Raw genomic sequence first — 140766 nt, forward strand, 5'->3', positions numbered from 1 at the left:
TCCGCTGGTTTCCCTGCTGTCATCTGCTCATTACTTTATTATGGAGCTGATATTTAAGGAGCCACCAAACTACAAAGTGTCGTGTGCACGCAGCGTTTTGAACGGAAACCTTTGAAATGTGAAGTCAATCCCACACACACACACACACACACACACACACACACACACACACACACACACACACACACACACACACACACACAGAGAGAGAAAAGGTGAGCAGACCTCTGATACACAGCAGCAGCTCAGACACTTGATGTTACCTGCTGGGATCACTGTCACTTCTGCAGCTGGTTGGTTGTTGCAGTAGTATCTCCCAGTGTTTGACACATCAGCCCTGAAAACGTGCAGAGACTTATCTGCTAATGAACTGTATCGTTTGTGTGGGTCATAAATCAGTTTTGTGTCTCTGTCACCGTCAACTAACAGGACGTCGACGTTGCTTCCTTTGCTCTCTCGACTCCACGTCACTTCACCGTCCACCGGGTGAGGACAGCACAGAGCGAAGGAGTCCCTCTCCGGAATTACTTTATGGATTATTTCTGTAAGAGGAAACACAGTTTGGAGACAGTACTGATGTGAGAAAAGTCCTGTGCATCAGGTGATTTACTGGTGCAGTCAGAAGAAATTTAACAATCAAAAGTGAGCAGTGAACATACAGTAATCATAATAATCATGACTTTGTTGGTACAGAACTGGGCAAACACCTCCTCTTTATGAAGACCCAGTGATTTGATCAAAAGTTCCAGAACAACGACTAAATCGACCTCGTGGTGAGATTATTTCTCTCTTTCTTTATAAAGTGTGTATAAGTTGCAGATATGATATGTTTGTATGACCATGTTTAGTTTGGGTCACGTGTTTGCATGTGTGTATTTAACATGGTTCACTTATATGTATATATATATATGGTGTATATGAAATATCAAATGGTTATTTTCTGTTTCTGCTTAAAGAACAGTACAGTGGCGATTGTAAGGACTTAATGACAATTAATCATTAACTGAACATAAACCTGAATACGAGTTTAAACCATAAGAAACGTGAAAATAAGTCCGAAAAACAAAAACACAAACAAAGTGTTTTTACCTGCAGCGACATTACAGCCCAGAACCAGGGCTAGCAGGCAGCTGGAGCTCTTCACCCTCATCGTGTTACAGAACAGTGACTGACCGCGGCTGCTGTCTGAGCTCTGAACAGGAACTGCTGTGGTTTCTGGGTAAATTTCACAATCTGAAAATACCTTTTTATGGTCACCAAAATCTGCCGCTGCTTTTTACTGTGACTGTATGTTGTGAAGTTACATCACCAAAAATAAATCGTTTTTCCAAGTTAGACCGGCAGTAAAATATCAGCCTTAATGACGTGCAGAAATTAAAACCACTAACAACAATGAATCCTCATGCTTGTTCCAGCACATCCTCCAACTGTCTGTCACCGGTTCATGGTTTGGCCCTCCCAGGAACCAGGAGCACCCCACAGCCTCCTGCAGCCGTCGTCTGACCATAGACATTTGTCCCTCGTCAAAGACCCTGAGGTTTTTAACATGTCCTCCAAATCCAACACGTTGATGATCAGAACCAACTGAACTAAAACTGAACTAAAAAACATTCAGTGGCAAATAACAAACGATTTACTCCAACATCATCAGTCAAGACTCCTCAGCTTCCCAGTGAAGTGCTGAGTTAATGTTTTCAAAAAAAAAAAAAAACAGCGGACGGACAAAGTTTTGGAAAAAAGCACATTTATTTTTTCCAACTTTGAGCGTTTTCAGTGGAATGAGCCACAGAGGAGTGACACATGCTGAGTACACAAAAGTTAAAGCAGAACTGATGTAATGTAGAATTTTTTTTAATGAGACACCACAGAATTTACAATTAAACAATTCAAAACAAAGCATAGGAAGACATTTAAAAACATCTACAAACATAAGATCCAATGTAATAAATCAGTCCACTGTGCCTTTACAAGCAAATACTGTTGTTTAGAAAAAATAATGTGGCTATTTACAGTACAAACTGTTTCCATTGTGAGATGTTTAATGTGCACTGAATGTATAATTCATGGTGTTAAAGCCTGAACAGGCTCACAGCCCCTGGAGCCCAAAGGGCCAGGGGCCCCTATCCAACGAAGACATGTAAAACTACCAGAGACATTAAACAACTACAGAGAGATGCAAAGCACACACAAAAACAAACAAACAAACAAACAAAAAAACAACACACAATGAGGAGACACAAACTGAAAAGACACTAATTCATTCAAAGCCTGAGAAAAGCAGGTGAAACTTTCAGATACTGGTCGTCGTCGTTTCCAGGTGCTTCAGGTTTGTGTTTGAACCAGGTAAGAAACTACGGATCGAGAAAAAAATACAGTCAACAAACTTCCTAATGTTTGGGAAGATTACTGGTCCTGCACAGAAGGTGTCATCATAAAGGTATCTGAGCCGACATGAGCTAATGATTGAACTCACCTGTATTATATCCCACAGACTTTGTGTTGGTGGCGACAGAACACGAGGGCTCGGCCGTTTTAGAGCAGTCTCTGAAAGAGAAGACACAAAATGTGAATCAGATAAACTGTGTAAGGTGAAATCTGGTTGAACTGTGTGTTGATTAGAGCTCAGACTTTACCGCTCATGTCTCGTCCATGGGAGATTTATACGTATGTTGGAATACATGGGACTTAATCCACCTACAACATTAAGACAAAAAGCAATTGTTAAAGTGGCAACAGGCAAGTAAATGATGGCACAGTGTAATGGCAAAAGAATAATGACACTACTGGTGTTTAGATTGGTTCCATATAAGCTTCACTCTCAGTGTGTAAGTTGTTTATAGAGGACCCACAGGAGGACACACTCATTTTCATCCATTTTCCAAAAAATGCTTTGCCACATTTCTGCGTTCTGTACGCTGACGCAGAAATGTCCCAGAAAGTTTACAGTGTGTGGGAAGAGTCCGTGTGTGACTGGTTTTATTCTTCATATTCACGGTGAGGTGAGGGTCAGAAGCTGCTGTAACTCAGTCTCTGCTTTCTGCTGGTTCTGATCCTGGCGTTTGAGTAAACTTGGGACGTTATTGTCATTGTTGATTTTTTTCTCTTCCTTTTTCAAAACTGAAGATTTTATTTAAAAAAGTATATATTTTAATATGTACTTGGAAAAGTGGCCGTGGAGTACACAGGTGTTGGACTGGCTGAGCTTTTCACACCTGCCAGAAGAAGGAAAGTTAAAAGGAGACTTGAAGCTGCAGGTTCATGTAGAATCACATAGAAATGAACTGATGAGTGTGAATATATAAATAATGTAAAGTAACCTTTACATAAATAAACATAACTGTTTAATAAAACATTTAAAATGTGTAAACATACGTAAACAGAGAAGAGGTGACTGTCAGATGAGTCTAAAGAGTCTGTTTACTCACCATGTGTGGGCTGACGCACTGATTCATTCTTTATCTCATCATAGACGAACTGTCTCTCTTCATTTCCTGAAAAAAAGCCCACAGTGTTAGTAATCCACAGAATAACCAGTGACTGCTCTGAGGTCTGATGACCGACAGGCCGCCCTTGATGCCATCTGGCTGTGAAAATCATGGATGTGTTGAAAAAGCTGGACCCAGAGCCTGAACTCAGTCTGGCTTCCAGTTTGTCCCCAGTGGCCACTCACGGTACTGCAACGACAAACTCCCCTGCAGCCCAGCAGCTTGAATCCTGTCTCTGAGTCTGTTATTTTGTTTTTCAGATTAATGTCCAGATCAGGCGTCACTCACCTCCTTTGTTGGACTTCCTGAAGAAGACGCCGATGGCGATGACTGCGAGGATGAGGATGAGGAGGGTGGAGGCTATCCCAAGCACCAAAGCAAGACGTCCTCGTCGGTGAAGATGGAAAACAAAAGTGAAAATGTATAACTTACAAAATAAAAGTGCTCATATAGACAATGTGCATGGATACTGAAACAGACTGTGTAATTCAGTATCATATTTACATATTAGATGGAATAATATATTTATATAATATTAAGATTTTTCATACAATAAACACACAGGCTGAACTCAAACATGATGAGTCATCCAAAAATGTGACACACTGAAATACTGTGTACTTTGTGTGTGTTACATTACATGTGTGTATTTTGCCAATAACACAAATGAATTTTTTCTTATAGGTCAGTTTTCTTTTCTGTGCTGTCCTGTCAGGTGTTTCCTGAATCACCTGGATACCTTCACCTTTCCTTTGATGTGTGCTAACTGAGGGGGTGAAACTGTAGGCACTGATCACATATACTGAACACATCCTGAGCTGGACACTGGGCTGAGTACTGTATAAATATGAACCTTTTAAAGCTGTGGGTGGTCACTGTGCTCATACCTGTGTTTAAAGGCACGGTTGATGGTTTGGTTGTTGCAGAAACAGTTGCTGTTGTGGGTGAAGTTTTTGGTCTGGAACCTGGTTATTACATTTAGATGAAAGTTATTCACAATAGTTGAAAAGGAAAGGACATGATGTTTGAGGAGAGTTTGATTCAGTGTTATCATGACTGAAATTACTCACCACACACGTATCATTACACTCATCAATTATTTTGAAGAAAAATTCACTACAATATGAAAACCGCTGATTTAAAACACAACTTTTTAAAATATTATTTCTTCTTTTGTACAAGCAGCTTTTAGAGTGAAGGCATTGTTGGAAAAAAAAAAACGATTTTGCTAAAGTTTGATGTTACCTGGTGAGATCACTGTCAGCTGCATAACTGACTCATTGTTACAGAAGTATTTTCCAGAGTCTGAGAGAACGAGGTTGTTAATCTGCAGTGCTTTGTCTGCCAGTGAACGGTAGCGTTGGTCTGGGTCAGGAATGTGTTTTTCCTCTCTGTCACCATCGACTGTAAGTATGTCCACTTTGCCCTTCTGACGGTTCTCTGTGCTCCATGTCACTTTTCCCTCCACAGTGTGAGGACAAGACAGAGTGATGGACGTCTTCTCTTTAACTATTCTTTGTTGTATTTCTGAAGAAGAAAGAGTAACAATGATCAGGTCAGAGACAGAACCACACTGAACTGTCAGATTCAGTGGGTCCACACTGAATTTGGTGTTGTTCATTATTATTATTATTAATTTTTATAACTGCTGATTTAAAGCACAACTTTTTAAAATACTATTTCTTCTTTTGTACAAGCAGCTTTTGCTCCCAAAACATTGTTGGGAAAAAAAAGAATGATTTTGCTAAAGTTTGATGTTACCTGGTGGGATCACCATCAGCTGCGTAACTGACTCATTGTTACAGAAGTATTTTCCAGAGTCTGAGAGAACAAGGTTGTCAATCCGCAGTGCTTTGTCTGCCAGTGAACGGTAGCGTTGGTCTGGGTCAGGAATGTGTTTTTCCTCTCTGTCACCATCGACTGTAAGTATGTCCACTTTGCCCTTCTGACGGTTCTCTGTGCTCCACGTCACGTTTCCCTCCACAGTGTGAGGACAAGACAGAGTGATGGACGTCTTCTCTTTAACTATTCTATGTTGTATTTCTGAAGAAGAAAGAGTAACAATGATCAGGTCAGAGACAGAACCACACTGAACTGTCAGATTCAGTGGGTCCACACTGAATTTGGTGTTGTTCATTAGTCTGTGTATTTTAACAATGCGTGGACAGCAGGAAGTCTAATGTTTTCAGTGGAGAATGACACTGTTCTAAACAACTGTGAATGATTTTTTCATCCAGACGTGCACAAGTTCAACATTAATTCAACTTTAACCCCTAAACTTGCAGTGACACTGATACTGATGTCAGAATGAAAGCACGGTTTACAAACACTTCCTGAGACACTGAACATGATTCTGCAGACGAAAGGAAAAAATAATCATTTGAAGTGAATTTGAAATTTGAACAGTTCTTACCTGCAGTGACGTTACAGCCCAGAACAAAGGCAAACAGGCAGCTGAAGATCTTCACCTTCATCCTGACACAGACTGAAGCGACTCAGACAGTAAACTGAACACAGGAACTCACTTTGTGTTCTCTAACTAAAACTCACACTCTCCAGCTTTTTTGTCTTATTGTGGTTGATGAACCCTGATGACTCAGTCACAGCCAACACTGTGTACAAGCCAGAGCCTCACATCACTGACCTTATAGGTGTGTATGTTAGAAATAGGAATAGATGACATCACCTTATAGACCTGTCATGTGACAACATGTTGTTGTTCTCCCACATCCTGAAGACGCAGACAAACATTTCAACCCACTGGAGCTGTGTTTGTGTCCAAAGAGCTTCATCACAGCTGAACTTACAAGAGAAACTCAAACTACTGAAAATCCAAGAAAGGAAACCTGGGTTTTTTCTTTCGTGCTCACTCGTTTTTATCGTTAGTGTCATTACAACAGTTACCAGCTGTGACGGGCCCTCCATCCTCGTGATGTGGCCCGGTGTCTCTGGCACCAGTATGTAACTCCATTTTGAGGAAATGGGATTTGAGATTGTAATCAGAGATTTCAGCCTCCTACGAAGCTAACCGCACAGATGATGATGAACTGTCAGTAACACAAAGTGTGATCGGCTTTTTCCTAACTTGGACGTACGTTTGTGGCTTTAGAGCAACATGAGTGTGTTACTCATAGTGACGTCTTGTTGTTTCCTCTACCACAGTTTACCCTGATGAAGGTGTGGGAGTGTGTGAGAGACTGAGACACAGCATACTATTTTTAAGAGGTGTGTTTGAACACGTATATGAAGTGTATCATCCTCTGATCAAACTGTTTGCTGTCCTCCACCACACTGAGTTCAGTGGTTACCAACATCATTACTATATTCAGATGAACTCGATCAGAATGACTCACATCAAGAAGCTGAAACAATGAGAAGTATTTTATTAAATCCATCCATCAAAATCTGGACACAACTCCTTTTCCTCCAATGAGAAATTTATAATAACACTATATGAAGTGATGGTGTGAAAATGAACCTGTAAAGAATGATCAGCTGAACCTGCAGCTCCTCTCGTCTTCACAGAGCTTCACACTGAGTCAGACACAGTGTCTCTGTCCTTCTTCACTCTCTCTGCATCGGTTTCAGACGCAGCAGCAGCAGCAGCCTGTGAGGAGCAGTTTGCAGGGCACACACCGTGCACGCTGTGTGCTAATATAAAGGGTGATGTAGAAATAAAAAGGGTTCGTACGTATTATTACTGAACAGAAACTCACAGCCATGTTATAACCAACACATTTAAACAGGACACACTGATGCAAGAGAGTCTTTATTCACACAACAGAGCGGACACTTCACTTCAGCTGTGGCAGCATTAACAGCTGTAATGTCAAACATTCCCAGAGCATCAACATTCAGAGCTGAACGATTCCCAAAACAAAAAACTTATCAAAGAAAGCAAAACGGAATCAAATCAAAGTCACTTCTAATTCACTAACTTTACAGAATTTGTCAAACTTTCTGAAGGACCTGAACTATGACTGCTGTACTTCCAGAAACTCAACCATACACAGAACGAGACGTCGGCTCTGTGTTGGAAGTGGGGAGAGGTTTAAAAAGACTGCTGTCATCCATCCAATCCAGAGGCAGCAGTCCCTTCGCGTGGACCAATCACAGGCCAGTCAGTCAGGATGTGACATCATGTTCTGTCTGTTTCTGTCTCTGTATCTGTTCAGCTACAAACGAGAGGATGCAAACATGGAGATGATGGATGATGTTTCCAACATTTAAACATGGAAAACAGCACCGTGCTTGCCCACTGTACGAGGAGCCTCAGCAGGGACCTATTTTCATCGACCTTCACCACATTTGATAAGGAGTCAGCGATGCAGGTTGTCAGGTGTTTTATAGGCGACTAGTGCAAATTACAGCTCTGGGCCAGCAGGTGGTGCTGCAGCAACAGGATGAATCTGCCTCTTTCTGCAGCGGCTGTTTTTCAGCCTGATTTTAATGTCCAAGCAACGAATGAATGTATAAGCAGAAATTACACTGTGAAAGTGTAGGAAACAACAAAAACACACTTTTATATTCTCTAATATTCTCACGTCATGCAGCATTTTCAGAAACACAAAACCAAGAGCAAATCAAACTGAGTTCACCTTCTCTCCAGGTAGTGACAATGATGCTGATCATAATGATTAAGTAGAGGATTCCAAACACTGTGCGAACAGACATTTGCCACAGGTACGAAGAATCTGAAAGACAAGGAGACATCCCTGATCAGACTCTATCACCACTGCTGGTCACATAAGGATGAATGGACTGGAAATTCAAATGTTTCTCTACAACAACCAGTAACACTCCCATTTAAATATCCATTAGAAGAAGATGCTCCCGTTTCTGTGAAATACCTGCAGGAACCAAAGATTCTGACATGTCTCTGACTCTGTTGTTCACGTACAAAGAAATAACACCTACCACACAAACGCTTTGTCAAAACCTGCTAATGCTAAACTCCAACCTAATTTTATTAGAGTGTTAATAACTTTTCAGCTGCAGGTTCCTTTCAGTTATTTATTTTGGTGAAATTTCACTGCTGCAGTTCAGCAGCTGGTTTGGTCAGACATGCAGCCATGAACATTATTAACCTGATGCATGTGCACATGAAAAGTTAGCAAACATTCAACTTTTGGGTCTGATTCACTAAATGAATGTGTTCAGTTCTACCTGTGTCTCCCTGTGGAGTCGATGGTAGAGTTGTCACTGGTGCTGCTGTTGTTGTTGTTCGTGGTGGTGTTGGTGGAGGTATTGTGGTTGCTGCTGTTGTAGGTTGTAGTCGTGGTGATGTTCCTGTGTGGGTTAATTATATATTAAAAGACAGAAAATTCAGTTCACAACAACTAATTTGATACAGATTTTAAAAAAAGGAAATGGACCTCGTCCATTTTGTAGTTTCCTTCCTCTTTCTTTGAAGTCAGAATGTAACATTCTCTGTAGGTTTTACTGAAGGTTGTAGGCGTGTGCGTCTGACACATATTTAACTGCTTCATTCTCCATTTTCCCTGACGTCTAGTCTCTCTCCTCTCAGATCTCTCACCTTTGTTCACATTCAGATACGCAGCTGGTTTTGAGAACAATGTTAATGAAGTTTGATGTTACCTGATGGGATCACCGTCAGCTCCACAGCTTCACCGTTACAGAAATATGTTCCAGAGTCTGAGACAACAGCTTTGTTAAAGGTCAGTGATTTATCAGATAATGAACTGAACCGTTTGAGTGTGTCGCTGTATCTTTTGTCGTTGTCACCATCATTTGTAAGTATGACAGCTCTCCTTCCATTAACCTCTCTGCTCCATGTCACTTCACGCTCAGGCTGAGGACACTGCAGAATGACCAGCTGGTTCTCCTCAAACACTTTATGGATTATTTCTGCAAAACAAACAGATTTTTAAAAAAGATCTGTCAAAGCAGTGAGAGGACATTAAGTCTGACCATGTTAACTGGTAAAAAAAAAAAAAAAGACAGACACAAGATCCCAAAGTCTTGCTTGATAGCCCAGAGGCAGCAGAGCCACCTTACAACAATTTTACATAAAAGTAAAGTAGGCCTATACCAAATCCTGACAATGCCTTACAAATACTAGTAAACAATCTTGTTTAATAAAATAAGAGGGGAAAAATAAAATAATCATATAAAATAGTGCTGATATCAATTAATTCTGTTAGTTTCAATGAAGAAACAAATATATAACACAACACTGACACCGTCTGCAAGCCCAGAACATACCGAGTCCATTAAATACAGACAGTTTAAAGCAGTTTGTTCTTACCTGCACTGACACCAGAGCCCAGAACAAAGGCTAACAGGCAGCTGTAGATATTCACCCTCATCTTCATACAGACTGATTCAGTCAAGTCTGACATCAGCTTCTCTTTAGGCTAAGAACAGGAACTGGGTGGTTAGATACGTGTTTTTCTTGAACATGAATGCACAGCCTCAGTGTCGCTTTGTGGTCAGTGACTGTTATCATTTAAATGTTTCTCACCAACAATAAATACTGTTTTTGTACTACGACTTTAGTAGTAGGCCTTTTTCCACCTGTGTAAACTGCATCCTTTCTGCTGTTTGTACAGTTTGTTCTGGGGAAACATAATTCTGTCCGGATCTGGTTTTTCTTCGAAGTGTTAAACAACTTATCTTCTACAAGTTTACTGGTGAAATATTTCAATGGATATCCCTTCAATATCTTTGTGTGGCAACTAAAGTTAGGTAACTATAACTTTGGAAAAGCTGGTGGACATTACGAAAATTGGGGTGTTGAAGTCAAATCATTATTCCAGTCTCCACAGCCACAAGTTCTGTTCACATTATTCTAAGATTTTTTTTTAAAAATTGCATGCATTATTTTTTTCTTGAACCTTTTGTGTGACTATGTGTATCATCTCTAGATGGCGCTCTGCTTTTTTTTTTTTTTTTTTTTTTTACTTCCAACCACGAGGACCAAAAACTGGCAGCAGGTCTCTCTTCAAGCAATTAAATACTCGCTCAGCAGTGCACACCTGCCCCATCCTCACACTGGCTTTTATTGATTTAAAAACAAACTAAAAAGCCAAGATCAGAGGCCTAATGCTGCTGGCAGTGTTTCGGTTTGTCCTCATGCACCCCTCTCTGGAGTTATGTAATATCCCCCCTTCACGATCCCAAACGATTCAGAATAAAAATGCAAGTCCCAGAATAAAGATTATTTTACATAGAGTTCCGCTTTGTTTAATCTCATAAACCAGCTTTTTATTCTTATTTCGCGAAAAGAAACATTAACCGTTTTATTTTCATAATGCTCGAATCAACATGATTTTCACCTAAATTGTTTTTTTTTTTTTTTGAAGCTGTGATTGATCAGCGCGCTTGTCAGTCAAACACAACCTGCAATTTCCTCACGTAGATTGGCTAACTGTGCATGTCAATCAAAAAGCCACCTCTCAAATAGGCCAAATCATCTTTAAAACCCACTTCCTCCACGGAAGGCTCTCTGGGTAATCTTATTTGTCCTTTCTACTGTCAATCACAGCAATCTTTACTGCCATTGGTCGTTAGGTTGCAGGTGGGCGGTTACCTTCTCAAAAAAACGTTTCCTTGTCTGTCATATGCGAAGCAAAAGGAAGGAGCTAAATATCGTCTGGAGACAGAAAGTGAATAAAAACATCGCTTTTCCGGCGGAGGAAAAGCCCTTTAGTTTGAATTACAAATGATATCCCTGTCTAATACCAGCCAGCTTTCTTAATGCTAAAGCTAGAGGCGGTATCCGGTCTCTGTTAGCCGTTATCACGTCGCTATCTGAGTCTCCAAACACACCGCCTTTGTGGTGATGAGTACGGACTTACTGTCTGAGTTGGACAGCCGTTTCTTCGCTGATAATCTCCTGACCAGCGAAGATTGGGGTGAGTAAACACTGAAAGCTTCCAAAAGAGAAAACAAGCGACAATCAGCGATACAGAGCGAGCCGGGTGGGACAGCGGGAGCATGGATGCCCCGCAGATAAGGCGAGGCAACCAGGGGCGTTTGAAAGCGTCTCTAACGGGTCATTTTTCCTCCATGTTTTGCACAGAAAGCATTTAATTTGCTGGGTACAGTGTGTACATGTTAGTGTGTCCTGATGAAATGTCAGTTCATCTTTTCACACGGTGGGTGGAGGCGTGATCGCACATTAATACGACCACGTTTCCTCTTCATCCTCTTTTCACTCTGTAATACCCGCAGCTTACTGTCCTGCGTTGACATGTTTAAAACCCGCTCATTATAAGGCAGTTGGAAATGGCTTCTGGGTTAAATAGTGTATTTCTGGGATTCACGGTTGCAACTAACGACTATTGTCATTATTATTTCATCCAATATTAATTCTCCACTGAATCGTAAGTGTCTGATCACTGTTAGCTACAGTCCAAAACCCAAACATGTTCAGTTTACTGTTAAAGACGATTAAACAATGAAATTAGAATAAAATTTCTCATAAATATAACATGAATGGGGTAATGCACTTTCATTGTAAAAATAGTGTAAATATTTTCCCTCTGTTTAGGGCAGCACTGAAAGATTACTGTCATTATCAATTAATCTGACCAGTATCACCTATCACATTTTCACAATATTCACAACATTGCATTATTACTAATAACACGATTATTTAACAATCACTATTGTGATCAGTTATTTTCATTATCAACACATCAGACAGTTATTTTTTGTCAGTAGTGACTGATAATTCAGACTATAACATGTCAGAAAATTGTGAAAAATGTCCACTACATTGGCTGTGATAGAAAACTGGGAAAAGAGGTTAATCTGACTGTAGCTAATCCAAGGAAAATAAGCAAAACCAAAAGAGGGACAAAAAGTATAAATAATACACCACATATTGTAAGTGTGTTCTTAATATGTGAGTGAGCATGCATGGATTTTCAGGATTTTCTGGCAGACATGTGCTCCCACATGTGAGCCACTTTTTCCTACAACAAGCAGGTCGGTCCAGAGGGTGATTCCTTTATTCACGCTGCGTTCAGACTAAAGCATTAAACCTCGTCCTGGGACCCTGATGATTCAAAACATTTTAATTAGTGTCATGTGAGAACCAACCAGAGACAAAAAACAAACACCCGCCCACAAGCTAAATGCTGCTACATGTCTGTTAGAATGAACTTCACTTCAGAAAGCTGCTGGAGCAGGTTGACAAAACATATTTTTTCTGGTTTTCAGTCAGGAAGTAAAAGTTAGATCAGATTAGATGAAACTTTAATGATCCCTGTGAGAAAACTGGGTCAGGGCAGCAGCAGGAACTAATACAGAGGAAAGCCGACATACACAACAGACACTTAACACCTGAGGAAAGAACTGAAGATTTAAAAAAAAAAAAAAATCAAGTTAGGCTGTTGTTTTCTGAACGGTCCTGAAAGGGAAAAGCTGGATGTTTTTTCAGTATTATCAACAGACTCCATGAAAGAGGCAAAGAAAAACAACACATTTGTCCGAACATGTATTGTCTGTGTAGCTACAGCTTGAAGGAGTTCGTCCCATAAAAATCCCTTTTCACCCAGAAATAATTAAAAACCAGTTCGTGTTAGCCAGTTTAACTAGTAACCTGTAGCTTGAATACTGTGTTTATTAGACCGCCTGGCTTTGTTAAAACACATGTATGATTATTTTTCATATTTGTAGTTAATTTTAGGACTGTAACTGAGAGTTGTTTTCACTAAAGATGAATCTGTCGATTATTTTGTTGTTTAATATTAATTTCTTTTGACTTCACCAGCAGATGAATGAAGGTTTGAAAGGACATAAACAGTCTGACTGTTTTCATTGTGTGGTTGACTGCATGCAGTGTATTTAACACCGTCAGTGTCTGTGTCGTATCTTTCTGTTTATCTGCAGCAATGTGAAAATGTAGTTGTGTACAGAGCAAATACTGGCTGATATGAACATGTGCTGCTATGATTCTTCTGACAGGATGTGGCCTCAATAAATGGCTTCAAAGTTTATTGAGACTGTTTCGGTTTCAAAGTCCAGATTCATGTCGACACCTGCACCTCATCAAAACATGCAAGGCATGATGGGAGAAATGGTGGTGCACGGGGTCATGGTTACTGCCGGGCTGGGTGATGGTTTCGTTGATAGTTTTTCTTTAAGAGTTACACACATACAGGGTTATATAAAAATGTATTAATTTATCAAGTATTCATTGGTTGCAGAACTTGTGGGTATTTTGCGAACATGGAACTGTGAATTGGTGCGAATCCATCCTTAGTAACACGCATAAACCTCGTTTCATTACAAGTTTAAAGTTAAAACATACGCAAGACAAGTACTAATAACACTGTCTACAGTAAAAATAAAACATGAAAATGGCACAGGAAAAGTGTAATCAGCAGCATAATACACATCACAAGCTTGTTGTTGATCTGTGTGTGTGTGTGTGTGTGTGTGTGTGTAAGAGGAAGGACTGGGGGTGGTTAGAGCTTTGTGTGAGTCTGCAGTGGTGCCTGGGAGGAGAAAAGAGTTCAGTGGCCTATCAGCCTGTGGATAAAAGCTGTTAGACGGCCCTGTGGTCTAACAGATCAGTTAGTTAAATGTTAATAACATGAATGGCTTATCTTCTTAAAGCCGCCTGTGCTTTGGTCGGCTCTATGCTCTGTTTTATCATTATTCATCACAGCTCGTGCGTTCAGTTCCTGTCCTCTGTGTCTCCTCAGATGCCTGCCTGTACCAGTGTGAGAGCATGGAGGAGGGAGAGGACGGAGACTTCAGCCGAGGGCTGAAATACGACACGTCGGTACGGACAAAAGAAAGTGTCTGTGCTCACATCTCGGCTTTCTGTCCAGGGCTGAGAGTGTAACAGATGCTCGGGCTCACACACAAACACTCCACCTTCATACAGTTCACGGTTCGATGGGTTTAGGCCTCAGACTGCAGGAAAAGCCACCGGCTGAAGGAACCAGGACTCAGGAGATTGTTTTTACCACCTTTGCTTGTCAGTAAATGTTTTTGTAACAGTTACAGGCATCTGAATGTGATTCAGTGGATGTTTTTTATACTTACAGCTGCTTAAATTTAGGAAAACTGTGATTTTAGTCATGCTAGTGATGTGGTTTTAGGGATGGAGGTGTTTTTCTGCAGGACAGTAAGACTGACGAAGGCACCGTGATAACCCCACAATGCTTTGCAATGGTATTGGCACCTAATCTCAACAGCTATTGGCTGGATTACCATGAAATTCTGGGCGGACATTAGTGGTGAGGTTCTCTCAGATTTCTTTCTGGTTAAGATCTCTCACACTCATCAGGATCAGCTCCACACAGTCAGACCCTCAGACAGAGTTCTCATGTCTTTACACTGCTGTCCCATCAAATTGCTGTGCTTTTGATGGGACAGCAGTGTAAAGACACTCTGCAGATGAATCTATAATGAAAATGACAGTTGGAGCTTTAAAAAAAAAAACAGTTACCGTCACCGTCAGCTTTCAGGTGTGTAATCAGACACTGACGTACTCACATTTTCATTTGGTTGGCAGCAGCATGAGTCAGGTCTTTCATCCATCAGTAGATACAGATGATGGGTCAGAGGATAATCAGGCTAATTGTCTGTCGGTTGGTTGTGTGAAACAGACACACACACACACACACACTCACACACACACACACTCACACTCTCTCAGTATAACATACTGACTAATCCAGCAGTTGTTTGACTTAATTTTACTCCTTCCTTCCTCTTCTTTTTCCTTCCTCTCTCTCTCCTTCCCTCCTCTTCTTCTGCCAACTTCTCACAGTTTGACAATGACCTTGTGCTCACCCTCGATCCTGACAACCCCACCTCCCCATGGCAACACAGTGACGACAACCTGCTCACAGGTACAGACCAGCCAGCCGACCGTGGCGCTCACTGGGAACCTTAAACCACCTCGGTCAGCGTCTCTGAGACGTGAGACGCTTCGTCCCCGCGGCTGGTCGAGCCTTTGGAAAACCCTGCTTGTGTTATTTCTGAGCATTTTCACAAAATTAAATTAAAAGTGGAGGAAGTTTCAATTCCTACGTTAACAAGTATTATAATAACACATTTTATAAATATATTTTTGTCTCTACATTGATCTTGTATGAGAAAGAAGAGACTAAATCCCCCAAAAAAGTATTGGACTTCCTCTGTCCCTCTTTTTCATACAACAGTACATATGCTATAGCATATACATAAATACATAAATGAACCTTCTGCCAGATGCTGCGTTGCTTCTTCTCTAACTCTCATTGATCCATGTGAAAATGTTTAGCACCTGGAGTGACACTGTTATTGCAGGACTTTCTGCTGCTGCACTGTTAGCACCTTGCATGCAGAGAAGCCCAGTGAAGCGTCGTCGTGCTTCACTGGGATTTTTCCTGTCGTTCATTTACCCAGTTAAGGTCAACTTTCTGAAGACAAACCTCTTTTAGTGCAGCTACATTTTCACTGTTTGGTTTCACAGAGAATTTAAATAACAGCACCATGAGAGCAAAACCCTGATTAGCTTTTCAAGCATGTTACAGTTTTGTGTGTATTCATAGCCACTTCTTAAATTCATGCATGGTTTTGCCAGGTTGACATCAGCCTCTGACTTTGTCTTGTTGTGTCTCGTGTGTTTCTCTGTGTCTGTCCTCTCTCTGTAGGGGACACTTCAGTAATAAAAAATGAAATGACCATTACTCAGCCGTTGCCAGTGGAAATGTGTAAGTTCTTCTTCAGTTCCTTCGTGTGTAAACCTCTGTAAATCTGAGTGAAGGCTGTTTTGCTCTGTAGTTTTCAGTGTTTCATTTTTTTGTTTCCTGGTTGGTTGGTTTTCGTCCAGTGTTCCAGGTGAAAGCAGAGCCTCCCTCTCCTGCGTCTTCACTCGGGTCTGACTGCTCAGTACCTCCACCAGACCCACAGGTGTGTGTTTCACTACGTTAACATTTATACTGGCATCATGTGGAAAGTTAAACCAAAGTTAGCATTCTTCCACATATTCAGTTGCTTGTGTTTAGTTTTCCATCATGACTGAAGACTGTTAAACACTGTGGAAACAGAGCTTTTCTGTTTTGGTCTTAAATGTGTGAAACCTGTCGTTACCTCATATTCTTTGTAAAAATGTTGATTTTAAGGAGCGTTGTTGCGCTCGTCATAGCACAGATTACCCACACCATGCTGCTGTCATACTGCCTTCTCCGACTGAACTTTTTTGCACAGAGACAGTGAAACCTCAAACAAATCTCCTGGGATTAATCCTCCTGGAAAGTTACTGACTGAATCTTCTTTCCTGCCCAGATCACAGTCAAAGGTGAAAACCCTCCTACTCCTCCGTACATGTACGGGGATGTGCTGTCACCGCCGCTGGGATCCATGGAGGTAACCGTGGCAACCACAGCCGTCCCCCCACCACAGACGCAGATACCTGCTGTAGCACAGACGCAGCTACAGACACCGGTCACAACACAGATACCAGCAGTCATCGGTGGATTACAGACCCAGGCTACAGGTATGCAGATACACTGCCGCTGCTCCAGTCAAAGTAACCAATAGGATCGTTCTGTTCTTGGTTGCACATGTAAACAAGCTAAATGTGTGGCGAGCTCCGGGGGCAGCTTTGTAACTGTTACTGACCGGGGGGGGGGGGGGGGGGGTTATACTGTATGTATGTATACTGCATCAGGAGCAGTGTTGGAGAGTGACCATAGGCCTCCAGGTGGCTGCATGGTTACAGTTTACCCCTCCAACATCAATCAGAAGCTGTGAGCATCTCTTTGTCTGTAGTCAGTGTGACCGTCAGGCGTGTGCAGGAGCTGGGCTGAGAGTCAGCAGGTCCAAGTCTCAGACCATGGTACACACATATCTGGTTTTTGTGTGCATGCAAATGAATCAAGCATGTGTGAGCGCTCATCTCCTGATTTGCGTATCAAATCACTCAGCAGTTCTGCAAGATTCTCCATGTAAGACCAAATGTGCATTGTTGGCAGCTGGTGTCGTTCAGAGTATGGTGGAGTTCCTGCGGTGGAAAGCAGCTCAGAAAGAATGGAAATGACATGTCTTCTCTCCCTCCTCTCTCTCTCTCTCTTTCAGTTTTACCGAGTTCAGCCACATTAAAAGCCAGCACCATCCTGAGCACAAAACCTCCCATCCAGCCCAGACCGATGTGTGTTACCACCCTTCCTGTCCCCCAGAACCCGCCACCGGCCAAGACTCTCATACTGCAGGGCCTCCCCTCCATGGACCAGAGCAGACCTGGTAAGAGAAAACAGACCAAACAGCTCACAGTGGAGAGGAGCACCACATCTGCATCATGTCTGTCCTGGAAGAGGAATCCCTCCCCAGATGTCCTTCAGTATCAGAACAATGCTGACACGTCTCTTCTTGTCGTCTTCCTCCTCCAGTTGTCCTGTCTCAGTCCGTCTGTCTCGGTTCAGCTCCGGCTATCGTCAAAATGGAGCCGGTCTCTCCCAGCATCCCGCAGCACTGCTCCACCCCCACAGCCCCACCCACCAGCAAGCCCATTGTCCCGGCGACCACCGCGTTACCCGGCAACAACTCCAGTGATATCGATGTGAGTAGGCTGGACTTAGTGACTCACACTGTTCATCAGGTTACAACCAGAGATCTGCCCATAGTCATGAAGGTGCATGAGTAAAGCACCTTTTTGTTCTGGTGTTTAAACATCGTTTGACCTGTTTTTTGTTTGTTTGTTTGTTTGTTTGTTTTTTCTTCTATCATCAGTCAGGACCATGGTTTGCTGTCACTGTAGCTGCTGGAATCTGTATGAGCAGATGTTTCCAGTTGTGTATATGAGAGAGAAGAAGCGAGTCGTGATTTTTAGTCAGAAACATTATGTTGAGTTGCAGTTTGGCAGGTTTGGTAACATCAGACTAGATCTCAGTGTTTCACCTCTTATGTAACGGCTGTGATACGTGAACACTCAGTCACCTGTTGAACCGCTCCGTCTCTCCGTTCTCTCTCGTTCTCTTTTTTCTCTTAATCTTATTTTCATTCCTAACTTCCTCCTGCTCATTGATTTTTCAACCTGTTGTACCTCTTTTTCTTTGTTCTTCCTTTGTTCCCTCTTCCATAACATTTCCTCCCCTTCTTCTTCTCTCTCACTCCTCCTTCTCCTCTTCCCCCTGTTCCTCCTCCTCTTCCTCATTCAGATGAAGGTGCTGAAACGCCAGCAGAGGATGATAAAGAACCGAGAGTCGGCCTGCCAGTCGAGGAAGAAGAAGAAGGAGTACCTGCAGAACCTGGAGGCTCAGCTCAGGGAGGCCCAGCAGGAGAACGAACGGCTCCGCAGGGAGAACCAGGCGCTGAGGGAGAGACTGGCTGGGAAAGAGGTGTGGGACAGAGGGACAACTGACTCATACAAACTCATACGTTGCAAACTAGACTTCAGATGTGTGCATTTATTTTTGTATGAATGAGTTTGTGTATGTGCAGAGTTAATAAAACCAGTTTCCTTCTGTTTTTCTGTCTCAGGGCAGCGACTCAGCGAGCAACAAGAGAGCCGTTTGTGTCATGGCTGTCCTGCTGTTCATGACCTTCAGCTTCGGACCCGTCAGGTGTCCTGCACATTTTCTGTCTCTCCTTAAAACTCTGTTCCTTTTGTTTTGCAGTTTTTAGATTTTGTTTCTATGTTTTTATGCATTATCTTGTTTATTTTTTCAATTTTCTATTTTTTTTTCTCTTAAAAGTTTTTTTTCTGACTGTTATTTTGAAAAGTTCTGCATAGATAGAAGTTCAGTGACTTACCTGTGTAGTTAGAGGACAGTCCTGAACCTGGGGACATTTCTGTAGAATCTAAAAATGGAACCTAAAAAGGGAAACTTCAGGAGAACAGCTCGGTGCCTCAGTACCGCCGCTGTTTCCTGGATGTGATGATCTCAGTTTTAAAAAAGAAACGTGTTACCCAAATGATAATACGTGATTATCCTGAGTTTAAAGTCCATTCCTGGTGTTTGTCTCTGCAGCATCACAGACAAGAAGCTGTCGACAGGTCTGCAGGAAAGTGTGGTGTCGTACACAGGACGACGGCTGCTGGAGATGCAACAACAACAACAACAACAGCAGCAGCAGCAGCAGGTGGCTGCTCAGCCTCCGAGCAGACAGGAGGACAAGACAGAGACAGAGGAGGACGGAGGAGAGGCAGAGGGATATGCTCCAGTGTCTTATCAGTTCAGGTGAGAAGAATTTATCCTTCTCACATACACCGTGTTAAGCTGAGATGGTTTTAACATCATCAGCTCAGTGTTCACACTCTCACACACAGAACTCTGTATAATGTGTTGTTCTCCAGCCGTTGTAGCAGAGCTGGTTCTCCAACACATCACTCTCTTTAACTGCCTCCGTGTGTGGGGTTAGGGTTTGGAGGGAGATTCACCTGTTTGATTAAACGAAGTCTGTATGTGTGCTGCAGGAACCTGAGCGATGTGTTCAGTGACATGAAAGACCTGGTTCTTCAGGACATCGACCGTTACTTCAGCTCCTCAGACTGCCGACAGTTCAACCGCTCCGAGTCCCTCAGGTCGGCCCAACTCTTCAGCAGTTGTTCAGACAGTCGATTTATTCTCTGATCTTTCTTCTTCTCCTCTTCATCCTCCTCCAGCTTCTTTTTTATTTAACTTTATATAAACACAAATTCTAAATTGGATGTCTGTTTTTGAAAACAGCAGCTGTTAGTCCAACTCTGTCTCTCTCTCTAAACACCTGGAATCTTTTCCTATCCCTCCTCAGAACTTAAAATCATATTTCATGTGTTAGACATTATCTTACCTGTGTCCATGCTTCCGTCTCACCTTAATATTTATTTGTTTCTCTTTTGTTTTCTAGCTGCTGGGACTCCAAGCTGACTAACCTGACCTGTTTTTTGTTTTTCAGGTTGGCAGACGAGCTGAGAGGTTGGGTTCACCGACATCAGATCGACAGGAAGAAGTCAGGAGGAAAACCAAAGATCGCCAAGAAGGCCAAGATCGCCCAGGTAAGGACAGGACGGTGAAAACTTTTTCTAGGCTCTGATTCTTCCTGTATTAAGGCTGTATTTTTATCTTAACAGAAAGCTCAGCTGAGGAAGACAAACTTCTCCAGATATCTGCCAATTCAGGCTCATCGCTCCATAGAAAGGTACAACAAACTGCTCACCGCACTCAGCAGCAAGTCAGGAAACATTAACTGAGAGATGCTCTTTCACTTCCTGCTCTGACTCTCAGAGAACTCATCTCCTGATCGTCTCATCTCGGTTCCTGAACACTGACATTGTGTATGAGTTCAGAGTTTTCAGGCACAGGTGGTGGGGTTTCAGTCCAGGCGTCGAGAAATTCTAAATGTTTTGAAACTGAAAAAACATAGTGAAAATCGAAACTCCCACCTCCTCCCACCACTGTACAGTATGAACAGTGTTTCACTTACTGATGGGACGTCTCGGCTCGTGCTGAAGCTTGATAACGACCCTCCACTCCTTTCTTCTCCCTCCTGGTTCTCGTTCGTCTCTGCAGCCAGCTGCAGGTGCTTCCTGGTCCTGAGGTCACTTACAGCGACTTCCTGGACGCCATTGACCGCAGAGAGGACACTTTCTACGTCGTCTCTTTCAGACGGGTACGTGAGCAGTGACTCGACAGCTCAGTCAGTGGCTTCACTGTGTAAAGTGTACTGTGAACTGTGTGTGTTATGAAAGGGTCGTGTGAAAATCATATCCAGAACGCGGTGATTCATAGTTGATTTATTCTATATGTTGAGCTCGATACAGAACATGTTCTCAGACACAGAAACTTCATTCGGACACTGACCTCGGTTTGACCTCTGAACCCCAGTTAATCCAGAATGTCTCCCATGTTCCTGCAGGACCACCTGCTGTTACCGGCCATCAGCCACAACAAAACCAGCAGACCCAAAATGTCTCTGGTGATGCCAGCCATGTCTGTTAACGGTGAGTCTGCCTGCATGTGTCTCTGCTCTGTGGTGCTTCAGTGTTATCGTATTCACTGCTGCACCATTTTTAACATGGAGACTCTGCCTCTCCTCCGTTTCCTCCCTCCTCACCCCCTCTCCTCCTCCTCCCACCTCAGAGAGCCTGTATAACTCCTCTCAGGGTTACGAGATGATGATGCAGGTTGACTGTGAGGTCATGGACACTCGAATCGTCCCCATCAAGTCCTCCGCTGTCCCGCCGTCTCTCCGCGACCCTCCACCGCCTCCCCCCTCCTCCCACCACAATCCTCACCACCACCATCACCACGGCAACCACACGTCGCTCCGAGGACGCCACCAACATCATCCATCCTCCTCGTCCTCACCGTCCTCCTCTGCCTCCTCCTCGTCACCGTCTCCGAGGCAACCTTTACCTGCCCGCCGGCGGACAGCTGAATATTTAATCAGCCAATCAGAAGGGGCGTCGCCATAGTGATGGTAGACAAAAAAAGAAGGTGATGGAAAACATGAAGACAACACACATCTCCTCTGTGTCAGGTTTCCTGCAGTTTTCTGGAAAGCGAAAATTCCAGAAAGCCTCGATGAGACGCCTCCAACAGGATTTAAAAATCCCAGCAGCACAGCTGCTCCTGTCACCAAACGTTCTCCTGTCACACTCTGAGGTTGGAAATATAAATAAAAGCCTCTTTAGAAGATAATGTCCTAATATATAAAAATATATTTCTAAAAATGAAAGTTCGACGCAGACACGGCGGCACACTGCACTTAGGAATAGTGCTGCGTTTTAATATTTAATTGTAGAAATGTACAGTTTGAATGACGTGTAGAGTGTGAGGTTTATGTGGGTACTGAGGTAAAGGCTGGTTTTCCATCCTGGCTCGTTGTCTCGGCGCGTCCTGCCTGGTTTGGCCGACAGGTGGCGCTGCAGGGCTGAACCTCGTCTGTTCTCAGACACGAGGTTTCAGTCGTAGAGCGGTTTGTTCATCATGGAAGCTGAGGTCGCAGCGTGCGTCGGAACACGTCCAGCTGTTCTAACCTCCCGAAATCAAAGGGTTCTCCTCGACTACTGACGGTCCCGCTCTCAGCTGTGGTTTCTGTGTTTGTTTGTGTGTTTGTTTGTGTGTTTGTGTTGTTTGTGTCTCTCAGCTATGATCAGACCACGTGCAGCGAGGACAAACAGAAGCCGTAGCCTGGATGTTTGATGTCAGCACTGACGGCTGCTGCGTGAAGTGGGATCCTGGATCGCAGATCCCTGTCCCGTGGGCCGAAAACATTCAGTGAAAATAAATCAGCTGATGTTCGTTTTTAAAATGTTCTGACCGAACGGAGGGAATCACCATCTCTCAGGTCAGAAACCACATGAAACCACTTCAGCGAATCACAGAGATCCTTCTTCACATGGCAACCGTCATGTGTTTTTATTAGGGAAGTCATGCTCTTGTTCTGAATGGGGATTATTTAATAGTTGTAAAATATCAGTGTTCACTCTGTAGATATTTGGTTTTTTTTGTCACCTTTTATAATTTTTTTATTTCTTTGTTTTCTGACAGAAAAAGTAAAAGATAAAAATAATCGGTTTGTTCTTTCTGAGGTTCACAGTGAAACAAAAGGCTAATGTTGGATTTTATATTTTTTATTCTTGTTGTGTTCAGTTCGTCGGACCAGTCACCTTCATTTATTCAGTCTGTGCTCATAACTCAGGATTATCTGTCCTGATACAGCATATTTATTGAAATGTATATGTAGATTTTTTTATTGTACAGAATTAACTTGTAGGAAGCTTCAGTTTCTCCTAAAAAAACAAAAACAAACAAAAAAAAAAACCCAAACAGAAACAAACCCAGAGAAGATTCATACTGCTGAAACCAGACGCAGTAACTGAGCCTGTGCAAACATGAATTTTTTCTCTGTAAATGGATTTTTTAAAACATGTAGGCTCTGAAAACTTTATGCTTTTTCTTTTGACCAAAAATCTTTTTGTTTTTTTTTAAATTTTACACAAAAACTTGTGAAAAAAGTTTTGACAGAGGCCGTGATGTTTGAAAGATGTGACCTGACTCTTAATCTCACAGGGAGGGTTTAACAAAACATACTAGAGTTGCATTATGGGAAATCTAGGAGCCGGTGTTTCGGGGCTTTACCCATACAACAGATTAAAGTCAGGATAGTTTCACTTCTGCTGCTTTAATTTTTTTTCTTCATCTTTTTTCAAGTCCCTCAACTTAAATTCCTCTTTAAGATTTCAAGAAAAACCCAAACCAGAGCGAACAGACCAGAAATCAGAGAACTAAAACTCAGGTTTTTATAATTGCAAACAAAAATGTGAGAACATAAAAGATTCAGTTAGAGAAAGATGTAATTAGACATTTTTATTATGCTTTTATTTTAGTTTCTTGTTGAGAGTTTGCAGTTTTACAGGAGGTTAAGAAAAATAGTCCAGTGCACGAGATAACAATCTGAACATCGAACTCTCAGCAAGAAAACAAGTGTGTTTCCTGAAATGTTGAACTATTCCTTTAGCTGATCTGAGACCCAGTGTCCACTGTTTGTCCTGTCATCTGCTGTCCTGAAATGGACAGAACAACAGACAGAATCATTGTGCTACCTTCAGTTTTTTTTCCTTTTTTTATTAATATTATTTTTTATACTGATTGAATTTGTTACTTTTGTGTAAAAAATGCAAAGATGAAAAAAAGTGGGTGTGAAATTAAATGTTGGTTTTCAGTAACAACTGAATCATGTTCTCATGAAGCAGCTGTTTATTCTTGGTTTTGTATTTTTGTATTATCTGCTCGGTGGTTCTTAACTGACGAAGGTCTCACCTCAAACTGCTTCCTTTAAGTTTAAATACTAAAAATACAAAAACAACCAGTGTGGAGGAAATAGTTTAGTGTTTCCTTCATTGATTGTTTGCTCTAGCATCAGTTCAGATATTCTCCATTGTTCAGTTAATTATTATATCTATAAAATGTCAATCTGATGTCTTCAGATGTTTTAAACATTAACATTTATAAAATTAGCAAATACATTTATCAAATGACGCAAGTGTCAATCTGTCAATCAACTAATCATTTCAGCTCGAACTTATTCTCATTATTAATTCATCTGTGATTTTCTTATCATCATCATCCTTTTGTTAATCAAATGTCAGAAAACAGTGAATAATTCAAGTAAATAAGAATCTAAGAATAATTTCTTCTTATCCAACAGTTAAAAAGACAAAGATATTTAGTTTAATGTAAAAAAAAAAAAAACTTGAAAATTAAACGAGAACATTTTTATTAATTTAATTAGAAAATGAATGAATGAGTGAAAATATTTGCTAATACATTTTCAGATTTTCTGTCCTGAGTTTTCTTCCACCACAGATTTTTTCATGCTTCAGTCAGAACTGTGTGAAATGTTTCAGACGCAGTTTAAGAACCACCGACCTGATGTGATGTGTAAATACGGTACAGACGCTTTGTCTTTTTTTTATTTAAATGATTTAAACATGTAAACACTTCTTTATTATTCCAGCCTCCTGATGAAACGAGCCGTTTGAACTGCTGCGTTTTATGTTTGCAGGAAATGAAACGCTGACTTTGATAAAGATCATTAAAACGATCATTAATGATAAAGATCATTAAAACGATCATTAATGATAAAGATCATTAAAACGCAGCCGCCGTTTGTTTCACACAGCAGCTGCTGAGTTAACAAAATAAAAGCACACTGACATGCTGGTCCTGTTAGCATGTTAGCCTGTTAGCATTTGTTCAGCTTCACATTACAAACGTGTTTTCTTGTTTGTTTCTGTCGTTTATCTGACAGCTTCAGTCAAAACATAAGAAATACGATGTACTTTTATTAAACTATCCAACAGCAAATAAAGTGATCAAACATTTTCCACCGACTACAACATGAAATACAGTTCCGGTATGTTCCGGTATGTTCCGGTAATTTATCCAGGTTCATCTTCCATCACCGCAGACACTGATCTCACCGTGGTTCTGTTCTCTTTCAGCTGTTCACCACTGGGTTCTTCGACTCAGCAGAGGGCGACAGAGCTCTGCAGGGAAACAGCACATGGACCCGCTGCTCTCACTCCGATCAGTGGCACCGTCTCCGCATTTCATCCGTTCAGATCATGTGAAAGAAGAAAAGAAGAAAGACGCATTTCAGGTGACAGAGAGAGAAAGCTGTGTGAGTATGAGTCAAATAAATAAACATAATGAGTCAGCATCTGACCTCCACTTTTTTTTTAAATAATCAAATTTTATTTCATTAGAAGTGATAATGACATAGTTTCCATCACTGTTGGTCAGAATCCAGCAAAGTTTTCACTTTTCATTTAAAGTTTCTGGGAGTTGTTCTGCACGTGATGAGTCACAGAGTTTTTTCAGTCTCATTTTTTCTCTAAAACAACACAGACTCCATCGCTGAGATGATTAATCTGTCGCATTAATATGAGTCTGTTTGAAGACAAAATCATTTTCTTCAAAAAATATAAATAAACTACAGATGGAGGAAAGACAGTGAAGAATCTGCCAGGGAAACTCATCAATGAGCTGGTTACTAATCCTCTGCATGATATCATATCCTGTGTGTGTGTGAGTGTGAGTGTGAGTGTGTGTGTGTGTGTGTGTGTGTGTGTGTGTGTGTGTGCGTGTGTGTGTGTGTGTGCTCTGTGCTGACAGTTGTTTTCCCTCTCGGACACTGTGCAGCTTTTAAATCTTCAGCTGATGAAAGACACTGGAGAGAGAACACACACACTCTCTCTTTCTCTGAATATAAAGTGTTTGTCTTTGGGTTTGTTCAGGTGATCACGTCTGTACCTGTGCACCTCAGAGTTTGAACCTGTCGTCCTGCCTGAGTCTGGACCTTTGGTCCCGCCTGTGTTTTCCTCTGGACTTACCTTTGCTGCATCAGAACACCTGAGTTTTCCTTTGGGTTTTGTTCCTGAGTGTTTGTGGATGATTTTGGTTTTTGTTTCATGTCTTCACAAACTTGACCACTGATCAGATCCACAGAGGAGTCAGAAGATGAGGTTTGAGTGATGGAGAGTCACTTTAAACTGTGAATCTATAGGATTTCTGATCTAAAGGGAAACGGCTGTTTACGTTATTTCAGAACAACATTTTGGAGAAGGCTTTTTTTCCAGCTCATGATGTTTCTCGTGGCAGTTTAATGTTTCTCTCGACCTCCTCAAAGCTCGTAAGTCCACAGTCAACATCCCTCCGGAGCAACACAAGTCTGGATTTACACCAGCGTGTCTCAGTTACAGGATCAGATTTAGAGCCAGATCGAGAGCCAGAAACACGACGTCACTGCTCCGAGAGAAACCCGCGGTGGAGATGCAGAGGGAGTCGAGTCGGACTCTGGTTCAGGAGGTTTAAAGCTGCACGTTAACCTGGTTAAAGACCTTTTATCTGCTCTGTGGATGAAATAAGACTCAGTTACATGAACCTTATGTGAAATATCACAACCACAGAAACACTGCTGCACCGTCACTCACGGCCTACACATTAAAAACACAGTTAAAGCTGCAGCCAAGTCCTTCCTTTACCCACCGGCCATAAACTCTCCTTTAACCCCTTTAATTGCTGTTTACTGTTCGTTTTAACACACTGCTAATTAAGAGAATTATCTTTTTTATGAACGACCTATTAGAGCTTTAAATGGCTCCGTGTTTTCTCATGAGAGGCAGCGATCCCTCTGACACAGACTGAGGAGGCTTCATATGTGTGAGAACTGAATGTACAGAGTGTGTGTGTGTGTGTGTGTGTGCAGGTATTTTCCAGTATAAACTTGCCGCAGTGTCGAGCTAATAAACATCCAGCCTCCAACTCAAATCGTCTCCACGCTGTAAAAAACTGTCAGACTCAACGCAGAGAAATGCTTCACAGCAGGATCCATGAGGAGTTTACAGGAAGGTTGGTGTGTTGTGTTTGAGTGTGGTGAGCTCAGCGAGGCCTCGATTCATCCTAACACACGATGTTAGGAAGGTTACGACACAGACTGCAGGAGATGTAGGGACAGCAGCATCTTACTGTGTCTGACTTGTTCTGTTAGTTAAGTTTTATCTTTGTTTTTACGTTTTCAGTTTCTTTTTCTCACTTTCTCATCTGTTTTCTGTCTTTTCTTACACAGTGACTCTGACTCCCAGAAATCACATTTCTACACAACTGAACAAACATTTCTCATTTCTACACGTTTTACAAACACATTTTCCAGAAACATAATGAATGAATGAATGAAGCTCTACATCATCCTACATCATTTACATTAAAACAGTAATCAGTTCATCACCCATCTTTCACACAACACGTTTAGTTACTGTTCATTGATGGAAATATTTCTCATCATCAAACCAAAGTTTTCAGTGATGAAAACTGTGAGTCCACCTCACAGATCCTCAGCTGGAGGCCTGAGGACGCCCACGTTTGGGTTTTTGTGTTTGACTCCTTCAGTCTCTCGGACCTCGGATGAAAAACTCAGCAACTCCAGCAGCGGTTCAGCGTCCTGAGTTTCTGACTCGCTCCTCAACGTTTCCGACAAGTCGTTATGTGAAGGCCGGAGTGAAACGAAGGCCAGAGAGGAACGAACGGCTGAAGGTATAAACTGAAGTGGAAACACAAACACACAAAAACAACAGAATCTTTTTCATCCATCCACCATCTGCAGCAGCAGATTATCACTGTGTTCCTCAGGCCTGTTGTTTCCACAGTCCTCCTCCTTTTCATCGTGGAAACAGAAATGTTTGGTTTCCCAGTTCTCCCAGTTTTCCCAGTTTTATCTTTGGGTTTTGATCTGTGTCAGCAGAGGAAACGTTGGGGTGGTGAAGCTGACGGGACAGAAAAGGTGACACTGATAAAAAATATTTAAACATAACCAAGAACCAAACCACCATGTTCGTTGTTGTAACCATGACGACAAAGGTCCGGCACACCTGCTGCTGTAGAGGAGCTCTCACCGGAGACGCCAGTGAAACCGTGAGCAGGATTTTCATAGTAAACAATCCAGTGTTTGTTCTGAGGAATGAAAATGTCTCATCATGTTTCCTCCATCACAGTGAGTCAGTCTCACACAAACAGTAACGGTTCGGCTGCTCGGCAGCCTGGAAACATGCCTGAGGAATGTTGGATTGTGGGAGTTGGAGGATTTCTCTGACCCAGTAAGTGAGGTTGGATGAGGTCATCGCATCGACCAGTATCCGGGGGCAACGAGCCGAAACAGCCTCAGTAAACACTGGACGGACTCTGTGTGGTTTTTCAAGCTGTGTCTCCTGAACGTCACCCAGCCACTGTCCCCCGTCTCCTCCTCTGCGTCCTATCATTTGTCTGTCTCTGTCTTTTCAGGAGCTTTTATTGGTGCGTTTTTTTATATTTATTCAATATTTTTCCTTCTCTACTTTCTGTACTTCCTGATTTCTATTAACATAATGACGACACGCAGAGAAAGGAAGTAAAAAGCGTGACTGAGATATTAAAAATCCACCTTCTCATTTCCAGGGTTCATAAACAAATTACTCAAAGAATGAGCTGTTGCTGTCTCTGCCGTGAGTCATGGACGGGATGGGATGGACACATGGGGACAGAAGGGATGGGATGGACGGTCTCTGGCTCTGACCAGTGAAGGCCTCGGTCTCGTGGCACAGATGCTGCTCCTTCAGCAGACCACACCACAGTGGATGAGGCTCAGACTCGAGCGTCCAGCATCAAAGACCTGACGTTCCTCAGCTTCACGCTCAAATAGTCAAAGAACTTTCTAAAGCATCAGTCAGAGCGCTGCCTTTCAGATACCCAGAATTCCCTCTGACGTTTGCTACCAGACACTGTGAAGAAGCAGATGTCATTTGCTTCAGTCAGACACTGGACTTCATCACTTCATGATGGAACAAACCTCTTCATTTCATGGCACCGGCTCCTCAGGGAACTGGATCCATCTCATTACCGACCCATTCAAAGCTCATTCCTCCCTTTCAGCTGCTTTTCATAGTCAGTCTAATCACCAGCGTTGCTCCATCTCATGCATCATTACCAGAACTGTGAGGACGTTTCCAAACGACGAGCGCGTCTCTGCCCGTTACTGTCGATCAAATAAAAATCTCTGCGTCCTTTCATTTTTCCGCTGCAGCTCCGGCCGCTGTGCCCACGTCACTGTGCCCCTGCAAAACCATTTCATCTCATCACAGAGCTGCTCCATCACTTCATCATTACCGGAGAACCAAACCACATCTGCTCCACACGCATCCTGATTCCTTCAGCACTGATGGAGCACAGTGAGCCGAGTGTTTCGCAGCCTCACTGTCCGTCTCACACAGAGAATCCAGGTGTTCAGACCAAAAACAGGCAGGTGCTGCGTGTTGTTTCAGGTCCAGATGATCCAGAAAGTCCCGTCCACTTCTAATTCCATTCGTATGTCTTAGTCTTTTGTGATGAAGTTTTATTAAAATCACTGACATTTCAAAAATGAGAAACAAAATCTAAAAGGTTCCTTTTGACAGAGGAACTGAACCATAGAGAAGACGGAGGGGGGGCGGGGAACCTTTCACCTGGGAACCATTAACCTGACAGCTGTGTTTCCAGAAGGGGGCGGCGGCAGCGGTGGGGGTGTGCGATGCAGTCATGTGTCACCTATAAATGTGTTCCCCCTTCAGCCAGATGTTCAGGTTTGCCCTGATGGTTTTTACAGCTGTGAGTGAAATATGCATCACTAATGTGACACAGGAAGCTGCAGACTGTGTGTGTGTGTGTGTGTGTGTGTGTGTGTGTGTTCAGTCCTCGATGTTCTCAGTAAAGTTCTCAGTAACTGTCAGTCACACACAAACATGGTGTCACGCTGCTTTTCTCTGTCGTCGTCAACGTGGCATCAGTTTATCAATGAAGTGATTTTACCTGGAGTTAAATCTCCAGGTATCGTGACACATGATCACATAATGAGTGAGAGCACCCAGTTCAAACCCGTGACCTGTAAATGGTTCTTCAAACGTGTGACACTCACCTTTGAGTGCCTTGCTCAAGGGCTGCTGGGCTGCACCTGTTAATAAAAAGGCAGTGTTTGCCCCTCAGCTCTTTTTCACACCATCACAGAACATTTGACTGGAAGAAGCAGAAGAATTTATCACGTCATAAATCTGTGTTCTCCAGACGGAGCGGTCGGTTGGAGACGCAGCTGGAGAGCTTTCAGTCCCAATGTGTGGATCCGGCCAAACACACAGCACAACACACAACACAACACAACAAACAATACACAACACAACACAACACAGTTTTTTCGTTTTCTCTCAGTGGGATTTTTTCCTCCATGCAGATCGTTTAAGTTTGTTAAGTGTGTGTGTGTGTGTGTGTGTGTGTGTGTGTGACACAGATTTAGTTGTCCATCATGCTGTCCAGCAAATAAAGTAAATAGTCACAGGGTTGTTTCCTTTTCCTTCTCCAGGTTTACACACTCCTACAAACACCGCACCCGACGGTGTTTCAGGTCCGACCTCAGACCTGGTGCTCGCTGCTGTGGAAGCAGATAATTCACAAGTTCTCATTTTTTCTTCTTTCTTTCTTTTTTTCATCACCATTCACCAACAAACAGTTTGTCAGCACCAAATCATTGATGTGACCGTATCATGTGAGACTTGTGATGGGAAAACTGAACGAGACATCTCTGAGCCCCACAAAGGATCACTTTCACCTGCACATTAAAAAAAAAAAAATCATTCTGCCATCAGCGCCTCTGCTCGCTTTCTGTTCCTGTCACACAAAAAGTTCATTTTTCTTGCGGCTCCTGAGGCCGCCCATCATGACTGCAGAGCTTTCTGCTCCTTTTTAGCAACAGCTCTGATATTTGTGTAACATCTCCCACTCCGTCTGTGACTGAATAGTTTGCATTTCACAGAGGAAAATCCTCTTCCTCCTCTCCGCTGTTACAATGAGGCTTTCAGCTTCCTGGGAACAGTGGACTCCTCCGGGCTGCTGATCCACTTCTTTCACTTTTCCTCATTAACTCCTGTGTGTGTGTTTATGTACGAAACAACAGGAATATGGGTTTTATATATGAAGTGTTCTGTGGTGACAGAACAACATTTGGTCCTAAAAGGAAAAGGAATCTTAATCATACAAAACACAGTAAAACACATTTAAAAAAGGTTTGTGGGAACTTTGTCTCCTCTGTACATCAGGTGTTTCATGGCTTTACTGAAAGAATAATTCGCTTTCTTTGGACTCAGCTCCTGTGTGAGAGCTGACAGAACAGACTCCATTCCAATGTTCAAAATAATCTTGAGCAGGTGTGATCAGATACAAACCAGTACGAGTATAATCTGTTTGGCTGCAGCCTTTTGCAAAATGTGCAAAAATGCTAAAAATCAGACCGGGGGCTGAGGACGTCTTCACGCCGCTGATTCCCAACAACAGTCTGTGTTTCGATGTCATATGAGTAACCTCGCAAGCATCTCGGCGTCGGCCCACAGGAAGTCTTTTCCCAGAGCGTCACTCAGGCTGCCCCCCACCGCTGGAGTCCATCCAGCCTCACAGCCAGACGTCAGAAATATTTCACCTTTAACAACGCTGATGAAATATTTCCCAGACGGACGGACGGAGACGGGGACACTTACAACAAGCTGACGGAGACAGAAAATCGTTAAATCTCTGAAAAACCTCTCTGCTGAAGATTTATTTGTCACATCATCATATTTCCAACATGTGAAATGAAGGCGTGATGAAGTCAGAGGACGCTCTGAAATGTGCAGTAATTATTCTTAGTAAAAAACATATGTATGTTTGTTGGATCGAATGTCAAACTGATCATACTGCAGTAAAGTTTCTTTGGAAATTAGAGATGTGTGCAGCGCACTGATCGATAAAATGGTCTTAGATAATCAGTCCTTTTATTTTTAACAGCCTCTTTCTGTGACGTTCAGCCCCCAGGGTCTACTTCTAACTCATTTTAGGACATTCTTGAATTTCAGTTAGACTCTGTGTTGGACGTTTGTGGTCATTTGGACTCTTTGTCATGATCAACCCATGAATCACCTGTGGCCCATCACCCTCAGTGTATGTAAGTCTCATTGTTCGCCCGTGTGTTTGTCACTTCTTCTGTTCTTGCCTGAGTCTCTGTGGTTGTGTTTGTTCCAGAGTTCCTGTCTGAGCCTTGGGTCCTGCCTGTGTCCTCCTGGTTTTGTCTCTGTCGTTGGTCCACGTGTTGTTCTTTTGGACTAATCTCTCTGCTCTGTGCTCAGTAAGAACTCCTGAGTTTTTATTGGTTTCCCGGCCATGGACTCTGTGCCAGTGACATTAAGTTTAATAAAAGAACATTATTTCCCATCTGTTCAGTGGAGTCTGCATTTGTGTCTTTCCAGGTCTAAAGATTTACAAACACCGGTTAGTTGAAATCAGAATGTTGGAAGAGAATATTAGCAAATAACGTTGAAATCCTCTCACAGTTGTGTCGTTGAGTCTGTTCTGCACAGATAAAGACAAAAATAAGAGCATGAATCTGAGGCTTTGACTCATCAGATAAGTGCTTCAGGTTTCACAAACAGAATCCATGAATGAAGCTGAGCGTGTTTTTAATTCAGCGTGTTTTTCTCCTGTTCTCTCTCTGCTCTTTCTCTTTCAGGGGTCATGTTTTCCACCTCTGGCTGCTCCAGATTTCTGTCCTTCAGCCTTTTATGAGTCCAGGGGTTAGGAGCCCCATATGGTGAAGGAATGATGGAGGGGAAAAGAAAGAAAAAAAGGAAAGAAGACAAAAGATAGATATGAAGCACATGCCCGAGACAGAGACAGAGACAGAGACAGAGACAGAGAAAAAAAAAGACAAAGGTCGGCAGAAATTTTAGTCTTTCTTGTAAAATCTGCCCCCATGTCCTTCTGTTTGCCTCTGCCTCTCTCAGAGGGGTGATAGCTGTGCTGTTGTTTCTTGATGTTCTTCCAGTCTCAGTCTCAGTAGGTCTGTCTCTCTGTCTCTGAGATGGACAAACCAGAGTAATGAGGCCGCGCGGCGGCTAACGTACGAGCTAACAAGTCACGAACACACGTCAAACACAAACCGCTCCTGTCAGCAGGCGAAGGGCAGAACGTCAGAGGAGTAAATCATCTGCTGTTGGATAACACAGCAGCTATTTCACCAGAATTACCATGCACTAGTTGGTACTTAGATATCTGGGAGGCCCCTCGGGCCCCTGAGGCAGTTTACTATTTACCTATTTAATCATCCAGCCTTGTCTTCAGGTGGTTGTATCCTGCTTTACTGGAAACTGCTGGAGGTTTTCCACAGTTTAACTCGGCTCACCTTTAAAGTTTTAATCTTTCTCATCGGGTTTGACCCCGAAGCTGAGATCGCCCGGATAAAACCGTCTGTGTCACTTCATCACCTCACAACGCATCGTCTCTCTAACTGCTGACGAACGCTGCTCACCTCCGTCCATCGTCATCCATCGTTCCTGTGGTCAGTTTAACCCGAGCTGAAGTCACTGCACACGTTAGAGTGAACTGGTTATGGTACGTTAGCATGTTGCTGTGTTTACCAGCAGTTTGATACATAACTGTGCACTGATCTGAACACATTCTTCATTAATGGCCAGTAATGAAGCCAGTAGTAAAACCAGTTGTAAAACCAGTAGTAACTGGTTTATCCGTCTAACGCTGGGATGAATGTGAAAGAGCTCTGTGTCTCCACATCTGCCCAGTCTGGCAGGCAGCTGATTGGTGGAGAGATCTCTCGGCTGCTCTGCATGGGTTTTATATGGCTCCATCTGTGTGTGTGTGTGTGTGTTACCTACACATCTGCCTGTAGGACCAAGGTGGGGATATCATTCACATCGACCGTCCACTCGCTGGCGCAGCCCGTTGTGTTTCCGTGGAAACTGCGAGTCAGAGGAAACAGCGAGTCAGTGGTCAGACCGCCTCTCTGTGTGGCCACCATGTGCCCACCTCAGACCCACTGTGTGCTGCTCTGCGTTTCAGCCACGCGCTGCAGAGCGTGCATTCGTGAAAGGAAACCTGAAGCAGCTGAGCTTCAGGTTTCCTCTGCAGATTTTCAGCTGAAGCAGAAAACACAGTAAATTCTCTGATTCAGGAATTTCAAAAGGCTCAGAATTTCATCTGTGGCTCATATTACACCAAATAATGTCTAATATATGTGTGAAGTTGTTCTTGTTCAACATGTTTTAGGTCAGTGCTGCTGTGTGGTCTGTATCCGGTGCACAGGTCGGCTGTTGTATGCAGCGTTGTGTGTACCTGTGAATCTCTGGACTTCAGTGTGTGACGCGTGAAGACACACACTCCAGCTGCAGCCGTCATCTGTGTGTCTGTCCTGCTGCTCTCGGTGGACGTGTTGGTCGTGTTTATTTTGGAAAGATGTCAGAGGTGTTACAGTGCACGTCCCATAAAGCCGACACAGGATTCATTCCTCTCTGTCGCTGTCAAACTGGAGGTTTTACGGTGAGACGACTTTGACCCGTTACACAGGCACGAATTCCTTCCAGGAGCATCGGAGCTCCTCGCCGTCACCAGCTGGAGGGTGCTGAGGTCAGATCCTGCACAGGAAGATGAAAACATTAGAGGAGTTTCTTGTTGGAGATTGTAAACTGTGTTACACTGTGTGACAAACTTAAAATAACTGGTTGGTTTGGAAATGTTGAACATCCACTGTGAAGGAGCAGCTTCCCTGAGCTTTTCAATGGGATCTGGACACAGTTTACTCTAGGAATCCTGGGAAATCCTTTATCTGTAACACTGGGCTGAAATTTGTCACATTCTGTGCAAAGTTTAACTGAACTTATATCACAGTCTGAGTCGTGTGTGTGCAGTGCATCAGTCCACAAAATCACCATCTGTGTGGGAGAAGAGCTCAGAAACTCTCTGTGCAGGTTCAGGTTGATTTACAAACATCGTCCCGTGTCCTTTAAACTCGCTGCGTGGGACCTTCGCCGTGTCAATCACCTGAGTAACACACCGTTAGGTAGGAGAGCTTTGGCAGGCGGAGCAGATGAGTTATATGTATATGTGTGTTCATTTTCCCTTTGCGTGTCTTTTTCTGCGTAACGTTCAGAGGAGGAGGGAGCAGACGCGCAGCCCGGCTGACAGACGGGTCCTGATGGGCCTGTTGTACATGAGCTACACACACCAATGAAAATCCGATCCCTCCTGATGTAATGCTACAGTCACTTTGTGTTGGAGTCGTACGGAGAACGGGGAGCGAGCTGGATCCCCTCGCCACTAATAGATTCTCAGTCTGGACAGTCGTATTTCACAGCAGCTGCAGTGTGAGGAACACAACAAGGATCCGCACATACACATGGACACACACTGACAGAGATGTCATAGAAAATATGTTCAGATTTCAAAGATAAAATGAGTTTGTGTCTCATTAGTTTGATGAGTGGTGACAGGAGGCAGCAGGTCATGGCCCAGGTGCTGTCTCTCCTCACCCCCTCATCTCTGACTGTGTGAGAGCTAATTTGTTCAGCTTCTCTCACACACGGAGGAAACTGTAGGTGCATTGTCAGAACGAAAGCCACGTCTGTGCACACTGCTGCTCTGATGTGGTATTGTGGCTGAGGTGAGAAGAGGCTGGAAGTCGCTGAACCGCTGGTGGTTAGAGCGGCGCAGGCGAACACAGAGCGGGGACTGTGCAGCGCACAGGAAGCCGAGAACCGATACCTCACACAGTCCGCCGCCGGCCACAGAGCGGCTTTTCAGTTTCACATGAACCCTGGTGAGAGGTAAAACCCTCTGTGGTTACTGTTACTGAGGACTCTTTCTCCTGTCTGTGATACCACACTTCAAACTGACCTCGCCTCAGTTTAAATCCATCCGTGGTTCAGAGACTGTGCAGAGTCAGGGAGCCCGGTCAGTCTGAGAAGACCTTACAACCAGGAGCAGCACAGAACCTGATAATGATGCTTTTATTTTTTATTTTGCCTCAGTCATGAATATGAACATTACAGGTGATGGTGCCTGAACTAACCTTCCACTTGTGTGTTAGAGAAGAGAGTGAGCAGGTCATTAGTTCGGTTAGAGCAGGGTCCTGACTGAGCCGCTCATTAAAACTCAATGCGTTTCTCCAGCACAGAAATAGGAGCTCGTTCCATCCTTCCATAGAAACCATCCTTTCAGTTTGGCTCCTGTATTGGGCCCAAAACACTTAACTGATCACCTGTCTGTCCCTCTAACACTTTCCAAACCATCTGGCCCCGCAGCAGATCAACCTTTAGAGCGAATGGAGGGAAGGTCAGTGGGGATTTCCTGACCCGAGATCAGCAGCTCTCACGATCCAACGAGGGACTGGCCTGATTTATTGGCTCAATTTCAGTTTTTACTTTAACTGCTGATAATTCAAGTTTCTATGATCTAACAGCTGGTCACTCTTACTTCTGCCAAAGAATATAAGTTTATACAGTTCACGGATGGAAAATTCTGTCTAGTGACACAAGGTTTTTACCTTTTTTTCTTAATTATCCTACAGGATCAGTCGACTCTGAAAATCTCGTGTTGTTCCTCCGTGCTCCTCTCTTCACTTTCAGTCTCCGTTCCAGTCAAGTAACAAAACAAATGGAGGATGGCCTGTACAGTTTGCTCCGGAGTGACTGAGCCTGACAAATGCTACAACCTCCCACCTGCTCGGCCGAGCACACAGGGTGACGTCAGGAAAATACTTTGATAGCCTGTTTTATGTGCCACGCGTGGCCCACAGGACTCAGACAGGAGCTGTTTATAATGTGTGTGTGTGAACTGTGCATGTACAGTATGTGGTCACACACAGCTATGATTGTTAAATTTGGCTGACTGATCAGACTCATGCAACAAAAGCAGATTTGGCTCAAAATGAAACGAGTCTAACAGATTCTGTCCTTCCTCCGTCTCTTCATCCCTCCATCTCTGACTCTGTTCTGACAAAGTCGACACGGCTCTGTGGATCGGGGGCTGAGGCTGAAACAGGTTTTAGAAATAGAAAGATTTGGTTGTGGTGAAGGAGAAGGGAAAAATGATTATTAACCAAGAGGTTGAGCATCTGTGTGTCGGAGCAGTGGAGGCCTGGAGAGGGTTTAATGTGCAGCACATTCAGTAGCTGTGAGTGTGAAAAGGAACTGGTTGGTACACACGGTCAAACCCACTGTGTTTACAGGGATTTCTGTAAACTGCCATTCTTCCTCCACCCACTAGATGTCCTCAGATTTCCCTCCATTTCTGGTCACCTGACCTTCCCCACCCACTCACACACCTGTTCCCAGTTTTTTCACCAGCTCTCCCACTATTTAAACAGCCTGTTTCTGCGGCTCCGGCCATATGGAGAAGTTCTTTGTGTTCACTGTGGATTTGTGTCTTCCTCACCTGTTCCTGTTCACCTCACCTGTTCCTGTTTGCCTCCGGGCCTGCTCATCTGTAAGTCTTGGTCATTGTGGGTGATAAAATCCTGCCTGTGTCTCTGTATCACCCTTTAAAGACGCTGCCACAGCAGCTTGGTACTTTCAGTTCAGACCGAGGAAGAAAAATAAAACATGGAATTTCTTCTCATTTCTGTTTATACTGTTTGTTTTTTTTAGTTAGCTAACAGCTAACAGCTAACAGCCTCCTAACTGTGGATAAACATGAGCACAAGTCCATGAAATATACAAACCGTTCACTGAACTAGCAGAGCAACAGATACATGCCCACAGTAAATCCCAGTAAATGATATTCAGGTCTGCACCTGTGTGTGGCAGGTAAACAGGTGAAAACCTTGTCAGTGAATTTGGTTTTGAAACCAGAGTTTGTCTCGTTAGCAGAAGGTTTTTTTGTATAAAGAGGGAGAATATGAGCTTAAATATTAGTGTGATGACGTACGATGACGTTCCCTCTCCCTGTCACACACAAAGGCCCAGTCCTCTTTAACACTGTGAGCAGGCAGGTTGTTTCCTATGATCTGTGCAGTCGTGTTGTTTTGATGAAGTAATGTCATGGTGCTGTCGAGATGCGTAACAGTAAATTTGTGGTTTTGTTTTATAACTCTAACAAGAAAATCAGTGAGAAATATTGTGACTGTTCCTGGGATCATGATGCAACGAGCTCAGCTGCGTCTCACAGAAACTAAGAGCTGGTTTGAAGTCTGAGTGAAAGCAGAAGTTTGTGGTCTCACACTTTCTCATTTGTTGGTCAAAAAACTGACAGAAAAGAAAACCACAGTGGAAAAGCTAAAATAAACGGCTGTTTCCTGGTCACACAGACTCTGTCGGTCAGAGTTACTGACAGAAAATGGCTTCACGTTTTGGCTTCAGCTTTCCAGGATCCACGCTCTCGCTGTTTTCTGGCCCAGCTCTCGCTCTGCTTCACGCTCCCGCAGACTCCACTCAGCCTGGCTCGCAGCGCATGTGGTACAATTAGCCCTCACTTTATCGTGCATGTGTTCTGGGTTTCTAAGGCATTTCAGTCATTTCAGGGCTCCCTCAGAGACCATCAAAGTCCTGCTGATGAGTCTACAGGGGCCGACTAAAGGCTTTTGAGCTCAGTAGTTAAAGTTGGTAGTTAAGGTGATTGGCTCTCATGAACTCTCCCAGGCACCAGGAACCAAACAGGAAAACGCTCTTAAATTATTGATTAATAATACTAATAATAATTAGTATTATTATTATTAAACATCATGCAGGGATTTAGTGGAATCAACTCAGATTTTCTCTTTAACTTAATGTAATTATAGAACTTTTATTTATTTCAAGTTAATTCAACATATTTCTGTTTTCTTCTTTCCGAGTCTTTTTGATGTGAATCGATGAGCTGAACAAATGAACGGCTGAATGAATGAACGAATGAACAGCTGAACGTCACTCAGCACTTTCAGTCTTTAAACACAGATGATCAGGATATGAGCAGACTTCTTTTTCAGTCTTATAGCAGCTCATCGGCTGCACACTGAGTTTTTGTATATAAGGTTTTCATGTGTGTATTTTTCCATGTGCCTGAATCGTCTAACCACACAACCAGTTAGCTCATGTTACTTTGACCAGGCACCTGGGAACACCTGAGCTGTGTTTCCAGGTGTAAAAGGCCTCACCCCCCCCCCCCCCCCCCCCCCCCCCCCCCCCCCCCCACCTGGACACCCAGACTCACAGTTTCACAGAAATCAGAACCATCACTTCAAACCCAGACTCTGGCTCAGGGTCCCCTCACCTGCCGGGCCCCAGGGCCCCGTTAGGCCTGCTCAGTGAGCCGTCCTTGCCTGTGGATGTGTCACGAACACTTATTTTATTGTTTGTTTTTTGTGGTGCGGTGGATGCATGGTTGGAGTAACTGTTTTGTAACTGTTTCATGTTCCATGTTCCTGCAGCTTCACGTGTCCAAAATGCCAGCGAGTCGTTCTGGATCACGGCGTCATCTACAACAAGACTCACAAACAGGGTTCAGTCCTGCATCTGACAACATGATCTCTGGTATCTAATGTTAACTGTGACACACTCTGTTCTATAGTTACATGGAAATATTACTGTTTATTCTTTATTTAGTTTCCCTTTTTATGTTATGGTGAGATATCTGACTGAAGTGATATCCTAAAGTTTAAACTGGAGAACTGGAGAAAGTTTCATGATTCATCCAAACATTTCTCTAAAAGAGGTGAGATTTGATTTTTTTCCCAAATTTTCAGTTTTTCAGATCCACAGTTTTTTTTTTAAGGAGTAAAAATGGTGAATTTCATGGAGCTTGGTGAGTGAAAGTGATTGAACCCACAGACACAGAGGGTGGTTCAGTGTCGTGGCAGCTTCTGTCTGATGAGCAGCCGGGAGAGAAGCCCGGGGGAGCAGTGAGAGTTACTGCTCTCTGGAGCTCTGTCAGGCTTTAGGGCAGGTAGTAAACCTGACTGTAAAGCAGATTGACCTTCGGCCCCTGATTAGTACCACCACTGTCTGCTCCTCATGCTGTGGCCGACGGAGCTGCGTCTAATCCACACGGATTAAGGTGTAAGAAAATTTCTGTTTGACGAAGGAGAAAACAAGTTGTTGAAAAACTGACTTGAACCAAAACAGCAGGAGGAGTTTTATGTGGCAGAGGTCAGTCAGAGTTTAGGGTCGGGTTGTAAAGGTGATGGTTAATAAAGCCGATTGGCTTCAGCTCATAACTAACAGGTTTAAAGTACCACAGACTCCAGGAGCTGACTCCAGGTTTAACTACATTCATCACGTCTTTGTTCTGATCCTCCCGCCACACGAGACATTGTAAGATCATGAATTTTAATCTTTAAATAGTTTTATGTCTTTTTTGTGAGATGCATGTGAGCAGGTGTACAGGTGTACATTGACTCAGAGAGTGGCGCTGTACTTTATACTCTGTAAACTCTCACAGAGCTTCAGAGTTTGTCCTGTGATCAGCATCAACCTGTAGGATCCTCACTTCATCTGATCAGCTGAGACCATAGTGACCTGAAGCTTATCTGTAAATGCTGTCTTTTACGAAAGTGGACAGTAAATATATTTTTGTGCAAGTGCAAATCTTTACAATGAGAACGTACGTTAAATGTCAGAGGTTTGCAGCAGGCCTGGTGCAGCCTCTGGTCCTGATGCTTGGACCATCTGAACCCTGAGTCCCAACGAAAAGCTCAGAGGGACCAAAATGAGAGTTTCAGTGTTTTTCTGTCACGACTTCAGTTTGTGATGTGTTGTACGTCCTCTCAGAGTCTGTGTGTGATGTCAGGTCAGATCCTGGAGCTGCTCCATCCACAGTGAATGGGAGACAGAGCACAACATCAAAATCTGACCCAAACAAAAGCGTCAGAGCGTCAGGGAACACAGTGGACTGTCTCTGTCTCTGTCTAACGTAATGGAGTGTCCAGCAGAGGACAGAGACAGAGACAGAGGCCGCTTCAAAACACATTAAAGATTTTTGGCCCCTGCGTTCTCTTAAAAAACATCTAAAAATTCAGATGTTTTCCATCGCAGATCCCCCGCCCAAGAGGGACCTGTAAAGCACATAGAATTACATCAGAGAGAAAGACAGGAGGAGGAGGAGAGGAGCGAGAGAACCAGAGAGAGAAACAGAGAGAGAGAGGGAGGAAAAATTCTTCAAGTATGAGAAAATTTTACTGCTCTCCTCCCCTCTCTTTCTTCCCTTTTCATTCCTCCTCTCTCTCTCTGTTCTTTCCCCCTCCCTCTGGTTCTGGTCAGTCAATGAGAGCTTCGCAGAGACCTCTGCACCGGCCGAGAGAGAAAGTCATCACAGCTCCGAGCAGGTAAGAGGATGTTTCAGATTCTGAGCTAATGATGTCAGACTCTTCAGTGGGATCGATTTTATTCCAAAATCTCTGCAGAGATTTTTGCATAATTTCATCGACACTGTGGATTTTATATGATCGTGCAGAGATGTAAATAAAATGTGCAGATTATTAAATTAGAACTGCAGGGATCAATCAGCTGACATAAAAATAAATATGCAACTAATCTGATCACCGATCAATCTTTTTTTTTTTTGTTTGTTCTAGTTTCTAAACTTTGAGAAGAATTTTCTGTCACTTTGCTTCAGGAAGATTTTCATTTTCACTATTCTGTGATTTTTAAAGATCAACAATCAGTTAATTGATAAAATAAATAAAACAATCGTAAGTTTCAGCCTTATATTCACACCGGTTATTTATGTAACTCGACTCAAAAGCATTTAGATGTTTTTATTTGCACAGTGCAGAAAAATACCTGTGTTTGAAAAATATCGACACCTGTCGTCTTTCATTGAGTCCTAACACAGAAACATTCTCATGCAACTCAAATATAATGGAATATGAAGAAAATGCAAATTCCCAATTCCTAATTCCAAATCTTACATTTAGAAAATCTTAACTTCAGAACTTCCTCACTGTTCAGCTTCTGCAGAGTCAAACTCTCTTAATTATTAGTAGCAGCACAAGACTCCATTCATCTCCATATCATTACTTTAACCAGAGCCAAGTTTGAGTGTCGAGTGCCAAGTTTGTGTTTGAGCTGGTGTGGAGCGGTTTGTTTTGGCGACTGGGAGCTGGACTCTGTGTGAACAGGAGGAAAAGGCTCCGACTGAAAGACGCAGAGCAGCAGCAGAGAGAGAGAGAGAGAAAGTAAAGGTGAAGAGCAAGAGTGGAGTCTTTATTATGGTGTGTTTGGGGCTTTCTATTGCCCTCGTGTGTTTTCTGAGGGGTCCAACCATAACAGCTGTCACAGGCAGGTATTTACAAGCTAATTGGAGTCGATAGAGCAAACTGACTAACTGGCTGAGGTCTAGACAGAGATGTAAATTAAACTGCAGATGTTGAACTGTCTTTGTGTCGGGTCGAGTCAAACGGAGAAGCTGAATGTGAGCAGAGGGCCTGGACAGGTAGAGAGAGTCAGGTGTGCATCTGAGCTGCAGACTCTTCAGGTGTGAGTGGACGTTTGGACGTTTCAGGGAAATGTTGAGTCCAGCAGTTAAACGTCTGAAATGAATGTTTGTTGAATCTCAGACACTGTTGATCACTTGTACAGAAAATGAATTTGAGTGATCGACAGCGAGCGGGTTCTTCACAAAAATCCAGATTTGTGCTTAGAAAATCTGCGTAATCGACCTTTGAAGATAACGTATAACCTCTCAGAATAACTTACTGGAAATAAAGACAGAACTAAAGAAGAGAACAGACAGAAACTAAACTGCTCAGCTGACAAAACGAAAAACATTCACAGACACGGTTCACGTATAATTCTGAGATATTCATTAATCCATGCTTATTGTCGTCTTTTCCCAAAATGAGTGATTGAATAAGTGAATGAACGGATGAATGACGTTACGCTGTTGGTGTGGACTCGGTCCAGCACCATAAACTCTCAGCAGCTGGTTTCTGCATTCAGACCTGCTGCTGCTGAACGTGGATCCGAGCTGGATGCAGGACACACAAACCTCTCATGTACTAACAGGCCTCGGTTATAAACCTCTCGGGGGAGACGGGGGCGGTTAGACCATTTACGGTTTGACTCACACTTGTGGATGCACTCGGCTCCTGTGTGTGCTGGAGGGAAATGTCAGGGGAAAACTTTCTGTGGTAACATTTATCTTTTTACTGTGATTTAACCATAATGTGGTTCTCTGTGCATTTTTAATAACCATTAGGCTGGAGACATTTCCCAAAGCATCTCATTCAGCAGGTTATAGATCACTGACTATAGAAAACTGCAGAAATTTCAAAATGCCAGCTTTTATATCCAGCAGCAATCAGTGTTGCATGCTGGGATGCATGTGGTGTTTAGCAGTTTTATTCCTCCCAAATGTGAGCACACAGCTGATAAACCGACAGAACATGAACATCTGGCACTATTGTTGTTTTACTTAGCAACAGTGTCATGGAAATATAATGAGTTACCTTTGAGTCTTCAGTTTATCTCCCTGAAAATAATAAATAACTGTGAAGACATAAAGAAAGCTCATAAATAAAATATTTAAAAAAAAAAGGTGGAGCTGTGTCCTCCCAGCATCTGAGGAGATCATCTGTGTCTTTATTCAAGTGCTGGAGCTTGTGCAAAGACTGTCCTCAAAACTAGAAGACAATCAGAAAGTATTTCCATAACAAGTTTAACCATTTAGATTTATTCCACCATTAAAAGGCCCAGTGCAGCTGTTGATTTTTTTTCGAGAAATACTTTATAACCTGTGTCAATAAACTGCCATTTAGATCATAATCCAGTAATTTACATCGTCAGTCTTTGGTCTGATCCATGTGCCACCAGCCTGTGAGGTGGGAGCGATAGAAAACTGGCTGCAGGATAACAAATTACTCTTTCAGACCAACTTATTGTTTCCATTGTGCTTTATTGGCTGACACGCTACACTGACAGGCCCATAAACAGCTAATGGCCCCATTTCGGCTAATTGTGACCAAAGTGGAGTCTGCTGAGCTGATGTAAAAATTTAAGGTGGATTTAAATGTGTAATTTTGTCTCCGTTTCAGGGGGAAAAACCCTGAGGTCCAAAGGAGCGGAGGGAGGGAAAACCACCAGTGAATGTCTGTGAAACAAAGAGACGGCAGCTGACAGAAATTCCTTTGACCTGCAGCACAAGTTCTACTGATCTCAGCATCTTTTAAAACCCTCTGAAAATCTTGGAAAAAGTCGGCATCAGTTCGGCCGAACAAACCTTTTCAATCAGCTCGGATTTCCTGAGCATCTTTCCCTTCCCTCGTTTTCCTAAACAACCAGAGGGACTGTTTTTCTGGTCCGACCACAGAGATGCTTCCCTTCGTCCCCTCCCTCCTCCTCATCCTCCTCCTGGCTGGTCCAGCCCTCCTGACCCCATCAACCTCTCAGGAGCTTCAGGTCAGAGGTCACAGGACACCAAGGGACACCAAGCAGGACTCCATCAAGGTGAAGAGCGAGTGATGAATAGTCAGACCCCCAGACATCCATAAAAGGATTCAGCCCATGAAACTGGATATAGACATTAGATACTGGGCCCCTGACATGTAAAGGTCCCTGTTCCTATGCACCAGCAAAGGATAAAAAAAAAAATAACATACTAACACAGATACCAGGTCAGACTTCAGGATCAGAACCAAAAAAAAGGGTCATCCAGCTCTCGACTGAGCAATTTGAATAATTAAATAATAATAATTTCACCACCTGAAAATCTGTATTTTGCTGACCTCTAGTGGTCTGACCTCACCTCACCTCGCTGCAGTGATGTAGAAATGTACTCCAGGTGTGTCAGTCCACGATGACATCACTCTTTGTTGTGGTTGTGAGAATAACATTTTCTGTAGTTAAAACTTGTGACACTGTCACAGCAGTAATATCACAGCAGGATAAACAGAGTGATTAATAAACCTCCAGCAAACGTATGTTATTTCCTGTGTTCTGTTCAGCAGCCATGTCAGGAGACTGAGACACAGATCCAGAGGAAACATGAGAAAAACAACTGTAATGGCTGTTTGTCCACTGTCACTGTTACAGGTGGTGATCTCCGAGGGCTGTGCCACTCAGGGTGATTCCTCCGACGCCAGTCATGGAGGTAAAGTCCAGGAACTAAAACCAGCAGGACAGAGGACTAAACTCGCCGTGCTTATGTTATTAATCATCTTCATTATAACATTGATTGACATGACTGGAAATTATTTTCAACAAATGTTATTTTTCTTCCAACTTCATCAGTACTGGTGTGAGTAGGACTGGCTTCTTCGGGTTCTATCCCCTCACAGCTTTAACTCAGCCTCATCCTCTCTGTATGTCCCAGGTAAAGAGATCGACCTGGCTCCTGGTTCTCCTCTGGTCCTGACCCACAAAATCAAACTGGTTCCATCGGGTTCAGGATCAGGGTCCGGGTCTTGTGGCTGCGAGGCGGACTTTGCTGCCCTTCGGGAGCGTCTGGAGAGGCTGGAGAGGGAGGTGTCGGCCCTCAGAGAGAAATGTGGAGGAGCTGAGGGCGGCTGCTGCACCTCCAAGGAGAGCAAAGGTAAAACCAGCCGGGTATTATTGTTTTAAAGGCCCCGAAAACTTTGTGTCCACAGCAAATGTTCTTGGTTAAATAACCAGCAATAATAAGCAAATTATGATTGACAAGAGCAATGGGACCTGAAATTCAAAATAAGGTCTGGGGGCCCTCAGGGGTCCCGTGATTTCCAATGATCTCAATCCAAAGTCATCCAGAGTTAACTGGTCCAGTGCAGAGTTAATCACGTCCCCTCAGGTTTTCCAGCCTCAAAGTCTCAAAGGGTCAAAAATCCAGGACTTTCTCAAACTGTTGATGCTAAAAATACAAAATAACCTCATGTCTGTGTTATTGATCGTCGCGTTAGCGCACAGAAAATCAGTTTACAATTAAACTATCAGGTCAGACCAGACCAAACAATAAACCTGATGCAGCGAGCAATTCATGTTTAAAAAAACAAACACTAACCACATGTTTGTGAGAGAACATGAGAGGATAATGATTTAAGTCATAGTCAGCAACAATCATCCTAATGACTCTTAACCATGACAACAAAATCAAATACAAATCTTCTCATACTGGGGTTAATGATCTGATGCGTTTCCTTTGGGAGAAGTAACATGAAGATCAGACGAGTCCAAGTCTAGACTCTTATTGTTGTAAATTCTTAGCCCATTTACAGTCATTACAGCATCTGGGGTTTCATCTCGTTATTATGCTGCACAGTGTGCGCTCATAGCAACATGTGTTGTATAAACACTGGACCAAATTTTCTTTCTCACATGAAAAATCTTCTGCCTGCTTTTAAGTTTCTCTGGAGCTGGAACTGGTTCTTTTTCGGTCATTCTAAAAAAAGGAGGCCAAAAAAAGCTGCACAGAAGTCTGTGAGTGAGACAGACACACAGGGCCAGAGGTTCACCCAGTCATTATACAGTGGTGTTCACTGTGTAATGACTGGTTCACCCAGTCATTACACAGTGAACACCACAAAACCTGAGACAGAATATCACACAGGGAGCAGAGAGACGGGACTAATCCCCATTCACACGAGCCACAGGAGCGACGAGGTGAGGAAATAACAAACAGTAGAATTAAAGGCTAAATTCCGTGCAATAACTAAATAGAACAAATAAAGAAAAGTAGAAAATAAAGTATATGTACAATAGAAAACTAAAATAGAGACTACAGATTCCACATCAGCAAAATTCCACTTTTTTTCTAATTTTTTAAATTCCTCGTCCCTTTAATGTGAATTTTTTACTGTGATGTTGGAAATTATAAATCATAAACTTTTAATTCAGTTGAAAAGGTGTGAAAACATGATCCAGGTCCTTGCCCCTGAGCAAGGCACTCCCCCTCCTCATTAACATGACTGTGAGAGGCAGCTCCCTGCTCCGGCTGTGTGTGAGATGTATGACGTTTCCTCAGATGAATAACTGAATTAAAAATGGACAGACATGTGTTGTCTCTGGCTCCAGTTCACAGTCCATGTATTTTTCATCTTTCGTCTCTTTGGGATCAGATTGAGTTGCATGCACACGTTTCAGCCAGTTGCACGAGTTCACATTACTTCACTGCTGTGCCTGTAGCTGCTTCTGCTATTCCACTGACTCACCCTGCAGGACACACAAACACACACACGCACACGCACACACACACACACGCCTTCTGCAGAGCTGGGCGACAGATGCAAGTGTTTCACAGCACATACAGGACTGAGGTAAATGTGCTGAGTCACTCTGAGAGTGACTGTGGTGTCAGTTAAATGATGTTTGACAGATTTACAGCATGTTAGCATCAGTCCATCACACACATCAGAGTGGAGCGGCCCTCAGGACTGATCACATTATGAACTGGCAGAACTGAAACCATGAGCTAACTGTGTGTGTGTGTGTGTGTGTGTGTGTGTGTGTGTGTGTGTGTGTGTGTGTATATATGTATGTGTGCGTGTGTGTGTGTGTGTTCATCCTCAGCTCTCTGCCCAGTGTGACCTCAGACGCCATCTCCTCAGACAGTGTAGATTTCCCTCCACCCACACACACACACACACACACACACACTCACACACACAGGATAATTAGTCAAAACAAGGCTGCGTGACGTTCTAATTAGCGAGGATTAGACCTCCACCCCCCAACAAACAAAAACAGGATGATAAAGGAAAAGTTTTCAGGTCGACTTTCTCTGAACTTCCATCATTGCACTGTAACGACGACGATATTTGCTGTGGAGATTCATGAGTTTCACTCAACCAAGCTTGTTGGTTCCCTCACTCCTGATTTTATTCACGTCTTTCCTCACCACAACATCACTTTAAGGGGATAAGCTCCATTTGCCATAAGCTTGTTTAACTTCCCCCTTTTCTCCCACTCTCCCTCTCCGTCTCCTCCAGGTGCCGGCTGCTCCATCAAACCAGACGTGGACGAGTGTCCCAACGAGTGCAGCGATCAGGGTCGCTGTGTGGACGGCAAGTGTGTGTGTTTCCCTGGTTTCAGTGGACCGGACTGCAGCGAATCCAACTGTCCTGGAAACTGCAACGACAACGGGAGGTGTGTGAACGGACAGTGTGTGTGCGATCCTGGGTTCACCGGACCAGACTGCTCCAAGAGGGCCTGCCCTAGCAACTGCAATGATCGTGGACGGTGTGTTAATGGTAAATGTGTTTGTGACAGAGGATTCACTGGTGCAGACTGCTCTGAGAATTCGTGCCCAGGGAACTGCAACAACAGGGGGCGCTGCGTTAATGGACAGTGCGTCTGTAACCCTGGATTCACTGGACCGGATTGCTCCAAAAAAGCCTGTCCTGATAACTGCAGCAACCGAGGCAGGTGTGTTAATGGCAAATGTGTTTGCGACAGCGGCTTCTCTGGTGTGGACTGCTCTGAAATTGCCTGTCCTGGAAACTGCAACAACAGGGGGCGCTGTGTTAACGGTCAGTGTGTTTGCAGTGATGGATTCAGTGGCTCAGATTGCTCTGAGAGCACATGTCCTAATGACTGCAGTGACCATGGCAGGTGTGTTGACGGCAAATGTGTTTGCGACAGCGGTTTCACCGGTGACGACTGCTCTGAAAACTCCTGTCCAGGAAACTGCAACAACAGGGGGCGCTGCGTTAACGGTCAGTGCGTTTGCGATGATGGATTCACAGGCACGGACTGCTCTGAAAAAGCTTGTCCCAACAACTGCAGCAACCGCGGGAAGTGTGTGAACGGGAAGTGTGTCTGCAATGTTGGCTTCGCTGGACCAGACTGCTCCGCCAAAGGCTGTCCTAATAACTGCAACAACAAAGGCAGGTGCGTCAAAGGGAGGTGTATGTGCCGGCGTGGGTTCACCGGACAGGACTGCAGCCTGTGTGAGGAAGGGATGACTGGACCCAACTGTGATACAGGTGAGTCAAACCCACGACATACAAAATTCAACTCTGTGATTCTGCCTTGTGGTGAACCACAAGGTTCTATTGTGGGTCCCGTGTTGTTTTCCTCATTTATGCTCCCCAGCAGGCAGAGCACAAAAGGCAAAGACAAAAAAACCAAACACAAAGAAAGAAAAATACATCTGGTAACATTTGTCTTATACGAACAAATGGCCTCCACAGTGCCATCATAATGAGTGAGTGTAGCCTCTTACATGCATAAGGAACATGTGCAGCAGTACAAGCAGCAGTGGATTGAGTGTACTCTGTGCTGATATGCAAGCCTGTGAACTCACACGTCCTCTACAGTGGCCATGTTTAAATATCCCTCTTCATCCAGCATCACACTGGCTCTGTTTTTCCCCATGTGTGTTAGTGGTTTATAACCTCAGGGCGAACACTGTACATGTTTGGTATGTAAGCAGAGTTTGCACATCCCAGATGCTCTGCTTCAGTGTAATATCTCCTCACATAATAACTTAATGGATCCGACACACGAGAGGAGACAGTCTGTCATTTCTCGGAGGACGTAGTTGATGAATGTTCTTTGAACTGCTGTAAACTTTTTGGGTTTGGTCATACTGTGAGTGTTTGTCATGATTCATTCAACAACTGCATTTTAATCTCAGTTACCTCATAAGATTTTCAAATTCTGCTCGAAGTCATCGTTAAGTTTTGTTTCGGGGGGTTTTTTTTCGTATTAAGGGGATTTCGATTCATTTTGCTCATCTGAGATACAGTCATGCTGTTTGTTCCACCAGCTCTGTTTTGTTATTGTTGTTGTTGTCATTATTGTTGCCAGGCTACATTAGTGTATTAGTTTGTGTGTTTGGAGCTGGTTCAAGCTGCAGTGATTCCAGTGACGGAACTGTTTCATTAACAGAGCAGCAGGATCCAGACCTGCTGCCCATAAAACTCCCTCAGACTGCTGCGTAATGGCTTCCTGTGTGTGTGTGTGTGTGTGTGTGTGTGTGTGTGTGTGTGTGTGTGTGTGTGTGTGTGTGTGTGTGTGTTAGACAGTGACAGTGTTAAGTGTTTTCCCAAATGTAACTGACCCCTGATTGGAGTTGAGGGAGGGATGTCCCAAAGTCTGAAGTCCCATATGAGAAGGAGAGAGGAGTTAGTGAACAGCAGCAACTGTTAAACACGTTTCCATCCACCTGTTTTTTGCACATTTGGAATTTGTGCAAAAATAAAATATGTAAATGAAGACACCAGAAATAGAAAAAGAGGTATCGCAAAAAACCAAAGTGTTTGTGAAAGGGTTGACATTTTGAAAAGGAAAAGATGTAATGACTTTTCATCCGTCCTGTGAAATATCTGGAGTGGCACCAAAGTTTGGACAGACATTCATGGTTCCCAGATGCTGAATCCGACTTCTGATCTTCTGACTTTTGGACGTATTTCCATGACGTTTGGTTCAGACATTAATCTGAGTTCTCACGTAGCATCATCACCAGAGTTTCTGCTGCTGTTTGGATTATTTACTCGTTTCACCCTCTAAAGAATCTTCCCATAAAAGTAGTTCATGGGAAAAAAAACCTGATTAAAAATCTGAGCAACATTTTATGTTTCTAAATGCCTGTAAGAGCGTGTTTGGCCACCATGGTTACCATGGTTACCATGTCTCTCTCTGTTTTTTTGTTTTGTTGTTTGTTTCTCGGTCCAGTGTGTATGTGAAGCTCTGGTTGGACTTTGGTAATTACTTACTGGAACATTACGTCAGTCTGTCAGTGACCCGCTGAGCTGTGAATTTTTCAGCACTACTTTTATGAGGAACTGGTGCCGTAAAATAAACCTGTGAATTATTATCGACTGCACCTTCACCGTGTGCAGTCATACATCAGCGGCGCGGCTCTGCCAGGCTGACAGCTCCATGTTGGCAGAGTCACACGAGTCTGTGGTACAGTGAACCACAGCTCATGTGATGCCGACAGAACACGACAGGTCTGAATGACTGATGGTGAAATGATAAAAACTATGACTTTGAAGATTGTTTTAGTCATTTGCAGGTCAAAAGATGTTGGTTTCATTTTTAAATGTCGAGGATGCATATGTTATATTATGAAGATGTGTATTTGCAGTTGAAGCAACAAATATGCAGCATTTCTTCTGTTTATTCCAAATGTAAAGACACAGAGACCAGCGTTACTGTTTTTATTTTTACAGTTCTTTTTGAGTAGTGGCACAGAAAATCATCATAAACCCAGACACACTCGCTTTTTTGCCGCTTGGCAACAAACTGTGATCACGACATCAGACGTATCATCACCTCATAAATATGATAATTCCACATCCAGCTGACACAGAGCAGCGTGATCCTTCGCTGGATCCGTGTCTGCGTCACCTGATGAACCTTTTAGCTCAGTTTTTGTTCTCTACCGACTCCTGAGGGAAACATCTGGGTATTTCACATCTGCCTTTCCCTGATCTGAACCCTGGTGCTTCCAAATCAAGAGCCTGGAAACAGCTCTTAATGACAAAACCACCCGTCATCATCTGAACTGTATCGTTCTCAAACCGCAGATCAGAAGGAACAATTTGTTTTACTGTTGTGATGCCAGTGAGCAGACAGTTTAATGGAGGCCGATGCCAAACGCTGATACATACATCACTCTGTTAGAGCGATGGTGTGTAAAAGGTACGACAGAGGCCTCAGCTGGAAAGAAATTCAGCTGCAGCACAAACAAACTCCTGCTGGTTCTTTTGTTCCACTGCACCAATCATGTGAGAGAAAAAGAGACGAGAGAAAACCGTTCTCCGAATGAAAAACTCCAGGAGCAAAGGAAACCTGGCTCTATGAGCTTCATGTATGTTCACATATGTCTTAACCACGCCCCTCCCTCTCTTGTCTGTTCCCCTCCAGACATGTCAGGTGTTCCCCAGCTGAGTACTCAGGACATCACAGAGACGTCTGTCACCCTGCTGTGGACTCCGCCTCCTGTGCAGTATGAGACGTACCACATCAGCTTCACCAACCAGGTACACAAGATGCTGACCAAACACAGATCTGTTCCAGTTTGGCTGTTGTCAGTCTGATTCTGGAGCAGGTCTTTGGCACCTGAACGCCAGTTTGTTCAGCGTCTGTTTGAATGTGTTTGCTGTGTCTGTATGTTGAGGTGGATTAGGAGTGAGTGGGCGACTCTGCAGCTGCCGTCCATCACTGGGGCCAAGATGGGCACAAAGAAAGACACGTCTTTAGAAAAAGACTGGTCACTGCGTTGCATTAAGAAAGATCACTTCAAAGAACTCAACTTTCTCCTCGATTTAGCTCTTTTTGATTAAACTTCTGCCAATCAGATGTTATTTGAGGTTACTGTGATCGCACACACACACACACACGCCGATAAAAAGTTTGATGCACTCATCTGAATCATCTTCATTTATTACTGTGAGCTCAAAGCGAAACTGTGTTGCTCGGCCAATGTTCTCCTAAAAAGAAACTGCACATACACCGTTATCCCGAACTAATGATTCAGGATCAATGTGTCAAGAAGGTTTTTGTATCTTTGCAACTTTCTGTAAAAGCTCAATGGATAAAATAACATAAATGTCTCTTTAAATAATTCAGACAGCAGATGTATGCGTCCCGTCACCAAAACAACCAGAGATTTGTTCTCACAGAGTCCTCGCTGTCCCCTCGATCAGGACTCTGAGAGCTTCTCAGGGGGTCAGAGGACAGAGAAGGATGCAGGACAGACAGTCCAGGACAGACTGTCCAGGATAGACTGTCCAAAAATTGTGCCTGAAATTTACACAAGGTCCTCAGGGAGTTTTAAAAAAGTGGCTGCAGACAGGATCATAAAACCGTTGTGCATCACCTTAAACAACCTCTGTCCAAGAGGATTAAATATATAACAGTGACATCTGATCCCCAGTTTGTTTTCAGATTAGAGCTCGGTGCGTTCGGCTGGTGCTTTGCTCAGGCCAAATCACGGCTAAAGTCCCTTCTAAAGAACCTCCAAGAGGAATTATTTAAAGAATGATCTGATTTAAATGTAATACACTCTGTGTGAGGTTTAGAGGGACGGCTCGTGTATCTTTTCCATGGCAACAAGACTCAAAACTATGTCCACAAACTCCTGAAGAGATGACAAAAAATAAATTTAACAAGGCTTCAGAGGGTTCAGCAGCTCCAGGAATCATTTCCTCCGTAAACACTGATAAAACATGTCCAGTGAAATTTCCTTAAAGACCCCCAAAAGGTTTTACAGTGCAGATGGTCCAGTAAATTACCTCAGGATTGTTTTAGTTGCTTTATGGCCAAAACTCAACACACAGTCACACTGAGGAGCGTCACTAAACACACAACATTTGTGTCGTAACAGTTAAACAGCACACATGTTATATTTCATTTGTTTAATCTGTGCATGGACTGAAACTTAAAAAGAAATAATCTTTAATGTAGATCAATATTTGTACTTGTACCACAGTCATGTCTGTTCAGTAAGCATGAAGACACAGCTCCGTACTGAACATACAGACTGGCATCCATCTGAAAGACTCACTGTAGTAAAGAAAGGAAATCCCAGAGGGGTTTCCTTTAAACGACGCACCCTGAACAGCTGCAGTCTTCTTCCTTTTTTTTTTTTAACCTTTAATCGTTGACTGTGTCTCGTTTAGGTCTAACTTCTGTTTTTAGACACTTTCCATCCTAATGAGACGAAGGTTTTGGTGCATTTTTGTAATTTTCTGGGAGTAAAATGATCATTGGCCCAAAATAACCTTAAAAAATCCTGCTGCACAAACAGAGTCTTCATAACAGAGAGTTTCAGAATGTGGTCTGAATTTTTTCTCAGCCCTTAGAAGACGGCATCTGAGCGCAGTGAGTGACGTTACTGCAGGATTTTGGCTGGTTTTTGGTGGGAAAACTCACTGCGGCAGGTTAAATAGAAACTGGACAGTTTGTCATTTCCATGACTGACACTAGAACAAATGATCTGTGAAACTGACTGAAACCCCAGAGGACATCTGTGGACGCCATAAACAGTAAATTACAGCAGGACGTTACGGTTCACTGACTCACACGATGCAGCGTTCGTGTTTCCATGACTGAGGCTGCAGCTCATAGTTTCTTAAATGGTTTAGAAACACTGTTTTTGAAAAGTTAGAAGGAAAGGAAAGCAGGAAACGAGGCTTAGGTGTAAATTTGTCCTTTTTAGAGTCATTTTTTAAACATCAGGGCTTTAAGACATCTCCAGTTACACCACCTGAGGTGAGATGAACGTAGGACTTTAACACCACAGACCAGTTTCCTGTTTCCTACGCTGAAGGTAGACAGCTCCTCCCGTCCACGTGCCACAGTATCGTTCACAAGGAAAAGGACATAAAAAGAAGTTCAGGTTCAAAATGAAGAATATAAAAGGAGAAAGTTTAGAAGAGGTCGTGTTGCTGCACAGCAGCAGACAGGAAACATCCACATCAGAGTCCTGATTTACAGAATAACCAACAAATAATCTGGCTTTAAAATAACCCACAAAATAAATGAGTATTTATGAAGTGAATCTACAACCGACACTCTCATGTTCATAATATTTAATTTTGCTTCGGCTCAGTAATAAACAGTTTGTACCAGAGGTGTGGACTCGAGTCACATGACTTGGACTCGAGTCAGACTCGAGTCATGAATTTGATGACTTTAGACTCGACTTGACAAAATGTAAAGAGACTTGCAACTCGACTTGGACTTTAACATCAATGACTTGTGACTTCACTTGGACTTGAGCCTTTTGACTCGACAAGACTTGCTACTTTCCTCAAAAACCCAAAGATTAAAAAGGATGTTATTTAAGGAACGCTCTGTATCTTTCTTTGTATGTGTGCGTCTGTGTGTGTGCTGTCGGCACAACATCCAATCAAATTAGATCAACGTTGTTTTGATCCGACAGCATCCATCCAATCAAATTGCAGGACAACCAATGAAGACGGACTGTCAAACAGCGCGCTAGCTGGAAAAAATGATACCAAAGATAGTTTCGTTCGGGTATAAAAACTACGAGGTGGTCAATAAAAAACGAATTGCAGTATGCAAAACATGTGGCTCGAAGATTACAGATGGAGACGCAACAACTTCGAACTTCGTTCGACATCTAAAGTTGCACAAAGAAAGGTAAGTTCTGAATGAAAGCTTACATTTATTGGCTAAGTAGCTTTTTCTTTGCTGTGTAGCTAAATCATTGCAAACACGGTAATTTGTTGCGTCTACTGCGAGTTCACTCCCTTATTCATACCTTTGTTAAGTATTTTTTTAACAGGGCTATGGTTGAGGTACTTATACATAACATTAGTCAAGGTATCACACAGTAGACGGCGGTTAGCAGCAACGCATATTTTAGCCACCTACAAAGAGGCAAACCTAATAAAATCAAGGTCACTTTAAATGTGCGCTATATTAAGAATATGTGTACCGTTTTAGCTTGCTGTCAGACGGATTTTTCCGACAGGAAAACAAAGTTATACTGCTCGTTGTTCTTACTCTCCAGCAGTCCATTGACGAAAAAACAAGTTAGCTTGCACACGTGAGTTGCTGGTCTACGTGCTGCAACGTAACACACTAAGATACAAAATATATTATCACACAATGTTAAGATTGATATTAATAATATGAGTAATTAAGAGTAGTTTCAATACAGTTCATGTGTGGCTATAAGGGATGTTCTGACATCTGTTTAATATGCTTACCTCTTACATAATATATTATTGCTGTGTGGTTAAAAGGACTCGAAAGGACTTGAAACTCAAAGTGTAGGACTTTGGACTTGACTTGAGACTTGTCAATCTTGACTTTGGACTTGACTCGGGACTTGCCTGTCTTGACTTGGGACTTGACTCGGGACTTGAGGGCCAAGACTTGAGACTTACTTGGGACTTGCAAAACAATGACTTGGTCCCACCTCTGGTTTGTACTCACAGACACGCGATCCCACCGCTAACAGCCTGCTGTCGAAGCCACAAACAGCTTTATATAAGACACGTTTTACAGCATGTTCACGCTGAGGGGAGCAGCTTGTGGTGGAGGCAGAGCTGGAGCAGAAGACTGAGTCACTGCGACACTTCATCTTCTCTCTCTCTAAACTCTGGAGCATTTCCTACACCGTTCTTCTCAAACCAGATTTTTAGATTCTCGCTCCTCCATCACAGGAAGCGAAGAAATCCTTCACTGTGCAGAGCGGGTGTGTCGTTAGCGACAGCATCACGTCGTCCGTCACACTGGTTGTGTTGGACAAACACAAACTTATCACGAGTTTAGCAAATCATGCAAAAAACTTTCAGAGTGATTAAAGTAATATCATAGTTCAAAAGCAGAAAGGCACACAGAGAGACAGACAGACAGGGAGACAGACAGACAGACAGGGAGACAGACAGACAGGGAGACAGACAGGGAGACAGAGACAGAGCAGGCCACTGAACAAAGAAAACACTTGAAGCTCATTTTCTAAATCAGACAAAACTGTCTCTGCTTTAAATTACAACACATACACACACACACACACACATATTATCTCCCTGCGGTGACATCATTGAGGGATTAGGTCTGGACTGTCCACAACAAAGGAGACGATGATGAGGAGTTAGAGACGGAGGAAGTGATGGAGAGACGCCTGACGAGTCGAGCAGAGGGAATAAGGCTGGAAGTGATGAAGGCTCGTGATCGTCCATGAGAAACAGAGAGAAGGAGGGGGAGGGGGAGGAGGAGGAGGAGGAGGAGAAGGAGGAGGAGGAGGGGGAGGAGGAGGAGGAGGAGGAGGAGGAGGAGGAGGAGGAGGAGGAGGAGGAGGAGGAGGAGGAGGAGGAGTGGATAAATCCAATTAGAACAGAAACAAAAACAAATTAATTGGACGAAGAGAAGATGACGAAGTGGAAAAGATCAGTAAATTTAAATAGAATAAAACAGTGTTTCATTTGGAAGAGGAAATCTACACACACACACACACACTGATGTTAATTCAGTTGATTTGGTTTGTGAACATGTTTTTCTAAATCTGTCATTTCAGCGTAAACGTGTCCAACGTTAACTACACGACAACCACAGAAATGTTTTGTTGTAAACAAAATAACTGTCATCGTTACATTTTAGGAGGATATGTTGTTAATTTATTTATGTGATTAGCTGCAAACACTTTGACACTGAATGTCTCAGTGAAGTGTTTTCCTCCTAAATCTCTGATCAGTTCAACATCCACCTGCAGAGACTCCAGCATCAGGAAACTGGTTCTGGTTCTGTTCAGACTCTTCACGGCTCCTGGTTCAGGTCAGGGAAACATCCTGCTCCGGACTCTCAGACACAACCTGTTCACTTAGATTTCTCCTGAACCTTCACCACATTAGAAAAGTACGGCAGCGGAGCGAACACCGAGTGGAACGGAGAAGATGAGACTCAGAGGCAGGACAGTCGAACAGATCAGAGTCAGAACAGAACAGCAGAGAACCAATCGAACACTTGGAAGTCCAGGGGAAAAGATGCAGATGTGGGATGCTTGTTGCTATGGAAACGTGTAAACACTGTCAAAAACATGGCAACTGCCAGAGAGCTGACATCACCACAGGCCCACAGCTGTGACAGAGAGAGAGAGAGAGGGAGAGAGAGAGAGGGAGGGAGGGAGGGACAGCGATGTTTACCAGACCAACAACAGACTTTTACAACAACAACAACAACAGCTGACAGAGGAAGATTCGTCTCTGAGGAAAGAACTTTGACTGATTCTGAGTCTGGACTTTACAGAAAAACATGGAGCTGACGATGACTTCAGTTAGTTTGTTGACCTTGTTTACATCCTACAAATATTTGTTTCCAGCTCACATCATCAGTGTGTGAATGTGTGTGTGTGTGTGTGTGTTTGTGTTTCTTTTTCATCGTGTTACTGTTCATGTTCTGTCAGATTCTGTCAGGAGAACGTTGTAGGCAGGTCCATTCATCAGCTCAGTTCTTCGCTTCTCACGGTTTCTTTATTTTTTTCATCATTTATTATAAAAACTGCGACTCAGTCTCAGTGTGTGTGTTTTTAAAACTTAACAGTATTTTAACCAAATATCTGAGGCTGATTTTCTGATATTTGGTTATAAACCAAATTATAATTTGGACCTGATGGTGGCGCCAGATGAAAAGTCAGAGGGTCAGCAAAATTATTATTATTATTCACCCTGAGGTGAACATGAACATCTGAACCTCACAGTCCATCCAACAGTTGTTGAGATATTTCAGTTTGGACCAAAGCGGTGGCCATAGGATTAGGAATCCATCAGAAATCCTGCAGAAAAATGTTAGAAGAAAATGAAGAAAGAGCTTTACATCAACAGCACGGACGCAGTCGGCGTGTTTTACTGCCGTCACATGGAAGCTGTTAAAAGCTGATGAGCAGCAGCAGCTCGGAGTGAATACAGGGGATACTCTCCAAGACACAACACTTCAGAGCACTACAGACAGACAATGACACAAAACAACAACAACACCAACAATCTGAAGGTCTTAGAGCTGAAAGAACCGCGCAGCTTCACAGACTCTGCACTGGTTTTAGGGTTTGTCATGAATTATGACCCTCTCCATGATGATGATCTCACTCTCATTCATGTGTAAACAGTAAGAGCATCATGATGCATCCGATTGTTCTCAGATGATCTCTGCAGCAGCAGGAAATGGAAGGTTTTAAGAAAGAAACGATGAATGCAGCCGAGGTGTAGGAGCAAATTCCGCAGGCGCTGATCTCAGAGGCGTCTGGTATGTTACTCAGCATTTCACTGCTGACAGCAGCAGAGTGAACAGTGATTCAAAAAACAGTCTCCTGTAATGAAAGAACATGTTCATTTTCTATATTCAGTTTACATTTTAAAGCTGTTCAGCTCTTAACATCTGTCAAAGCAAAAAAAAAAAAAAAAAACCTGTGTGGCCACGATGTGAGCGAAAGTATGTAGAAGTGTGTAGAACATTACACCCACATGTGATAGCTGAACATGTCCACCAGATGTTGAACTTGCTGCTGGAATTTGCTCCCATTCAGACATTAGAGCGTCGGTGAGGTCCAGCACTGATGTGGTGATGAGGTCTGGCTCACAGGTGGTGTTAGGTGGTGCAGAGGTCTCAGACCTGTCAGCTTCTTCCACAGCAAACTGGGGAAACAACCATTTCCTCATCTAATATGAAGTACGTCACGAAATCTGCAAAACGCGAGCTGCAGTTTGAAACCATGAAACCAAACACACTGTAAACTTATTCAAGCAAAAGTCTGTAGTCGAGGTAGCGACTCAGCTGATGAAGCTCTGTCCTAACATGGGTACTCGAGGAGAAGTTGTGCATGTGGATGCAGAGGTCCACCAGGCCAAGATGAACCATTTCAGTGGCAGGAAGTGGAGACTTTAAAGTCAGTGGGAACAATGAATCACCAGCAGCATGAGCAGCGGCGGTTTCGTGACTGTTGATCTGAATGAAGTTAATTCAGAACTAAATTATAGTTTTATTCTGGACTCCAGTTTTCTGTGAATGAATCAGGTTCTCAGAATAAATCAGTGGTCGCTGCAGTTCAGGCGGGTCATTCATTCATTCATTCAACAGTCAGACTTCAGCCTGGAGTAAAGAAGCCCATTCAAAGTCTAATACTGGACCCAGGGTTTGCTCTTCGATGAGGAGTTCATGAGCAGTTTATCTGACTGAGGGACGTCAGTGTTGGATGATAAGTAAACGAAGCATCTGACTGGGACGTGGTCCTACACAGTCAACACTATTTACTTTAATGATTGCTCCTGTTTTTTCTCTGATTTTAACAAAGCAGACGTGGTTGTGAGCCGTTTGTGCTGCTGATGTTGTATGTTTACAGGACGTGAAACCGATAATCACAGCCTCACGAAGGTTCTTCCTGTGGCGTTGTTGTGGACAGGCCCGCTGGTTTATTCACAACTTTCCTGCCCTGAAAATAAAATTCAAAACCTCATCAATCATTTTTGAAAATGGATTTAGGCAACATCTGTTTTTATTTTCAGTCATGTAACAATAACGTTTTCTCACCATAAAACCACTTTAACAGTAATCACTGCGAGTTCTCGTCTTCCCGGCGAAACACAAACCATCTGTCAGTGGTAAAAAGCAAATAAGTACATTTCATTTAAGTACTGTGCTTAGGTACACGTTTGAGGTACTTTAGTGGAGAATTACCACTTTCTTCACTTCATTTTAGGAGAAAGTCTAAACAGGTACAGTGGCTAGTTTTAAAATTCAGAATTTAATTCACTTTGACCAGATACTGCACTAAAATACTGAAGTAATAATTATTATTAAATAATAATAGTTATTATTATTATTAAGTTTATGCTGAATATATTTTGATGTGTTTACTAAAAACTGAAAAATTGTGATTTCTGGACTTACTAATGGAGTAGTGAAACATTTTTCCACCTCTGTCATTCAAAGGCAGTCTGACTCCACGTACGTGACAAGATTATTTTTGTTTTTTTGTGAGTAATGAAGCTAAACACAGCAAAGTCCTGAAGAACCTTCTTTAGAGACATGAGTTTTATTTTCCAGCAGGAAAACGACCGTTAACACGCAGCCTGAGAGCCGGTCAGAGGCCCAGTCCGTCCCCTTCGTCCTCCTCCTCTTCCCTGAACGTCCCACCGAGATGCCACAGAGCTTCCACTTGTTTCAAAGCGTATCATGAATTTATTGGAGCTTCAGTTTTAATGATGTCACCCTCATTCATATGGAAATGGATGAAAGCGTTTAGACACGCAGACACTGATCAGTGTCAACAGGACGACCTCTGAAACTTCATCACCAGGCAACCGACATAGTAACCAACATGGCAACCAGCTGTGGCCCATTTACTTTACACGGTCTCCATTCATCAGAAATTTTTTTAAAAATGTCGGCACAGCACACCCAGCCGAGTAATTGTTGAGTAAGCCTCAGTTCTTAATTCATGGGAAGTGAGCAGGTCGTACAGAGCATCATCTCGCAGCTTTTAGTTTTTGGCATTGTGGTACCTTTGTGTCAGTTTTCAACTCACATAAAAAAATGATGCAGCACAAATAAAAACAAGATGAGTTTCAATAAATCACTGATTTCCCGCAGGACTGATTCTGTTTCGCTTCAGTAAAATTTGTTTTTGGAGACACAACAGAACCAGTGTGTGTTTCTGCCCACACACACACACACACACGTGGATGCCCTGCAGACTGCACCGTGTTTCCACTCAGTCTGACCAGGATCTCTGCTGTGATCCCTCATGATTAGATTGAAGATGTTTCTTTTTGTTACTGGGAATGCGTTTGTTCCCTGGAGTTAGTGGGAGAAAACACTCCCTCTGCTGGTCGACACGCCTGATCGAGAAGCCGCAGTGGATGGTTGATGGATCAGGTGTGACACTGTCCTCAAGTTCAAACAATGAAATCCTTTTGTACTACAGCTGATGTTCATGCAGGTACCTGCAGAGCACTGTACTGACTGCACTTTGTTTCCTGTCTTGACCCAACAGAAGGAGAGCGACCAGCAGATAACCACCCAGGTGGAGGGCAGCCTGACCACCTTCACTCAGACCGGACTGGCAGCCGGTCAGGAGTATACCGTCACCATCACCGGAGAAATCGACGGCAGGAGGGGAGCCGCGAGCTCCACCGAATTCATGACCCGTGAGATGACTTCAAGAGCAGAAAATGTTTTTTTTAATGTCTGAACATTAAATCTAATTGAATGAATGCTACTGACAACTGGTATAACACATCTGCTTCAGCTTTAATGTAAAACTATCAGTGTTAATGCTGCACTGAAAATCCACATTCATCAGATACTGAAATCATGAACATACTGCAGCTGGAAGAAAAGTGTAAAACGTTCTTACGAAAGTGCAGTTTCAAGCGTTCTGGTTAGAAAAGGGAGATTCTGACCAACATGTTGGCAGATGCGAGCAGATCAAATGGCCAAACTGGCAAAGACAGTTTAAACATTTCCCTCTCGTTCCCCTTCCTGTGAAAGATGTAATCTGTGACGCTGTGTAGCGGCTGAGACTGAACAGGAAGACAGAGGCTGCAGGATCATAACTGTGAGTGTAGGAAAGTAAAGAGAGAGAGAGGAAGAGTGCTGAGCCAAGTCTGCAGGGTACATTTAAGTTTGCAAGAGTGTGAGTGGATCTTTGTGTACCGGCTTTTCCCCATAAAGTCATGGGTGGATTACAGCACGGGCCTGCCAGGCAGAGACCAGGGGCCTAGTAGCCCCCCGGCCCTTTGGGCCCCTGGGTCTGTGCCCAGTGGACAATACAAAGCCTTTGTGTGACGTAACTGTTAATATTTCTTATTTGTAAGTTACAGAACTCAGTGAAAAGATATAAAATCACCAAAAAGAGACACAAAACAACCACAGAGATGCATACACACCTCAAAGATGTACAAAATGATCACAAAAATAAAACCCAACACCAACAGAGAGATTCAAAATTACCAGAGAGAGACACAGACTTTCACTCTGGGGGGGTCCTACACAGGTGGGCTTTACCTGTCTGTGGCCCGGGGCCCATTTTCTCAGGTCACCTGGTAAAAGACAGACTGTAAAAACTCTAAATTGTGTCTTTTACCATTTTCTTCTTCTGCTTCTCCATCTTCAGTCATCTCGGGACCCACAAACCTCCAGGTCGTCAAGACGACCTCGACGTCTGCAGTGGTCCAGTGGGAGAAGTCGCAGGGTGAGATTGACAGGTACCGTTTGACGGCCACACCCAGCGACGGAACAGGGAGGAGTCAAGAAATGACCGTCCCAGTTGACCAAAACTCCGCCCACATTCTGCAGCTGGAGGCGGGGCGTTTGTACGACATCATCCTCGTGGCGGAGAAGGGCACGAGTCGGAGCAAACCAGCAACCACCCAGGCAGTTCCTGGTGAGTAGGACTGAAAATGATCTTTTCTGCAGGTCATTGAAATGTTAGATCAGCACATGTAACAGGGTTCAAAGTTACAGTATCAGTGTTATATGATAAAGTGTCATCCCAAATTTAAGATGACTCGTCATAACACGGCCCATGACTTACAGCCTCATTTTGATGTATGAATCACATACCTACTCTGCTCTGCTCTACACTGCTCTCACACTCACAAAGCTATGTATGTAACTTTTTTCTTTTTTAGTTGAAAACTGGTCCAACATCCATTTGTTCTGTGAAAGGCTCCTATGACTCAGACTCATCGAGCAGCCCGGCAGCAGTGCAGAGATGTTCCCTTTTTTAAGCTTGTGTTTTTGAAAATGTGCTGCTGTTGGCAGCTTGTAACAGGCACGCTGGAGTAGAAAACAAGCGTACCTTTGTCAAGTGCACAGCTATGGAAGGACGTAACAAAATAACATGTAGATGTACGTGAATCAAACATGGATCATCGTCAATGTTTAGGAAGGAACCAAGAAATTATTTTAATGACACAGTAAGACTACTAGACGAAGGAGTTAAATGTTTCTTGTCAAGACTGTATTCAGGTGAGAACAGCCTTTCTGTTGCTAAGTGAGAGCAGGTAAACCTTTATGTGTCCAGACACCTCATTATTAAATGGAACACATCATATAAAACTAATTACAGTGTGGAGAAATGTTACTGTAAAAGTTAAGGAAGCAAGGTGCAGCCTCAACCCTCCAGGGGCAAAAATAATGGGGGAAAAAAAAATTCCTTAAACTGCTGCGTTTTCCTGAGTTTGGTCATTATGATTTCCTTCTCAACAGTGACATACACACCAAGAATTTTGAATTCCTCTGTCCAACCTTAAAATTAATTGTGTTTTAATTTTCTCCTTGCAGGTTCTACATGGAGGCCACAGCCCTAAGTTGCATAATCACTGGCAAACTACTGTAGATCAGGGTTCCTGTGTGACAGTGATCCCATTTACACTGAGTCACTTCATGTGTGTCAGTTAGCCATTGGATCTCAAAAAAGCTAGGCGTAAATACATCCAAGAAGCATTCAGGACAGACTTAAATCTGAGACGGATAGTCAGATGTTAAAAAAAGTGTATATGTGTGTTTCTGCTGCACTCCTACACAGTCTTTACTTCTCCCGTAGTGTATGTCAGCAAGCTTTTACTCCTGCCTAAGCTGTAATTAACTGCCAATGGTTGTAAGTTCTTCTAGGTTCTTGTCAATTACCAAACAGCCTCAGGTGTATGATCACCTCCTTCTGGACTGGAGGAGGTGCCGACCCTGCTTTACCTGTAGTTAGGAAAACAAAGATGGATTGTAATCAGATTCGTGATCTGGCAGATGCATCGTGTAAATAACAACGTTCTAAATCTCATCATGATTTTATCTGAATATGAGACACTTGAAATGACAAGTGTAAATGGGGCCAATCAATATTAAAACAGTTTTTCCTTCCTTTGTTAGACATGACCTCTTCTGTATTATTTTCAACAGCAGCATACAATGACCTTAACACTGAAACCAAATGCTCACTCCCTTCACAGCTTTAGTGGAGACATTACCAAGGGTTATCACAGAAGCTTTGACCAAGCAGGTCACACTGGCACCTGGACAAGATGTGGACCCATCAGCTGGGGGTCAAGTCTTTGACCAACAGGGAAGGCGGGAGGTTGAAACAGAGGCCAACGCTGTAAAAGCTGGAGATCGACATAGTGAAGATTCTTTGCCCTTTGTGATTGCAAGGACAAAACCTCTGGTCAGCAGGACGATGGCCACAAATGGCACCAGGCCCAAACTTGCTAACAGGTTCACATTGTCTAGGAAGCCAAAAGACCCAGGTCCTTTCCGTTTTTCAAAAGACAGAGTTGTCCCCGGGGGAAGAAAGGTTGGCCCAGGCCCTCTGAAAAAAACCCTCATGGGGGAGAAAGCACCAATAGTGCCCAAAAAACCTAAACCAGGTGCCTCCAGAATAGGAAACAGGACAATGGCTTTGACTGTGAGAGAACGTAGCACTGAACCATCGAGCACTGAGAGGAGGGAAGACAAAGATCCAGCTATAATGTCTGGAATTGATTCAGAAACAGACAGACAAAGTAGCTTGGAGGAACCAAAAGAGCAACCAGATGTTGGCATGGCAGGCCAAGGAAATGACACTGCTCCAGTGTCTTCAGAGCCAACTGGGACTGTTCAAAGCCAGGAGAAGAAATGTCTGAACAAAATTAAAGTTCCGCACATGCGATTACCCCATAAGGACGGAGGCAACGGGTGTAGAGGGGACGGGACAGTGCTGGTAGGAAACACACTGGGTTCAGATCAAGGTTCCTTTGAAACAGAAAGTAGACCATCTACACCCCCTTCGGATATGAAACCCTCGTCTGCAGAGACAGACCTTGACTATACACCAGACCCTCTGCTTAAACTGTTGACAGACACTTGGGACAGTCTGAATATCACAACGTTCTCTGTTCACCTGTCCAAACCATCAAACCTCTCTGCTGATTCAGACACTGTGAGGAGGCAGATTTTAATGGGACTGAAGCCGCTGTCATCGTTCTCGTCCTCTTCATCATCCTCATCAACCTCACAATCATCACATTCATCAGGCTCACAATCATCATCATCATCTTTATTGTCTTTAACATCACCTTCACAAGCTTCACCCTCATCAACAGCAGCACCATCATCATCACTAACATATTTGTTTTCATCTTCACCCTCATCATCACTGTCACCTCCATCACCATCCTCCTCCAGCTCAGATAAATCAGAATCATTTGGGAGCAATGAACTAGATGCTGATAACAGCAGAAGCACCACTGACACTGCAGCACCAGAGGAAAGGAAACAACCACCCTCAGGAGAAGATGGCGTGCCTCTTCTCCGACACACACCTCCAAAACCTGGCTTCATGCGTCGTCCACACCCAAACCTTGGTTCATTTCAGAACAAAACATTTAGAAATTTGAGAGTTCCTCACCGTTCCCCTCTTCATTTCAACGTTAGCCCTAGAAGAGTAACAGAGGTCAGACATACATCCACAAACAAATCATCATCTTCATCTGCTTCAGAGGAATCATCCTCAGTTGAGGTAAATACTTCAGTCAGGGATGCAAGTTTGGACAAAGATGGGGCAACCACACCTGCTTCCTCTGTAGTTGAACAAAACCAGAAAAAGATGCAGACAGAAAGAGGACGAATACCAGTTCGCCGTCCTCCTCTAAAGGGTGGGTATGTGCGTCGCCACTTTCCAAACATGGGACATCTTCAGAACCGAACTCATCCAAGTTCGCGGCTCTTGACTCACCCCACTCGACCTTTAAATCCCAAAACTGAGACACAGAAAGAGCAGATATCTCCCAGTGAATTGCCAGCCACTTCATCTCCTCCTGTTTCCAAAGAATCCTATCCAGCTGAAGATACAGAACCAATAAGAGAACAGAATGGGATGAGAATCTCCACAACAAGCACTTCCAATGGGTCAAATCAGACTCTCAGAGGTAGAGGAGTGCCTTCTTCCCATCGCCCTGGCACCAAAGATGGTTACTTCCGTCGCCCCCAACTGCATGGTGGAGCTTTCCTAAACAAAACGCGTCCAAACCTGAGACTGCCTCAGTATCCACGTAGAGGTCTCATGCACAAACCTTTCCCAATCAGAAAGCTAAATGGAGGTACTACTATTACTGATGTTAGTCAAACTAGCCAACTAGCAAAGGACAGTACCCCAGAAATACCAGATGTCCAATCAGGACAGCAGGATGTCCCCAGGCCCACCCAGGGAGTCCAAATTAGACAAGCAGAAAAACAAGAAACTGCAGAAGTCGATCCAAGTGCCTCGATGGATGGTTATAATGCTACCATCAGACCACAGATTAATGAATTAGAGAAAGGGGGCAGTGCCCCAATCCAAACTACCAAATTTGGGGAAGAAGAAACTAGTACAGCAGATTCTAATTTTGATCCTGACATCCATAAACAGAGTGTTGATGCTGGTAAAAGTACTGTCCCTGCAGTCCGAGGTAGACCAACTTTCAAACAAACTTCTCCAAGAGCCTCAAGACCTGTCACACTTCCCAAGAGACAATCACCATCAAGAAGTATAACAGGACAACATCGCACCCAGATGAAGCAGTACATCAGTGGGAGCCAAAAGGGAGAGGATCCAATAACTAATCATACTGCAAAAAGAATGTTTGACAGTAAAACGGGACTGACAAGAAATGCTGCTTCCAAACCTCCAATCACTTCAGATATTTCCTCTACTGGAGTCAGAAGGGAACCTCTGGACTACGTGGGAGTGACAAACCGGACCTCAGAGGGATTTACACTCAAATGGGACTCACCAGAAGGAAAGTACAAAAACTTTGTTGTGACTAGGAAACAAGTTGGAAAAGATGCAAGGGCAAAGCAGAAGGAAAGCAACAAAGATCAGGAAAGACAAGAAGAATACTCTGAGACAGAGGGCGGCAGTGAAGACGAAGAAGAGAAGCATCAACCAACCACAGAACCAAAATCTGAAAACAGGAGCACCGAAGATGAAAACACAATACCTGAAAGGGTCGTTACACATACTACAAAGAAACAAAGCAGCACAGCAGTCAAATCTGCATCAGGAAGTGACACAACCGTCAAAGAAGTTCTTCCTGGTTCCGCTCGCTCCCTCCGGTTTGAGGATCTGCCTCCTCAGACCGAGTACACCGTGACCTTGCTTGGAAAGGGTCCTGGCCTTCTGTCCAGACTGCACAAGCTTGTCATCAGTACAGGTACACGCCATTGTGACAGTAGAACAAAATGAAATTACTACTGCACAATGCTACAACATTACTGTCAATGTTGTGAAGCCCTCTTCAAACAACTTGCTCTTTTCCTCTTGAGCTCGTACCTCAATCAGTCTCAGTCTGTTCAGAATAAAATAACGGTTCATGCAAACGTCATTTCTTCATTGCACTTCACTTGCAGCTGATTAAAACACGTGTTCAGCTGTTAACTAATCATCATTTGTCTTGAGTATGACTGGAAATGACTGGATTTGCTTACCCACTAAATGCCTCCTCCATTTTTATTCCAAGAGCTGAAGTGCTGCTCCTGAAAACTGTAAACTTGTGTTTTACAGTTTCAGGTTTTCGTCCACGTCTCTCTCATTCAAACACTGGTTCAGTGACATATGATTTGTTTTGTTGTTTGTTTGCAGCAGATGTTGATGTCGAAAAAGTCCATTAAGAATTTGTGTTTTGTGTTCATGCTGTTTGTGCACTGACTCCTCAGCTTTCATGAATATGTGAAATACTCATATTCATGATTTAGCATACGACATTATCCACACGCTCAACAATAAAGGCACACTCAGTTATTTGATGTCAAACCTCAGATATGCGTTGGCAGTTTACCACATTGTTAACTGGTGAACTCAGTTTCCTTTAGCGTGTATCCATGTCCATCAGCCTATGACAGTTCTACAGTACATCGTTTATGTCCAATGTCAAGACACAGAGACACAGCAAGAGTTACGATGGCGTCTTTACAGTGTGGTGAGAAGTAGCAGATCTGCATTTGACACCCGAGACCTGGTTTAAAGTTTTGTTTTAAAATATTTGACCAGGATAAGAATCTTTCTCGTGGCCTTAATTTAACCAAACTTCAACATATCCCATTGGTAACACAGATTTTGGAACCCAGCTTTCTGAATGAGCTGAAGTCGCCTGAAGGTGTGGTGTTTTTGAGGGAGTGGGACCTAAGAAAAGACTGTTACAGTAATCTAACCTGCTTGAAATGAAAACATAGATACGTCTCTACTGTTCTGCCAGTGCTTGGAACTGAATCTTCTGATTCTTGTTTCATGATGGTAGAATGTGGTAATTGATTTGACGTGGTCGTTCTGTTGAAGTCTCAGTCCAGATTTCTCTTGATTTTTGGATTTTTAGAGACACAGAGTTGATGAGCGCTAATTCTCAGCCTTGTATCTTTTGCTCACGCCATTCACTTGTTCATTTCCCTCGCAGAGCAAATCTATGGACGTGTAGTCACAGTGCAGTACAGTCACACTGACAACCAGATAAATTTGGGTGTCACCTGCATAATCATGATAGTTTCTTTTGTTTTGTATCATGTGGCCAATGGATCAGACGTATAATTACCAGCTTAAACAAAACAGTGCCTGAAGACTTGATTACTTGAACCACTGAGTCAAACCCTGTTTTCCTGTCTGTCCAGTTGTATTGTACAGTCAACTGATTTGACATCAAATGAGAGTTTAAAAAAAAAAACAGTAACAAAATAACACCATTCATTCACTGCTGCTCTGGTCTTCTCTCATTCAGGGTAAGCTAACAGCCAGCTTCACTGACACCCCTTCACCTCTCACCCAAACCAGGGTAAGACCACGGCTGGTCCCTGTACATTTGGTCTGTCTTCACCTTTTACATCCAAATGCGAAGTGTGCAAATTGTAATCCAGCTACGATAAAAACAAACAGTAGAGCAAAATGGAATATGGAAGGATATTTTATAATTCAGTCGATCTGGGTGTGAAGAAACGATATGTGTCAGTCTGAGACATATTTAACTTCACAGGATCAACTTTTATTACGAGTAACAGGAATTGAGACATGCATTTCAGGACACAGAGAAAACTGTGCCATTAAATTTGTTCACTGACAGCCAGCCCTTCTCAGAGATTTGGCCTATTCTAAAGAGTGTGATGAATTCGTTTTTTAAATGGAAAATCGTTCACTCTCTGATCAGTCTGAGAATCTGTTTTCAAAATCATTTCCTAACACTTTAAATGTGACTCTTCACTTTCAGTTCTTCTGTGTTGAATTAATATCTGAATGTATTTGTGTTCATTCATCCTTAATAATCTCGTGAAACCGTCTCCTTCTCTTCTTTTGGTTTGATGTCGTTTATTCCTGCCACGCTTTTGTTTTCAGGTTTGAGCGACCGGCTAACTATCACGTCATCATTCTCTCCTTTGCTGCTGTCCAGAATCCATCGTCTACATGTAGTTGTTACACTGTCTGTATATGATGTGTATACTGTATATATGTTTGCACTGTACATATATACACATAAACCCACTGGAGCACTAATAGCAAATGTGTGGATGAATAAATAATAATGAACACACTGTTTTCACTCTTCTTCATGAGACCCAGTTATTCTTCTTACCTTCTCATTCCTTCGTTACATTTTCACTTCGTCTGTATTTCCACAGCTGCTCCTTTTTCTTCTTCTACTTCCTCTTCTACTTCCTCCTCTAATTCGCTTCCGTGTTTTCATGAACGTCTCGCTGTATTCTTCATCCCATCCAGGCCCAGAGCCTCCAACCAACATAGCCTTCAGTAAGGTGACAGAAAACTCTCTGACGGTGTCCTGGACCAAACCGAAGAGCGCCGTCAGCGGTTTCAAAGTCACCTACACCCATGCTGAGGACGGTGAGAAACTGAATTCATGTTTCATTTCATTTTTATTTTGTTAATCTGTTTAACAGCCGCTTCCTGGATTTCCTAGATGACATGTAAGTAAGCAGTAATTATTAATGATCTTTTTTATAGTGTCTTTAGTCAGTTTATGTTTTGGTTGTTAACTGCCAGCAGCTGATTTATCTCTTCGAGCAGTGGCCAAATACGTTTCTTTGAAATTTCCTTTACAGTATTTTAACAAACACTGCCAACATGGCCACAGCATAAAAGAAGTTAATTCATATTTTTTACCATTTGTTTTCTTATATTTGTAGGTCTGCCTTTAGTTTCTTGGAGGTAACTGTAACGCTTCATCAGCCAGTTTCCCTTGTCCCTAATGATTATGTTAATTAGACACATAGTGACGTGTACACACACCATCTATAGTGGTGACCTATTATATGCTATCAGGGCATTGTGTGTGACACAGTGTTAAAGCTAAATTCTGATCTTCTGTGTGTAGGAGAGCCGGTGTCGGTGTCCCTGGACTCGAAGGACTCCACCCTCGGCCTGTCGCAGCTCTCTCCTGGTTCTACTTACGAAGTCAGCATCATCTCCATCCTCGGTCTGGACGAGAGCGATCCAATCAAAGACACTGTCATGACACGTGAGTGCTGCAGGTTTCCCTCTGCACTCCCACTCACTGCGAGTGACGGGGACAAACTTTCTGTCTTTAAACCATAGATGTTCAGTTTTTCTGAGCATTTGTCGTCCACTTGTCTCCTCAGTTCAGACTGAACATTGTTTTTTGACCTTGGGAACACAATAAATTCTAACATAGAAAATAATATTAATAATATGAGGTTTTCAAATTAATGAGAGGATTCTTTTTGTGGTTAAATGTTTTGCTGATTGTCTAATACAAGAACTTGTGGCTTGTTTTTAACTGTTTTTTTTTTTTTTTTTTTTTACTTTTTTTTAACTTTTTCAGTTTCTTTTTAATATAAAGCTAAATACTGAAGGCAGCTGAATAAGTTGAAAATCTTAACATGAATGTGTCCTTGAGTTTCTGTCTGCATAAAGATTCAGAACTCACATCTTTCATAATGTCTGTAGCAGGTGCTGAATCTGGAAAGGATCTGTGCGTTTTGGGGGGTTTTCTCACAGGACTCTCATCCTGGATTTGTTTTTTCCTTCAGCTGATTCCCATCGCTGATGCTGTAACTGTTGACAAACAGTCTCTCAGAGTGAAACCCTCTGTGTTTCCCTGGATGCTTTTCAGCCTCTGTTGTGCTTTCCAACATTGTTCGATCTACATTCAGTTGTTTGCTTAAGAAACGGTTCTTTTTAGTGAGTTTTCTTTTTTAAGCAAATAAATATCGTTACCTTTGTTTCTGTGTCAGTCCCTGACCCGCCTACAGATCTCCGAGCCGTAAACATCACTGACACCAAGGCCTTGTTACTGTGGCGTCCAGCGTTGGCCACCATCGATCGGTACGCCATCGTTTATGGCTCGGGCACAGGTGAGCGGTGGTGCGTTTGTCTTTGTGTTTGCCGTCACGTGACCAGCTGCACTCTGACGCTGCAGAGATTTCATCAAATAATTTCTCACATAAAAGTTTATTTGCGTTTTCGCCTCCTCTCCTTCGGTTAAATGACGTTTAATCGTTGGCATCACTGAATCAGTTCAGCTGACCGGCGCATTGTGTTTGTCCAGATTCAGAGGTGAGGATCACGGTGTCCGGGAACGCAGCGGAGCAGCAGCTGACTGGTCTGGAAGGATCCACCACCTACACCGTCACCATAACCAGCCAGCTGGGCAGCCTGGAGAGCTCACCAGCCACCACCAGCTTTACTACCACCGGTGGTCAGCGCACACACGTACACACACACTGTCAGGTTGATATTAAACCCCCCCCCCCCCCCCCCCGGTAACACGTGAAACTGACATGACTCCTCAGGCTCTGGGAGGGACAGGGACGGGCCGCGAGATCTCCAGGCCAACAATGTGACCCCTCGCACTGCCCTGTTGTCATGGAAACCACCCTCAAAGCCTGCTGGTAGCTACAGGCTGACCTATCAGACTGAAGGTCACGAGATGAAGGTGAGCAAAACAAAAACCTCTTGCAACTTGATGTTCAACACAAAAACCACTCTGTAGTTTCCTGGAAATAACTTTATAACTGGATAATAATTTAGGAAATTCCTTAAAGGAAAGTTGTTGGTTTTTTGCGCCCAAATACATTTTAACTCATTCTTTATTAATTAATTATTTACAGACTCATAAACTGTCACTGATAAATGACGTTACACAAGTAAGTAATAATCAAAATGATCATTTCTGTTGATCGAATGATTAACTGACGAACATTAATGAGAACTCACTGGATGACTCTGACCTGATTTCTGTAAACACCATCAGATCAACCTTCCTTCCACTGAAACTCCTGTTTTTTCCTGAACAGGAAGTGATGGTGGATGCCTCAGTGACGGAGTACAACCTGACCAGACTTTACCCTGGATCCAAGTACACGGTGCATCTACAGGCTGAGGGAGGAGGGCGATACACCTCCGCCATTTCCACAGAGTTCACCACCGGTACAACAGCTTCTTATATGTTACATTACTCTCATGGTTATTAATGAATAAAGGGTTAAACTCCTGCCCCGTGTTCCTCTTCCTTCCTCCTCCCTCCTCTTCCTCAGGACCACTGAGGTTCCCCTTCCCCACCGACTGCTCTCAGGAGCTGCTGAACGGCGTCAGGATGTCAGGCGAGGTGGAGATTTTCCCTCAGGGGAAACAGGGGACACCCATGATGGTTTACTGTGACATGGAGACAGACGGAGGAGGCTGGACGGTACGGTTGCAGACTCATCACTGACAGCACGGTCCGACTCTCTTCAGTGAACTCTTCCTCAGCCTGTAGTCTCAGCCTCAGGTTAGGTCTGTCCTGTCTGCTGTCTGCAGGTCTTCCAGAGGAGGAAGGACGGCTCGGTGGATTTCTTCAAAGGCTGGAAGGAGTACGTGAACGGATTTGGAGATCTGAGTGGGGAGTTTTGGCTCGGTGAGAGAGACAATTTAACTGAGCTGATTACAGAAACAGTTTATGGGCTGCTGACCAGTGAATCCTGAATACTGGACCGAACCCCCTGAGTCTTCCTCTAGACATGGTGCAAGTCTGAGGGAAAGCAGTGAGATACTTTAGGACGTGAGACTTAAAATGTCCACAGTTCAGTGGCAGGACATGTGTTGGTTTTGGGTGCTGTAACAGAATCTACAGGTAGGTAGAAAGGTAGAAAAAAAAGTCATGTTTGTCTGAGACTGAACCGATTTAACTCCTGCTCCTTCAGGCCTCAACAGTCTGCACAACCTGACAGCAATGAGCAGGATGAGTCTGCGCGTTGACCTGCGAGACGCCGTCGAATCAGTGTTTGCCAAATACTCTGTGTTCGAGGTGGCCAAGAGGAACTACAGACTGACCGTGGGCGGGTACAGTGGCACCGCAGGTGAGAGGAATCAACAGGTTTTAATGTAGAACTCAAAACCCTCTGAACACTGACTCACTTGGAGGAAATGAATATAAAATCTGCTGGTTCCAGGAACTTTCTGGTGATTTTCTTAACAATGTGCACAACTTTTAATAGCCCTTATATCCCCCTGTCTCCTCTCTGTTTCAGGTGACTCCCTCAGCTACCACAACAACCGGGTCTTCTCCACCAAAGACCGGGACCCGGCACCGTTCATCACCCGCTGCGCCATGTCGTACCGAGGAGGCTGGTGGTACAAAAACTGCCACGAGGCAAACCTCAATGGCCTGTACGGCATCGACGTCAAACACCAGGTAACCTCCGATCACACCTGATGAGTGCTGAGATTAACAGGGAAATATTCTCAGATTTATCTGACATCTGTGTGTGTGTGTGTGTGTGTGTCTGTGTGTGTGTGTGTGTGTGTGTGTGTGTGTGTCAGGGTGTGATCTGGACCGCCTGGAAAGGTAAAGAGCACTCCATCCCATTCACTGAGATGAAGATGAGACCAACATCCTTCAGTCCTCCAGCCAGAGGATGAAAGAGAGAGAGGGACAAATAATGAACTGTTTAACACACACACACACACACACACACACACACACACACACACACACACACACACACACACACTTACAGAGTGCACACACCCTCTTCGTTCTCGCCTCAGAAGTGACAGACGTATTTTTTCATTTGTATAGAGGTCAGTTATCAGTATATTACTGTTGATTGTACAGTTTCTTCTTTTTATCTTTCGATTTTAAACTTTCTCTATATTTAAAGGGTCAGTTCACCCAAATTACACAAAAGCATTTCCTCACTGCCTGTGCTGATAGTTGTGTGTGAAGAATTAGGCAAAAAAAGCAGAAAAAGCAAAAATCCTGTGATACAGTTCAGGCAGACAGTGCTCCTTCGTCCCTGGTGTTTGCAGCACTTTTGTCATTTTTTGTCTCCGTGCTAATAAAAACTGTCTGCACACGCGGGCTTTTCATTATGTTTGATGTTAATAAATAACACGCTACGTGGCCAAAGTTGTGCACACAGTAGAATACAGAATCATTATTATACAGAGCATTCTGTTTTCTCTTTTCTGTTTTCTGTTGCTGTGGAGAAAAAAAATGTGTGTCTTAAAAATGTTTAATTTTCAAGAACTAATAAAACCGTCTTTGTTTTTATCCTGATGTATTTCTGACTTCATCCTGTGGCCTTTCATCGGTTTTTCAGACCTGATGGGAAAGATTCGGTTTCTCTGACGACAGGAGCTGAGCAGTTAGAAAGAAATTATCCACCAAAATGAATCTGATTTCTAATCAAATCCACCTGAAATCAAAGCAAACACAGGACGTGGTTTGAACCACACCTAGGACTGAGACTTAGGCCTGCTTTAAAGCTCGACAGCGCCCCCTGTTGTATCTCTGAAGACATCTCAGCTGCACTGTGTCCCCTCAGCAAACAGTCTATAGGTACAGCCCTGCAGACTTTCGGGTGAGTTTTGTTTGTACTTGTGGATCTGCTGCCGGCTGTCCTCAGTCTTTGTCCCTCTGTTTGTCACGTTGTTGTCTTTTTGTGTTTTATTTTCCTTTTTTTTTTCTTTCAGTCTGTGACAGCACAAAACACACACGCTGCAGCAGCGGTCTCTGCGTCCAGCACACCGGCTTTCCAAGTGTGGACCTACGTCGCTCGCGTGTCCCGTGTCCCGTTAATTAACCCCCACCGCACCCCCACCCCACGTGCTACAACGGGTGAAACGGAAATATCAAAATACTCCTTCTCTACGTGTAAACAGTGCGTAGAAATCTTAATTTTATAAACGTGAACGGGGACATTTCGGTCCAAACAGCGGAGGGATAGAGGGAAGACTTCTAACCGCCGTCTTTTCCTCCTCCAACTCAGGTCCCACATGTCCATTTAGACACCCTTTGTTTTTTTAATTGGTCCCCGGGGACAGGCCCCCACCCAGGGGGCTCACCGGGTGGCCAATCAGATCGGTTCTTACCTGCGCCCTGAGCCACCTGGCCCCGTTGTTTACTGACGTGTGTGGGGCAGCCGCGGGGGGGGGGGGGGGGGGGGCAGGTGTTGATCCTGTTGTCAGGATGCTGGGGAAGTGATTGGTGGAGGACGAGGTGGAAACAGAGCTCAGGTCAGCGCTCAGAGAGTGAAACTGATCTCAAAACCACAAGACAGGAGGCTGCGGAGACACCTGGAGGAGGGAGAGCGCCCAGGTCTCACCTGAGCCAGGTGGAGGAAAATCTGTCGAAGTGCGAGGCAGAAAACGGGGAGAGATCAAAGAGAGACACATCCGAGAGAGGAGAGAGAGAGGAGGGTTTGTTTATCCACGGAAGACTTTTCCAGAAAAACCATACAGGTACACTCTTCTTCTGAGGTGCAACTAATGATTAGTTTAATTTCTGATCAGTCTGCTTAGTATTTTCTCGATTAATCGTTTGGTCTTTGAAATAGTGAAGAATATCTGTTAGTCTCCTGAAGCCCCGGCTGATGTCTCCAGCTGTCGTTTGTTTTTCTTTTTTCTACTCTATTCCATTCTGTTCTGCATTGGAGGGAAAAAACAGCAAATACTCAGAATGAAGAAGTTGAATGAGGTGTTGTTTGGTTTATTTGCTTGAAAAATGTCTCAAACATCTGATCAGTTATCAGAAAAGCTTCAGTGGAGTTTAGAGTTTTCCAGCTTTTTACACTGAGAGAAACTGGAACACTGTACAGGCCACCTACACACATGGTTCATGTACACTTCATTAGTTTAAACGTTATTTTACATTTATAATGTTTCATCTTTGAATTGGTTTAAAAAATCAAAGATGGATCCTTTGGTCCATTGGTTCAGTTTCAACACAGATTTACCAGCTCGCTGAAACATCACAAGAGCCCTGTCTGGAAAATCCCTAAATAGTTTTGAAAATCTGGATAATAATTTTTTTTTAAATTGAATAATGTTGAAATTCCTTTTTATTTAAAAATAATATGGCTGTGTAATCTCTTTATCTAAGTGTAATACTAACAATAATAATAATCTTTATAGAATAGAACTTTATTGTCACCATGTGTGGGGGACAATCTTTGGCTTCAGCAAAACATAAAAGCAGCACAAGAACATGTCACATCAAACAAGTAACTTAGAACAAATGTGGTAACATGAAACCAGAAGAAAACATAAGTAACTACAGATAAAAACTCTAAAACAAAACATAAAACATGGAAACACAACAGAAAATACGGTGGAGCCAGATAAAATGCAACATCCTCTCACAATCAATTATAATAAAAGTCCCAGTTCAGCCTGCAGAAAGTGGTCGTGTCACAGCCAGATGTTCATGTCAAACACTCGTTGTTGTTGTTTATTAATAGAGACGTTAAATGAGTCTGATTTTAGCTCTCTAACGAGGACTGTGATTCTAGAGAGGACTGATAATTACCCCCTCCACCACCTCAGGACAATCATGATGTCGCCAGACGACCAAGCCCTGGAGAACCTGTTGTACAGCAGTGACCTTGGTGACGAGGCAGAGGGGTTGGAGCTGGGTGGCGGCGGCGGTGGCTCAGCGGGGGTGGAGGAAAGTGCTGCTGCAGACAATGTGAAGACAATGAGACGATTTTTAAAGCTGCAATATTCATCTTGTCTCGTGACGCTACATGTTCCAGATCATGGATCAGGGCCCAGTCTGCCTGTCATCCAGCATCAGCTCAATGCTGCAAAATTTTACCACACATTTATTATTATGAACATCATAACTATGAGAAACATCATCATCATTACTCAGTTTTTTTTTTTCTATAATAAAATTGCTCTCTCTATACGTCTCAGGCCCCGACAGCTGTGTCCATCCAGGAACCAATGATATGCGCTGGCTGCAGTGAGCAGGTGTGCGACCGCTTCTTCCTGTTGGCTGCTGGCAGGGTGTGGCACGGCGCCTGCCTCCGCTGCAGCCAATGTCAGTGTGAGATGCAGACGCACCCCTCACTTTACTGGAGAGAAGGAAACATCTACTGCCAGCAGGACTACTGCAGGTCAGAAACCTTTTCACCCAAAAACATCTCACTTAAAAACAGATTCAAATGGTGTGTGTTGTCCTCGTGTTTGGCTTCACCGTGTTTGTGGTGTTCATCAGGATGTTTGGAGGCGGTCAGTGTGCTCGCTGCTTCCAGCCAATCCCAGCATCTGCTCTGGTCATGAGGTCCGGTGAGCTCACCTTCCACCCTCACTGCTTCTCCTGCCAGGTTTGCTCAAAGTTTAGTTCTACAAGAAAAGAAATATTCATGCATTCGTGCCTGATTTGGAGTTCAGTTCATCCTGTGTTGTTAATATCAGTAATATCATTATCATTATTATTTCCTAAGCAGAGTAAATTGTAATGTTTTGCAGGAGTGTGACATCAAACTCATGCCTGGGAACCTGTACTGCATGCAGGGCCATACCCTCTACTGTCAGTCCCATTATCATGGTGACAGGAGTGTCCCAGTGTCCCACGATCCTCAACCCAAACCAAATCTGAATGAAGGTGAAGTGTGTGAAATGTTGTTTTAAAGCATTAAGGTGTGTTCAGACCTTTGCTAGCCAACACAAACAACAAGCCTCTCTGTGTGGTGACAGCTCAAAACCAGGTCTCAGGTGAAGGGGAGGAGTCAGTCAGCAGTCCAGAGCCACGACCGGACGACAGGGCGACAGGTGGAAGGACCCGCAGGAGGACCAAGCGAATCCGGACGTGTTTCCGCAGCGAGCAGCTCAGAGCACTGGAGTCATATTTCGCCCAGAAGCACAACCCTGACGGTAAAGACTGGACCTGCCTCGCACATAAGACCGGCCTGCCCAAGAGAGTCCTGCAGGTAAGAAATACAGGTGATTTTGTAGATTTTATTATTTTATTTATTTTGGCTCTTTGAAGGTAGTTGAATTGAAATTAGTTGATGGCAGTGATGTTTAAAAAGTTTCAGCTTTAAGTCCAGGACCAGTGTTTAGCTACTCTCCAGTCAGAGGGGCAGAACCAGGGACTACACAGGATTCATCTCACCTTAACCTGATGAAAGGGCCTTTCTAACTCGCTGGAGTACAATGAGAGGAAACTTACTGAAAAACGTTCTGTTCTTCACACACGCTCTTTCTCAGGTGTGGTTTCAAAACGCTCGAGCCAAACTTAGACGGTCCCTCACCGCTGACGACTCTCAGGTCAGCTCGCCCTCTGCTCCCCTGAGAGAAGTCACCATGGCGACCACCTCCCCGTCCCCGGCCTGCTCCCCACCCGACCATTCGCAGCCCTTCTCCACCAGCACCATCGACCAGCTGCAGCTGTCCCTGCTCACTGCCCCCCTCAGCGACCCCCCGGTGAGCCCAGCCATCAACCAGCTTCACCAGCTGCAAAACCCCGCCTTCTTCCTGGACTACGATTCCCAGAGTGCACCGGGGTGTATGTCCTCTCTGGAGGCCTATGAGGACTTTGGGGAGGCAGGAGGAGAAGCAGACAGAGAAGCTGATGCTGACAGTTCTTTTAGGCCACATCACTGTTAGTCGAGGGACCTTACGCTGCTTCAACCTGTAACTTTAAGGAACAATTAGAGACATTAAAGTTCTAATACTTAAGATTTCAGCTGAACTTCTTTAATGTGAAGCATTAAAGGCTCTGATCCGGCTGTAAGACGGTGAGCAGTACACAGTGAGGCTGATATCAGTCGGATCCAATTACAAACAATTTGTCTGTTTGTCAACATTTTAACTGCAATTCAATTTTATAATAAATTTCACAGCACTTCCTTTAGTTTGAAAAAAAAAAAAACTTTAACGGTACATTTACTCGCCTTTAACCACATCACATGACCTACATACTGAACATACTTGTACTGTTTGATCACAGTTTCGTCTTTGTGCACCAGCAGCAGTTCATCTTCCCTTCTGTGTGTTTACACGTAGATTTGAAACAGTGTGTTAATGAACTGAATATGAATCAGCAACTTTTTCCATCAGTGATTTGTGTCTGTCATTTTTTTAAAATTAAAAATGTGAAACATTTGCTGCTTTCAGCCTCTGTAAGGATTTTCTGCTTGGTCTTACAGTTAAATTGTCAAGGATGAAAACACAACAAATCTCAGATCTTATTTTTATTATGAGGAAGAGTGTACGACGGCAGTTGTCGTGTCAGTGTTATGTGTTCCACATTTAAACGTCATATCCTGGTTTCAGAAACCAGGATAACCAGGCCGACAGATGATCAGAAACCTGGATACTGTCAGAATCAGGTTTCTCATGTTCCATGTAAATGTCATATCCTGAATAAAATCAAAACAAATGAACAGAGAGCTCAGAGTCCATCTGAACCAGAATTATCTTTTCAACTTAATGAAGACAATCATAGATTTTCAAGGTAAGTTTGTTCCTCTAAGTTTTATGATTCAGAACAAATTCAAACATCATTCAGTCTTAAAACAGCCTGAGGGCAGAGATCGCTACAGACACACAAATGTCAAATAATCGGAGCAGATTTTAGTCAGAGACTAGCCTCGTTCAGTTTGAGGTCAGCAGCAACTTTGTTTGTCAACAGGATGATTCCTCAACGACCAGACTGTAATGACATTCTTTCAGGTGTGTCAGTGTTTTCCCAGTGAGACGACCTTCATGACGACCACGATGACAAAATACACCACGAGCTGCCCTCGTCTTGCTTTCTGTCTCATTGTCTCTCTGTGCCCCCCCCCCCCCCCCCCCCCCCCCCCCCGTCCTCTCCCTGAGTCTTTCTCTCCACAGAAACATCTTAATGAATTGGCTGCTTCCTCTTTGTGTATTGCCTCCCCAATCAAGCGGCGATAATTGCAACGACTCTCCGGGCCTCGTTGCTGAAGTGGACCGAGGTTTCTCAGCTGAAAGAATGAAGGTTATGGCAGCTGACCGTGGATCTTTGTGTGCGTCAGAGGGGTGAGGGACCAATGGGTAACAGCAGCCCGCGCCCTCGGGTGGAGGGGGAGGATGGAGGGCGCACACTTTTTAAAAAGGTCAGAGGCGACAAACATTAGAGAGGATACGACGAGTTCGACCACGACACAAGGTAAGACATGGTGAGCTGACTGAACTGAATTTTCTTATGTTGTTAAATTCCTCTTCTTCTTCACTGCTGCCAACACACAGAACTGCTTTTACCATTTTATGTAAAAAACAAACAAAGAAACAAAAAACAGGATACTGGAGTCCAGAGCTGCACACTTTCCATCTGCCCTGATGAAGAAAACCTTCAGTGCAAGTTTGAAATACTTTTCTCGGATTATTTCCTTAAATGACTTCCTTTTTCTGACTGTAATAAAGTCATAACGTTTCTTTCAGACTTATGTTATGTTAGACTAATTGATGTGAAAGTAACAACATATTTTAAAAAAGAAAGAAAAAAACTCACACACAAACATAACCTCTAATATATTATGTATATATAACTGTTCATTTCCCCCGTGACCTGTTTCTGTTTTCAGATGAGACCATCTTTCCATTTCGGTGCCTTTCAGCTCACCCTCCTCTCCCTCGCTTTCCTCAGCCCCATACCACGGATTGTCACACTATACCCCCTCTCCCCCACTGCCCTGCTACCCACAGTGGACGGACCTGAGCTTGAGTCTGCCCTGCTCCACCTCCAGGCTGCTCTGGAGGACCTGAGGGACAATGGACTCATCCAGCCTGAAGTCTGGGCCGAGCGGCCTCAAGATCCTCTACGAGCCCTGCTGGAACCTGGGCAGCAGGCGGAGGAAGTTGGTTCCTGGGAGGAGGAGGCACTGCTGAGGACCCAGAGAGGAGACCTGATGGCCCGGCCGCTGTCACCCTTCCCCGGGAGTCACTCTCTGGAAAGCATGCACTATCAGGACGGAGGAGATGGAGAGGACGGGGGGAAGAGGAACGAGGCTCTGACCTCCATCGCCGGAGGGCTCCAAGCCGTCAGCCGGGAGAAGGGGGGATTTGGTTTCCGCTTCGGGAGGAAAAGATGGACTAACCAGGGATGGAGGGATGAAGGGATGAAGGGAGGGGGAGCACAGAGGAGGACAAGTGGATCTGATGAGGGAAAGGTTTTTTAACATGAAAGAAAGAGGAGTTTGACGGGAGAAAAAGAGGGTGAAACTGTGAGGAGATGATTCAGTCAATGGTGTGTTTTCATACGAGGGTGGTGATACACTCAGCAACAAGGATGGTGTAAAATTCAAAAATCTATTTAGATGATTCATGACAACCAGTTGTTGCCGGAAAAGTTGCCCAGTGGGTCACTGCCTTAAAAATAAGATGCTGTGAGAGGTTTAGTGCAAGTTGCACTTGTTGCATTAGTTGCATTAGTTAATTCTCTCGTCAACACAATGAAAGCACCACTTAATTAAATTTGAAAATAAAACTATACAAGAGAAAAAATGAATAAATTAAAATGTATGTGCATGAATGGTCACGTAATAATTCAGCTCTTTCCTTTTCATCTTCTGTTTTTGCCTTTGAATCCGGACACAAAGGAAACAGTGCGACGCTCATGGTGACTGTATGTACAGAAAGAGAAAGACTCATCCTCAGCATCAAATGTTAAAGCTCCTCTGCAAAAGTGAAAGTAAATGTTAAAAGTAATGTCAAATCCAAAGTCTAACAGTGTAATAATAAATGTACATAGATATATATTGGAAGTGGGCCTCTGTAAATGTGTTAACTTGAATATGAGCAATGAATAAAAAGGTGGGAGGTGCAGCTTGTAATACAAAACTCTCACCACAGGTTTCGGGGTTGGATGTTTGATTCCTTCACCTGTTGTTGTTGTGTCGAAGTGTCCTCACACAAAACGCTCAGCACCTGACGCTTGTAGCTGGTTGATGTAAAAATTTAACTACTTTAGGTCTTTGACAGTGAAAAAGTCCCAGTTTTGTAAAGACAATTCTGCGTGTAACTTATTTCATACATCACACATCCTCTGTATTCCTCCCTGCGCTATCTGACAAAGCTCTGTCGGTGAAATCCGCCTGGCAACTGGTTCTGAATTATTTGATTGGATGACTGGGTGCGCAATAAGGAAGCACAACAGCAGGCCGCGGCCGCAGCCTGGGTACCCGGAGTGTTTCTCTCTCGTCTTTAAGATTTTTTAAGAGAGAACTTTTAAAACCATGAATCCACCAACAGCCTGGACGTTTGTGTTTCTGTCGTTACTGTGGCTGAATTTAGAGGCTGCCGGAGGCGGTGAGTTCACGGTCATCGGTCACATTTGTGAACTGAAAATAAAGAAACAAAAACGTGTCACAGCCATTTTGCAGTAGTAGACAGTTACAACGAACACCAGCGGTTTCAAAGTCGGTAACGGGCAGTTTAAACGTATTCACACGGTAAACGCAAATGTAGAAAAGCCATAAAAGGCTCCGGTGCTCGTGTTTACACGAAAGAGTCGAGCTGGCTGTAACGTGATATTCTCATAGAGTTATATAAATAATAAAAGGCCTGCGCGCACACACAAGTTTAAACCACAGACTGTATGCACTTTTCCTACTGTTTGCACTGTTTAACGCTTTTATTATTATTATTTTTATGTTATTGTTCTGGTGCGAACGTTTTCATTAAGGGACAGAAAGGGAGAGAAAGGGACGTCATCTAATGTCTTGTTTTGTCCAGTGTTCAACACATAATTTTTTTTATTTGCTAAAATGTAAGACCAGGTTCAATTAAACGATTAACCGATCATCAAAATAGCTTCAGATTAATTTTCTGTCAGCTGATCGATTAATCGTTGCAGCTCTACTGGAATGAGCAGTCAGGTAATCACTCGATGGACAATAGAATTGATCAGCAGCTATTTAGTCAACTGATTAATTGTTTGAGTCATTTTTGTCAAGAAGAAAATGTCAAACGTTTTATGTTTGTGCAGATTTGTGCTTCTGTAGTTAAATAAATATCTTTGGACTGTTGGTGGAACAGAAACATCTGTTTGGGGGACAGGGCCCTGGGCTCAGGGAAGTTGTGTTCTTTTCGACTGTTTTGTAGTGCAGTGAAGTAAATAATATTTCGTTTTTAACCCGCAGGCAGCCTGTCCTGTAGAACAGGTTATGGCAGGTCTGTTGCCTCACTCCCTGATATAGATTGAGGCAGGCAATGACAATGAACTCAAACACTTGAAAACAACAAACCACAGACAAAACTATGACCAGGAAACTGCAGTGGTGTGTTCACTGAGCCTTGTCAGTATAGGACTTTCAGTGAACATCTACACATCGCACCCCATGATCAATGTAATTAGAAGAGAATCACTCTAACAGTATACCAGATAAACACAAGCATGCCTCTGCTCCTTTTCCCACAAGGTTTATTTTTAATTCCATAAAATTTTATCAAGATTTTTAGGGGCCCATGTAATTTGGGATTTATTGATGAAAATCAAGTTATTTACTTGATACAATTCAATTTTCAATTCAATTCAGTTCAGTTCAGTTTTATTTATATTATATTTTGTTGAACCATCAGTCCAAAACTGAAAATATTAGTTTTGCCTTCATGTACAAATAAGAAAAGCATCAACATCCTCAAGTTTGAGAAGCTGGAACCAGCACGGTTGGCATTTTTGCTTAAAAATAACTAAAGCGATTATTTCAGTCTACTAATCGTTTGTGAATGAAATGATGGCATGCAGCAAAAAGTCTTTGAAAAATTGGGTGTGAGTGGGAGTGGGAGGCGAAACGAATTCTCTATTTTACGAGCAGCAGTGAACGCACCGCGTGAGCACGTCTGGCGTAGCGAGACGCAGGCGGCCATTTACCCGAGGCGGACCGAGGAGGAAGCAGAGTCGAAGCGCGGGCCGACGGCCGGAGAAACCGTTTGGAAAGGAGGTTTAGAAACGAAGCGACTCACGTTTTCTCCTCAAAATGTATATCGCCGCACTTCTTATCGTCCTGATGGCAGCATCGGCGGCGAACAGCGGTAAGCGGAGAGTTTTGTGGCTCGTTAATGTGCGTCAGATCAAAAGCGAAAGTGAAAGCGACTGTGACGCATTTGAAATTCGCGTTAGTTACTCGAGTTTAATCTTTACTTATTGATTAATGTAGACGTTTGTTTGTTTAGTTATGTGTATTTAGTTATGTTTAGTCATGTGTAGGCCTGCTACATAAATATAGGACGGAGGAATTGACTAATTGATTCATTGGCTTTTTCCAGCTGTTGAGGAACTGACTGTCACACTAACATGTAGTTAATGCTGCATATGATCCAAATGCAGCTCCTCACCTCTCTGTATGATTTTTTTGTTTTTCAAATACACAAAACAATAACGTATATTCTATTATATTGTATGTAATTATAATAATATAAAATTATATTTTAATTGGTAATTTGAGCCTCAGAGGAAATTAAGAAAAAATATTCTGAGACATCCAGGTCAGTAAAGGTGGCTCGGTCACGTTGTAAGTGTTGTAATGAGCGTTTGTTCAGATTTCTGGCTCAGTCTGTGGACGCCACCCTTTGGCTGCTGTTGCTGACATTGTTAAAATATCTCTGATAGGAGAGTTTGACTGTAAACGTGTTCACTTCCTCGTTCTTTCTTGTTTTCTTTCTAGCTGGAGCTTGGGGCCAGAACTGCCGCAGAAATTTAAGAGTAAAAAAAAAATCCAATAACTATAAATCAACCAACATTGTTTCTTACATGAATAAAGAATGTACGTCGAACAGTTAATCTATCTTTAGCATTTCTTTAATTTTGTGGTACTTATTGGCAGACGTATGGAACAATTCTAATATACTGTATCTGTGAAAAGCTTTACTTCAAAATAAAAGAGCTTTCTTACAGGCTGGTGGTTGCTAACGTTTTACGAGTTATTGTTTTCTGGATTCTGGGATCAGTGGTGTCGCTGTGGCTTGTTTCGTACGTGTGCTTAAAAAATATATAGATTTTAAAGACCCATAAGTTTTTATGTTCGTCTTACAAGTTCATGGAATAGTTGATCAGTTGACAGGAAATTAATAGACAACGATTTTGATATTTAATTAATTGTTTAAGTCACTTTTTTTGTCAAGCAGCACGCCAAACATCCTGGGGTTCTAGGTTCTCATTTATGAGGATGTCTTTGGCTGTGGGACTGTTGGTTGGACAGGTCACCTTGAGCTTTAGAAAATTTTGATGGACATTTTTTGTAGGTTCCCTAAACATCATCTCTGCCTTGTCTAATGAATATCTGTATGTCTGTCCTTCTACCTGTGTGATCTCCAGAGCGACATTCTCTCTCTTACATCTACACGGCGTTCTCCAAACCTGTCGAGCTCCCTGGCATCCACGAGTTCACAGCCATGGGTCTGCTGGACGGCCGGATGATTGATTACTTTGACAGTACAAGCCAGAAGAAAGTGCCCAAACAGAAATGGATGGCAGAGAATCTTGATGTGAATTACTGGGATAAAGGCACGCAGTCCCGTCAGAGCAAGCAGCAGTGGTTCAAAGTCAACATCGGGATCCTGATGGAACGAATGAGACAGAATGATTCAGGTAAGATCCATGAAATGTGCAGGACTGGGACCACATTTCCCTGAATCATTTATAAATGATAGGACCATCATTTGTTTCACTGTCCTGCCCTTTAGATGTCCACATCCTTCAGTGGAGGCATGGCTGTGAGGGAGAAGTGGATTCTAAAGGCAATCTTGAGTACTTCAATGGCGTTGACATGTACAGCTACGATGGAAAGGACTTCCTGGCCTTTGACGACGCTCATGGAATTTGGGTTGCCCCCACTAGTGAAGCAGCCCAAACCAAGAGGAAGTGGGATGAAGTCCAGGTCCTAAAAGAATACACCAAAGGCTACCTGGAGAAAGAATGTATTGATTGGTTGAGCAAGTTCATGCAGTTTGGGAAGAAACAGCTGAAAGAAGCTGGTAAGAAAAAAAATCATTGTTTTTTTTATATTCATCTTCACCAGAGATTTAAAAAGTGATGAAATGAAATGAAAACATTTGTTTAAGATCCTTAATCACCTCTCGTTGGCTAAAGTTAAAAAAGTTACTGTGCCTGTTTGTAGATTATCTTTATTATGAGTCATTCATTTTATTGTGAGGACATCATTGGTCTGTAGCATACTGCTGTGTAGCCACCCTGCTAACATGAACTCACTGTTTTCTCTCTGCAGTTCCTCCTCAGGTGCACTTGATTGCAAAGAACTCCAAAGTTGAGAGAAACGTGATTCTGTCGTGCCTGGCCACAGGTTTCTACCCAAAAGAAATCATCCTGCGGATCAAAAGGAGCGGGCATATTCTGACTAAAGAGGACGGAGTGGTCACCACAGGCGTTCGACCAAATGAAGACGAGACCTACCAGAGGAAGGACAGTGTGGAGATTTTGAGGAGTGACACGTCCCAGTACACTTGTGAAGTCATTCACGAAGCGTCCGGATTAGAGGTTGAGAAAGTTTGGGGTAAGAAACTTTTTTTGTTTTTTGTGGCAGTTTTTATTTTTAATTTCTTTTAAATGACAGTAGCATGTTCTGCGTGCTGTTATCCAGCGAAGTGCTGCATTATATGCATTTTGTGATCACAGTCACAAAGTGGAAGTTGACAAGATTTTTTTTTTTATTAGTTTTATAGACTCAGGATTGGATTCAGACACTTTCTTGATTCATTAAAGCTGCTAACAGCGTTGTCTGTGCCAGTGTTTGTATTGTTGTATGAAGAAATTGACTGTGTATTAGGACTACAATGTTTACATCACTGCAGAAGGCTCCAAGTGATAACTCTCAAATGACTGAAATCACCTTACCAACAAAGACTGAATATCCAGTGAAACCAAACCACTGAGGTTTATTTTCACCTGGGTGTTTTTCATAGCTTTGGTGATCATTTCTATCAGTTATGGTGACAAATTCAAATTCAGGAAATATGCCAACATGGCTGAAGGAAAGTTAAATGGAGCCAAAAATGCTCAAGATCAGATGATGAAGTGAACTGAATATAAAAATAATGTAAATGTTTTCTGTGTTTTAGATCACATACTTCCTGAAGAGTCTGGAGGATGTACATCAGCTATCATTGTTGCAGTGGTGGTGGTCTTGCTCCTGGTTGCTGTGGGGGGTGTGCTGTTTGTCCTGCGTAAAAAAGGCATACTTGGTAGGTGCAATATTTACTCAATGGCCAGTATATTAGGTATAGCCTGCTAAAACTACTGCAGTCTGATAAAACTCTGAAATAAATACTATGTTTGTAAAGTTTATAATGTGAAATTTTCATTGATAATATTTTGTCCACCCCACATTTAACAGTGAGGGTTACCAGTAAATTGCAGTACGATTCAGCAGCACCACAAACTGCAGTCTCTAAAATGACCATGGAGTTTAATTAGTTTAAGCTAAGTGTCCCTAATAAATTGCCAGTGATAAAATAGGTATGTTTTGGAGTACAGTTCAATCTGTTTGTTTTTGAATGTGTTTGTAACCTTTGTTTTAATGCACAGGTCGCCAGTCTGCACAAGACACCAAACGTAAGTCCTTTATTTCTCTGTTTTAGGTTTTTTCACTGAGGATGTTAATGTTTTTGCAGCCGTGGCTCAGGGGCTGAAGTTGATTAGTGAGTCAGATCACAGCCAGCTCCCACTTTAAATTCTACATTATAATCGTGCTTTCACACCACTAATAAACCACACCAGCGTCTGACTGCAGATCCACCTATTTTGACTTGGCCCGGTTGTTTGGTCTGCACCAGAGTTTGATTGACAGCTTTCAGATCAGCCTAAATGAACTGAGACAAACTGGCAAATGCACCATGAGGAAAAAACGGGTTCAAAATGTTGTGAAACCTCAGATCTATCATGTAAATGTTATTTATTACAGTTAGTGATTTACATTTTTTCCTCACACTTGAAGTTGATCGTCTTGATTCCAGCCATAAGATGGTGTTAAAAATGTGTGCTCTCAGAAATACGGATTGTCTTAAATATTTTCCTTGTGTATGTTTTTATATAGTTGCTAACAAACAATAACATCTTTGCAGACCCAGTTTCTGTTGCAGTGATCACAGGGAACAAAGGTAAATGCACAATGTCATATGTTTAGTTGCTGTATTAAAATAATAATTTCGTATAGTTTTATTGTTGTTTCTCACCTTATTATTAATATTAACATTAAAGTTCACAATTGTTAATATAATATCTGACCAAAGTCTGGTCCAGCACGACGTCTTATTTTTACTATTCATTTAATATCATGTCATTGTGTTTTTGTTAACCATGAAATAATTAGTGAGAACAAATCACACACTAAACAGTTTGTTAGTTCACATTGCCTCACTCCAATAATGTCTGTGTAATTTGAGTAATAGATTTAAAAAGAAACTGAGTTGATTCAGTTTGATCTTTGGAAGTTTAAAACCAACCAGGAGATGGCGCTGAAGTTGATCGTCCTGATTCCAGTCATAAGATGATGTTAAAAATGTGTGCTCTCAGAAATATGGATCGTCATAAATATTTCCCTTGTGTATGTATTTATATAGTTGCTAACAAAGAATAACATCTTTGCAGCCCAAGGTTCTGCTGCAGAGCAGCAATGTTTCCTGGCCCCAGAGAACAAAGGTAGGTGCACAATGTTATATATTTATATTTACAAATCACACACTCAACAGTTTGTTAGTTCACATTGCCTCACTCCAATAATGTCCGTGTAATTTTAGTAATAGATTAAAAAAAACAAACTGAATTGACTCAGTTTGATCTTTGGACGTTTAAAACCAACCAAGAAATGACACTGAAGTTAGGAGGTGTTGTGGTGGTAGCTTAGTCGGACAACAACTGTTTATTCATGTCTGAAACTTAAATTATTACATCTCTTTAATCTACTTGAGACCTTTGTCATTTTCCACTACAGAATAAGTGTTTCTCTGCAGGCACAGTGCCTGATTCTGAACACTGCTTCTGGTTCAGTCTCAGTGAAAAAATAAAGAAATCAAAATGAGTCCAGAAAGCACAGATATGATTTGTAGAAGTGTTTATATGTGCCACATGTACATACGCTCACACGTACCTAAATACGTTTTCTTTTCAGAGCACAACGGTAGTGCTGCCTCTATTGCCAGTTCTGACTCTGGTGAGTATCTCTGCTGACCAGTTAAAAGCTTCAGCGTTTCCATTGCACTTTGTCGTTATTGGTTTTTTATCAGCACTCCAACCTTTCTACTTCAGCCATTCAGACAAACGTTTTTCCAATATAGCAAAATATATAGATTTTTTCTTGCTCACAAATTGAAAATGTGCAAGAACAGGTGGGTTTCCACCCACCTGGTGTCAGGGCCTACAGGACAGAGCAAAGCCATTGCTATGGATACTGGTAACGCTTATGCTTTGCCTGATAATTGAACATGATAATTGAAAATGTTTGCTGTGAAACAATTAGACATACATGCATTTGGAATGACACTGTGACACAGTACAATATGTTCAAACTGTTCACACCAAGAGAAGCACATTGTACATTTCACAGTCGTCTGTGTCATAACCACGAGGGCAGAATGAGCATGTGAAGATGTTGCTTATCAGGTGCAAAGGTCTGTTATTATTCTTCTGTGGACGTCACAGGTCACATTGAATAGCAGTCCTGTCAATCATTAGGTGTGAGAGGCGTTCCTTATCCTTTATTCACTGAGCTCACACTCCCTTATATAAAACATGTATTTGTGCTGGAAGGAACCCAGTGGTGTTGAGGTTCTACATCACAGTTAACTGCAGTTCTTTTCTCCTTCTAAGATTCACACAATAACTTCTGCCACCTGTAGAACATATGATATATTTTGTTTTAAAATGTCATTAAAATCAAAGTGACAACAATTTTGCTAAAGGTTTCCTGTTGCTTATAGAGCACATCAGATTTCTTCCTTTCTTTACTGCAACATGTTTGTATTTGTAAACACATTTACTGCAGTCAGTCTGCAGTAAACCACAGGATGAAGAGGCTTGCAGTACAGTTCAATCTGTTTGTTTTTGAATGTGTTTGTAACCTTTGTTTTAATGCACAGGTCGCCAGTCTGCACAGCCTAGCACACAATGTAAGTCCTTTATTTCTCTGTTTCAGGTTTTTTCACTGAGGATGTTAATGTTTTTGCAGCCATGACTCAGGAGATTGAAGCTTTAAAAGTTGATTAGTGAGTCAGATCACAGCCAGCTCCCACTTTAAATTCTACATTATAAACGTGCTTTCGCACCACTAATAAACCACACCAGCGTCTGACTGCAGACCCACCTATTTTGACTTGGCCTGGTTGTTTGGTCTGCACCAGAGTTTGATTGACAGCTTTCAGATCAGCCTAAATGAACTGAGCCAAACCGGGAAATTCACCATTTTTTCTAACACTCACACTTGAAATTGATCGTCCTGATTCCAGTCATGTTAAAAATGATCGTCTTAAATATTTCCCTTGTGTATGTATTTATATAGTTGTTAACAAATAACATCTTTGCAGCTGGAGGTTCTGATGCAGAGCAGCAACCTTTCCTGGCAGCAGGGAACAAAGGTAAATGCACAATGTTATATATTTAGTTAGTGTTTTAAAATAATAATTTCTTATTGTTTTATTGTTGTTTCTCACCTCATTATTAATATTAACATTAAAGTTCACAATTGTTAATATAATATCTGACCAAAGTCTGGCCCAGCACGACGTCTTAAATATTTTTACTATTCATTTAATATCATGTCATTGTGTTTTGATTAACCATGAAATAATTAGTTCTTTTCTGCACAGGGTCAGACGGGTCTCTCAGCAACGGTGGAGCAAGCTCTACTACCAGTTCTGACTCTGGTGAGTATCTTAGTTGACCAATTAAAAGCTTCAGCGTTGTTTTCATTGCACTTTGTTGTTGTTTGTTTTCATCCGTACTTGTTGGCTGAACTTTTCCACCTCAGCCAAGCAGACAAATGTTTTTCAATATAGCAAAATATATAGATTTTTTTTTTCTTATTCACAAATTGAAAATGTGTGAAAAACAGGTGAATGGAAACCCACCTGGTGTCATAGCAGAGCAAAGCTCGTTCCAGATATTTTCCTGCTATCATAAGTCAAAGTGTCTGCTGGGAAAAACACCTGCTGGGTGAAGTTTGTCCAGCTGGTGATTATAAAAGCAGCTTTGCTTGGTGTTTGCATTTTCTTTTCCTCATACAGTCCATCTGATTATGCCTGACTGAATCTTTTGACTCTACGTTTTTCAGTTTGTAAAAAGGTTTTCTTTTCCCCAGCGTTGCAACGCTGCTCTGATTAATTAATTGGAGTGAACCTAGAGTGTAATGATCGCCAATTAAGCTTTATATGTGTTTTATCATCGATGATATGATATGGCACACTTTGCTGGGACAGCACTGAAAACTGAATTCTTTAAATCATGTCCTGGTTCCTGTGGATTATCAAGAGCATCAGGAACACTGGAAAGACATGTTTCTGAGCAGTTATCTCAAAACCTGTCTGCATGGCTTGGTATCACCAGAGCTAACTGAGAAAATTTCTTTCTTCTATTGGGTTTTAAACCTAATAAACTTACTGAACTTAATACCAAAGGTGAATTTTAGCCATGTGACACAGCAGAGCAAATAATGATCATTAGTAATCATTAGAAAGTAGAGAAAGTAACATGTTCATTTTCTGCCCACAGGAGTGTAATAACCTAAGCACCTGAAGAGGAGAAAGGAAGACGTGGTGTGTACATATTCTGAAGTCTGCAAAACATCCTCAGCCCAGCTTTTACTACTGGGCTGAGGATACAAGTAAAATTAGTAAGAAGAATTAGTAAGAAATTAAGTTTAAAACCCAGAATTGGCAATTTTAGCAATTCAATTTACAGTGAAAAAGAAGAAATTAAATATGTTCTGAGACATTTTCTGAACATATGATAAATATATTCAGAAAATGTCTCCACTTTTTACTTATCACTTAAAGGTTTTTCCAGCTTTAGAACAGTGAAGCTGCTGCCTCAGCCACATGAGGAAATATGTGTATATATGTTGAGTTTTTTCCCACAATATTTTTATTGAAATTTTACAAATGAGCTACAGACAGTTATAACAAACAAATGCTCCTCTGATTAGACTAGGTAATCTTCAAATAATACATTTTGTGCAATAAAATAAAATATCAAATTGCTGAGATTAAAAAAATGATAAAAGAAAAGGGAATCACAAGCATGGAGACTGCATGGTCCACAACCATCATTCACCTCCTTCAGGCGTTATGTTTAAATTAGAGCTGTGTCGATAAAATCGATTCTCCTACTGTCATTTTATTTTGTAAAGATCGATTCGTACGTGCTCACGTACGAACTTGCGTCATCGAATTCACGCATGCGTGCGTGGTGTGAAGCTGCCAAATAATGAACATGACGTCAGACAGTACACAGTGCGTACTGTCCGACGTAATTCAGTAATGCCCAAGTTTGCACTTTTTAATTTTTAATGTTAACTAAGCATTTCTTACTGTCCGACCATGTTCATTGTTTGGTAGCTTCACACCATGTGCGCATGCGTGAATTTGATGACGCGAGTTCGTACGTGAGCACGTACGAGTCGACCTTTACAAAATAAAATGAGAATAGGAGAATCGATTTTATCGACACAGCTCTAGTTTAAATTGTTAACATAGTCAATGAGAGGGCACCATATCCTCTCAAACACATGCTTTTTCGATTTCAGTATGTATGTTATTTTTTCAAGAGGAAGGGTTGTTAACATCTGTCTCAGCCACTGTGTCACATCTGGTCTATGAGTCTTTTTCCATAATGGTGCAATGCATTTTTTGGCATTGAGCAAACCGAGGTCCATGAACGTCCTTTCACTTTTGTTGTTTATATATGTAATATTACATTTAAGATTGACAAAAAGGAAGAAATTTTACATGAAGAGGACACACTGCTTTGTGGTTGTAATGAAGTAGTGAATCCAAACAGGGCGCCATGGGGATCGGGTTTGAATTCCAGTGAATGTGACTGTCTGAAGTGTAAATTTATTCACCACTGTTCAAATATATTTGATATGATTTGATGCTTTGTTGTTAGTTCATGATGGTTGAATAAACATATACATGGTTTGACGTGATGAACCTGGAGGTCACAGATGCAAACAACTGAGCTTGTTTCGATCAAGGTTAAGAGACAAGGTGACAAACAAATTGCTTTCCTACTCAAATATAAAGTATTTGTAGTTTGTCTAAAAAACTTAATTTAGTTCAAGTCATAAATGTGCCTTTGTGAATCAATGCCAAAAATGTAATTAAGACCTAATTTTTGTTCTTTTAAAATATCTCTAGGAGCCATGAGTGTGTTATGTATTTTTATTAGTAGTAAGGTTAAGGGATATTGTTTGTTTGTTTTTTGTTTATTAGTATATTGTTTATGTGATCATGTTGATTGGGGGGATAGCGGGTCACATGGTTATGGTTGTATATATTAGTTGATTTCACCTGTTGGTCTTTTTTTGTTTGAGAGAGAGAAAGTGGGTGGGATGCATGATGTTTTTGTTGATTGCTAACTTTTTGTAGCGTGTCAGACAATAGGGCCCATCCTTCTGTCTCTCAGCGACTCTTAGGACTGCGAAGTCGCTACAATATCCAGGCTAAGGCTCAGCTTTCCTACTGTCTGTCTCTTGTCTGTTTTTCTGTTTACTGGTAATATATTATCTTTTTGTTTGTAATCTTGTTGATTCCTGTCTGCCTATACTGAATAAATAATCTAAGATAAAGTAAGATTCTTAAATCTTTGTTAAATTGTTAGAGAATTTTGTGTGTTTGAGAAGCTGTGTTGTAAAAAAGACATGTAAATGTGGCAGCAGTTCACAGACCCTCCTGCATCCCGATGTCCTGGAACTGTCCTGGGATCAGTTCCAGAAAGCATTCGGTTTAGTCCCCCCATGTCTCTTTAAGTCTGGGGACCTTGCTCTGATGTTGGAGGGGTGTGTGGCCCCTGTTTTTGTTTACACACGCACTGTACGGCATGACGTCACTGGGCGGCAGCAGGACGCGACGGTTTTGAACGGACACACTGAGCAGAGAGAGTTTGTGTCCGCTCGTGTTATCGTGTGTGTTTGGGTGTGTTTGTGTTTCAGCCCGGCCTCAGCTCCGCCTCAGCCCTCGGAGCAGCGGCCCGTTCATCGGAGCTGAACAGCCGTTAGAGACGCGGAGGTGTTTATATGCGTTTCCAGCGTTTTTTATTTTGTTAATTTACTGCTAAGCTAACGGTCCCTGCGTTAGCCGGTGTGCGCGGCGTTACCATGGTGACGCTTCGTCGCAGAGGGCTCGCGGACCAGAGCAGCGGACCTCAGCGGCAGCAGAGGCCGCCCGGGAGCTCCGAGGCCCCGCCGCGGGCTCCACCAGGTACCCGGAGCAGGAGCACGGAGCCCCGACAGGAGGAATCCGCACTGTCCAATGTGAGTCCGTCCGCTGTCCTTTCCAGAGAGGCTTCGCTGCGTCTTTTGAGTTTTATTTCTTAACCGTCGGTCTGTCAGAATCAATGAGCCAAGCTGCGAAGACACACATATCTTCTTCCGCAAACTTTTTAGGAAACAAATCTGCCGCTAAAAATAAAATTATATCAAGTTGAACTAGTTGTAAATGTATGTTAAAGAGAGTAACACTATCTTTGGTGATAATATTACAGTAATCAGTGTTTACACTTAAAGGAAAACAAGACATAATACCATAAATAACATTCACAAACAATTAGAAAACATTTGAATTTGTGATGGTAAATGACATTAGATTGTGTTGTACTTTATGTGATTGTTGTTGTAAATTAATGTGTGTTTTTATGTGGCTATGTGATGCATATCTTATGCTGCCATTTTGGCCATGTGTCTCTGGTAAAACTGATCATGTGTCTTATTTAGTGTTCTTGATTAAATAAATAAAGACTCAACGACTCTGTCAGCACAGGGTCATGTAAGGGAAAGTTTTCGTTAGCCAAGTTCAAGGAGGAAAACTCATTAACCAACATCCACAGTTAAGTAAAAGTCCAATTGCGACTTACTTAGAGTACTCAGGTTTACTGTTGAATCTTGAACCGTGGGCTGTAGTGGTGCTGTGCTCTGAATGATGTGACCGTTAGAGTACGACACTGATTTCTTGTTGTTGTTACAATTCACCAGTTTCTGAAACATCTGATGCGTTTTCCAGGGATTTAAAGGCGAAGACGACAAACAGAATCAGGTCAATTCAGAAACACACGAGGACGAAGATGTGAAACCAGCGAGAGCCATTATCAGGTGTGATCAGAGTGACAGTGAATATCTGCTGAAATGATTAGTGGGTTAATTTATGAACCACTTGACAGAAAATGATGTGCCTGTAATTAATTATCAGTTTGATAATCCATTGTTTGTAAATTAAAGCATTACACTCTGAATGTACTCTCAGGGATTTTAGGGTAACGTCATAAAAAAACTGCTTTCTGATTTTGTGTGTTAAATATATATTTACACAAAGACAGATGCAGTGACAGTGAAATTACAGACAGCTGCCTGAGGAGCTCAGTTTCTTTTTTTCCTCACTCTGAGGTTTGTTTTGTGTTTACAGGAAATCTCCAAGGCTTCAGAATACTGCAGGTAAGGACAGTGATGTTAAGGCAAAGCACTGTGACCTGGGAGAAAGTCATGGAATTTGTTAAACTCGCAAATGTCATAAAAATTTCAGATAACAGTTATTTAAGTACAGTTACCAGACTTAGGCTCCTCAGATGTGAATATTTGCTGCTTTTCTTGGACTTTTATGATACTAAAGTGAATTTAACGTTTGAGGCATCTGGTGACGTCACTGTAGGAAATTATGTTAGATTTCTTTGAATTATGTTTGACAATTATGTTTGCTTTATTATGTTTGATTTCTGTGTGTGTGTGTGCCCAGGAGGGCTGAGGAGAAGCACCAGGCCGACCAAACCAACCAGCAGGTACCAGGCCTCCAACATGTTTGACGGCATCAGCACCAAGTAAGAAAAACCCGGAACTGAACCAGTTTGTCAGTTAATTGTCCATTAGACAGAACAGTAACTGGCAGGTGCTCTGATAACTGATTAATTGATTATATAAACGTATGTTTTCCATTTCACATAAACAAATGACAGATCTGAACCCTGTTTGTTGGCTCTTTGTGATGTGTTGACGTCTGCTCTCTCTGCAGCACGACCAGGTCGGTCCTGAAGAGGATGGACAGCATGAAGAAGAAGAGGCGGCTTAGTAACAACAAAGAAGGAGTGAGTAACACAGTTACTGGGCTGAAACATTTCCATCCTGACAGTAAACACCTTGTCTGGCCTGATCTCTGTATGTCAGTGTTCTTGCTGTTCATTTATATTGTTTAAAATATGTGTCCCTGAGATGCCTCCATCTTTTGTGTTACTGTTTGTGTTACCAAATTATCCACAGACCTCAGGATTTCCATTGGAACTGTTTCTTTAACATTGTTTTCTGCTGCGTTCGTCTGTATTTGAATATAAACTGAGATCAGCTGGTTTAGATTATTTTGTATTCAGACTTTGTGTTTACGTTTAGTGGCAGCTTCACAGCCATGTTAACACACTGTGACTCTCCCTGTGGGTGCTGCCTCTCTTATCAGGCTGTTGTGAGGGCGGTGCACCCAGCTGCACCCTGCCTCCCTCCCACCCCTCACCACTCATGGTGAGGGGGCGACATCTCTATCAGCTGCCACCATATTGGAAGGCAGCCGAAAGCCTGAGAAGCACCAGCCCTCGTTTTTGTTTTGGTTTGTTTTTATCACTCAGAGTTTAAGAGGTGACATAGTTTAGATCCACTGGCCTTGAAATGGTTTCTCATTCTGATTTAACTGACTAAAAATCTGCTGGTGCTTCCCTCTGTCCTGTGTCTGCAAACTCATAAACAAAACAACTAAATGTCTTGTTGCCTTCCAGTAAAATTTGTTATTTTACCTGCTTTAAACAAGCAAACAAAAAAACAGCAACACAATATTGGGCTTGAAATAAGCAGAATATTTTGATATATACAGTAAAAACTGCAGAATATGATCATGATTTCCATCCCTGCTGGAAGTGCAACAGAGGTACTGATGCCTTAGACTGAAGCCCGACATTGTTCTGCTTTGATTGTCTTATAGTGTTTTTGTGTTTGATGAAATTGCAGAAGATCTACTCTAAAGCTCAGAGCAGGAGAACACCAGTGCCACCACAGAGAGAGTGCAGTGACAGCGAGGAAGAAAACGGTTGGTGCAAACCTTCAGGAAGGGAGAGAGGGCAGATTAACATGCATTATGGGAGAAGACGGAGAAATGTGACTCACTTAAGACACCACATTTTTCATGTCATCCCCTTAAAACATCTGTCTTTATTTCCTGTGATAAAAACCATTATTTCCAGGTGCAGCTGATGACGAGGGCAGCAGGCAGGAAGTGGCTGCAGACGGAGACAGCAGCTGCAGCGTTAACCAGAACTTTGACGCCAAACTGAGCAGAGCCTCATCACTCTACCAGGGACCCAGCAGCGGTCAGTGCTGCACGGCTGATCACAGAATCCAAAGCACAAATAAATTTGGAAATTTGATGTTGATTCACTCAGCACGAGCCGTTTGGTGTTGTTTTCTCTGTTGTTGTTTAGAGTTCCCGAGAGGAACCTTCAGGATCAGTGCCTCTGGACCAAACACAACCCGCAGAGGAGCGCTGAGGTGCGACTGTCTGGAGGAATGTTACAGTGTGCACCCATGCTCTGATGAGAAATGACATGAGTGGCCACTTCATTATTGAGGAACTGGTCACTTGGATGATGTGTCTCAGACAGATTTGGCCCCATAGTTTAATTATTTGACCCACTTTTGACCTCATACTTAACAGATGATCAAGTTTTTTTTGCTTTGATGTTTGAAAGAAATGTCAGAACTGAACGAAAGATTGATCTGGTGTCTCTCCTACAAGACAAGACACACAAGACGCAGCCTGAGACGGAGACCATCGAGTTAACATTATAATTCAAACAAAACAACTGTTGTTAGGATGCACACACAAGTTTCTCTCTTCTGTTTCCTCGTCTTCACTTTTCCTTTCATCCTCCAGACCCACTAAGAGTTCATGGTCGAATTCTGATGAAGACGACTCTGATGATGAAGAGCAAAACAGTGAAAAAGCCTCTGGCAGGTCAGTAGGTGCATTCTGAATCTCTTCACTGAAGGACAACATTTATAGTGTGTAGTCTGTTGATGTTTGTATTTATTGTTGTTACTGTGGATTTATGCTGCCCTCTTGATTTCAGTCAAGACTTTCACCTGGTTAAATAAAAGATGGTTAAATGTAAAATGACTTCTGCCTCTCTCATTCATCTGTGTTGATTAAAGGTTTGTGTTGCCCACAGAATGTTACTCTTGACGTTGTTGGTCATCTCTGGACCAGAAACCTGCTTTGTTGATTGTTGTGTGTTTGTTTTCGTTCTTCGTGTCAGCTGTCAGCCATTCAGCCTGCGTACAGACGATCTCCTGGGGACTCGCAGAGACAAGATGAGTGCAGGAGCAGGCCTCGCAGACATTGATCCCATGGCCATCGACCAATCAGTGCGTTTAGACATATCATGCATTTAAACCATGAAACTATCAGCCAGCAGCCTCTTGTGACCTCTGTTCTCCAGGTTACACTGTGATGACTTAGACTGAAATCTGCTCGAGCCTCATTTCCTCTCTCCCTGCTTCCTTTCTTCCTTCCTCAGGTGGGATTTGACAGCATCGGAGGTCTGTCAGGCCACATCTCTGCTCTGAAGGAGATGGTCGTCTTCCCACTTCTGTACCCTGAGGTGTTTGACAATTTCAAGATCCAGCCTCCCAGGTCACACACACACACACACACACAGGATTCACATATTTACAGGGACTGTGTACATTCTTTGACTCTCGTGGACAAAGAAAACGAGCAAAATGTCCTTTTTGCTGAAAAATAATTGAGTAATTCCTGTCCTCTCAGAGGTTGCCTGTTTTACGGTCCTCCTGGGACGGGGAAAACACTGGTCGCCCGGGCACTGGCCAACGAGTGTAGCCACGTCAACAGAAAGGTGTCCTTCTTCATGAGGAAGGGAGCCGACTGCCTCAGCAAGTGGGTGGGCGAGTCAGAGCGGCAGCTGCGGCTGCTGTTTGAGCAGGTAACAGACACATCAGAACAGACCTGATGTCCCTGTACTGCCCCCTGCTGGATGACTGCAGATCATGTCTGACCTCCATGATGAATATTTGAGGAGCGACGAGCCCCTCTGTGCCACCAGCCTGAAGGGATGTCGCCATTCTTCCTTCTGTATTAGAAACTTATTTTACAAAAGCGGGACCACATGTGCTTCACATTCTCTGTGCAATCGCAGGATTTGAATTATAAGGGAGGATTGCGTCCTCTCCACCACCACAACAGAGACCAACTCAGCTCCAGTCACCAAGCTTGACCCTGTGCTGATCCTAAACACACGCACAAATGTCTGTTTCCTCTGACGCTGTGCTTCAAAGTGTAGCAGCTGAGTGTGTGTTGGTGTGTGTCGTCCGTAGGCGTATCTGATGCGTCCGTCCATCATCTTCTTTGATGAGATTGACGGCCTGGCTCCAGTCCGATCCAGCAGACAGGATCAGATACACAGGTCCGAACGATCTTTGTCAGTCATACTGTAGTTGTTGTAATGTTCTCCTTTGACCACAGTCTCAGCATTTTTATCTCTCATACACTTCAAACTAGGACTTTAGCGAGAGCCTCTATGGACCGAATGACCAGGGTTTCTGGATGAGACTGTCCTGTAGCTAACCCAGGCCTTTGTTTTTCCTCCTCCCATGCAGCTCCATCGTGTCGACGCTCCTAGCTCTGATGGACGGTTTGGACAGTCGAGGTGAAGTTGTGGTGATTGGAGCAACAAACCGTCTGGACTCCATCGATCCAGCACTGCGGCGGCCCGGACGCTTTGACCGGGAGTTCCTCTTTGGCCTTCCCGACAGAGAGGTTAGTTATGTTCTCTGTCATCCATGCATTTTATTTATTATTTTGAAAAATACAGGCAGTATTCATTCTTCATCATTAAATTGTATTTACATTTATTCATTTACATAAGTACAGTTCCCTCAACTTTGATTTTCACAGTTTGAAATTAAACTCTTTTAATACATGTGTGTTTCAGTCTCGTAAAGAGATTCTGAAAATCCACACCAGGCAGTGGAAACCTGCACCATCAGAAGATTTCCTGGACGAACTGGCAGAGAAATGTGTTGGTAAGAACAACCATGACAGAAATCAAAGAGTATTAATCCAAACAACGTGCTGTAGATATAAACCAAAACCAGTGACATAATATCAAAAAAAAGAAATTAATCAAACTATTTCTTGTCCTTACTGAAGGATTATCGTCCCAGAAGCTCAACACTAGAAGCACATCCAGAGCCATGAGATCCTGATACATATCATTTTTTAATCTGAAATGTAGCAGTGACCTTTGACCTCTAAATCTTAGCAGGTTTGGTTTTATGGTTGTATGTATCTGTCTGTGTAATCTGGTCGTCAATCGCTCTCTCTCAGGTTACTGTGGTGCTGACATCAGGGCGGTGTGTACCGAGGCGGCGCTGTGCGCTCTTCGTCGCCGCTACCCGCAGATCTACGGCACCTCCCAGAAGCTCCTGCTGGACGTCTCCTCCATCGCCGTCGGCAGCTGTGACTTTGTGGCAGCCATGAGGAAGATGTCACCGGCCGCACAGCGCTCCGCCGCCTCGCCCGCCAAACCCCTGTCACCTGTGGTCCACCCGCTGCTGGGCGTCGCCCTGCAGGACATCCTGGAAGCTCTGGAGAGGCTGTTTCCTCACGCTGAGCAGGGCATGAAGAGGAAGCGGGAGCCAGGTGGGTCACAGCTAAAGCCCAGAGATGCTCCTGCTGTAGAACGTTTTTACAAACTTCATCATCTGTTGTTTTCTGCTCATCAGATCTGACCTCTGGTATCCTTGACGACGGCCTGATGTACGGAGGACACGAGGGCTCCAGCACGTCCAGCATCTCCACACACTCCACCTCCAAGAGCAGAAACTTCCTGCACTTTGCCAGGTGAGTCTGAGCAACACGTCACCGAGACCTGCAGCAGCATGTCTTCATCTCTGGGTGAAAGTGAGTTTAACTGCCCCTCCCATTTTTATCATCCACAAGCAGAACAAGCAGATTTCATATAAGAGTTTCTATCACTTATATCACATAATGTCGATTTAAGCAGACACAAGGACAGTTATAAAACACATTAATAAATGCTTGAAACTGTTACTGTTGGTTTTTTCCTCCCTTTCTTTTCTTCCATCCTGCAGGAGTGCCGTCAAACACCCGACATCTCACCGTCCCAGGATGCTCCTGGCGGGTCGTCCCTGCTCCGGTCAAACCTCTCACCTGGCTCCTGCGGTTCTGCACGCTTTGGAGCGCTTCACCGTCCACAGCCTGGACCCTGCGGTGCTGTTTGGAGCCAGCAGCACCTCCCCAGAGGAAGCCTGCACACAGGTGACTCCTCAGCAAACACCACACAGATGGGGAAAAATGTTTAATACACTGAAACAGCTGTAAGAGATAAAGATGATTCTCTGCTCTGTCAGGTGTTCTGCGAGGCCAAGCGGACATCTCCCAGCATCCTCTACATCCCCCACATCCAGCAGTGGTGGGAAACTGCGGGCCCCGCACTAAGAGCCTCCTTTCTCAGCCTGCTGGGCAGCATCCCGTCCTTCTCCCCCATCCTGCTCCTCGCCACCTGCAACGTCTCCCATCCACAGCTGGACCCAGAGGTGAGCAGCTGGCCTGAATCCAGAGTCAGAAACAACACAGAATGTGTCTGAAACCCTTCTCTGTCCGCAGGAAGCCAAACTGAACTAGAAAACAAATTGGGAAGAAGGACGCATCATGAAAGTGCTGAGATTTCTGTCCGGTTGTGTCCTCAGATTCAGTCCCTGTTCCGGGAGGAGTACGGGGAGGTTTATACCATCGGTGTTCCCACCCGGCAGGAGAGGACCGACTTCTTCCAGGACCTCATTCTGAACCAGGCAGCTGAGGCTCCGCCCTCCAAGAAAAAAACCTGTATGTGACCCCATGGTGTCCAGAGGAAAAAAAACTTATCGCAGTGTGTTAGTGACATGGTGTCAGTCTTTCACCTTTCCCACAGAGATCCTCTCACAGATTCTTCCACCACAAAAAGTCTGTTTTGAGCTGTAGGATCATTTTCCTCCTCCTCTCCTCTCAGTGACTCAGGCCATGGAGATCCTCCCCCTGGCTCCCCTACCTCCCCCACGCCAGCTGTCGGAGCAGGAGCGCCTCCGTCTGGAGGAGCAGGAGGAGGACGTCCTGCGAGAGCTCCGCCTCTTTCTGCGTAACGTCACCGAGCGTCTGACTCTTGACCGGCGCTTCAAGGCCTTCACCAAACCGGTCGACATCGAGGAGGTGAGTGGATTTTGTTTCGTAAACGTGATGATGATGTCAGGGTGGTGTAGTTTTGCGTCCACTATTGTTTTGCATTTATGTTGTCAAGCACTTAATAACCTTTGTTTCAAACAGCGCTATATAAATTAAGTTTAACTACACACAGGAAATGTGCAGAATACATTAATGTAATGAGCCTTTTAAAAATCTGGAGGTTAAATTGTTGACCCACGAGAATATGTTCAAGTAATCTCCTGAACATTTTCTAACCACAGCCAGTCGTTCTATCACTCCCTCTTTGTTTCCTCCATCCATTTCTCCTCTCTCCCTCTCTGCCCCCACTGCCCCGCCCTCTTTCCTTTTCCTCTCTCCTTCCTTCCTCCTCTTTTCTGTCTCCTGCAGGTGCCAGACTACCTGATGGTGATCAAGAAGCCCATGGACCTCTCCACGCTGCTGACCAACATTGACGAACACAAGTACGTCACCGTCAGCGAGTTCATGTCCGACGCAGACCTCATCTGGCAGAACGCCCTCGAGTACAACCCGGACAGCGACCCAATGGGTGAGCACGAACCCTGTGTCCCGAAGGCCCGGGGCAATTCACAGTACATTCAACTGAACTAAATCCAAGAACCGGGCGTGTAGGATGGGTTTTAGCTGCTGTTAGATCAGGATCAGGGCCTGAAGCCTTATTCACATAGTCTATTATTACCTGTGTTTTTTAATGTATGAAACTTTTGCTTCCCTTTAACTGGAGGTTTATCTTACTTTTTTATGTCACTGCCATCATGAAACAGGCCGAGCAGGTGATTCCAGGCGAAAGCTCTGATGCATCAATTTCAGTTGCTACATCCACTTGAGTTATAAAGCAGACGTGTTTAAAAAGGACTTTGTGAGCTTTACAGCAGCTGATGGTCTGACATTTTCATTGTCTCTGGTTCACCGTAAAGTCAGCAGGTTTTATTTGCTGAAAAAATCCTCCAAAATTTCTCTCTCTGATCTTCTGTGTCTGTGTCTCTGTTCGACGAGAGAAGTGGGTTTAATGAGTGAAATGAAAGAGGAGCAAAACTGAGCTTTGACCTGGATTCACCTGTTCACTGTGGACAGGTGGTTAGTATTATATAGGAAAAAACATGAATCCAATCCATGAGTTTACATGTTGTAGTAGTTAGTAGAGAATGTGTAACTCTGTGTGTGTGTGTGTGTGTGTGTGTGTGTGTGTGTGTGTGTGTGTGTGTGTGTGTGTGTGTGTGTCAGACCGTCATATCCGTCATCGTGCGTGTGCTCTGAAGGACACCGTTCGAGCCATCATCAGAGACGAGCTGGACGAGGAATTTGAAAGAGTCTGTGAGGAGATCAAAGAGTCTCGAATCAAAAGAGGTGAAACTTCCTGGAGCTGGTTCCTCAGTCTCCCAACATCCTGTCTCTGTGTCGGTTTGGTCTCGAACCAAATTGTACCTCCAGCTCGTACCTTCAGGAGGAACCGAGCTGTTGATCACTAACGCTTTTTCTCCCACATCTTTGTTTTAAATCATAAAAAAGAAATTCTAAATGTTCACATCTCAATCAGCTGCCACTGACACGTTAAAACCTGTGAACCACAAACTAAGACTTTCTTTTTTTGGCAGCCTCTTCTTGCAGGACTGAGGCCAACCCAGACAAGACTGATGGCGTCGGCATCGCAGCTTTCACCAGGAACAGTCCTCAACCTCAACGTAGGTCCATACGAACCACCTGAAGCATGAATCACGTTTGTTTCCTTCAGAGAACCATAAAGTGGTTCTTGGCTTTTATTACCACCACTGGTAAATTATAGGAACAACGTTAGCTCTAAGAAAACTAATGTCCTCAACACACACTGCTCTTATTGTCAGACTTCACTGCATTCATTTCTATTTTAATGTGAAAAACAGTTCCATAGTAACACATAACAATGTGAGATGGGAAAATCAACTGTTGGTTAATATAATGCATTAAACCAGTGAAGGGTCACAGGTGGACATTGCTTTGTTTTAAGAGGACAGAAGTAGAAAAGGCTGGTGAGGTAAAGCTACATGGACAGGAAGCTGCAGAGTGAGTCTTTATTTAACCATCAAAGCATCAGAGCTACAGAGCAGACGAGGGGAGGAAGAGGCAGCTTCAGCAGAGCCGACAGAGAGGAGACAGAGTAACGAGCAAATCAAGAGAAGGAAATGAGTAGATCAAGTGGAGAGGAGGTCTGACTGCACTCAGCATCATCCAGCGCTCTGTTTCTGCTCTGTCTGATGACCTTTCCCCTTCTCTCTCCCCCCTCGCTCCGGCCCCTCCTCTTGTTTCTTATTCCAGCTCGTAAGAAAAAGCGTTACAAACAGCCCCGGAGGTCCAAGTGGAGCACCGGTGTCATTAAGAAAACCAAGAAAAAGAAGCCGTCGTCTTGCTCTTCCTCTATGTCCAGCAACGCCAGCTCGGAATCAGGTCCGGAGAAAAACGGGGCTGTAGAAATGAGAGTGCTGAACGGCTCTGCCGATCCAAGCTCATCCACCTCGTCAGAGAGCAGTGACGGGGAGCGGAGCCAGCCGACAGTCACCGTGAACGGGTATCACCGCAAAACACATGATGTCACAGGGATCCAAGCTGGAGCCCTTATGAATGGGTACCACCATCCTGAGCCACTTGACCCTCAGGCAGATGACAGCACCCCCACGGGGAGGCTGAACCTCAGGCTTCAACCCCGGACCCAAAAGACTCTCCAAAACCTGAAGACAGTGGTGAACAGGGTCTATTTGAGCAAATTAGGTCTGTATGCCCAGGAGTTGGACCCAAATCCTGGCAGTGTGAGTGCTTTCTGTACTAACTGGTCTTACTTGGACTGCGACTGAGCCTTGATGCTGCAGCTTCAAAGCCCTGGAGATGAAATGTTTGTAGAACTGGTTGTGAAAGTAACACTGCTGCCTCTGCATCTGCTGCTGCTGAACAAGCTTCGACAGGCCAAAGCTTCACACTTGCAGGCTCTGCAGAGCTCTGGGCTCTGAGCCAAGCTGCCGCAAAGCTGAGCCGAGAACAGAAGTTCCTCTGATATCTTATCAAAGTCTGACCCTCAAAGAAACATACAGCCTCATTCTTCACATGTTTCACAGGAGGGTGAAGAGTTTTGGATGATTCACTCCGTGAGCCCAATTTTAAAACCAGTTTTAAAGACCTCACATTCATTATTTAGGCTGTGGTAAACTTGGAATGTGCTCCTCCTCATGAACAGGTGAGACTCATCAGTCTGAAACCACAGGTTTGTGCCATTAAAAGAGTTTGGCAAACCCGGATCCTGGTACAGAAAAAACATGAGAGATTTTTAGAACAGGAATATGAAAATGTTGCATGAGGTCCGTTGTCACATCATGGGAAAGCGTTGATTTTAGCAAAAACTCAAATTAACTTAAATGAACTAATGATTTTTCATTGGCTAACCCATCCATCCATTTTATTCTGCTTGTCCAAGTCCAGGCTGCATTAATTTAATTCATGATATCATTAGGAATTAATGTTATATTCCACTGTGAAACAGGAATTAAATTGCATTTTATGTGGTATTGAAGAAGTCGTAGATTTAACTTTGAACCCTGCAGAAACCGTGGTAAACCTGAAACATTTTCCCCTGCTGAAATGTCTGTTGACTAATCTGCTACCGTTAAAAGTGATGAACTGAATAAATCATTTCGGCCTCATCCTCCTTCTACATCCCCCTCCTCAGAAAAATGCAACAAGCGTGAGAAGGGAGCCAACTGCTCAGCTGCCTCTGAGCCGATGCAGCTGATGGACAGGGACGGATCTTTGGAGGTGGACGATGAAACACCACCACACGTAGTTGATCACAACAAACTGAGGGTGAGTCGAATGAAGAGTTTTCCCCCACACAGGCAGATGTTACCTTCTGTGTATAATGTGTTCTTATTATGATGAGAAGTAACAGCTGTAGCTCGCACAGTAACGGTTAGGAAAAAATTTTTTCTGAAACTTCTTTTTTCTGGGTCTGGTGATGGAAGATCACACCCTGATTCTTAATCCCCTGCACTTAGCTCTGATTGGCTCTATGTGTTTTTCCTGCCTGGGACACAACAGTCAGTGACCACAACATCAGACCTGTTTGTCTGCAGCCAGGCTGTAGCTGTGGTCTGGTGGTGGTCGTAATGGTTTAACTGGTATTGTGAGGTATGACTGTTGTTACCAGTGGAGTCAGGTTATTGTGGTTTTCAGGGTCTGCTGAACAGAGCCGTGGATAAAACAGAGGATGCTGAGGCGGAGCCGCTGGAGAAGCTTTACGCTCTGCTGGCTCAGTGCATCTACAGGCACAGAAACAACTGCAACAAGACGGAGCTCATTCAGGTACGACGACCACACCGAGGCTGACCTGAGCCAGACCTGTCTGACGAGAGGCAGGGCTTCGTAAAGACGGGCGTTTCCCTTCCAAATAAATTTTAATTGGATTGTTTCTGAGTTCAGCCGCCGCACGTTTTCAGGTTCATGTTCCGTTTTCATTTTTCTTTTCTGTGTATTTTTTTTTTTTTCAGGAAATGAAGAAAGAAATTGACAGCTTCTCCTGATCTCCCATGCCAGGTCTATTTTAATAAAACATCAGTGCATTGAAATGTGAAGTTGTTTACTCTTGTTGTTATTACATTTAGATATGTTCATGTAACATATCAAACACCAGAAATACCTCAGTATTAATTCTGTTAGACGTTATTTTTATTCGTGGGACCAGTTTATAAAAGAGTAAGTTATGACCATGTGGTGTTTAATTAATTCAGCTTTATCATGATGTAAACGTGAATAAATGTTATGGAGGATTAATTATTCCCATTGTCTTGTTTTCTTGTTGCCTCTTTTTTGTTTTGTTTGTTTTGCATCTCTTTAGTTTTTTTTCTTTTTCTTTTTTTTGTTAGTGTGGGCCCAGTTCACAAATCCATCCATGTCATCAGTTTATAAAATAGTTAAACTGGTTCTACGTCAAAGTTCTGTTTACATGTCAGTGCACCTGTAATATTACACGTGCAGTACTTCAGAACATGACTGACAGGCAGCATTACGCTGCTCACCATTCATTCTTGACGTATAATTTTAAGATGGACATAATGAACTTTTATTTATGTCAGATTTTAATGCAGAACGTTTACCTGTAACAGGATTTTCGTGTTGTGTTTTACTGAAGTAAATGATCTGAACTCTTCTTCACCACTGTAACCAGTAAGGAAGGGCTGCAGTGTGTGGGGCGGTGTGTTGCTGTGACTTCTTGCACAACTTAATCAGCACACGGTGTATTACTCAACTTCACTGTGACGGTTCACAGCAGAAACCTGGTTGAAACCCACTCCTGTCGTCTGTCTATGACGTCACGACGCACACGAACCTTCTGCCCCGACGCTGCCATGAAAAAAACAGACCTGTCAAACTCCCGCCAGTACAGCGACCAACTGTTCCGCTATACACGGATACCTTCAAAATAAATGCTCGGAAATGGTCACAAACCTTGTAAAGCCAAGTTGATAGCTCTTTTTTTAATCGAAGGTGTAAGTAATGTGCATATACCTTAACATGCAATGCACCTAGCAGTTTTCATAAAAGACATAAGATTAATTCGGTGTCACTATGCCTCTGGCGCAAAGTAACTAAGTACTCTAACCCAATCACTGTATTTAAGTACAGTTTTAAGGTACTTGTACTTACCATAAGTATTTCTACTGTGCGCGGCGTTGTAAATCAACTTGACTACATTACAGAGGGTGTTTTTTCAGTATCACAGCCAGTATTTGAAATTTGAAATGTTTTGGTGAGAACAGTGTTTAATGTTTAGTGAGTTTATAGTGCTGTGTTTTTTTGTATTGTTGTTTTCGTTGTTTTTAGTGTTGTTTCATTCTTATTATTCTCTTTGTTTTTGTTATTTTGTCAGTATTATTATTATTATTATTGTTATCGCCATCATGATTATTAATGTTATTTCCTCTACTTCTTTTAGCTCTTTACTCGAAGCTTTTATTTTGAAATGTTGAAACCGGATACATTTCTCGGCCATTGCTCGCTTGTAGCGGCGGTATGAAAAATGGCCATCGTCAGATTCGTTGAACTATCGGTGCCTTTTTTATTAGACTGTCCCTTTTATTAATGAGGCAACAGGGTAAACAATGCCAGTCGTAGCGGTGCAAGCTGAAACCGGAGCTAACGGGCGGTAGTCGGGCTGTTTCCGACCGTTAGAGCGGCTCTGTGTGCGGCAGAGGCAGATGGGATCCTCGGTGTATTTGGGTAAAAGGCGGAAGACTGCGTATCAACACACCGAACCAGAGATGCTACACAGCTACAGCCGCTAACCAGCTAACCAGTTGTTGCAAGATGTTGGTAAACGGGAGCCAATTCACCAGGTAAACGCACACCGGGCCGACAGGGGACCGTTGGCGGTGTCTGTGCACGGTTACAGGCAGCCGCAGACCCGCTGCCACTTGTGGAGAATTGACCCGTTAACCATTATGTTCGGTTAGCTAGAGCTAGCTAGATATGTATGGGATGTTGTCGTTCCTCTTTCTCTTTATTTCTCTGTGACCGCAGCCTTGAATGTGTGGACAGGCAGCTCTGTCTTCTCAGTGTGTGTGTGTGGACAGGAAGTGCATTTTCTGCTGCAGCCTCAGTTTGACTGCAGGAGTTGAAATAAGCAGAGCGGGTCAGTTTGCTCAGTGTTCACAGGGCTGCAGGCGACACGGCTTCAGCTGCGGTGAAACCGTGATGAACCACAGTTCTCCTGTTTTTCTGCCCGGTTCTCCCTGTTCAACACACTCCCCTGCAACTCACAGCAGATTTTCTAAAGCATGCAACAGAGATTCTGGTCGACAAAGTCTGTGTTAATTTAAGAGTGAACATTAGAGTGGATTAAGAGAAACTGTATTTGGTGTATTTGTGTTTGGGTCTTCGTGTTTGAGAGGAAGGAGATTTCCAGGTGTGTTGGTTTTGTTAATCTGTGTCAGCAGTGTTCGTTGTGTGTGTTTGCACCTAATGAGCCAGAGAAATGCTCCAGATGTGATGTGGCTTTAAACAGAAGTTTACATATTAATCTTTGTGTGACTATGCTATAATCATACATGTTAATGCTTCACTTTGTCCTCTTCAGAAATTAAGGACAACAGAGGAAGAATTTTGACCGATGACATCCTTCTTTATGGAGCCACAACAGGACGGTTTGAACTGAGACGCCTTAAATACTCAGCTAGACGCAGCACTTACTGGTTCTCAGGATGGCAAGCAGGAGGAAATCCACCACCCCCTGCATGGTTCCTCCTCTGGAAACCGTCGACTCAGATCAGGAGATGGAGGACATCGCTGACGCGGCAGAACCAGAGGACAGTAACGGCGTGGCGACCGTCTCCTCTGAGGTTTGCGACCTGTCGGAGGAGCGAGGGGAGGAGGCCGGTGTCAGGCAGGTGTCAGACCACTACCTGGACCTGAACATGGCAGAGGGAGGATACGAGTGCAAATACTGCAGCTTCCAGACGTCAGAGCTCAACCTGTTCACCATGCACGTGGACACGGAGCATCCAGACGTCGTCCTCAACACGTCCTACGTCTGCATGGAATGTGACTACCACACAAAGAGGTACAGGACTCGTGTTTCTGTTCTGAATGTGTTTGAGTTTGAGAGTAAAGGGCAGACAGCTTGTTTTTATTTTTGGTTCATACCAAATACCAAAACTCTAAATGCAACCTGTCACTGTAAATCATTACAGTATCAGGCCGAGTGCAGATAACAGTTATTCAGAGCATTTGCCATTTCTGGTGTAAACACTTAATTGATTTATCAAAAATGTTTTAGATCAATTAATAATAGAAACAGTCATCAAATGCATTACTACAGAATAATGTGAACAAAGCATTTGAAGCTGCCTTCTGTTTTTTGATGTTTCATAGATTCCTGCAGTCAGTTGGCAGATTAATCGATAATGAAAATGATCATTGATCGACCGACAGAGAATTCTTACCAACTTTGCACCTTTTTATGTCCGGGGATACGAAATATTTGCCTCATTATTCAGTTAAAGAAAATATGTTGTGAATTTTTTCTTTTCTAGAGTAATGTCTGATGAAAGACGTATTTACCCACAATTCTCCCCCTCTAGTTACGACACGCTGCTGGCCCACAACGCCCGCCTCCACCCGGGAGAGGACAACTTCACACGGACGATGGTGAAGCGAAACAACGAGACCATCTTCCAACAGACGGTCAACGACCTCACCTTCGACGGCAGTTTCGTCAAAGTGGAGGACGACGAGGCGGAGGACACGTCCCGCAAGGGCATTGCCCTCAGCAAGACGCCCATCATGAGGATAAAGAGCAGACCGGATCCCAAGAAGTTTGCTGCCACGCACAAAATGGCCCTTGATGACGTCATTAAAGTGGAAAGCGATGACGAGGACGACGAGAACAAGGAGCCGCCCACTCTGTCTCCCGCCCCGATGACCCCAGCCGCCGTTGCCCCTCGCCTCATCCCCGTCTCCACGCCGGTGCAGGTCCAGGCTGTCCCGCAGAGCATTGTGGTCAACAGCCCCAACGTGCTGCAGATTAAGGGCGGCTCCGGTGGCAGCGCTGTGCTGCCTCCAGGGACGCTGGCTCAGGTTCTGTCGGCCCTGCAGAACCAGCAGAACAGCTCTCAGACTCAGACTCAGCTTCTCATCCCCATCAGCAGCATCCCCACCTACAACACAGCCATGGACAACAACGTCCTGCTGGTCAGCGCCTACAACAGGTAACTGCACCTGGAGTTCTTTTTGTCTTTCAGTAGAATCCTGTTCTGTCGTCTGACTTCATGGTAAACTGTAGACTCCAACAGCCTGTTCCTGACTTCCCTCCTCTGTCTGTGGCTCTCAGCTTCAAGCTCATTGGTTCTTACTGAAGACGTAAATCAAATATATATTTTGATTTTTGATCTTTACAAAGGCTCAGTGCTCACTGCAGGTTTGAACCAGACTAACAGGACAGGACTAACAGTGCGTTTACTGGGGACTATTTTCAGCGGCGGATTAAGCCACATTTGAAGCTGTAGTGAGTATGAGGGGCACCAGGTCAGTGTGCGTGGGACTGAGTCAGAGTAAACTACAGTGTGTGTGTGTGTGTGTGTGTGTGTGTGTGTGTGTGTGTGTGTGTGTGTGTGTGGTGAAGGAACACGTCAACCAGTGCAACTGATGTGGTTTTAAAAGTTTTTGGAAACAGCGGAGATCCATGGCTCAGAGCAATAACACATATCAGGGTTTGACAGACGCACAATACTTGTGAAATTCAAACAGTTCTGTTCATTGTGTCTTTATTTATGATCTGGATTTGTTGCTTTCTGTGGGAATTTCCAGCCCAAAATCATCTCTCTGCAGCCTTTGAATATCACAGCTGCGTTAGCTCAGAGTGAAAACAGAATTCTGACAAAAGGCACATGTGACTTAACGCTCACTGTGATGGAACAGTGACCGGCAGCAAGTTTCATGTCTCTGCAAGACTCAGCGTGAGGTGAACTGCTGTTTGGTAGGAAATCAGCTTTTAAAGTTTTGTGCTGTGGAAAAGGCTTTAACTGTGAAAGGAAAACACCAGAGAAGCACTAATGTCACACCTGGAGTTCAGTTTTATTAGAATTTATTATTATTTATTCAGTTTGAATAAAATCTTTTTTACAGTCCCATTAAGACTAAATGTGTATTTTTAAGTAGACTCATACTTGCATCTGTTCAAAGCTGCAACAAAACAGGAAACAGGCCTAAATGAAACAGTGAGACTGCAGTGAAATGTGTCTGTGGCACAGTTCAGTGCAGCCTCTGTGGTTATTGTGTGTTTGCATTCACCGTGTCATCACTCTGTTGTTTCCTCTCCTTGATTATTAGCTCTGTTTGTAGAACTCAACAGTCAGACTCTGATCTGGTGTCACAGGTTCCCGTATCCCTCCGTGTCCGAGATCATGGGCTTGTCCTCACAGACCAAGTTCAGCGAGGAGCAGATTAAGGTCTGGTTTTCTGCTCAGAGGCTCAAACACGGAGTCAGCTGGACGCCGGAGGAGGTCGGTGCTTCACAGCACGTTTTCACACCCTGATTTAGGCTCCATTTTACACATCTGTCCCTCACATGATGCTTCTCTGATTACTGTGAATGTCAGAGCGCTGCGGCAGCCCTCAGGCAACTTCTGTCTGAATAAAGGTTACAGCTACAGCAGCTATAGGAAGCTCCGTTGTTGATTTTATCAAAAAACTTTTTAAAGCGAATTAGTCTTTTTAATTGCTTAATGCATCCATTTTATGCCAGTTATCCAAACCCAGGCTGCGTTAATTTAATGAATTACTGATGTACTGCTGGGAAGCACTGACAGACGTGATACAACAACATGATTCTAGGCCAAACTGTCACTGCTGAGTTTTTTTTTTCTTTGTCCGGTGTGATAGTGAAACAGGTATTAAACTGAATTCTGTGTGTTATTAGCAAATCTAAAATTTACCCTGTAAAATTTCTTTGGCTACGCACGTTTGTCTTTTTTAAAAAAATCACAGTCGGGTTCTGAAGAACATCTCGTAGGCCATCCAAAAAAATCTCAATTTAAAAACAAGCAGCGGCTGTGTTTTATTAACTCCAACATTATGGAGCGAGTTGCAGTTGGCAGACTCTGAGTCGTTTATCAAAGCACTTCATAATATTAATTTTTATAGACTTGCTGTAATATAATGATCTCTTTATTGATTGTGAGGCCTTTTTGAAGTGGTGCCTCGGTTTCGTTGCCTTTCAGCTGCCAAGGTTTTTTCTTGTAGTTTGTTGAGCTGTTGTCATCTCGTACCTCAGGCTGAATTTTGTTCGATTCACTTTGAGAAACAAACTGTTTCTCTGGGCGGCTTTACATTTTTCAGAAAGCTCACTGGATTCGGTTCTTAATATTAACGTGTGAGATAGCATCACTGCTTGAAATGTCAAACAACATGTTGATGTTTGTGTTGAAAATATAATGTGCGTACAGTAGGTACACACTGATTTACCAGTGACGCTGTGAACAGCAGTTGACATGAATGGATCAGCAGACTAAAAAGTTGTTGCTGCTCCTTTCTGCAGGTGGAGGAGGCGAGGAGGAAGAAGTTCAATGGCACAGTGCAGACCGTCCCCCAGACCATCACCGTCATCCCCGCCAACATTGCCGCAGCCACCAACGGCCTGCAGTCCATCTTCCAGACGTGTCAGATCGTCGGACAGCCGGGCCTCGTCCTTACTCAGGTGGCCAGTAATGGCAGCACCGTGCCGGTCGCCTCACCCATCACCCTGACAGTCGCGGGTGTCCCCGGCAACCAGCCTAAAGCTGCAGAACCATCGACGTCAGAATCGAAGACCGAGATGTCGGCTTCCTCAGCCGGCATGGCGCTCAGTTTGGACACAGCAGCAGCAAAACCGAAGAAGTCGAAGGAGCAGCTGGCGGAGCTGAAGGCCAGCTACAGCAGGAGGCAGTTCGCCACCGAGGCGGAGATATCTCGGCTCATGCAGGTCACCAAACTCTCCAAACGAGCAATAAAGAAGTGGTTCAGTGACACACGTTATAACCAGAGGAACTCAAAGGATCACCACGGCGTCCCGCTGAGCGAAAGCTCGTCCAGCAGAGCGGCGGTGTCAGGGGGCGGCAGAGTGGGAAGGAACAGCAGCGGAACCCTTAATGAGAGCAATGACAACACTACCACCATCGTCATTGACTCCAGCGACGACGCCAGCGACTCCTCTCCGACTTCTGCCAACGTCCCGGGGTCGTCTGGTTCAACCAGTGACCCCCGGGTCAAATTTCGCCACGCCTTTCCCGACTTTACGCCGCAGAAGTTCAAGGAAAAGACACCAGAGCAGCTGCTCATCCTGGAGGCCAGCTTTCAGAAATCAGACACGCCTTCGGACGAGGAACTGAGCCGGCTGCGAGCAGAGACGAAGCTGACGAGACGCGAGGTGGACGCTTGGTTCACCGAGAGGCGGAAAATGCCTTCAGCAGCACAGTTGAAAGATGGAGACGTCGAAGGGGATGCTGAGAAGGTGAAGGGAGCTGCTGGGCCTTCATCTTCGGCCCAGGAGAGGCAGACGACTCCTCCCGTTGGCAGGAAGACGATGAAGAAGACACCGCAGCAGCTTCACATCCTGAAGAAGGCGTTCGTCCGCACCCAGTGGCCCACGCCTGAGGAGTACGATCAGATGGCAGAGGAGAGCGGCCTGCCAAGGACGTACATTGTCAACTGGTTTGGAGACACACGCTACGCCTGCAAGAACAGCAACCTGAAGTGGTATTACCTCTATCAGAGTGGGAAGGTGCACATACTTTGTTTATTATAGCCACGTTCTGTTTATACAGTTTTTGATGACGTTAGTTTTCTGTTTTCATTACACGTTGTAGCAGCAGTAACAGTACCAACAGTCATGGTTGTATTACGGAGAGCACTTTGACCTGCACTTACTTGAACTGAACCAACATTTGATGGATTTAAGGTGGACGAGGCGCTGAACGGTGGAGCCAAGAGCCAAAAGAAGTCCAGGAAGCGTTTCCGGGGTTGGTCCAGGAGGACGCGTCAGCCGTATCCCTGCAAACGTTCCCCACAGGGGGGCGCCACTGCCATCAAGGTCTGTGTGTACATTTACCTGAACCTGCTGGCAACGGTTGGCTCTTATATAATTAAAGGTCCCATGACCTGTATTAAACACAGTGAGTTAATACCCTGCAAATCAATGCATTTTATCACAGTGATGCAAAAAACCAACGCTGTCCTGCTCTGATCATTTCCTTCAATAAAGTTTTAATAAAACACCTCAGAGAACATGTTCTGTTCTGGTCCCTGCACAGAGATTACAATAATATCAGTAACAGGTATATTTGCCTGAAGTTTTCCTCCAAACCAAATCAGTGTCTCTTTTTTTTTTTTTTTTTTTTTTTATTATTGGATTGTATTTCGTTACTTATGTTTTGTTTCTTCCTCCTGCAGGTTAAGTCCGGAAAGGCGTTTCTGAAGGACTACTACCTCAGATACCGAGGCCTGAGCGAGAAAGATCTGGATGATCTGGTGACAAAGTCCAGCATGAGCTACGAGCAGGTGAGGGACTGGTTCTCTGAGACCGCGAGGAGGGTGGAAGAGGGCAAGGAGCCCTTCAGCGACGAGGAGGTGGAGGGAGAGGACGGGGAGGGGGAGGACGAGGACGAGGAGGAGGAAGAGGAGGCGACAGCAGAGCACGGAGACAGCGAGGGAGAGATGGAGGTGAAAGAACAAGGAGAAGAGGCCTCAGACGACGACTGCCACGAGGAGGTGGAGGACAGGGAAGAGGACACAGAGGAGGTGGTGGACGATGAGACGATCCAGGAGGAATCTGAAGGTGTCAGCCAATCACAGCCTCAGGCAGAGGAGCAGACATGAGCAGACAGGTGAGTGTCAGACTCCAGTGTGCTTTAACGTCACGAACTACACCCGTTTTTACGCCAAAATTAGCTCATGTGTGCAGGTTTTTAAGGCCACAGCCTAAACGAGTCTACAGGTGGCTTCAGGATGTTCTACAGTTACATTTCTCGGCCTGAGAAGCTGGGCTCAAGGACATTTTGTTGGGAATGAAAACAGTTGCATATTCAGGGAATTACTTTTAAAATGAAAGTGACAACATGTGGTCGATTCTCAGAAACGGTTTTGTCCTCATCTGACATTTGGTTCCTCACTTTTCTTTCATTCTGCAGACTTAGCGTTGCTTCCCCCACTGTAGAGACGACACAGAGGACGATACGCGTCAGTGTTTCTCAGCTGGCGGGTCGGGACCCAAAGACGGCCGCAGGAAGCTCGCACAGAGTCACGGCTCAGATGGGTCATGCGATACTAAAATGACGGGTTTGTGCCTTCGATATGAACTTTGGGTCCTGATGGAGCTGAGAAGCACTGAGATGATGGAGCTGAATTAAAGGACAAAGCGTCAGGATTTAGTTTGTTTTGGCTGATGAACTGTGGGGACCAACTCAACGTTGAAGACAACGCCTCTCACCAAACAGCAGCACCACGAGAGTAAGTTCCAGCTCTGCCTCTGTACAATTAACAAGGTTTTTATTTTGGTGAGAATGACAGACCTTTGGTCTTTTATGTCATTTTTCTTACAAAAAAAAGAAACATCAACATTTTAAAGGTAAACTTTGTATAAAGGAAAAAATCCAAAACATTTCTAAGAGGTGAGACCTCGCATGGTTTTCTCGTTATTAAAAAGCTTTTTTTCAGAATAACAGAGGAACCATCAGACCTTTTTCTCAAGGGAACAACCTCGCCCCAAACCCAACTATGAAAATATTTTTGCTCTTCGAAAAGAAAAGGTTTTTAAAACCACATTGTTTTTTTGTGAATAGACAACTCAGATTAGTGCCATTCTGTTTATAAAGGTTTGTTTTAAATCAAAAAAATGAGTGCTGGAATTAATTCCACATCAATGTTTTAACTCTTTTGTATTTTGTTTTTTCAAGTGATTTGTTAAAGTCTGATCGACATATAAAATAATGGAAACTGAATCCATTACACTATTATTATGCTATAATGAGTTCTTTTGAAAATGGTGATCATTTCCATGTTTGCAGGTGTTTGGGTCCATTCAGTTTCAATAACATCAATTCAGTCTGAATTTACCTCCGAACACACATCACTGAAGGACGAGAGTGAAACAAGAGACGTGACAGGAAGACAGCAAACTCCTTAAAGGGAAAATCCATCTTAAAAAGGGTCATTGAACAATGGGTCCATTTGAGTGGTGTTAAAATGTCTAATCAGAGTTATTATAGCTGACAGTGGACTTAAATTATCCCACAGTGCAACTAAAATATAACGGAGAATGGCCATTCACTGTCTGCCATCATAAATCACAAAAAATGTTAAAAACCTCTAAATGAGCCAAAGTGATTCTGGATTTCTGAGGTTGATATCAATATTTAAGATTCTTGAAAGTCCAGATTATGATACGTTGGCCCATAATTTATTTTTTTAACATTTAAAACAAATACCTGAAATATGTGAGGTGAAATTTTACAGTGTCAACAGAAACGTTTCAGTGCTCTCTGCTGGATAAACACTAGAGTACATCTTCTAACATGATCATGAGTTTGAATCAGCAGCTCACTGACAAAGAAAACTGAGCATTAAAAGCTTTTTTACTGTTGTATTACACTGCGTTAGTCTGAGCTGTGTGTCCATCTTACCACATTTTGGTGAAAGCAGAAAGTTCAAAGGTCATCTGAGGCATGTTGAAAGGCATTGTGGGAAACGTAAGGAATCTGGTGGAAGCAGAACAGGCAGTTGGAGAGATGGGGTTCACCAAAACTACAGGAAACACAACAGAACACAAATCATGAACTAGAACCTTCAGCTATTACAAAATACAAAAGAAAATCGATGATCTTTTAAAAGGTGGATTTTTCCTTTAACGTCCAGCTCTACGTCAGAAGGCTCTGTTTAGAAAAAAACATGGATCCTTCTGTTTCAATGGTGTGGGTGGTTACACATTCAATCAAGTCGTCTGTTCTGATCCCAGATCATTTCTGCTATAGTTCAGTCTTTTTAAACAAGCAGATTTGTCGAGTTGATCGACTTGAAAGGAATTTGAACCCAAATATTCTCTGTGTTCTCGTCCAAAAGAAAAAAAAGGCATGTTTGCTCTACTTCAGGAAACAGGCAACTTTACCTCAGTCAGTTAAGCTACAAACTTGGTAAGATTGTGACATTTACACTTTACGACAGTTTTCTTTTCTATAGAACTCAATACTGAATGCATGAAAATACAAGTACACAGTAATAATTATGTCTTTCAGATGGCGTTTCTTTATTTGTCCTCACCAAAGTAAGTGAATCACTTTAAAGAGAAAAAAAAGAAGACATAGTTATTAGTGCATTTATTTGCTCCAATACGGGTGAACTAGTTAACAATATCTTTCAGGTTTTCCATGAGAATTACAGACGATATTTTAGGGACAAGAAACCACAAGCACTTGGCTCAGTTCCCATGGGAACTTTTTAACTTTTCATATGTAGGGGAACAAGAAGAAATAAGCTTTTACTTTGCTTTTCTCTGCTCTCTCTTCCTGTGTTTACTGAACCGTGTAGGACTCTATTAGGATATGCAAACGTCACAGAACAATCAGCGGGTAGAGTGGTGAACTGTAAAATCAGCGTCTCTTTGATTTTGGTTTTTTAATGATTTCATCAGCGACATGGGATCCTTAAACAAGCTCTGTAATTTTGCAAAGTTAAGCCTTTCTGCCATTCTTTAAATTGCTTTACTAGCCAACAGTTTTTAGTAGTTAATTTATTTATTATATCTGGACTTAATGGATATCTTTTTTTGTCTGCAAGCAAAAAAATAAAAATGAAAAAACAGCTTTCATTGAGCTGTTGTTTTTTTTTATCTTTGTTAAAGACATTAAACATCTGTGGAAATTAATTAACTTTTGAGGTATTTGTTCTTATTGAATATTTACATTTTATGCTACTTTGTACCTAAACTGCATGAAACATTGACTGATCAACAAAACATCAGTCACCAGCTATTTAGACAATCAGAATAATCATTAAAGTCATTTATCTCACACAACAAAATGTCTCTGCTTTAAACTTCTTAGATGTGAACATTAGGACCATTTTACAACCGATCAGGGAAACAAGCGTCCGATTGATCAGCATTACTCGACATTAATGTGACACAAGTATCCTTTTTCTGACCGATAGGCCAAAAAAGTCATATTTTAGTAAGAACTCAAAATGTCATAAAAAACGTCATAGTATAGTATAGTAAGGCATCAAAACCGGCCAAAAAAAGTTTTTTTTTTTTTTGGAAAAAGTCATAAAAGTCATAAAAAACGTCATACTATAGCAAGGCGTCAAAATCGGGCAAAAAAAGTCAAAATTTTTTCGGCCTCAAGAACTCATAAAAAACGTCATAGTATAGTATGGCGTTTTTTTCGGGCAAAAAAAGTCAAAAAAATTTTCGGTCTCAAAATGTCATAAAAAACGTCATAGTATAGTAAGGCGTCAAAATTGGGCAAAAAAAGTCAAAAAAATTTTTGACCTCAAAATGTCATAAAACACGTCATAGTATAGTATGGCGTTTTTTTCGGGCAAAAAAAGTCAAAAAATTTTTTGACCTCCAAAAGTCATAAAAAACGTCATAGTATAGTAAGGCGTCAAAATCCTCCAAAAGTCATAAAAAACGTCATAGTATAGTATGCTGTTTTTTTCGGCCAAAAAAATCGAAAATTTTTTTTGACCTCCAAAAGTCATAAAAAACGTCATAGTATAGTAAGACGTCAAAATCGGACAAAAAAAGTCAAAATTTTTTTTGACCCCCAAAAGTCATAAAAAACGTCATAGTATAGTAAGGCGTCAAAATCGGACAAAAAAAGTCAAAAATGTTTTTGACCTCCAAAAGTCATAAAAAACGTCATAGTATAGTATGGCGTTTTTTTCGGACAAAAAAATCGAAAAAATTTTTTGACCCCCAAAAGTCATAAAAAACGTCATAGTATAGTAAGGCGTTTTTTTTGGACAAAAAAAGTCAACATTTTTTTTGACCTCCAAAAGTCATAAAAAACGTCAGTATAGTAAGACGTTTTTTTTCGGACAAAAAAAGTCAAACTTTTTTTTGACCTCCAAAAGTCATAAAAAACGTCATAGTATAGTATGGCGTTTTTTTCGGTCAAAAAAATCGAAAAATTTTTTTGACCCCCAAAAGTCATAAAAAACGTCATAGTATAGTAAGGCGTCAAAATCGGACAAAAAAAGTCAAAAAATTTTTTGACCTCCAAAAGTCATAAAAAACGTCATAGTATAGTATGGCGTTTTTTCGGCCAAAAAAATCGAAAAATTTTTTTGACCCCCAAAAGTCATAAAAAACGTCATAGTATAGTAAGACGTTTTTTTTTCGGACAAAAAAATTCAAAATTTTTTTTACCTCCAAAAGTCATAAAAAAACATCATAGTATAGTAAGGCGTTTTTTTCGGACAAAAAAAGTCAAAAATTTTTTGACCTCCAAAAGTCATAAAAAACGTCATAGTATAGTATGGCGTTTTTTTCGGTCAAAAAAATCGAAAAATTTTTTTGACCCCCAAAAGTCATAAAAAACATCATAGTATAGTAAGGCGTCAAAATCGGACAAAAAAAGTCAAAAAATTTTTTGACCTCCAAAAGTCATAAAAAACGTCATAGTATAGTATGGCGTTTTTTTCGGCCAAAAAAATCGAAAAATTTTTTTGACCCCCAAAAGTCATAAAAAACGTCATAGTATAGTAAGGCGTCAAAATCGGACAAAAAAAGTCAAAAATTTTTTTGACCTCCAAAAGTCATAAAAAACGTCATAGTATAGTAAGGCGTTTTTTTCGGACAAAAAAATCGAAAAAATTTTTTGACCTCCAAAAGTCATAAAAAACGTCATAGTATAGTATGGCGTTTTTTTCGGACTAAAAAAGTCAAAATTTTTTTTGCCCTACAAAAGTCATAAAACACGTCATAGTATAGTAAGGCGTCAAAATCGGACAAAAAAAGTCAAAAATTTTTTTGACCCCCAAAAGTCATAAAAAACGTCATAGTATAGTAAGGCGTTTTTTTTTCAGACAAAAAAATCGAAAAATTTTTTTGACCCCCAAAAGTCATAAAAAACGTCATAGTATAGAAAGGCTTCAAAATCGGACAAAAAAAGTCTAAAATTTTTTTTGACCTCCAAAAGTCATAAAAAACGTCATAGTATAGTAAGGCGTCAAAATCGGACAAAAAAAGTCAAAATTTTTTTGACCTCCAAAAGTCATAAAAAACGTCATAGTATAGTAAGGCGTTTTTTTCGGACAAAAAAAGTCCAAATTTTTTTTTACCTCCAAAAGTCATAAAAAACGTCATAGTATAGTATGCCGTTTTTTTCGGACAAAAAAATCGAAAAATTTTTTTACCTCCAAAAGTCATAAAAAACGTCATAGTATAGTATGGCGTTTTTTTTTTGGACAAAAAAAAATCAAAATTTTTTTTGACCTCCAAAAGTAATAAAAAACGTCATAGTATAGTAAGGCGTTTTTTTCGGACAAAAAAAGTCAAAATTTTTTTTGACCTCCAAAAGTCATAAAAAACGTCATAGTATAGTATGGCGTTTTTTTCGGACAAAAAAAGTCAAAAAATTTTTTTACCTCCAAAAGTCATAAAAAACGTCATAGTATAGTAAGGCGTCAAAATCGGACAAAAAAAGTCAAAAAATTTTTTTGACCTCCAAAAGTCATAAAAAACGTCATAGTATAGTATGGCGTTTTTTTCGGCCAAAAAAATTGAAAAATTTTTTTGACCCCCAAAAGTCATAAAAAACGTCACAATATAGTAAGGCGTTTTTTTCGGACAAAAAAATCGAAAAAATTTTTTGACCCCCAAAAGTCATAAAAAACATCATAGTATAGTAAGGCTTCAAAATCGGACAAAAAAAGTCAACATTTTTTTTGACCTCCAAAAGTCATAAAAAACGTCATAGTATAGTAAGGCGTTTTTTTTGGACAAAAAAAGTCAAAATTTTTTTTGACCTCCAAAAGTCATAAAAAACGTCATAGTATAGTATGGCGTTTTTTTCGGACAAAAAAATCGAAAATTTTTTTTGACCCCCAAAAGTCATAAAAAACGTCATAGTATAGTAAGGCGTTTTTTTCGGACAAAAAAAGTCTAAATTTTTTTTGACCCCCAAAAGTCATAAAAAACGTCATAGTATAGTAAGGCGTCAAAATTGGACAAAAAAAGTCAACATTTTTTTTGACCTCCAAAAGTCATAAAAAACGTCATAGTATAGTATGGCGTTTTTTTCGGCCAAACAAATTGAAAAATTTTTTTGACCCCCAAAAGTCATAAAAAACGTCATAGTATAGTAAGACGTTTTTTTTTCGGACAAAAAAATTCAAAATTTTTTTTGAGCCTCAAAAGTCATAAAAAACGTCATAGTATAGTATGGCGTTTTTTTGGACAAAAAAAGTCAAAAAATTTTTTTACCTCCAAAAGTCATAAAAAACGTCATAGTATAGTAAGGCGTCAAAATCGGACAAAAAAAGTCAAAAAATTTTTTTACCTCCAAAAGTCATAAAAAACGTCATAGTATAGTAAGGCTTCAAAATCGGACAAAAAAAGTCAACATTTTTTTTGACCTCCAAAAGTCATAAAAAACGTCATAGTATAGTAAGGCGTTTTTTTTGGACAAAAAAAGTCAAAATTTTTTTTGACCTCCAAAAGTCATAAAAAACGTCATAGTATAGTATGGCGTTTTTTTCGGACAAAAAAATCGAAAAATTTTTTTGACCCCCAAAAGTCATAAAAAACGTCATAGTATAGTAAGGCGTCAAAATCGGACAAAAAAAGTTAACATTTTTTTTGACCTCCAAAAGTCATAAAAAACGTCATAGTATAGTAAGGCGTTTTTTTCGGACAAAAAAATCGAAAAATTTTTTTGACCTCCAAAAGTCATAAAAAACGTCATAGTATAGTATGGCGTTTTTTTCGGCCAAACAAATTGAAAAATTTTTTTGACCCCCAAAAGTCATAAAAAACGACATAGTATAGTAAGGCGTTTTTTTTTGGACAAAAAAAGTCAAAATCTTTTTTGAGCCTCAAAAGTCATAAAAAACGTCATAGTATAGTATGGCGTTTTTTTCGGACAAAAAAAGTCAAAAAATTTTTTTACCTCCAAAAGTCATAAAAAACGTCATAGTATAGTAAGGCGTCAAAATCGGACAAAAAAAGTCAAAATTTTTTTGACCTCCAAAAGTCATAAAAAACGTCATAGTATAGTAAGGCATTTTTTTCGGACAAAAAAAGTCTAAATTTTTTTTGACCTCCAAAAGTCATAAAAAACGTCATAGTATAGTATGGCGTTTTTTTCGGACAAAAAAATCGAAAAATTTTTTTGACCTCCAAAAGTCATAAAAAAACGTCATAGTATAGTATGGCGTTTTTTTCGGACAAAAAAAGTCAAAAAATTTTTTTACCTCCAAAAGTAATAAAAAACGTCATAGTATAGTAAGGCGTTTTTTTCGGCCAAACAAATTGAAAAATTTTTTTGACCTCCAAAAGTCATAAAAAACGTCATAGTATAGTAAGGCGTTTTTTTCGGACAAAAAAAGTCCAAATTTTTTTTGACCTCCAAAAGTCATAAAAAACGTCATAGTATAGTATGGCGTTTTTTTCGGACAAAAAAAGTCAAAAAATTTTTTTACCTCCAAAAGTCATAAAAAACGTCACAGTATAGTAAGGCGTCAAAATCGGACAAAAAAAGTAAAAAAATTTTTTTAACCTCCAAAAGTCATAAAAAACGTCATAGTATAGTATGGCGTTTTTTTCGGCCAAAAAAATTGAAAAAAATTTTTGACCCCCAAAAGTCATAAAAAACGTCATAGTATAGTAAGGCGTTTTTTTCGGACAAAAAAATCGAAAAATTTTTTTGACCCCCAAAAGTCATAAAAAACGTCATAGTATAGTAAGGCTTCAAAATCGGACAAAAAAAGTCAACATTTTTTTTGACCTCCAAAAGTCATAAAAAGTATAGTAAGGCGTTTTTTTCGGACAAAAAAAGTCCAAATTTTTTTTGACCTCCAAAAGTCATAAAAAACGTCATAGTATAGTATGGCGTTTTTTTCGGACAAAAAAAGTCAAAAAATTTTTTTACCTCCAAAAGTCATAAAAAACGTCACAGTATAGTAAGGCGTCAAAATCGGACAAAAAAAGTAAAAAAAAATTTTTAACCTCCAAAAGTCATAAAAAACGTCATAGTATAGTATGGCGTTTTTTTCGGCCAAAAAAATTGAAAAAAATTTTTGACCCCCAAAAGTCATAAAAAACGTCATAGTATAGTAAGGCGTTTTTTTCGGACAAAAAAATCGAAAAATTTTTTTGTCCCCCAAAAGTCATAAAAAACATCATAGTATAGTAAGGCTTCAAAATCGGACAAAAAAAGTCAACATTTTTTTTGACCTCCAAAAGTCATAAAAAACGTCATAGTATAGTAAGGCGTTTTTTTTGGACAAAAAAAGTCCAAATTTTTTTTGACCTCCAAAAGTCATAAAAAACGTCATAGTATAGTATGGCGTTTTTTTCGGACAAAAAAATCGAAAAATTTTTTTGACCCCCAAAAGTCATAAAAAACGTCATAGTATAGTAAGGCGTTTTTTTCGGACAAAAAAAGTCAAAATTTTTTTTGACCTCCAAAAGTCATAAAAAACGTCATAGTATAGTAAGGCGTTTTTTTCGGACAAAAAAAGTCAAAATTTTTTTTGACCTCCAAAAGTCATAAAAAACGTCATAGTATAGTAAGGCGTCAAAATTGGACAAAAAAAGTCAACATTTTTTTTGACCCCCAAAAGTCATAAAAAACGTCATAGTATAGTAAGGCGTTTTTTTCGGACAAAAAAAGTCAAATTTTTTTTTGACTCCCAAAAGTCATAAAAAACGTCATAGTATAGTAAGACGTCAAAATTGGACAAAAAAAGTCAACATTTTTTTTGACCTCCAAAAGTCATAAAAAACGTCATAGTATAGTATGGCGTTTTTTTCGGACAAAAAAAGTCAAAAAATTTTTTTACCTCCAAAAGTCATAAAAAACGTCATAGTATAGTAAGGCGTTTTTTTCGGACAAAAAAATCGAAAAATTTTTTTGACCCCCAAAAGTCATAAAAAACATCATAGTATAGTAAGGCTTCAAAATCGGACAAAAAAAGTCAACATTTTTTTTGACCTCCAAAAGTCATAAAAAACGTCATAGTATAGTAAGGCGTTTTTTTCGGACAAAAAAAGTCTAAATTTTTTTTGACCTCCAAAAGTCATAAAAAACGTCATAGTATAGTATGGCGTTTTTTTCGGACAAAAAAATCGAAAAATTTTTTTGACCTCCAAAAGTCATAAAAAACGTCATAGTATAGTAAGGCGTTTTTTTTGGACAAAAAAAGTCAAAATTTTTTTTGACCTCCAAAAGTCATAAAAAACGTCATAGTATAGTATGGCGTTTTTTTCGGACAAAAAAATCGAAAAATTTTTTTGACCCCCAAAAGTCATAAAAACGTCATAGTATAGTAAGGCGTCAAAATCGGACAAAAAAAGTCAAAATTTTTTTTGACCTCCAAAAGTCATAAAAAACGTCATAGTATAGTAAGGCGTTTTTTTCGGACAAAAAAAGTCCAAATTTTTTTTGACCTCCAAAAGTCATAAAAAACGTCATAGTATAGTAAGGCGTCAAAATTGGACAAAAAAAGTCAACATTTTTTTTGACCCCCAAAAGTCATAAAAAACGTCATAGTATAGTAAGGCGTTTTTTTCGGACAAAAAAAGTCAAATTTTTTTTTGACCCCCAAAAGTCATAAAAAACGTCATAGTATAGTAAGGCGTCAAAATTGGACAAAAAAAGTCAACATTTTTTTTGACCTCCAAAAGTCATAAAAAACGTCATAGTATAGTATGGCGTTTTTTTCGGACAAAAAAAGTCAAAAAATTTTTTTACCTCCAAAAGTCATAAAAAACGTCATAGTATAGTAAGGCGTTTTTTTCGGACAAAAAAATCGAAAAATTTTTTTGACCCCCAAAAGTCATAAAAAACATCATAGTATAGTAAGGCTTCAAAATCGGACAAAAAAAGACAACATTTTTTTTGACCTCCAAAAGTCATAAAAAACGTCATAGTATAGTAAGGCGTTTTTTTCGGACAAAAAAAGTCTAAATTTTTTTTGACCTCCAAAAGTCATAAAAAACGTCATAGTATAGTATGGCGTTTTTTTCGGACAAAAAAATCGAAAAATTTTTTTGACCTCCAAAAGTCATAAAAAACGTCATAGTATAGTAAGGCGTTTTTTTTTTGGACAAAAAAAAAGTCAAAATTTTTTTTGACCTCCAAAAGTCATAAAAAACGTCATAGTATAGTAAGGCGTTTTTTTCGGACAAAAAAAGTCAAAATTTTTTTTGACCTCCAAAAGTCATAAAAAACGTCATAGTATAGTAAGGCGTCAAAATTGGACAAAAAAAGTCAACATTTTTTTTGACCCCCAAAAGTCATAAAAAACGTCATAGTATAGTAAGGCGTTTTTTTCGGACAAAAAAAGTCAAATTTTTTTTTGACCCCCAAAAGTCATAAAAAACGTCATAGTATAGTAAGGCGTCAAAATTGGACAAAAAAATTCAACATTTTTTTTGACCTCCAAAAGTCATAAAAAACGTCATAGTATAGTAAGGCGTCAAAATCGGACAAAAAAAGTCAAAAAATTTTTTTACCTCCAAAAGTCATAAAAAACGTCATAGTATAGTAAGGCGTTTTTTTCGGACAAAAAAATCGAAAAATTTTTTTGACCCCCAAAAGTCATAAAAAACATCATAGTATAGTAAGGCTTCAAAATCGGACAAAAAAAGTCAACATTTTTTTTGACCTCCAAAAGTCATAAAAAACGTCATAGTATAGTAAGGCGTTTTTTTCGGACAAAAAAAGTCTAAATTTTTTTTGACCTCCAAAAGTCATAAAAAACGTCATAGTATAGTATGGCGTTTTTTTCGGACAAAAAAATCGAAAAATTTTTTTGACCTCCAAAAGTCATAAAAAACGTCATAGTATAGTAAGGCGTTTTTTTTGGACAAAAAAAGTCAAAATTTTTTTTGACCTCCAAAAGTCATAAAAAACGTCATAGTATAGTATGGCGTTTTTTTCGGACAAAAAAATCGAAAAATTTTTTTGACCCCCAAAAGTCATAAAAAACGTCATAGTATAGTAAGGCGTCAAAATCGGACAAAAAAAGTCAAAATTTTTTTTGACCTCCAAAAGTCATAAAAAACGTCATAGTATAGTAAGGCGTTTTTTTCGGACAAAAAAAGTCCAAATTTTTTTTGACCTCCAAAAGTCATAAAAAACGTCATAGTATAGTATGGCGTTTTTTTCGGACAAAAAAAGTCCAAATTTTTTTTGACCTCCAAAAGTCATAAAAAACGTCATAGTATAGTATGGCGTTTTTTTCGGACAAAAAAAGTCAAAAAATTTTTTTACCTCCAAAAGTCATAAAAAACGTCATAGTATAGTAAGGCGTCAAAATCGGACAAAAAAAGTCAAAAAATTTTTTTGACCTCCAAAAGTCATAAAAAACGTCATAGTATAGTATGGCGTTTTTTTCGGCCAAAAAAATTGAAAAATTTTTTTGACCCCCAAAAGTCATAAAAAACGTCATAGTATAGTAAGGCGTTTTTTTCGGACAAAAAAATCGAAAAATTTTTTTGACCCCCAAAAGTCATAAAAAACATCATAGTATAGTAAGGCTTCAAAATCGGACAAAAAAAGTCAACATTTTTTTTGACCTCCAAAAGTCATAAAAAACGTCATAGTATAGTATGGCGTTTTTTTCGGACAAAAAAATCGAAAAATTTTTTTCACCTCCAAAAGTCATAAAAAACGTCATAGTATAGTATGGCGTTTTTTTCGGCCAAACAAATTGAAAAATTTTTTTGACCCCCAAAAGTCATAAAAAACAACATAGTATAGTAAGGCGTTTTTTTTTGGACAAAAAAAGTCAAAATCTTTTTTGAGCCTCAAAAGTCATAAAAAACGTCATAGTATAGTATGGCGTTTTTTCGGACAAAAAAAGTCAAAAAATTTTTTTACCTCCAAAAGTCATAAAAAACGTCATAGTATAGTAAGGCTTCAAAATCGGACAAAAAAAGTCAACATTTTTTTTGACCTCCAAAAGTCATAAAAAACGTCATAGTATAGTAAGGCGTTTTTTTTGGACAAAAAAAGTCAAAATTTTTTTTGACCTCCAAAAGTCATAAAAAACGTCATAGTATAGTATGGCGTTTTTTTCGGACAAAAAAATCGAAAAATTTTTTTGACCCCCAAAAGTCATAAAAAACGTCATAGTATAGTAAGGCGTCAAAATCGGACAAAAAAGTTAACATTTTTTTTGACCTCCAAAAGTCATAAAAAACGTCATACTATAGTAAGGCGTCAAAATTGGAAAAAAAAAGTCAACATTTTTTTTGACCTCCAAAAGTCATAAAAAACGTCATAGTATAGTATGGCGTTTTTTTCGGACAAAAAAATCGAAAATTTTTTTTGACCTCCAAAAGTCATAAAAAACGTCATAGTATAGTATGGCATTTTTTTCGGCCAAACAAATCGAAAAAATTTTTTGACCCCCAAAAGTCATAAAAAACGACATAGTATAGTAAGGCGTTTTTTTTTGGACAAAAAAAGTCAAAATCTTTTTTGAGCCTCAAAAGTCATAAAAAACGTCATAGTATAGTATGGTGTTTTTTTCGGACAAAAAAAGTCAAAAAATTTTTTTACCTCCAAAAGTCATAAAAAACGTCATAGTATAGTAAGGCGTCAAAATCGGACAAAAAAAGTCAAAAAAATTTTTTACCTCCAAAAGTCATAAAAAACGTCATAGTATAGTAAGGCGTCAAAATCGGACAAAAAAAGTCAAAATTTTTTTTGACCTCCAAAAGTCATAAAAAACGTCATAGTATAGTAAGGCGTTTTTTTCGGACAAAAAAAGTCAAAATTTTTTTTGACCTCCAAAAGTCATAAAAAAACGTCATAGTATAGTATGGCGTTTTTTTCGGACAAAAAAATCGAAAAAATTTTTTGACCTCCAAAAGTCATAAAAAACGTCATAGTATAGTAAGGCGTCAAAATTGGACAAAAAAAGTCAACATTTTTTTTGACCTCCAAAAGTCATAAAAAACGTCATAGTATAGTATGGCGTTTTTTTCGGACAAAAAAATCGAAAAATTTTTTTGACCCCCAAAAGTCATAAAAAACATCATAGTATAGTAAGGCTTCAAAATCGGACAAAAAAAGTCAACATTTTTTTTGACCTCCAAAAGTCATAAAAAACGTCATAGTATAGTAAGGCGTTTTTTTTTGACAAAAAAAGTCAAAATTTTTTTTGACAAAAAAAGTCAAAATTTTTTTTGACCTCCAAAAGTCATAAAAAACGTCATAGGATAGTAAGGCGTCAAAATCGGACAAAAAAAGTCAAAAAATTTTTTTACCTCCAAAAGTCATAAAAAACGTCATAGTATAGTAAGGCGTCAAAATCGGACAAAAAAAGTCAAAATTTTTTTTGACCTCCAAAAGTCATAAAAAACGTCATAGTATAGTAAGGCGTTTTTTTCGGACAAAAAAAGTCAAAAAATTTTTTGATCTCCAAAAGTCATAAAAAACGTCATAGTATAGTAAGGCGTTTTTTTCGGACAAAAAAAGTCAAAATTTTTTTTGAGCTCCAAAAGTCATAAAAAACGTCATAGTATAGTAAGGCGTTTTTTTCGGACAAAAAAAGTCCAAATTTTTTTTGACCTCCAAAAGTCATAAAAAACGTCATAGTATAGTAAGGCGTTTTTTTCGGACAAAAAAAGTCAAAATTTTTTTTGACCCCCAAAAGTCATAAAAAACGTCATAGTATAGTAAGGCGTCAAAATTGGACAAAAAAAATCAAAATTTTTTTTGACCTCCAAAAGTCATAAAAAACGTCATAGTATAGTAAGGCGTTTTTTTCGGACAAAAAAAGTCAAATTTTTTTTTGAGCTCCAAAAGTCATAAAAAACGTCATAGTATAGTAAGGCGTTTTTTTCGGACAAAAAAAGTCCAAATTTTTTTTGACCTCCAAAAGTCATAAAAAACGTCATAGTATAGTAAGGCGTTTTTTTCGGACAAAAAAAGTCAAAATTTTTTTTGACCCCCAAAAGTCATAAAAAACGTCATAGTATAGTAAGGCGTCAAAATTGGACAAAAAAAGTCAACATTTTTTTTGACCTCCAAAAGTCATAAAAAACGTCATAGTATAGTAAGGCGTTTTTTTCGGACAAAAAAAGTCAAAAAAATTTTTTACCTCCAAAAGTCATAAAAAACGTCATAGTATAGTAAGGCGTTTTTTTCGGCCAAAAAAATTGAAAAATTTTTTTGACCCCCAAAAGTCATAAAAAACGTCATAGTATAGTAAGGCGTTTTTTTCGGACAAAAAAATCGAAAAATTTTTTTGACCCCCAAAAGTCATAAAAAACATCATAGTATAGTAAGGCTTCAAAATTGGACAAAAAAAGTCAACATTTTTTTTGACCTCCAAAAGTCATAAAAAACGTCATAGTATAGTATGGCGTTTTTTTCGGACAAAAAAATCGAAAATTTTTTTTGACCTCCAAAAGTCATAAAAAACGTCATAGTATAGTAAGGCGTTTTTTTCGGACAATAAAAGTCCAAATTTTTTTTGACCTCCAAAAGTCATAAAAAACGTCATAGTATAGTATGGCGTTTTTTTCGGACAAAAAAATCGAAAAAAATTTTTGACCTCCAAAAGTCATAAAAAACGTCATAGTATAGTAAGGCGTTTTTTTTTTGGACAAAAAAAAATCAAAATTTTTTTTGACCTCCAAAAGTAATAAAAAACGTCATAGTATAGTAAGGCGTTTTTTTCGGACAAAAAAAGTCAAAATTTTTTTTGAGCTCCAAAAGTCATAAAAAACGTCATAGTATAGCAAGGCGTTTTTTTCGGACAAAAAAAGTCCAAATTTTTTTTGACCTCCAAAAGTCATAAAAAACGTCATAGTATAGTATGGCGTTTTTTTCGGACAAAAAAAGTCAAAAAATTTTTTTACCTCCAAAAGTCATAAAAAACGTCACAGTATAGTAAGGCTTCAAAATCGGACAAAAAAAGTCAACATTTTTTTTGACCCCCAAAAGTCATAAAAAACGTCATAGTATAGTAAGGCGTTTTTTTCGGACAAAAAAATCGAAAATTTTTTTTGACCTCCAAAAGTCATAAAAAACGTCATAGTATAGTAAGGCGTTTTTTTCGGACAAAAAAAGTCCAAATTTTTTTTGACCTCCAAAAGTCATAAAAAACGTCATAGTATAGTATGGCGTTTTTTTCGGACAAAAAAATCGAAAAAAATTTTTGACCTCCAAAAGTCATAAAAAACGTCACAGTATAGTAAGGCTTCAAAATCGGACAAAAAAAGTCAACATTTTTTTTGACCTCCAAAAGTCATAAAAAACGTCATAGTATAGTAAGGCGTTTTTTTCGGACAAAAAAAGTCAAAATTTTTTTTGACCTCCAAAAGTCATAAAAAACGTCATAGTATAGTATGGCGTTTTTTTCGGACAAAAAAATCGAAAAATTTTTTTGACCCCCAAAAGTCATAAAAAACGTCATAGTATAGTAAGGCGTTTTTTTCGGACAAAAAAAGTCAAAATTTTTTTTGACCTCCAAAAGTCATAAAAAACGTCATAGTATAGTAAGGCGTTTTTTTCGGACAAAAAAAGTCCAACTTTTTTTTGACCTCCAAAAGTCATAAAAAACGTCATAGTATAGTAAGGCGTTTTTTTCGGACAAAAAAAGTCCAAATTTTTTTTGACCTCCAAAAGTCATAAAAAACGTCATAGTATAGTATGGCGTTTTTTTCGGACAAAAAAAGTCAAAAAATTTTTTTACCTCCAAAAGTCATAAAAAACGTCATAGTATAGTAAGGCGTCAAAATCGGACAAAAAAAGTCAAAAAAATTTTTTGACCTCCAAAAGTCATAAAAAACGTCATAGTATAGTATGGCGTTTTTTTCGGCCAAAAAAATTGAAAAATTTTTTTGACCCCCAAAAGTCATAAAAAACGTCATAGTATAGTAAGGCGTTTTTTTCGGACAAAAAAATCGAAAATTTTTTTTGACCCCCAAAAGTCATAAAAAACGTCATAGTATAGTAAGGCTTCAAAATCGGACAAAAAAAGTCAACATTTTTTTTGACCTCCAAAAGTCATAAAAAACGTCATAGTATAGTAAGGCGTTTTTTTTGGACAAAAAAAGTCAAAATTTTTTTTGACCTCCAAAAGTCATAAAAAACGTCATAGTATAGTATGGCGTTTTTTTCGGACAAAAAAATCGAAAAAATTTTTTCACCTCCAAAAGTCATAAAAAACGTCATAGTATAGTATGGCGTTTTTTTCGGCCAAACAAATTGAAAAATTTTTTTGACCCCCAAAAGTCATAAAAAACAACATAGTATAGTAAGGCGTTTTTTTTTGGACAAAAAAAGTCAAAATCTTTTTTGAGCCTCAAAAGTCATAAAAAACGTCATAGTATAGTATGGCGTTTTTTCGGACAAAAAAAGTCAAAAAATTTTTTTACCTCCAAAAGTCATAAAAAACGTCATAGTATAGTAAGGCGTCAAAATCGGACAAAAAAAGTCAAAAACTTTTTTTTGACCTCCAAAAGTCATAAAAAACGTCATAGTATAGTAAGGCGTTTTTTTCGGACAAAAAAATAGAAAAATTTTTTTGACCCCCAAAAGTCATAAAAAACGTCATAGTATAGTAAGGCGTTTTTTTCGGACAAAAAAATCGAAAAAAATTTTTGACCTCCAAAAGTCATAAAAAACGTCACAGTATAGTAAGGCTTCAAAATCGGACAAAAAAAGTCAACATTTTTTTTGACCTCCAAAAGTCATAAAAAACGTCATAGTATAGTAAGGCGTTTTTTTCGGACAAAAAAAGTCAAATTTTTTTTTGACCTCCAAAAGTCATAAAAAACGTCATAGTATAGTAAGGCGTTTTTTTTTTGGACAAAAAAAAATCAAAATTTTTTTTGACCTCCAAAAGTAATAAAAAACGTCATAGTATAGTAAGGCGTTTTTTTCGGACAAAAAAAGTCAAAAATTTTTTTGAGCTCCAAAAGTCATAAAAAACGTCATAGTATAGTAAGGCGTTTTTTTCGGACAAAAAAAGTCAAAATTTTTTTTGACCTCCAAAAGTCATAAAAAACGTCATAGTATAGTATGGCGTTTTTTTCGGACAAAAAAAGTCAAAAAATTTTTTTACCTCCAAAAGTCATAAAAAACGTCACAGTATAGTAAGGCTTCAAAATCGGACAAAAAAAGTCAACATTTTTTTTGACCTCCAAAAGTCATAAAAAACGTCATAGTATAGTAAGGCGTTTTTTTCGGACAAAAAAAGTCAAAATTTTTTTTGACCTCCAAAAGTCATAAAAAACGTCATAGTATAGTATGGCGTTTTTTTCGGACAAAAAAATCGAAAAATTTTTTTGACCCCCAAAAGTCATAAAAAACGTCATAGTATAGTAAGGCGTTTTTTTCGGACAAAAAAAGTCAAAATTTTTTTTGACCTCCAAAAGTCATAAAAAACGTCATAGTATAGTAAGGCGTTTTTTTCGGACAAAAAAAGTCCAAATTTTTTTTGACCTCCAAAAGTCATAAAAAACGTCATAGTATAGTAAGGCGTTTTTTTCGGACAAAAAAAGTCCAAATTTTTTTTGACCTCCAAAAGTCATAAAAAACGTCATAGTATAGTAAGGCGTTTTTTTCGGACAAAAAAAGTCCAAATTTTTTTTGACCTCCAAAAGTCATAAAAAACGTCATAGTATAGTATGGCGTTTTTTTCGGACAAAAAAAGTCAAAAAATTTTTTTACCTCCAAAAGTCATAAAAAACGTCATAGTATAGTAAGGCGTCAAAATCGGACAAAAAAAGTCAAAAAATTTTTTTGACCTCCAAAAGTCATAAAAAACGTCATAGTATAGTATGGCGTTTTTTTCGGCCAAAAAAATTGAAAAATTTTTTTGACCCCCAAAAGTCATAAAAAACGTCATAGTATAGTAAGGCGTTTTTTTCGGACAAAAAAATCGAAAAATTTTTTTGACCCCCAAAAGTCATAAAAAACATCATAGTATAGTAAGGCTTCAAAATCGGACAAAAAAAGTCAACATTTTTTTTGACCTCCAAAAGTCATAAAAAACGTCATAGTATAGTAAGGCGTTTTTTTTGGACAAAAAAAGTCAAAATTTTTTTTGACCTCCAAAAGTCATAAAAAACGTCATAGTATACTATGGCGTTTTTTTCGGACAAAAAAATCGAAAAATTTTTTTCACCTCCAAAAGTCATAAAAAACGTCATAGTATAGTATGGCGTTTTTTTCGGCCAAACAAATTGAAAAATTTTTTTGACCCCCAAAAGTCATAAAAAACAACATAGTATAGTAAGGCGTTTTTTTTTGGACAAAAAAAGTCAAAATCTTTTTTGAGCCTCAAAAGTCATAAAAAACGTCATAGTATAGTATGGCGTTTTTTCGGACAAAAAAAGTCAAAAAATTTTTTTACCTCCAAAAGTCATAAAAAACGTCATAGTATAGTAAGGCTTCAAAATCGGACAAAAAAAGTCAACATTTTTTTTGACCTCCAAAAGTCATAAAAAACGTCATAGTATAGTAAGGCGTTTTTTTTGGACAAAAAAAGTCAAAATTTTTTTTGACCTCCAAAAGTCATAAAAAACGTCATAGTATAGTATGGCGTTTTTTTCGGACAAAAAAATCGAAAAATTTTTTTGACCCCCAAAAGTCATAAAAAACGTCATAGTATAGTAAGGCGTCAAAATCGGACAAAAAAGTTAACATTTTTTTTGACCTCCAAAAGTCATAAAAAACGTCATAGTATAGTAAGGCGTCAAAATTGGAAAAAAAAAGTCAACATTTTTTTTGACCTCCAAAAGTCATAAAAAACGTCATAGTATAGTATGGCGTTTTTTTCGGACAAAAAAATCGAAAATTTTTTTTGACCTCCAAAAGTCATAAAAAACGTCATAGTATAGTATGGCATTTTTTTCGGCCAAACAAATCGAAAAAATTTTTTGACCCCCAAAAGTCATAAAAAACGACATAGTATAGTAAGGCGTTTTTTTGGACAAAAAAAGTCAAAATCTTTTTTGAGCCTCAAAAGTCATAAAAAACGTCATAGTATAGTATGGTGTTTTTTTCGGACAAAAAAAGTCAAAAAATTTTTTTACCTCCAAAAGTCATAAAAAACGTCATAGTATAGTAAGGCGTCAAAATCGGACAAAAAAAGTCAAAAAAATTTTTTACCTCCAAAAGTCATAAAAAACGTCATAGTATAGTAAGGCGTCAAAATCGGACAAAAAAAGTCAAAATTTTTTTTGACCTCCAAAAGTCATAAAAAACGTCATAGTATAGTAAGGCGTTTTTTTCGGACAAAAAAAGTCAAAATTTTTTTTGACCTCCAAAAGTCATAAAAAAACGTCATAGTATAGTATGGCGTTTTTTTCGGACAAAAAAATCGAAAAAATTTTTTGACCTCCAAAAGTCATAAAAAACGTCATAGTATAGTAAGGCGTCAAAATTGGACAAAAAAAGTCAACATTTTTTTTGACCTCCAAAAGTCATAAAAAACGTCATAGTATAGTATGGCGTTTTTTTCGGACAAAAAAATCGAAAAATTTTTTTGACCCCCAAAAGTCATAAAAAACATCATAGTATAGTAAGGCTTCAAAATCGGACAAAAAAAGTCAACATTTTTTTTGACCTCCAAAAGTCATAAAAAACGTCATAGTATAGTAAGGCGTTTTTTTTTGACAAAAAAAGTCAAAATTTTTTTTGACAAAAAAAGTCAAAATTTTTTTTGACCTCCAAAAGTCATAAAAAACGTCATAGGATAGTAAGGCGTCAAAATCGGACAAAAAAAGTCAAAAAATTTTTTTACCTCCAAAAGTCATAAAAAACGTCATAGTATAGTAAGGCGTCAAAATCGGACAAAAAAAGTCAAAATTTTTTTTGACCTCCAAAAGTCATAAAAAACGTCATAGTATAGTAAGGCGTTTTTTTCGGACAAAAAAAGTCAAAAAATTTTTTGATCTCCAAAAGTCATAAAAAACGTCATAGTATAGTAAGGCGTTTTTTTCGGACAAAAAAAGTCAAAATTTTTTTTGAGCTCCAAAAGTCATAAAAAACGTCATAGTATAGTAAGGCGTTTTTTTCGGACAAAAAAAGTCCAAATTTTTTTTGACCTCCAAAAGTCATAAAAAACGTCATAGTATAGTAAGGCGTTTTTTTCGGACAAAAAAAGTCAAAATTTTTTTTGACCCCCAAAAGTCATAAAAAACGTCATAGTATAGTAAGGCGTCAAAATTGGACAAAAAAAATCAAAATTTTTTTTGACCTCCAAAAGTCATAAAAAACGTCATAGTATAGTAAGGCGTTTTTTTCGGACAAAAAAAGTCAAATTTTTTTTTGAGCTCCAAAAGTCATAAAAAACGTCATAGTATAGTAAGGCGTTTTTTTCGGACAAAAAAAGTCCAAATTTTTTTTGACCTCCAAAAGTCATAAAAAACGTCATAGTATAGTAAGGCGTTTTTTTCGGACAAAAAAAGTCAAAATTTTTTTTGACCCCCAAAAGTCATAAAAAACGTCATAGTATAGTAAGGCGTCAAAATTGGACAAAAAAAGTCAACATTTTTTTTGACCTCCAAAAGTCATAAAAAACGTCATAGTATAGTAAGGCGTTTTTTTCGGCCAAAAAAATTGAAAAATTTTTTTGACCCCCAAAAGTCATAAAAAACGTCATAGTATAGTACGGCGTTTTTTTCGGACAAAAAAATCGAAAAATTTTTTTGACCCCCAAAAGTCATAAAAAACATCATAGTATAGTAAGGCTTCAAAATTGGACAAAAAAAGTCAACATTTTTTTTGACCTCCAAAAGTCATAAAAAACGTCATAGTATAGTATGGCGTTTTTTTCGGACAAAAAAATCGAAAAATTTTTTTCACCTCCAAAAGTCATAAAAAACGTCATAGTATAGTATGGCGTTTTTTTCGGCCAAACAAATTGAAAAATTTTTTTGACCCCCAAAAGTCATAAAAAACAACATAGTATAGTAAGGCGTTTTTTTTTGGACAAAAAAAGTCAAAATCTTTTTTGAGCCTCAAAAGTCATAAAAAACGTCATAGTATAGTATGGCGTTTTTTCGGACAAAAAAAGTCAAAAAATTTTTTTACCTCCAAAAGTCATAAAAAACGTCATAGTATAGTAAGGCTTCAAAATCGGACAAAAAAAGTCAACATTTTTTTTGACCTCCAAAAGTCATAAAAAACGTCATAGTATAGTAAGGCGTTTTTTTTGGACAAAAAAAGTCAAAATTTTTTTTGACCTCCAAAAGTCATAAAAAACGTCATAGTATAGTATGGCGTTTTTTTCGGACAAAAAAATCGAAAAATTTTTTTGACCCCCAAAAGTCATAAAAAACGTCATAGTATAGTAAGGCGTCAAAATCGGACAAAAAAGTTAACATTTTTTTTGACCTCCAAAAGTCATAAAAAACGTCATAGTATAGTAAGGCGTCAAAATTGGAAAAAAAAAGTCAACATTTTTTTTGACCTCCAAAAGTCATAAAAAACGTCATAGTATAGTATGGCGTTTTTTTCGGACAAAAAAATCGAAAATTTTTTTTGACCTCCAAAAGTCATAAAAAACGTCATAGTATAGTATGGCATTTTTTTCGGCCAAACAAATCGAAAAAATTTTTTGACCCCCAAAAGTCATAAAAAACGACATAGTATAGTAAGGCGTTTTTTTTTGGACAAAAAAAGTCAAAATCTTTTTTGAGCCTCAAAAGTCATAAAAAACGTCATAGTATAGTATGGTGTTTTTTTCGGACAAAAAAAGTCAAAAAATTTTTTTACCTCCAAAAGTCATAAAAAACGTCATAGTATAGTAAGGCGTCAAAATCGGACAAAAAAAGTCAAAAAAATTTTTTACCTCCAAAAGTCATAAAAAACGTCATAGTATAGTAAGGCGTCAAAATCGGACAAAAAAAGTCAAAATTTTTTTTGACCTCCAAAAGTCATAAAAAACGTCATAGTATAGTAAGGCGTTTTTTTCGGACAAAAAAAGTCAAAATTTTTTTTGACCTCCAAAAGTCATAAAAAAACGTCATAGTATAGTATGGCGTTTTTTTCGGACAAAAAAATCGAAAAAATTTTTTGACCTCCAAAAGTCATAAAAAACGTCATAGTATAGTAAGGCGTCAAAATTGGACAAAAAAAGTCAACATTTTTTTTGACCTCCAAAAGTCATAAAAAACGTCATAGTATAGTATGGCGTTTTTTTCGGACAAAAAAATCGAAAAATTTTTTTGACCCCCAAAAGTCATAAAAAACATCATAGTATAGTAAGGCTTCAAAATCGGACAAAAAAAGTCAACATTTTTTTTGACCTCCAAAAGTCATAAAAAACGTCATAGTATAGTAAGGCGTTTTTTTTTTGACAAAAAAAGTCAAAATTTTTTTTGACAAAAAAAGTCAAAATTTTTTTTGACCTCCAAAAGTCATAAAAAACGTCATAGGATAGTAAGGCGTCAAAATCGGACAAAAAAAGTCAAAAAATTTTTTTACCTCCAAAAGTCATAAAAAACGTCATAGTATAGTAAGGCGTCAAAATCGGACAAAAAAAGTCAAAATTTTTTTTGACCTCCAAAAGTCATAAAAAACGTCATAGTATAGTAAGGCGTTTTTTTCGGACAAAAAAAGTCAAAAAATTTTTTGATCTCCAAAAGTCATAAAAAACGTCATAGTATAGTAAGGCGTTTTTTTCGGACAAAAAAAGTCAAAATTTTTTTTGAGCTCCAAAAGTCATAAAAAACGTCATAGTATAGTAAGGCGTTTTTTTCGGACAAAAAAAGTCCAAATTTTTTTTGACCTCCAAAAGTCATAAAAAACGTCATAGTATAGTAAGGCGTTTTTTTCGGACAAAAAAAGTCAAAATTTTTTTTGACCCCCAAAAGTCATAAAAAACGTCATAGTATAGTAAGGCGTCAAAATTGGACAAAAAAAATCAAAATTTTTTTTGACCTCCAAAAGTCATAAAAAACGTCATAGTATAGTAAGGCGTTTTTTTCGGACAAAAAAAGTCAAATTTTTTTTTGAGCTCCAAAAGTCATAAAAAACGTCATAGTATAGTAAGGCGTTTTTTTCGGACAAAAAAAGTCCAAATTTTTTTTGACCTCCAAAAGTCATAAAAAACGTCATAGTATAGTAAGGCGTTTTTTTCGGACAAAAAAAGTCAAAATTTTTTTTGACCCCCAAAAGTCATAAAAAACGTCATAGTATAGTAAGGCGTCAAAATTGGACAAAAAAAGTCAACATTTTTTTTGACCTCCAAAAGTCATAAAAAACGTCATAGTATAGTAAGGCGTTTTTTTCGGCCAAAAAAATTGAAAAATTTTTTTGACCCCCAAAAGTCATAAAAAACGTCATAGTATAGTAAGGCGTTTTTTTCGGACAAAAAAATCGAAAAATTTTTTTGACCCCCAAAAGTCATAAAAAACATCATAGTATAGTAAGGCTTCAAAATTGGACAAAAAAAGTCAACATTTTTTTTGACCTCCAAAAGTCATAAAAAACGTCATAGTATAGTATGGCGTTTTTTTCGGACAAAAAAATCGAAAATTTTTTTTGACCTCCAAAAGTCATAAAAAACGTCATAGTATAGTAAGGCGTTTTTTTCGGACAATAAAAGTCCAAATTTTTTTTGACCTCCAAAAGTCATAAAAAACGTCATAGTATAGTATGGCGTTTTTTTCGGACAAAAAAATCGAAAAAAATTTTTGACCTCCAAAAGTCATAAAAAACGTCATAGTATAGTAAGGCGTTTTTTTTTTGGACAAAAAAAAATCAAAATTTTTTTTGACCTCC

The 140766-nt window shown here is 41.2% G+C and overlaps 9 protein-coding genes across 15 annotated transcripts; 7 read left to right on the forward strand and 2 right to left on the reverse strand.

Annotated features, from left to right (window-relative positions):
* Nucleotides 1-4297: 4297 nt before the first annotated feature.
* Nucleotides 4298-6173, reverse strand: LOC121191601. Its single transcript, XM_041052821.1, has 4 exons — nt 5899-6173; nt 5247-5528; nt 4731-5012; nt 4298-4465 (listed from the first exon to the last, which is right to left on the reverse strand). The coding sequence occupies exons 1-4, from the start codon at nt 5957-5959 to the stop codon at nt 4458-4460; spliced, it is 633 nt and encodes a 210-aa protein (XP_040908755.1). The 5' UTR covers nt 5960-6173; the 3' UTR covers nt 4298-4457.
* Nucleotides 6174-7241: 1068 nt separating this feature from the next.
* LOC121191603 (ras guanine nucleotide exchange factor E-like) lies at nt 7242-9053 on the reverse strand. Its single transcript, XM_041052824.1, has 4 exons — nt 8962-9053; nt 8652-8774; nt 8084-8179; nt 7242-7660 (listed from the first exon to the last, which is right to left on the reverse strand). The coding sequence occupies exons 1-4, from the start codon at nt 8979-8981 to the stop codon at nt 7657-7659; spliced, it is 243 nt and encodes an 80-aa protein (XP_040908758.1). The 5' UTR covers nt 8982-9053; the 3' UTR covers nt 7242-7656.
* A 2009-nt stretch (nt 9054-11062) lies between these two features.
* On the forward strand, nt 11063-23159 carry atf6b (activating transcription factor 6 beta). The gene is made up of 17 exons (XM_041052808.1): nt 11063-11362; nt 14165-14244; nt 15241-15322; nt 16109-16168; nt 16288-16367; nt 16743-16953; nt 17535-17699; nt 17846-18015; nt 18614-18793; nt 18936-19018; nt 19427-19636; nt 19873-19980; nt 20334-20433; nt 20509-20576; nt 20948-21047; nt 21294-21378; nt 21518-23159. The coding sequence occupies exons 1-17, from the start codon at nt 11290-11292 to the stop codon at nt 21850-21852; spliced, it is 2190 nt and encodes a 729-aa protein (XP_040908742.1). The 5' UTR covers nt 11063-11289; the 3' UTR covers nt 21853-23159.
* An 18274-nt stretch (nt 23160-41433) lies between these two features.
* Nucleotides 41434-75098, forward strand: LOC121191635 (tenascin-X). Of its 3 annotated transcripts, XM_041052882.1 has the most exons (21): nt 41434-41552; nt 44262-44673; nt 45259-45316; nt 45539-45757; nt 48126-49121; nt 52012-52127; nt 61607-61760; nt 62729-62998; nt 64563-67778; nt 70322-70444; nt 70935-71078; nt 71815-71934; nt 72129-72278; nt 72373-72515; nt 72877-73009; nt 73117-73268; nt 73379-73475; nt 73762-73917; nt 74089-74252; nt 74381-74511; nt 74546-75098. In XM_041052882.1, exons 2-20 carry the CDS (start codon nt 44539-44541, stop codon nt 74477-74479), a joined length of 6645 nt encoding a protein of 2214 aa, XP_040908816.1. In that variant the 5' UTR covers nt 41434-41552; nt 44262-44538; the 3' UTR covers nt 74480-74511; nt 74546-75098. The 3 variants fall into 3 exon arrangements, with proteins under 3 accessions (XP_040908816.1, XP_040908815.1, XP_040908817.1); XM_041052881.1 differs by having other exon boundaries at nt 74381-75098; XM_041052883.1 differs by lacking the exon at nt 64563-67778 and having other exon boundaries at nt 74381-75098.
* A 2295-nt stretch (nt 75099-77393) lies between these two features.
* Nucleotides 77394-80016, forward strand: LOC121191637 (LIM/homeobox protein Lhx9-like). The gene is made up of 6 exons (XM_041052889.1): nt 77394-77528; nt 77759-77961; nt 78063-78171; nt 78317-78452; nt 78545-78777; nt 79058-80016. The coding sequence occupies exons 1-6, from the start codon at nt 77394-77396 to the stop codon at nt 79454-79456; spliced, it is 1215 nt and encodes a 404-aa protein (XP_040908823.1). The 3' UTR covers nt 79457-80016.
* Nucleotides 80017-80728: 712 nt separating this feature from the next.
* Nucleotides 80729-81993, forward strand: LOC121192140 (pyroglutamylated RFamide peptide). The gene is made up of 2 exons (XM_041053713.1): nt 80729-80984; nt 81400-81993. Exon 2 carries the CDS (start codon nt 81400-81402, stop codon nt 81991-81993), a length of 594 nt encoding a protein of 197 aa, XP_040909647.1. The 5' UTR covers nt 80729-80984.
* Nucleotides 81994-82957: 964 nt separating this feature from the next.
* On the forward strand, nt 82958-92598 carry LOC121191636 (class I histocompatibility antigen, F10 alpha chain-like). 4 transcript variants are annotated; one of them, XM_041052884.1, is made up of 13 exons: nt 82958-83122; nt 86130-86402; nt 86498-86788; nt 87040-87324; nt 87890-88012; nt 88356-88382; nt 88892-88927; nt 89418-89468; nt 89938-89979; nt 90905-90934; nt 91349-91399; nt 91631-91687; nt 92532-92598. In XM_041052884.1, the coding sequence occupies exons 1-13, from the start codon at nt 83050-83052 to the stop codon at nt 92537-92539; spliced, it is 1347 nt and encodes a 448-aa protein (XP_040908818.1). In that variant the 5' UTR covers nt 82958-83049; the 3' UTR covers nt 92540-92598. The 4 variants fall into 4 exon arrangements, with proteins under 4 accessions (XP_040908818.1, XP_040908822.1, XP_040908821.1 ...); XM_041052886.1 differs by lacking the exon at nt 82958-83122 and adding an exon at nt 84669-84847; XM_041052887.1 differs by lacking the exon at nt 90905-90934 and having other exon boundaries at nt 82959-83122.
* Nucleotides 92599-94927: 2329 nt separating this feature from the next.
* On the forward strand, nt 94928-108080 carry LOC121192347 (ATPase family AAA domain-containing protein 2-like). Its single transcript, XM_041053997.1, has 28 exons — nt 94928-95292; nt 96038-96126; nt 96437-96465; nt 96764-96845; nt 97037-97109; nt 98014-98092; nt 98247-98372; nt 98484-98550; nt 98936-99016; nt 99318-99426; nt 99579-99694; nt 99830-100004; nt 100396-100484; nt 100678-100837; nt 101013-101103; nt 101408-101722; nt 101806-101923; nt 102175-102361; nt 102454-102639; nt 102793-102928; nt 103092-103288; nt 103670-103829; nt 104525-104647; nt 104896-104982; nt 105593-106042; nt 106992-107125; nt 107495-107623; nt 107809-108080. The coding sequence occupies exons 1-28, from the start codon at nt 95137-95139 to the stop codon at nt 107839-107841; spliced, it is 3777 nt and encodes a 1258-aa protein (XP_040909931.1). The 5' UTR covers nt 94928-95136; the 3' UTR covers nt 107842-108080.
* Nucleotides 108081-109318: 1238 nt separating this feature from the next.
* LOC121191882 (zinc fingers and homeoboxes protein 1-like) lies at nt 109319-119831 on the forward strand. 2 transcript variants are annotated; one of them, XR_005895159.1, is made up of 9 exons: nt 109319-109653; nt 110394-110876; nt 111397-112023; nt 113190-113316; nt 114351-115571; nt 115749-115880; nt 116240-116673; nt 116977-117295; nt 117853-119831. XR_005895159.1 is itself a non-coding variant. In XM_041053321.1 (8 exons), exons 2-7 carry the CDS (start codon nt 110518-110520, stop codon nt 116663-116665), a joined length of 2892 nt encoding a protein of 963 aa, XP_040909255.1. In that variant the 5' UTR covers nt 109319-109653; nt 110394-110517; the 3' UTR covers nt 116666-116673; nt 116977-119831. The 2 variants fall into 2 exon arrangements, 1 of the variants encoding a protein (XP_040909255.1); XM_041053321.1 differs by having other exon boundaries at nt 116977-119831.
* Nucleotides 119832-140766: the final 20935 nt, after the last annotated feature.

The sequence above is a fragment of the Toxotes jaculatrix genome, chromosome 13 (assembly GCF_017976425.1).
Source record: "Toxotes jaculatrix isolate fToxJac2 chromosome 13, fToxJac2.pri, whole genome shotgun sequence".
Classification (NCBI taxonomy): Eukaryota; Metazoa; Chordata; class Actinopteri; family Toxotidae; genus Toxotes; species Toxotes jaculatrix.

Coding starts and splice junctions, on each gene's coding strand:
- LOC121191601 (XM_041052821.1), bottom strand. CDS start 5,959: ATGAAGGTGAAGATCTTCAGCTGCCTGTTTGCCTTTGTTCTGGGCTGT. Junction 5,529..5,898: donor GGGCTGTAACGTCACTGCAG/GTAAGAACTGTT, acceptor TTTCTTCTTCAG/AAATACAACATAGAATAGTT. Junction 5,013..5,246: donor GCTGATGGTGATCCCACCAG/GTAACATCAAAC, acceptor TTTCTTCTTCAG/AAATACAACAAAGAATAGTT.
- LOC121191635 (XM_041052881.1), top strand. CDS start 44,539: ATGCTTCCCTTCGTCCCCTCCCTCCTCCTCATCCTCCTCCTGGCTGGT. Junction 71,079..71,814: donor CAAAGACACTGTCATGACAC/GTGAGTGCTGCA, acceptor TTTCTGTGTCAG/TCCCTGACCCGCCTACAGAT. Junction 72,516..72,876: donor CTGAAGGTCACGAGATGAAG/GTGAGCAAAACA, acceptor TTTCCTGAACAG/GAAGTGATGGTGGATGCCTC.
- LOC121192140 (XM_041053713.1), top strand. CDS start 81,400: ATGAGACCATCTTTCCATTTCGGTGCCTTTCAGCTCACCCTCCTCTCC.
- LOC121191636 (XM_041052884.1), top strand. CDS start 83,050: ATGAATCCACCAACAGCCTGGACGTTTGTGTTTCTGTCGTTACTGTGG. Junction 83,123..86,129: donor TTTAGAGGCTGCCGGAGGCG/GTGAGTTCACGG, acceptor TGTGATCTCCAG/AGCGACATTCTCTCTCTTAC. Junction 88,928..89,417: donor AGTGATCACAGGGAACAAAG/GTAAATGCACAA, acceptor ACATCTTTGCAG/CCCAAGGTTCTGCTGCAGAG.
- LOC121191882 (XM_041053321.1), top strand. CDS start 110,518: ATGGCAAGCAGGAGGAAATCCACCACCCCCTGCATGGTTCCTCCTCTG. Junction 113,317..114,350: donor TCAGCTGGACGCCGGAGGAG/GTCGGTGCTTCA, acceptor TCCTTTCTGCAG/GTGGAGGAGGCGAGGAGGAA. Junction 115,572..115,748: donor ACCTCTATCAGAGTGGGAAG/GTGCACATACTT, acceptor GATGGATTTAAG/GTGGACGAGGCGCTGAACGG.
- LOC121191603 (XM_041052824.1), bottom strand. CDS start 8,981: ATGGAGAATGAAGCAGTTAA. Junction 8,775..8,961: donor ATGGAGAATGAAGCAGTTAA/ATATGTGTCAGA, acceptor TAACCCACACAG/GAACATCACCACGACTACAA. Junction 8,180..8,651: donor GACTCCACAGGGAGACACAG/GTAGAACTGAAC, acceptor CTTGTCTTTCAG/ATTCTTCGTACCTGTGGCAA.
- atf6b (XM_041052808.1), top strand. CDS start 11,290: ATGAGTACGGACTTACTGTCTGAGTTGGACAGCCGTTTCTTCGCTGAT. Junction 19,981..20,333: donor AACCGCTCCGAGTCCCTCAG/GTCGGCCCAACT, acceptor TTTGTTTTTCAG/GTTGGCAGACGAGCTGAGAG. Junction 20,577..20,947: donor GCTCATCGCTCCATAGAAAG/GTACAACAAACT, acceptor TCGTCTCTGCAG/CCAGCTGCAGGTGCTTCCTG.
- LOC121192347 (XM_041053997.1), top strand. CDS start 95,137: ATGGTGACGCTTCGTCGCAGAGGGCTCGCGGACCAGAGCAGCGGACCT. Junction 99,695..99,829: donor TTCAAGATCCAGCCTCCCAG/GTCACACACACA, acceptor CTGTCCTCTCAG/AGGTTGCCTGTTTTACGGTC. Junction 107,126..107,494: donor TTGATCACAACAAACTGAGG/GTGAGTCGAATG, acceptor TGTGGTTTTCAG/GGTCTGCTGAACAGAGCCGT.
- LOC121191637 (XM_041052889.1), top strand. CDS start 77,394: ATGATGTCGCCAGACGACCAAGCCCTGGAGAACCTGTTGTACAGCAGT. Junction 78,172..78,316: donor CTCACTGCTTCTCCTGCCAG/GTTTGCTCAAAG, acceptor AATGTTTTGCAG/GAGTGTGACATCAAACTCAT. Junction 78,453..78,544: donor CAAACCAAATCTGAATGAAG/GTGAAGTGTGTG, acceptor GTGTGGTGACAG/CTCAAAACCAGGTCTCAGGT.